Source organism: Ambystoma mexicanum, chromosome 9 (assembly GCF_040938575.1).
Source record: "Ambystoma mexicanum isolate Mex_15411 chromosome 9, UKY_AmexF1_1, whole genome shotgun sequence".
Classification (NCBI taxonomy): Eukaryota; Metazoa; Chordata; class Amphibia; order Caudata; family Ambystomatidae; genus Ambystoma; species Ambystoma mexicanum.
Window position 1 is genome coordinate 625,356,783 of NC_090931.1, and position 144,179 is coordinate 625,500,961.

General features: G+C 46.5%; 1 protein-coding gene and 1 non-coding gene across 3 annotated transcripts; one reads left to right on the forward strand and one right to left on the reverse strand.

Moving 5' to 3' along the window:
* Positions 1-28,886: 28,886 nt before the first annotated feature.
* On the reverse strand, positions 28,887-101,443 carry ERAL1 (Era like 12S mitochondrial rRNA chaperone 1). 2 transcript variants are annotated; one of them, XM_069615308.1, is made up of 11 exons: positions 101,302-101,443; positions 64,059-64,220; positions 63,321-63,448; positions 63,152-63,229; positions 49,378-49,424; positions 48,440-48,501; positions 47,342-47,454; positions 36,071-36,538; positions 33,570-33,719; positions 30,890-30,970; positions 28,887-30,182 (listed from the first exon to the last, which is right to left on the reverse strand). In XM_069615308.1, exons 1-11 carry the CDS (start codon positions 101,375-101,377, stop codon positions 30,060-30,062), a joined length of 1,488 nt encoding a protein of 495 aa, XP_069471409.1. In that variant the 5' UTR covers positions 101,378-101,443; the 3' UTR covers positions 28,887-30,059. The 2 variants fall into 2 exon arrangements, with proteins under 2 accessions (XP_069471409.1, XP_069471410.1); XM_069615309.1 differs by lacking the exon at positions 64,059-64,220 and having other exon boundaries at positions 29,918-30,182; positions 101,302-101,423.
* An 11,712-nt stretch (positions 101,444-113,155) lies between these two features.
* LOC138489889 (5.8S ribosomal RNA) lies at positions 113,156-113,306 on the forward strand. The gene has a single exon (XR_011274982.1). It is a non-coding gene; the product is annotated as a 5.8S ribosomal RNA (ribosomal RNA).
* The last annotated feature ends 30,873 nt before the right edge of the window (positions 113,307-144,179 follow it).

The window sequence follows — 144,179 nt, forward strand, 5'->3', positions numbered from 1 at the left end:
AGTTTGGTTTGTCATGGTGTCACAAATTATTATTTCTGTTGGGTTATCTTTGTCAGTGCCGCTCTTAAATGGGAGATGGCACAATTCTTAGTAGAACCCAAGTAGCCATGCACCCAAGGCTCTAGGCTCTGGCCACAACCACCGCAGCATATCACACCCATAGAATCAAATATCTATCAAATATTTGCAAATCTACAGTTTGTGTACCGTTTGATTTGTATAGTTTGTATGTGAAGTTTTGGCTATGTCATGTCATTAAGATTGTAGAGTTTGGTACCAAGCACTGCAGTATAACATATCCATGGAAGTAAACTTTTTGTATTGTGGTGTATGGTTAGATGTTTGCTTCAACGGTTCTGTTATGCAGCAGTATTCATGCGTTGTATTAGAATATACTTACTGTTTTGATTTCTTTGAGATTGGATATATTTTTTTCATGAGTTGGGTAACTGGAGCACATATTCTTTTTCGATTTCTGCGATAAAAGAAAAGAGCATGTTAGTTTATGTATTTTATAAAAAGACTTATTACATTGCATAATAGACATTTCAGCTTTTTTTTTACCCTCATATTTAGTAGTTTACAAACCAGTGTACTGTGCAATTTGCTCAGTTTGTGTTTGTTTTTCAAATCATTGGGTCTGTGGGGGAAAAGAAATCCATGTCGGATTAAAAGAAACCTTTTTTTGTTATGCTACAGTCTGTTTGTTTTCAGTGTTCACTTGTTGTTTCTGGCTAATGTTCTATCCGTCGGCTTGTTGCAGATTTTTGGAGCAGTTAGATACCTGTTGGCGTATTCTGTCTATTTTTTGTTATAATTTAGTGGTATTGATTTATGTTTGGTTGTTGCAAAATCTTGGGGCAGTTAGATACCTGTTGGCGTATTCTAACTGGTTATAGTTTTTTAATTGAATTTTTGTTAATGTTTAAGTACAGATCAAATAAGCGTTAAGATTTGCTGGTAATCTCTGCTTTACAGTAATGGTTCTATCATTACATTCGAACCATCCACATTTCTTTTTTATATATGCAGTGTATTGACCTGCATTGGTTGTGACTCCTGCGTGGTAGATTATACCTATTGTTGTGAAGGTTTTCTTTACAAGTGATACTTGACCATGTGTGAATCCACTCAGCTTGCAGTTGTTTTTGGTACCATCTGGATTGTAACGTAGAAGCATTAGTATTACGTATTTACTATGTGTTTGTATTAGTAAGGTGGAGCGATTATCTGAATTGCAGGTAGTACATAATCTACCATGGTTTGCATTTTGTACAAGTTGCTGAAATGGAACGGATTCACAATTAGGTATGGATACATATACAAAGCGCTCATTAGGGATTTGTTCCTGTGCCACATTGTTGCAGAGAGTGCATGTATGTTTCCACATGTATGAAATCTGGAAGATTTCATTTATAGGTATGTTTTTGTTTTCCAGTACTTGTAGTAAGTACATTAGAAATTCTTGTGGATCGTCTTGTGAGTTTATAGTGAATTTCACCATTCCAGCACAGTTGTCCAATTCTTATCTTATTTCATGAACACTATACGTGTTGTCAGGATTGTTTGTTGCGTTTCTATGAAGGACTAACATTTGCAAACACAATTGGTCTGTACTGTGTAAGTAAATGTTGTCAACAATTGGTGGCAATTGAAATAGAATATTCATTGCAACATTTGCGTAGCAACTTCCACCAGTTATATTTGAATATTTGAATGGACCAGATAGTTCTGTGTCCAAGTCATTTTTTCGGGGTGTGTGTTGCTTCTTTGAAGAAGTCCCTGAGTTACTTTGATTAATAGGTTCTTCTTTGGTTGTGGTAATTGATGAAGTATTAGCTTCGTTTACTCTCTTTGGAGGATTTGCAGTGAGATCCTGTTGCATTTCTGTATGAATTAGTTTTCTTTTACAACGTTTTCCTTTTTGTGGAACAGGAATGTTTTTAGTTGGGGGGTGTATAGTGAACGTAGTCTATTGTATTCTAAAATGCAAGGAATATCAGCGTTTACTTTACTTGCATCAAAGTTGATTAGAAATAGACCGTCAAGTGTACAGAAGCATGATAATGCTACGTAGCTCATGCCTTCTTTAAAGACTGTGTTCCCAATATCGATCAATGCCTTGTCTAGGGTAAGACCATGTGATTTGTGAATGGTGACTTCTCTAACTCTAGCATACGCAAATTGTTCTCTGCATACATACATGTCTTTGAAGAGAAGGAATCGAGCTGTTGAGCGCCCTATCCTTTTTAACTTCTGAAAGTTTGTCAAAGAGAATATTGACAAACTGAATGTTGTTGTCACATGGGTATGTTTGAAAGCCAACTGTACCCAGTGCTCCATTAACTAGTCCTTGCTCCACGTCAAGGTTACTTTTAAGCATTACTCTACAGTTTAAGGATAATTTTAATATTTTCTCCAAACCAGATGTGTTGGAGATATAATTTTCTAAGGTATTTAGTCTTGTTGTGGCTTGTTGACACATGGGTAGTGTCATACCATGTACGTACAGTTTGTCTGTGGAGCAAATTTCAATTATTGGTTGCATTTCTTTTTTCAACATTGTTTCACTGAATTTGGAACAGCTTGCAAGAGTTGGCATTAAGGAAATACCATTGACATTTTTGTGTGCTAATTGTTCGACATCAGTAGCACATGAATTATGGCCATAAAATGCATGGATGTGCCAGGTTTTTAATATTGCTTGTGCTTCTTGAGATAGTACACCAACTCGAATACTTTTTAAAATGTTGGCGTAAGTGAGGTCTGCAGGTTGGCGCATGTTTTCTGTTAATTCTCTGTATTGGAAATGTTGCCAAAGTTTGACATTTCCTATGCTGCCAACAGTTTTACGGCAGAGTTTGTGTCCTAAGGTTTTAAAAATAGGTTCAACTTTCACTGGTGTCAATTGAAGAAGATCTCCGAAAACAATAATGTGTTTTCCTCCAAAGAGCTCTTCGTAATTTGTTTTAAGTACTTGTTGCAATCTGAGGTGAATCAAAGCTAACATTAGGTTGGAGACTATGCTCACTTCATCTATTAGTAGCATTTTCATTTGTTTTAACACTCTGTGTAATTCCATTGCAGCTTCTGTAGAAAGTTTGTAATATTCTAGTTTGTTTTGGTGTTCTACTGGAAGGAGTAGTAACCGATGTAAAGTGACACCACCTATGTTGTAGGCAGCTAAACCTGTGGGGGCAGTTACAACAGCTGACAGTTTGTTGTTTGTCAATTGTTGAAGGAACTTGCTGATGATTTTGATTAAGAATGTTTTGCCTGAACCAGCTTCACCACTGACGTATAGTAGTATAGGTTTGCAATTTTGGCAGGTACATTCTTTATTTTCATGTTGTACACCATGTGCAATTTCTTTTGTTACTTCTTGAAAAATGGTACGCTGCTCTTTGTTCAGTTTCGATTGTAGTACAGTTAAGTCTTCTGTATCTTCTTCATAGTGACACATAGTGTTCTCTACTTCTGTCATAGCTAATTCTGCCTCATTTGCCATTAGTGGCTGTCCCAGTGGTTCTTGACTTTCTGTTACAGAAGGTTGACTACTGTCGGGAGTGTCCTTATTTAGTTGGGCCTGGAGTTGTTCTTCGTGTTGCTGTTCATTGTGCAAAATTGTTTTGTACTGCACAAAGTTTATAATCGGTGATAGTGCTTTCATTTGCTTTGAAAGCGTCTTCATAGGAGTCATAGTTTTCTAGTATCTCCTCTTCTTCTTTTCTCCATGGTTTAAAAAGTTGTAGCAGGGACATGTAATATAGTTCTTTATGTTGAGTAGTTTTTAATAACAATTTTATATGATTAATTAAGCTTCGTTTGGTAAGTTTCACTAAGCTGCCTTCACAATCTGTTACTCTGTATCTACCTTTTTTTTCATCAGGTTTTATATTATTTTTGTATGTGAAGTTTTGGGCTATGTGGTATAGGCACATGGTTTCCAAAGAGGTACTCCTGTTCGGGTAGTATGTGTCTAGTAAATTGTTTTTCAAAATGTTTTGGCTGTTGGGATCATTTTTGGCTATTGTTTCTATGTCGTCGTATGATTTGAGAACTCTTTTTCTAGATTTGACAGGACCAAGACTTAGCCATACTAGATTTTCAGATTTTCCATACAAAGCAGTACCGGTTAAACGATCTGCAGCTTCACAGGAGCCACATTCTCTATGGGAGAGCATTTTTATGCCTAAGCTGTACAATTTCTGAGATAGTGTTTTGTCCGATGATAGGTCATTCCAGAGGTCTTGAAGCTCTGTTTTTTCTGCTTTTGTTAAGTAGGCTGTAACATATCGTGCAACTGCAGTGGAATTGTCTGCAATGTACTGCACATCTATGTTTGCATTCCATAAGAGGGCAATGATTGCATTGTAATTATTGATATATTTTGATTCTTCTGTTCTTTTTATGTAATACGTATTCTTAGGTGATTTACCTTTAACACTGTCTAACTGAAGACATGAAGTTGTTCACTTCACCCGTTTCTGTAACTGGTCTAGGGAAACCAAAGCGGCATTTGGTGTAGTATTTCCCTTTGTTTTTGTATTTGCGACGACAATATTTGCCACATTTGTGTCTTTGAAATTGTCAAATTTGTGCATGAAGATCACTATTTGTTATTTCCGATGGAATTTCACAAGTGACATATTTTTCAATAAAGTGTAAAACAGTGGCATCACTGTCTTGACCAAATTTAGGAGCATCTTTAATCCATAAAAGCATGTGGTGCTACTCTGGCTTGCTATTCTTTTCTCCAAAAGAAGTGTTGTACTTTCCCCGAGGGGAGGAACAGTTTTATTACAAATAAAGTGTAGCATAGCAATGAAACAATGATGGAAATATCGTGAAACATTAACAGGATCTAGAGAGCAAAGTTCTCAAGGTTTTAATATATCTATGTTTGTTTTGTTTTTGTTTGATATGCATAGGAAATCATGTAAATCTTACCATGCATATTCTGCACAACTTAATGTAACAAACCAAGTGGGTGGGCTAAGGTTTCTTATCATACAACGTACATCTCTGTGACGTCGGAACCAGTACTCTTTCGTACCACGCATGTTTAACAGATTTGTAATGCTTGATTGTAAAACCTCATCTTTTTCTTGCACTTTTTTGTATTAATTGCGTAGCTGACATATTTTGAAAGTGGGTTCCTGATTTCAATATGTGTACAACTCCGTAACATAGAGTTGCTAGTTCACTTTCAAAGAGTATGTGGAATATGTATTCCATATTTTGTCTAAATCTGGGATCTTCAGAGTACATTCATAACAAGTGGTATTCTGATGCTGTTATATGAGTGAGTCTACCATCGTACCTTCCTCCTTGCCAGTAGGAAAGAGTGGAGGAAAAGCATGTGCTTCTATACTTTTTTCCTCATGTGCTGATTGGTGATCCTTTGGTTTGTCGCATTTGGTACGTTTCTAGTGCATCATCTATGGTGTCATCAGAGTGTAATGGATGAATTCTATAATGGTCTAAAATATTGGATACTGTAACAGGATCTAGAAGTTCAAATTGACCAGTTTCTGGTGACTCTTGAACTATTTCAGTTGTTTCCCTTAAATTTTCTTCAATATTTATTTCTTTGTAGTATTCATTATTGTCTTTTAGATATTGCAAGGTTTGTCTAACTTTATGTAAGTCTACGAGTTGTTGCCACATTTTTTTGTCTTTTGTTGGTACACCATTTAATAAGACAATTAAAGATTGCTCTATTGGACGTTGCACTCCCAGAGTGTGCACATTTACTTTCAGATCTAATGGTAAATAAACTACTTTGCCACAAATGCCTTTCACCAATTCAGAGGGAGGTAATTTTGCTGTTTTTGTTTGAAGGTTTATTATTGCTTGAAATGGGTGCACGGTTTGAATTATAATGCTCTCATATAAATTGAGTTGTTGCAGGGGTTTTGGTAGTGGGAATAATTCCAAGTTATTTGTGATAGCACAGGAAGGAGTTTGGTTGTCAAGTTTTGTAGTGCAGTAATTGCAAAGTATTAAGGGGTCAGTTATTTCGTATTTGTTTTCTGCTATAAGGTAGAGAGCTAATTTAAACCATTTGGAATCTTCATTGTCTTCTATTTTGTATGTTACGGCTACAGTTTTTGTGTTACTTTTATAAAAAGTTCTGCGGCAACACACACACACATGGTTTGGTACTTCAGTGGATGTACTTTTAGATTTTAGTATTTCTTTTTTGTATGTGTGTAGTAGAAGGTTGCCATGTGCAGAATTGTTGCTAGTCTGTTGTAAAGCTATTGCTTTTTGTAAGTGGCTTTCACTTCCAAAATATTTTCTCTGGATATGGTCAATTTCTTTGAGTAGGTCTTTGGGTGTACCATGCAGAAGAGTGTTATTTAAATTGGCTAGTGCTAAAGCAGGACTTTTAGCATAGTACAGTTTATAGACTAGATTTCTTATAGTTGAATGTGTTGATATCATTTTGATATGATGGAAGGTGCTTTTGCAAATAGGTCCTGAAATGCAGGCTAATGAATGTCCTTGTAGTCCTGTGTATTTGCGCACTGGACAGGTATCCATATTTTGCAGCATTTTGATTTTGTCTTTCACATACTGATTGAGGAACTGGCGTAAATATTTGAAAGATTTTTTGGGAATGTTACACATTGACGTGCATGGCCATTTGTATACTGGACGTTCTGGTTCAGTCAAATGGAGAGGTAATTTTGAGTTTTCTGGGGATATTTCTGTAAGCAGTATTTCTTGTTCCATTATGGTATTAATGTTTTTGTGTTTGTTTGGTTTTGTTTGTATACTTCTTCATTAAAATATGGTTCTGTGCTTGTGGTGTGACCCCATTCACCTCCACAGATATTTAAGAAGTTATTTTTGTTGACATTCCATTTATTGAGAATTCTTTTTGTAATTTAGTAGTTAGTTATGTTAGTGCTTTCATTATGTTTAACACTAAAATGAATAACTTTCTTTTGAGAAGGATTGCAATGTCTATCAAAGCTTCTAAGATTAATTTTGTATGGTAGGTTTGAGGGGTTGTGGACGATTTGTCTCCTGTTTTTATAAGACTCTGAAGGACTCTGTGGTGGAAAATTTTTCCTAAATTACTTTTTTTGGTATGGTTACTTGCTAGTATATCAAGATTTATAGGAGCAGTTTTAGCAGTAGTGGTAGCCGAATTCTTGTTAATCATTTTCTGTTTCGTTTACATTTTGATAGAGGCAGCAAAGTTTCTGTACTGGAAGCTTGTTTTGTTTCGCTAAATGACTGTATTAGCTGTTTTGTTTGAACTTTTTGTACAAACTCTGGTAGAGATAGATGCTTATTTTGGACACTTATTTTGTTTTGCTCTACTTTTGCGTAGCTTTCTACGGACTTGTTTTTTGGTAGGCATTCTTTGGGGTCTGTTGAAAGGTATGGGTTGGGCCGTTCTGCAATGTATGGGTGCTGTGTGCATGAGTGTCTGAGTATGATGGGAAAGATGTATGTGGTGGCTTGTAATTGTGCATTGGGCAGCTACAATTAGTTGGGAAGGCTATTCCTCTATTTCTGTGTTACTAAACTGCGGTTCAGATGAGAGTAGAAAGTGAGCTAGTGGTGAGGAGAAGCATTAATAGTAAACCTAATGGTATAAAATTAAAACAGTTCTTTGTTTTGTAATACTAATATTCTAGGGGTTGAGTATGTTATTTGTGTTCCAAAAAAACAGGGATTTGTGTGCCATTCTGCCTGCTAATCCCCGTTTAATAAATGGAGATTTGTGGGCAGAATGGTTCAGAAATCTGTTTTGTTTGGTGCGCAAATTACATGAATGAACCACACAGTGTGTTTGAGGAACAGTAAGAATATTAAGGTAGTATTGTCCTTACTCGTTTTTTGTGGAATGAGAAGGTTTCTTTGGATATGTTGTTTGTAGTTCAGATGCTGCTGGTTTTCAGGAAAGTGGTGTTCACTGCAATTGTAAAAGAAGTTAGTAATTTTGTGTGTTCATAGCACTGATGTTAATGTAGACATTGATTTTTATAAAATTTTTGTAGTACTATTCTAGTTTGATATCTGAACATAGTGTATGCATGCATTTCATTTGACTATGTGCAGCCTTTGTATTTTATTTACGATATGTTAGTTCAACATGCTTTGCAAATGAGTAGAATTTTAAGTGTATGAAATTCAATTGGTTTGTGAAAGGTGTGTTGTAGATAGCAGACAGGTTTGGAAGTAACAGTTGATTATAGTAGATGGGAAAAATTTCAATAAGTTCATTTAATATGTTATGCAGGTTTAGTGGCATTACTCTGTTTATATGCATTCATAAGAGTTGTACATGTACATACATGCCAACATTTTGTAGCAGCTGAGAGGGAGATTCTCTCCGAACAATCAGGAGAGCTGAATTTCCCCATTACAATGCATTGGGATTAGAACTATTTTACGAGGGAGGCAGTACAAAACAGCAACATTTTTGCTAATGAAATCAGGAGCCTCCCGCCTAAATCGGGAGGGTTGGCATGTATGCATGTACTGTGAATACAATATCGGGAACATTTATTTTTCCCATAGGATTGCATTGGGACTAGCATTAATTTAGGTGGGAGATAGTAAAAAAATAGTGCGATTTTCCAATGAAAAATCGGGAGTCTCGCGCCTAAATCGGGAGGGTTGGCATGTATGTATAGGTAATGTGGGAGACAGTAAAAAATAGTGTGATTTTTCAATGAAAAATCGGGAGTCTCGCGCCTAAATCAGGAGGGTTGGCATGTATGTATAGGTTATGCAGGTTTAGTGGCATTACTCTGTTTATATGGATTCATAAGAGTTGTACATGTACTGTGAATAAAATATGCATACCTGTAGTTTGTATTCATGCATGTGGATATGAATGCAGCTGTAAGTAGAAATCTTGGAGACTTGTATAGTAGTTTTTGTAGTAGGTGCTTTCCAATGAGATGAGACCTGTACTCAGAGTGATCAACAGTACATTTAAAGTGCGGAACTCTGATGATGGAGTTGGATGTAGAGGTCTTGGATGTGATTGGTGGATGGTTGTGTCACTGCGTAGCTGTATCCGATGAGGGAATGGCACAGAGAGTGATGTGGAAAGGGTAAAAGGGCTGGTAAGAGTTGCATGCCGCGCGGACACCGCGGGTGTTCGCGGATAGGGCGTGCCCCATCTGGGGCTTTCCAGCAAATCCAGTATGGAAAGGGGACTGTAGGGATCAGCCAATCAGATGTTGACGTTGTGGATTTGTGTAGAAAGAGACTGTGCGTAGTGAAGATGGCAGAGGTGGAGAAAGTCAGGGTGTTGGTGCTCGGAGATAGCTTTGTGCATGCTTTACAGCAGTATGCTCAATGTAGGCATGTGGCAAACAATTTCGATGTTAAAGGAGTGGAGGTGGTGTGGAGCACTGTGCCCGATTGCAATGTAGAGCAAATTCTACAAGTTTGTGAAGATATGGGCAGGATGAACAGTCCCCATCTGGTAGTTTTGCACTATGGTGCTTTCCATTTGGGCTACGTCAGTGCCCCTACTTTGTTGGCAGGTTTGGAACAGTTGGTTCAAGCAGTAATAAACATCCTTCTAAATGCGAAAGTAATTTTTTCTGGATTACTACCTACGGCAATATGGGACAATAGTTCTGTTTTTTGTCCTCAGCACAACATTGCTAGGTGTGCAGTCAACCGAGGCATGTCTGCTTTCATGCTTAGAGCTGGTATGTTTTTCTGTAATAATGAGAATATTGATTCGAGTAATGCTGTTTATTTTGAAGAAGATGGCATTTCCTTATCTTTTTTGGGAAATGCCATGCTGTTTTGGAATGTAAGGGTTGCTTTGGAGAAGGTTATGTGAAGATTTTAGTAGTAAAGTAAGAAGAAAAAACCCCGAAAAATACATAATAACAGGTGTCTGTCAAGCATCTGCAAAAAATACAAAAAAAGGCTCTTTTCAGAGCCAACCTTAAAGGGGAAATGGGGCACACTATTTAAATTTACATTCACCACGTTCACCACGCTGAGATTTTCGATATGTCCGCAGACATGGCGGTAGCCCGCGGCCAGCGCCTATTACATATGGGGATTCTGGGGTGGAGAGGCATGAAAATGAGAATGAGCGGAGCTAGGGATTGGTCAGTAAAGTTTACTGGGTGTGTTGTGTAAGGAGAGATTTTGTCAGAACATCTTTTTCCTGAGAGTAGAAGAGATAGCTATGGCTGTGTGTTTCCGAAAACAGATTATCTGGATTTTGGGAGACTCATGGATACATTGGTTGGAGGTGCATGTAGAACGTGGTGGAGTAGCTGCATATCTTGGATTCCCTCATGTGGAAGTGCACTGGCATGGAGTGTGTGGAATGAAGTGGCTGGACTTGGTACCTCTCTGTGTTACTTTAGAGACTCAGACAGAGCATCATCCAGACATAATTATAATTCATTGTGGAGGGAACAGTTTAGGACATGTGTCTGGAATTTCTTTGCAATTTGCAATGAAAGAAGGATTTATGAAGGTCATGGACATGTTTCCAAATTCCCAAGTAATTTTTTCTCGTATTGCGCAAAGACAAATGTGGCTGCGTTCTTCATTTGGTCCACAAATGGAGAAAGTGAGGCGCAATGTCAATAAGGCTGTTTGTGCCTAAGAGATGTTGGCATGTCCTCTTTTCATAATGAAAACATTATGTTTCGTAGCACATACATTTTTCGCAGAGATGGAGCCCATCTTACCTATGCTGGCAATCAGATTTTTCGGAGAAATGTACAAAATGCATTGCGACCTTTTTTGGAATTACAGTCATCTATTTTGCTGTAGATGTTGACGATTTCAAGTTTTTCAAACACACAAAAACACCACCAAAAGGCTCTTTTCAGAGCCACCACTTGCTCCCAGAGAAAAGTGCATTGGTTTTTAGGGTGCTGCCCTAGCAAACTTTACATGACCTAGGACTGTCCGCGGACTTCCAAAAAATGCACAGAGCCCTGCACTGTTTATTTGCCACTTTTATTTTTAAACTGTGAAAGGCGGCTCTGAAAAGTGTTGTTTTATATTTATTTGTTTTTTTTTTATTTTTTATTATTTTTTTTTATTTTATTTTTTACACACGACACAGGGAGTGGAGGGGAAAGGAGGGTAAGGAAGGAACACCAACCACGGGGATAAGAAAGGGCAAGTGGAGAGAGGATAATGTAGGGTGGGCCTTACTTTGGTAGGTAGCAGGTCTTCTGGTGCTCCGTGACCGTAGTCTCGAAAGCACTTTGAAGACTCTCCCCCCTGCAGAGTACTGCGCCGCAGTACATACACAATATTGTGACCCTCTAAAGGTAAATGGGAACAGCATCGCAAATGGCCTGTGAAGCAGCTGGAGGGATGCGCTCTCCCACAGGAGTGTCTCTTGTGGTGAGAGGAGCGGAAACGGGGGATGCTGTAGAGATGCTCAACCTACTACGTTTATCACAAGGTACAACTTTGCGAATGTCCCCACTGTGGAACGACGTTAGGTGTTGCTTCATGGATGTCTTACCAAAGCTGTATGAACCACGTCTCCCGCGACTCAGCGCCATTTTGCACTGTTTGCAGGTGACCTTGTTCGCACGTGCTTTTGGTACGTTACGATGAATGGTAAACAACCGCCACACCCAAGACTCCCGGCGAGTGCTGGTATTAGGGAGTTCCTCGACCTCATTCTCTTCATCCTTGTTCTCTACATCCTCACGCTTGTTCCCCTCTGCAGACCCTTGGGGAGGTGGTGGTGGAGGAGGGTTTGGGGGTGGTGCAGAGGCAGATGTAGCAACAGCAGCCATGGATGCCATCAGGGTTGATGAGATAATCTCAGCAAGAGCAGCAAAGGCAGCAAAAGTCAATTTGCAATAGCCAGAGATCAGCTCTGGGGTGTGGCCTTTTATAGGGGTGGAGGAGTGCGCTTCGCGAACAGATCAAACGCCCAAAAAGGTTCAAAAAGTTCCAAAAAGTATGTGGAAAGCCAGGGTCATTGTCTGGGACATGTGCAAGGGTGAATTTTTACTGTAAAATAATTTGGATTGTCTGAAAAAGTTCTTTTAAAATGTTGGGGAACCGGACAGTGTCCGCAAATTAGAGCACATGCTCAGCGTGGGTGCGGTCACATGATGACATCGGGAACACGTCCGCGAAGGGAACAGGTGTCCGCAGGACACTAAATGCACGGGAACGGTCGTGCACATGCGCGCGGGTGTTCTACGGACAGTGTTCGGGTCCTCAAACAAAATAAAAGTGCGACACAAGTGAGACGGACAGTTATGGACAGGCGCGATGTTCGCAGGACTTACGGGTGTGGTGCGCATGTGCGTAGATGTTCTGCAGACTGTACGGACAGGTATAGTGTCCTTAGGATGCCTCCATTTTGTTCAGTTACGGACATCCTGGATACCGGGATTGTTCTCAGAACAGTTCCATCTTTGCTTGCAAATGGTACGGACAGGTATAGTGTCCTTAGGACATCCCCATTTTGTTAATTACGGACATTCCGGACAGGCGCACTGTCCGCTGACATTTTAACTGCTTTTTAAAAAAAATAAGACACAAAGGATTTCATTAAAATAATTTATTTTTATTGTATACATATACACAATTTATGAAAGAGAGGGGGAAGCAGAAACTGATACAAATATAGGGGAATTAGGGGTTTGGAGAGGATGGATGGGAGGGGATGAAGGGATGGAAGTCTCATCAAAAAAAAATCTTGGTGTTGAGGGTTTGAGGATAGTTGACTGGGACATGGAGAGGGGGAACAGGTACATATGGTACAATGTTATTTATTTTTTTCTTTTATGTTGTCCTCCACAAACTGTTTCAAAACATTGAAATATTCCTTGAGCATGTCCATTTTCTGTTCCTTGCGTTGCAGTCTTTTCCAATGTGTCTTTTGGTGTATTATTTTCAATGTTTGTATGGTCTGTTAAAAATAAATATATATATATGTTAAGTACACATAAAGTAATGATTATTAATTTGCTTATATAGATAAGTTTGTACCATTAGTATCACTGTCTTCAGACATTTCCTCACATGGAAAATTGTCCTCAAGCCATTCCAAAGTACTGCACATTTCTGTGTGAAAAACAAAAATATATTAATTTTAGTGTATCAAATACAAAAAGTTTAGAAATATATACGAAAAATGAGGTTTACTTACTAGTTTTGGTAAGTTGTATTCGTACTGTGGTGTAGGTCTACTGTTGCTTCTAGCTCTGCAGTTTCTGTGAGGTAATTATGTTGGAGGCAGATCTTTTTTGTTTTGGTATATTCCATTTAACTACATATGGTATTTAAATGGATGGTTGATGTGTTAGATATATAGGTTCCACTTCTTATTTATTATTACATATAATGTGTTTATGTGCTGCTTTTTGAACTTGTGCAGTGTTCATATGGCATGATAGAACAATACAAGATAGCCCCTGAGTTTTTGGGTAGTGTTGATGTTGTCCGCGTCCGTTCGCGGACATACGCAAAGACCGCGGACATCAAAATCACTAACAGGGGGTTCAGCATGTTCTATGTTACATGTATATAAAGTAAGGGAATCCTAGTAAACATATATCCAAATTCACTCTATGAAAATGTATATTCAGTAAAAAAAACTTTGATAAAGGGAGGTTATGGTTTAGTTGCGCTACTAAAAACCTATGAAATTCAGTAAAAAAAAAAACTTTGTTAAAGGGACGTTATGGTTCGAAGTAAAACCGAAAAACCCCTGAAATTCGCCAGTTATGGTAAGCTAAGCAACCATAACTTGCGCCACCACCGTGCACTGCTAAGACTAACACCCAGGACATCAAATATGACATCACACATGTCATTGATGACATCACATGTACATTTACCTTTCATGAAAAGTCTGTACAAGGGATTGTTATTGTAATGTTAATAAAAAAGTGTCAAGGATCATTGGAATAAATATCATGTGGTACGTAGTGCATTAAGTAATGCATTAATCCAAATTGTATTGTATCATGAAGTTTTTTCCAATATACTAAGGTACACATGTAGTAACATCGGCATAGTGTGCAGCAGACATGATGGAGATGCAATATTAATAATCTTGCCATGTTAAATACTAAAATTATAAATGCTTTATTAGTCTTGAATACTGTGAAACATTTAATAAGTACCTAATCAAACCCACTTACTACATTATTGCATTACTGCACACAAAACACAGACAACAACACATACAATTAGAGCATATACAGGGAAAGTGAAGTAAACAAAAAAACAGCAGTATTACCCAATAATCTTCATAATCTAACTCATTATCTTCATGCACATAAATGATTGCTCTGCTTCAAAGCTACTACTTCCCTATGTATAACTATCACATATTGTGACTAGACCCTAAGGAAAGAAGTGTAAGTGCAATGTGTACAAATATAAGCATATCCAGGGGAAGTACAGCATTAAAAAAAAAAAAGAATTATAAGACAATGTTGATAATCCTACTAATCATCTTCATACATAGAAAGCATTGCTGTCTTCCAAGTCTGTGTTTTCACCTTTATATATGTTTCATATGCTTTGAGTGGACCCTAAGTGAATTACTGTAAGAACATATTTGAAGTACAAGTCTACAAATATAGTACTTTGTACTATAATATAGCGAATTCTTAGTTCCCGACTGTTACTGGCCTAGATCTATCAGTAAAGGAAAAAAGAGTGAGCCAGACATGTGATGTCATCAGTGACATTTCAGATGTCATCTTTGATGTCCTGGGTGTTCGTCGTAGCAGTTATGGTTGCTTAGCTTACCATAACTGGCGAATTTCAGGGGGTTTTCGGTTTTACTTCGAACCATAACGTCCCTTTAACAAAGTTTTATTACTGAATATATATATATATATATTTCACAAGAGATAAAGGTCCCCAGACCTTTTGCATATATGTTTAGGGACTTGGGGGTTTCACCCTAAATTAACAAGGGTAATCCAGACGTGGACCCCTTGCGCACTGTGCTTAAATGCGCCACAGCTTCACCTCCCTGGAATGGCTAGGCCAAAACACATGTCTGGGGTTGCTGTTGGTACTCTTGTTCAGAGGAGAATTGCCAAGCATTTCAGTGCTGTCTTCCCAAGTGGGTGGGACTAGAGTGATATGCAAATGGTTATTTCTCCTCTGTGAAAGGTACAGTGAGCTAAACCGTGGTTGTAGGACCTCCCAAGTGGGAACCTATCCAGAGAACAGGTTATTTGGCTATGTTGTTCACAGTAGAGGGGCTCCCAGACCTTTTGCACATTTCTCCTCCATGTGGTCTATGGACATTTGCTCCTGATTAAAGCCACTATTTTTATGGCGTCGTCCTAGTAGTCTTGTGACTTTTTTTGCCATGCATTTGGGTGCAGATTTGGTATCTCCGGTGCTGTTGGGAGGGGTCGAGGGGGGGGGGGGTGTAGTGACAAAATGTACCTATGATTTTTTATCAAACTTTAATTACTGGTGTTGCTCTGTGTGGATTCACTGTAACCCTAGACCACTCCCACAACCTTCCTGAGACTAAGCCTTGATCGCTCTGCTACCTTACCTGGATTGGGTTTGGCTAATCTGTGTCTTCTGTGAGACATGCATGATATCAAGAGAGACACAGAATCAAAAGTATTTGTTTTAAAACTTTGATTTACTAAGGTTCCTGGGGTAGTGGAACACCTGACTGGCCCTAACTCTAAAAGTTCCCTTAACTTATGTTTCTAATAGCCTTCATCGTCGTCTAATAGTCCAAAATATAAGTCTGTCTGTGTCTAAACCTATGCTTGCACTCACGCTGCACAACAATGTGATAGGGAGTCTTTTGAAAAGGAAAAATAGTGGTTTCACAAAAAAATGCAAAACCAAACTTGGTTTCAGGTGGTCTTCTCACCAGGTGCAATTTGGTCTAAGTCACAAAGATAGGTTGACTCACCAGGGCTGTTCATACGACCTTCTCCACAGGGCCTTTACAGTGAATTCAAACGCCTCCAATGTCCTTGAGTTTCTTGAGGTTCCCTTGCCCAATCTTACTTGTTCGCCTTCAGCTTTCAATCCAAAACACAAAGTCTACTTTTCTCAATAGGCTTCTCAGGGTTCCCTTCACCAAGCTCAGGCCCTTCTTCCTATTTTCAAAATGCAAAGTCAGCTAGTCAGGATATGCCTTTTCTCATGTACAATATTTTCTGCGTATCATCCTCTTATGGGCTAGACTCTAGCTTTTGAAAATGCTATGCTCCTTACTTTTCCTCAGTGTGACCACTCTGACCCTTTGCCCCTCTCTTGGTTCGTTACTTTAACTTCCTTTTGCACTTGACCCAGTCTTGCTATCTCAATGTAACGCTTACCTGAACTCTGCGGGGACACTCACTACTGTGATGTTCTCTGAGAATTCTCCTTAGATTGCGATGCTTTATGTCCTTCTCTGAGAATTCTTCTTAAGTTGTGATGGCAGGTTTTCCTGAAATAGCACACAGTAATTTTTCCTCTTTAGAAAACCTAATGCTCAAAATATTGTCACAATGGTAATTATTTTTCAGGAAAACTGGTTTCTCTTTTTTTTTTTTATATGTCTGAGCAACACTCCTTTTACCTGTGGTTCTTTTATGGTGGGCTCTCCATCCTGCTTCAGCACAGGGGCGCTTGTTCTGTAGAGTAGATGGTTGCGTGATGGAACTAGTTACTAGGGCTGGAATGGAGAATTCCCTCAAAATATATTGTCGGCAGGGAAGGGTCAATGGAAATGAGAAGCAACCAAAATAATTAATTGGGTCACCAATTGAATTCTGGGTTAAAGATTTTTAAGTGTTATCCTACAGAGGGAGATTCAATGGAGAACTGGTGAAGAAATTATTTCAATACATGGGCGTTTATACACACTACCAAGTCTCGAGGTAAACGGAAAGGACTTCACTAGTCAGCGCTGACAGGTGCTATCCCTGCAGATTGAACACAGGAACCCTAAATGAATTATAGTAGTTGTGCTAAGTAGGTAGACTCTTTTATACCGGCTAAATGGAAGCGTAATACTGAATTGCGGGCTGACTGAAACGCCCCGTTAACTTGAACCTGCCGAGGCTGTAAGGCTAACTTCAGTGACACGGAAAACCCTATTTATATTATTGCGGTCTTAGCGGTGGACGAACAATGCATTCCATAAGGCAGACAATTATTTTTATGTGTAGAACGGCAAGTCGTGATTCTGAATACCGAATAAAACTATATACAAGGAACACATAAAAACCAGCGTTCCAACACTCTCACTAATATGCAAAAAACGGAGGCTTCACAATAACTGAACCCACAGTAGTATACTGACTGAAAAAACTGAATGAAAGAATATACTTGCTGGAAAGAAGTTCGCAGGCGGCAAACTACGTGGAATGAACACTGACTGCTGTGAGGTGATTCTTATTACAGAACCAAAATTCTGTCACAGAAAATTTTGGCAAAAAAAGGTGACAAACTACAAGGGGAATATACTGTGGATTAGACAGAAAAAACTAGGAAAACTGGGAAATAGGTAAATGGCAAGATACTAATGGGCTGACAGGAACGAAGACCAGATCCGCGGCAAGCGTACACTGCTAAGAAGCAGAACAACGTGAAGCGCGGAATCCTCGGTGGGAGGGGCTTAAATATGAAGTGGAGTAAATAGCATAGAACAACACTGCCACTTCCAGGATGACCACTAGACGGCCATGTTGGGTAGTCAGGAAGTAACTCCCCCATTGATTCCATTAACCCAGTGTAGCTTATGTACAATCCAAGAGTGATAAAGAGATCTCCAAGTCTTTTTGGGGGACAGACTAGGTACTTCACCAATGATCATGACAACTATTTCTTTCTCTCCCCCACTCTCTCCTTGGACTACAACAAATCTGTCTCAACCCTTTCCTTCAGACTCTCTCCCCCATCTCATCACGCGTAAATGTATCTCCGACACCCTTGCTCCTTAGCTAGCTGAAGTATGTTCTCCCCATGAAGTCCTCTCTCCCCCATATGCAGACTCTATTGAACGGATCTTTGTTAAATCAGCACTTGCCTCTTACTTTGAAACTCCGTAGCCTATCATCTCTGGCCCGGATGAATATGAACATCAATGGTCCTTGATGTTGGAGCGATTTAAAGCTAGGCAATACAATGACCAAATTCTCTCTAATAAGGTTACAGCTTTGTCGCCATCACGCAGCACTGGATTGCAGGATAAAATATCTCACGAATCTTCCAATCCAGTTTATACATATGCATTTTCTCAAAAAAGCAATGAGTTGAGCAAATTATTTCGAAACACTGGGATATTTTGCAGCGATCTTCGCCTACAAGAACAAGCACTCTATACAGAAATCCCTTGAACATGCAGCATGTGAGGCTAGTACTCGGTCCAGACCTAAGAAACGTGGGACTTTTCCCTGCCTAGCGTGTCAACATTGTAATAACGTCATGAAGGGTCCAACCATCAACCACCCCTATACGGGTAAATACAAAATTAATCAAAGTGAAATCAGCTTGCACATCTGATTCTAAGAATGTTATATATGCTTTGAAATGTCCAAGTGGACTTTACTATGTGGGATTGACAACACACTCCGCTTTGGCAATGCATTTTAATGACCAGAACCATTCAGTTGCAAAGTTGTAAAATTATCATCCTTGAACAAGTGCAGCAGGGAAGACCAAGAAAAGGTGAAGCTCTGGAGAGGCTACTATGACAGCAAGAAACCTGGTTGATTGAACATCTCTCCTCGATGTATCCCAAAGGCATGAATCTGGAATTTGATCTAAATGCTTTAATTCCCTTTGTTTCATAAGGAGTTTTGCACACCATGACACTGTCCGGTAGCACATTACCTTTGGTGAGTTTTTTTTTCCTCTGGTATTCTATTGACACAATGGATTTTTCTATTTAGAATGTGCTTGTGTACTTCTTAGAATGTCTTTTCATTGGACTGGGTCTTTATTATTTTATTTTATTTTTTTGGGATGCTTTAAGATTTGTTTCTTTGCTAGATGGCAATTTTCCATGCTTTTTCCTTAAGAGGCCCTTTGGACCCCATTAAATTATTTAGATTGATACTTGTGATGTACTTTATTATTTTTTGCTTCATACTAACATGTTAGGTGCTTCTGTGTCCTTTGGCTATGGATGATCAGCCATATGGGTGAAACTCCCCTGCCCTACTTCTCCTAATATTTGCAATTCCCTTCTCAATTGAAAATATAGGTGTCGCTGTGGGGCCGGGGTAGGGCCTCGTCCATTCCAGTCTGTATGGAGGACACCACCGGCATGATCGCACTTGCAAGACATGCAGCGAAGTCTCCCCTGCAGTTCGGGACTCGAGGCGCTCCCTTGTTTACACATTCCGTTCGCCTTATATTTTTGGCAATTTCGTCTGTTACATTGTCTCCCTAGACTTTATTCATGTCAAACAAGTTTATTCGGATTTCAAAAATCCATCAAACACAAAAAATACAAAATCACAACACATAAAAAGAATTACCATCTGTGCTCCATATCCAAATGTAATAAATCAGAGATACTAGGAGGGAGAAAAGGGTCAACCAAAGGCCCCCATTACATCCCATATTGTCCCTTTGCTAGTCCAGAAAGTCACAAGACTAATTGCCCACGCTTGGCACTCGCTCACATCCCCCCGCGGGCCTTTTTCCCCCCAGAGGTGTACAGTTTGCTCCAGACAGGACATTACTATGGGTGATAGTTCCAGGTGGAGCAACAGCTCCCAGATAGGGGCGCAAGCTGATTGCAATCCCACTATATGGGGCCCGCACATAACCCTCAGAGCTTCTCAAAACTTCCCTGGCCATTGGATCATTCCTAAAAACCAGTTTAACAGAGTCGGAAGAGTTTATACCCTCGTCAGCCAATCTAACACACCCCACCATAGCTTCCCTGGCCACAAAGGGACAGTTCCCAGCTGTACGAACCCAGTGGAGACATTTGTTAGAAAGGGCATCCCTTGGTTCTCTCCTGCCCAAAAGCAGCTTAGGTACCCCATGCAGAAAAACAGTAGCAGTACTTTGCCCCCCCCATATACATGACTCTTGGGTCTGCGCACCCTTGAACAATTTCCATGTGCTCCAGTCCCTCCCTCCCTAAGGGGATTTGTTCTCAAGGAGCTTGGAGGACCCTCCACCAGCAGAGTTGGCCTAGTACACCCAGGGGGGTGTCCTCTATCAGCGTTAGGGTGCGTCAACTGCTCATCCGGAATAAGGCTCATTAGTGCATGAACAGTCCCTTCGCAGGATACAGTGTTCAAAGGTTGCTGTGGGGGGTTGGGTCCCTTACCAGCAAGAGGCATGCTGGAAGACTCCCCCAGCGAGTCCACTCCACCGTTCCCCTCCCCACTCCTCCCCTGGGCATCGATCAGTACCAAAAGTAGTTTTTTAATGACTGCTAGTTCGGAGAACACCTGTGCGCAGGGGCAACTTCCGACAGTATGCACCTCCTTGAGTGTTGGAGCAGAGGAGGGATGACTACCGTGGGTGATGGACTTCAGCGCCCTAAATGGTGGTAAATTAAGAAAGGAACTGGACCCTAAGGTCGATGCAGGTTGGTTCTCACTACAGGAGCTGTAGATGGGACTGGGAGGGTGCTTATCTTCGGTTGCTCTGACAGTTTCTATGTCCGTTGGGTCCAGAGTAGCAGCAACAGTGTTTGGGGGGCGTGGGGGGGGACAGTTAAGAGTAGGTCCCAAGATGAACGGGAGTTCAAGGGGCAAGCATGGACTTGCAAGGGGCGGGCTAAGTGGGGTGGTAACTGGTACAACAAGTGCCAGGGATGCTGGTGCATCACAAGCCCCCTCTATGCAAGTCCCAGGAGCATTAGCCAGCGGCAAGGCATCTAGATTCCCAGTGTCGGCGGGCAAAGTATCCTGGCAGGCAATGGTTTTGTGGTTCAGACTTGGGGGGCTGACATTGCAGCTCAGTGCTGGGAGGCTAGCAAGATTGCTGCAGGCCCCCCCCCCCACATTGTGATCCTGGGGTGGATGCTTTCATACCCTCCACGGTGTGGATGGGCCCTCGGTAGGCCAAATCAATGTCAGGGCACAGAGAGGAGTGGGTCTTTGCTTTGGCTGTTACTCCCGGTTGGCTTCTTTTGACAGCCAGGAGCTTTCGCGCTGGAGTATGTTTGGAAGGATTGGTGGCAGACTCGGAACAGTTCAGGGGCGGGGTGGATGGCAAAAAGCCGTCTGGTTTCCTGGCCGGTTTCCTTGGTACAGCATGGCCCTTAAAGGACCTCAAGGATTTTAATAGTGACATAACTGAGCCCCCCCCACCCCCCGCAGCAGGCCTGAGGAAACTGGGCTGATTTGCTGAGTATAGACCCAACAAACTTCTCGGGCTCTACACCTTGTAGGAAACAGTCACGAACAGTCAAAAGGTGTATAACACTCGCCGGCACTTACTTCTCTTGGCGCCCCGTCCGACAGCCTACACAGCCTACGCAGAAAATGCCTCTCTCCGCATACGCCGAACACCTGCGGCGCCAAACACCGCGCCCTTGCCCCGCCGCAGGCTTCATCGCTGCGGGGCTAGTGGCTGTGAGATAAACCCAGGGGGCGTGGCCACAGTAGCAGGAAGTCCCTCCGGGGACAAGGAAGACGCCAAACACCGCGCCCTTGCTCTGCCGCAGGCTTCACTGCTGTGGGGCTAGTGGCCGCAAGATAAGCCCAGGGGGGCGTGGCCACATTAGCAGGAAGTCCCTCCGGGGACCAGGAAGACGCCAAACACCGCGCCCTTGCCCCTTTATTGCGTTTAATAAATTGGCTTGATAGTCACTTACACAGATGGTTCCGTCTTTCTTTTTCCCCTTTTTTTGTTGTTATCCGGTTTACGTTAACCTCAACTGCATAGAAGTAACTGGCTTAATTTCACCTTCTCGAATAGCCCCATCATTTCTTTATATTACATATGCAATGCATAATAGGGTGTACATTTTTTCAACATGGCGACCACTGTTTTTAAGACTGATAAGTATCTTCCTCCATTGTACTTTTTCTCCCTCTAACTTTCATTAAGCCATCAGCTTTTCTTGTTAGTTTTGTTTCATGGACGCAACTGTATTGAGGTTTCTTGTGCCACTACACACCGTGGGTTTGCAAACGCTTGGCTAATTTGGGTGCTTCAAGATTTTCCACGCTGTTACTCGCAGCATTTTGATTAATGCAGACTTTTACCTTCACAGTAAGCTGCATTCTCAGTAATTTAGGTTGGAGAACATGACGATAATGGACCATTTTTGCATTTAGTTACTCTGCAAGGTCCTGCCACTCAAAGCAGTGTCGTTCTTTCTTGATTGTTTAGGTGTGAAACGATCATGACCAGCTCTTACACGCTTTTCTGAGAGCTGCCGTTTTGTATTTATTATCCTTATTGGCTATATTCTCCAGTGAGGTTGACAAGCACCATATTCAGGGTAACTGTTTCAGCACCCCTACAGTGGGGGATGGTTTATGAGCACATGATTTGGCTCCGTCAGCCGTCCAACATACTGTATGGTATATTCCTTTCCATGTTTTCTCAATTTTTTTTTAATATATCGGTTCATTCAGCTTACTGATGCCATTTGTACGTAATAGTTGGGTCTTGAATTTTGGACTGGCCACTAGTTGCGACTGAGCTTTACTACAAAATAGTCATTCCTTGCGTTTAGGTGCCTGCATATTTTTCCTACTATGGTGATACACCCTCAAGGCACTCACTTTGATTCTGCTTTTTCTCTTTTCTTTACCCTTCAGGTGACACCTGGCGGTGTTTGCGGTTGTTACATTACTTTCTTTCTTCATAAAGAGTGTGTCCCAGGGTGTAATGACACCAGCAAGGTTGAGAGGATTTTTGCTTTCTTGCAAGCTACCATTGTTTGAAATAACAACTGTCAGAATGTGTTCCATTTATTTGTTTTGTTAATGGGCTTTAATTTTGTTTGACTTGCAGATTTGTAGAGGGTGTATCCCTGATGAAGGGGCATTGAAGCCCCGAAAAAGCGTAGGAATTTCTGCATCATCCTTTTCCTCACTACTAGGATTCCAATTATTATTTGATATGTAAATTAAGACCAACATTGATTCTGTTGATTTGCTTTCATTTAAAGGGCAACGAGTAGCCATAGGCGATACATGGCACCTTACTTTAGTTAAATGTGAAACTTTATGATTTTGACACTGACTGTATACAATTTTGTAGGTCCTGTAAGAAAGTTATTGTGTTTTGCACATTTACTTTATTAAATGACTGTAGTCATACTAAGTAATTTCTACTCTTTAAATTGCTTGTTTATGCCGTTTGAGATATTTTTGGTATATTTAATACACTGGAACCTTTTGGTCCAATCTTGGGTTGAGTGCAAGTTGGGTTCCGAGTCTGGTCAGGCATTTAAGCTTGTCATTTTTATTTTGGGACTTGGAAGCTAGTCCTATTATTTCCAATTTACACCCGTTACAATAACAGAATATTGTCTAATACCTTTACATGTTTATACTTTCAATACCTTGTTTTAATGTAGAGTGCAGCCCCCATCAATGTCCACACTGTCTATACAATCCTTCTCACACCAGCCCTTAACCCTGCCTGCCTCTCCCTCTTATCCAAAGGGTATTGATGAGGTTGCAACCAAGTTGATGGCCGATAGCTGGCTGGCTAGTTCTCCCTGCAAGGATTTCCTTATTGCCTACTCGACTGCTTTGGACTCCTCAAAATATACCTACTATACCAATCTCTTTGATCTATCCCCTTCCGCAAAACCTTTCCTCTACCTACCATGCAATGCTGCCCCCTGCATATTCATTCTCCTCCTCCCTCTCTTAGCGTATTGCCACATATCTTGTAGCGTTTTCAAGATAGGAGACCTGGACTGCCCCCCTCCCGTTTCCCTTTCGCCTCTTCAATACACTATCCCCCCACCTCCCCATACTTTCCTTTGCACCCTTTCTTTGGTTTGTCAACCCATCCTATTGACCTATATATGGGGTGGTGGGATAAGATCATACTTGATTTGAGCAAGTGATCCACCTTTGCACATTATCCTGTGGCTGAGGTTGATAAACAACATCTTTAGGAAATGGGACAGTACACTAGGAAAACGTAAGCTGTATTACACATTCTTCTTGCATCTTATTCTTCTTTGCAGTATCTACCAGCAGACATATCAATAGTCAAAACTATCACACCACTACCTGTCTCTCCCTAGAAGTATATGTGTACTGGTGATGCTACTAATCATGCAGTTGTGGATGGTAGATACCTTGCCTTGACCAGCAGAAGTTGGAGGTCTGGCAGTCAAGATCCATTTAACCTGATTGAAAGTTCACCGCCAAAAGCCTTAGCCTTTAAAGATAGGTAAGCAGTGGGACAGAGCAGTCTGAAGGTGTAAGTCTATGTAAACTAAAGGGTTTACTTTGCTGCTCAAAGCCTGACGATAGAACATCAGTGTAACCTAGGAAATACCTCTCCTGTTACAAGAATGGGTCTGTCCTGTCTGTGAATCATTTACAAGAGGTCTGGACCTCCCAGGCACCCAGGATAGCCCATCTGAAGACCAAAGACTGTAAAAGTGATATGGCACGAAGGATTGCACTGCTGTTCACAGAGTGAGCCTGTAAAACTTGCATTACGAGGTATCACGATTATCTACAATATGAGCCTTTTAAATAGGCAGCCTGCCATTTCAAGGAACTTTCCTCAAAGATCTTTGTAGCACAAGGAATAGATTGGCTTTCTTAGGTCCAAACAATGCAAGAGTGTGTGTTTGAACTTACTTATTTGCAGAATATAAAAGTAACATCAATGATCTCTCTCCGGACGTCATATGAAATGTTTAATAAGCTTGTGTAACCTTGAGTTTATGGATCAGCTGAGTCAAAGACTCTGCGCTGTAAAAGGTGGGTTTTGATGTTTCTTCACACCCACCCCACAAGGTAAACAGTAGCAGATTGAAGGCCAAGGGGCACGGCACGGATGATGAGGTGTGGCATTTGCAAACAATGTTACAGACTGGAGAACAGAGCGAGAAGGTTTGCTGGAGGTAATGGACAGATTTCAACATTCGAATGAGTGACACATATAGAGAACTTACCACAGATAAGAAGCTCCTTCTGAAAGCTGGTGTGTTTGCACTGTCTATCTCGTCTAGTGTGAGCAAAGTGTGAACAAGCTGCAGTTAGAGAAACTGTGTACTATAGTGAGGTGCTGGAAGGAGAAGTGTGGGCTGATGTTCCAGTAGTCTAGTTTGCTGAGCAATAGTGGGTCTGAGCTGCATGGTAAGTGAGGTGCTGCAGATAGATCTTCTGGCTGCTTAGCATGTAGCAGAGTGTAAAGTATACAGAAACAGCTAAAATATCTGAAAGAAATTTGAAAAATTAACAAGGTTTCCCTTTTGATGGTTTTCATGCACAAATTGTTGCAAATAGACAAACTCTTCCTTCCAATTTAAGCTGGGATTAGAGGAGGGTAGTGAGTGGAAGCGAAGGGAGATGCAGGTGGGTAGATACAAAAGCTGGTAAAGAAGCAATTGGGGATCCTGCAAAAGTCCACTGTAAAAAGAGTTCATGGAATTACAATAAAACCCATCAAAAAAAGGAGAAGACCAGCTCCCACAGTGCCTCTACAATGAAACCATCATTCTGTGTGTAAGACAATATACGGACCCGGTTTAGAAAAAAAGTCTTTCAGGTCAGTGATAGGATGTGCTAGCAATTTTGCCCAATTCACACAGCAAATTTGAATGTGAAGAGATAGAGTTGCGGGTTGACAGTTTACTGTAGTATTCCGTTTTAGATAATGTGAGTTCTATTTTTATCGGTCTTCTGGATTAGTGATTTTTTTTCTTTTTTTTTTTTTTAAGCGTGTATGAACCTTTATGGATATTTTAATGTACATTTAGTATTGACTGACAGATATTGTTAGGGTAAATTCTCCTCGATGGCTAATTTCTCTTACCCACTGAGTCCCTCAGCAGCTTTGCTCGATTTCTAGGATTTTTTTTTTTTTTCACCTGATAAGAGTGTGAGCCTTTTTCCCCCACTCTTGAATGTGTTTTGCTGAGTGTGTTTAACATTATCTTGTGTTCATAGACTGTGGAGCCTCACCTACTCCATAGGCATCATCTTTTTATTGTGTTACACAGCACCTTCAGTGCAGTGACACAGGGTTGTCTTTTAGACTTCCCAACTCAGACTCCATTTTCTGGGACTGACTACCGTCTCCCAGAACATGTAAAGTTGCCATTAACTTTATTAGTCTTTTAAAATCCACAGACCCAGTTCACCCTATCTTACACAGAGTACTTGAAAGGGTTAATACTTATCCCTTTTTTTCCTGTTTCTCTTGGAGCATTGTTTCACTCCCTTTTCATCAAGACTTGGCTGGTGGCAGTGGCAACTACCCTATTTTTCCTACAGGGGTTATCTTAAATAACCTTGGTATTGTTTTAGGCTATCTTGGTAGCCTCGAACTTAAACCCGCTGGAACATATACGTTTTTATACGGTTCCGGCTGGGTTTATTCGCCATTTCTTTTTGGAAATGTCTTTCTCGTGTTTTACTCCATGCGCCAAACCAGGTTTGGTTACTTTGTTCACCGTATTTTCGCTGGCTTCTCCACAGTCTGAAAGCCTGAAAGTCTGGGTAGGCAGCATGTGAGGGGGGAGTTTTAAGACCCCTTCCATGGATTCCCTTGGTAACCCAAGTTGCACTCCGTTTGATTGGCTAGGTGACTGTCCCGGCGGGACAGCCACCCTGCTGTGTGATTGACAGCCAGGCTGTCTGAATGGGGGAAAACTGCATAAAAAGCAGGTCTCTGGGATTGGAAAGGCAGAGTCGCCACTGGAACGAAAGAACCGACGAGAAGCTGACAGAAGAGGACCCCTACCAGAACTGAACCACCCGGTGAAGCCCTGCTGCAGGCCCGAATCTTCAGACTCCAACGACAGAGAAGATCTACCAGGAATCTTCTTCCCCTAAACTGGTGGGACCAACCAGTTCGCCCAAACTGCAAGCCAGGACTCCCTCCTCTGGTCGAATTTGCTGTACAGAGCTTCAGTGAACCGGATAGCCAGGAAGGTCGGACCCTGCATGGGTTTTAAGCAGTGCACCTTTTATTCGTTGCTTTGCTCTGCTGCTGGTTTCTTCCCTAGGCAGTGTAGGACCCTCCAGTCTTCCTACTTAAAGTTACTCCGACAGTCGCTTCAGGAACCGTGAGCCTGCAGGAACTGCCAGGAACGTCCACCCCAGCTACAGCTTCTTCTCCATTTAAAAGGTAATGTGCAAATCCGTTTGTTCGTTTCGTCTAGCCGGGGTGAAGGTGGGTGAAACCTTTCGCCAATCCGAGGGCATGTCCTTCTCTACTCTTTAAACTAACTTTTCTGCCGACCAACTTCGTCCGCAACCCTTGGCAAAGACCTAACTGCAAACTACCCTGAACTGTGTGATCTTGAGCAAAAGACTTTTGTCCTATTGACTTTGGCCCTAAGCCTTTTTGATTTGATTCCATCACTGTAGTTCCTCTTTCTAGATTGCCCAGCTTACTTACCTGTTGGTGCTGCTCAATATTTACCTAACTTTGTCTTTCCCTCCCTTTTTTAATTACTGGAGTGCCATTTTTCTCAGATTTCATTTTGAGTTTAACTTGTCCAGAATCTATTGGGAGTGGCGTGGTGTATTAAGAGTGCGATTTTTCAACTGCTTTACTTTAGTGAAATGTTTTACAACTGATGTCTAAATAAAGTCTTTTACTCCGAAACCTTGAGTCAGTGTTTGTTTGAATCATAGTAATTGCTGTCCTTTGTGTAACTATTGATGCTGCTCGCTTGCTCTTGAGATAAGTCTAGCTGATCAGCCATCGCTACCACTTTACTGTGTAGTACAGGCTTGTACCAAAGGTGAATTTGTACTGTCACTTGTAGTCTTAATTGTGTGTGGTGTTCCCAAAGGGTACTGCATATAATTCTGCCTAACAGATATGTATATTGAGGAGCCGTTCCACTCTTGTCCAGTATCAAAGCAGAGTGACAAAGGGGAGTTTATGTGAACTTGTAAAAACTCTAACACAAATTCACAAAAATGGCAGGCACAGAAATACTGGAACAGCTGGATGGAGCCGGGCAGAGTTGCAGGGGTATGAACCACTGCGCTCCCACTCGAATTTCTAGGCCCAAAAGGAGATCAAATGTATTTTGTTTTTTCTTCATCATTGCAGGGAATTTAAGGACCGGTCACAGTGGAGGTGCTCCCGCCACCTCATGCGGACACTACATTCCTCTCATACATTAGTGTAAGCAGCATTGTACCGAGACTAACTCATGCAAGAGGGCTACCCAGTGCACCATTCGCAGGACACCTGCTTGCAACATGGTGTACTTCCAGCAAAACAGCTTCCTAAGGCAAAGAAGGTAATGGGAGAAACAGATGCTTTGGGTCGACCCTAGTAAGAGGTTTCTTTGGAGGATCCTTCCTGAGCTTCATGCACCAGTAAGTGGTGTCCAGCCAGTGGCAGTGTCATGCTCCGCATCAGTACATGACGCCACCCAACCAGGAGAGTCAACATTACCCATCACTGTTGCTGCTTTGTAAAGGATTTCCCTTTCCCTGGGAAGGAACATCAGGATAATCCACATCTTATCAATAAAGTTGTTACTGCACCCCACTCCAACCAAAAGTATAATTAACATTGTGTAGTGTTGCAAGGTTAGGAGAGTTTATAATGAATATGCAACATTCGAAAGCCGTGGCATGCCACGCTATTGGTCTGGACTCTAAATATCACATCAGTTAATTTCAACAGCATTCTATTCAGTGCAGCTTCTAACCTTGTTAGGCATCCTGATGCACAGGAGTGGTGGTTCCTTGCAATAGGCAAGGAGAAAAGACACACCAAGTATCAAAACAGACGAAAAGTAGCCAGAGTTCTTGTCAAATAACTTTATAGTTTCAATTATTTCATGTGGACTTTTCATAAGGTCTCCGAAGGAAAACATGGGATTTCAATTCCACCCGGAGGGGGTTATTCGGCAAGGCAGAGCCTGGAACAGACAAAATGGGCCTCTAAACTCGGAAGCCACTCTGAGGTGTTCAGAAATGTGCATGTTTCCCCACACTCCAAACAAGGCACTTGAACCCCGTGACCTCATGGCACACATCTTACAAAAGGAGCATGGTTCGCCTACATGAAGTGAGAGCTGGGGGCTTCCCCATCTGCTACCTCGGACACGGGTAATTGGTGGGATGGTTTCAACTCATTCCACAGGTCAAGCCTGCCTCCCTCTCCTAACTTCAAGGCAAAGATATTTGACCACTTTCCCAACAGATTCAGTGAGTACAGCTCCCCCAGCATGGCACACAGATCTCATGGCCTTGGTGCGCTGCTGGCAATGTAAAACATTATCTCCAAACCACTCAAGTCTAGCAAAGCTTCACCGTGTCTTGCTGGAACTGACAGGAAGCACAGGCAGGAGCAGGTCAGCCTTTAAATTATAGGCTTGACTGGGACGTTTTTGTACTCTACCACCTTAATCTCATATCAACACATTCCAGGACAGTGAACCCAAATCAACGATTTGACGACACAAAAAAAACCCTCACTCTCAGCCCACACTTCTTCCTAGCATTGACAGGTAGGTGTTGCTGTTTTATGAAAACAAAATTGGGAAACAATGATTTGGTGCATGCTGTCTCAAGTACGAACCAATGCAGACCCCGATACATTCCCTCTCTTAGATTTGCACCACACACAGCAGAGAAAAGTAGGACAGTCTATGCAGAATGCATTGCTGTAGTAATCTGACTTGCAAGACCCAAGTTGAATGTATTGCATGAAGACAAATGCAAGGAGGTAAGGGGGTTTATCCCATCAATCGTCCCTGATGGTCAGATTTAGCACTTGTTCACATCATGAGTCAGTAGATCTGGAAGAATTCCTTCTGCTGGTCTCACAGTTAGAATCTGCTGGTCTCACAGTTAGGATCTCTGCATGCTTGGGTTGTGACCAGTAAATACGTCTCTCACAGCTTTGACATTGTTCATAGAAGTGTAGTGGGCCCTCCATAGCTGGTGTTCTCTCCAGTCAGCAGTGTCAGAGTCTCACTTCTTCACCTTAACCGCCAGCCTGAGGCAAACATCGCACAGGAAAATATTCATTAGCTCTTCGCCAGCCTCTTGTGCTATTTTGCGAATTAGCTGCCCTCCTGGGCCAATCAGCATTTTCTGTAGGCAACATAAATGCAGATGTTTACAAACCAGAAGAGTACAGGAAGCAAGAAAAAGTCAACAAGATGAAGTACCGGAGAGCTACATTTGGTGTCAGTGGGTTTGGGATTTAGAAGGCTGTACAAATGGGGAAAAGCATGTGGATCGTAAGACCATAGTACTAGGAGACCGAGCTCACTTTGGTATCCGCGATTGTGGGTTCGAAGAAGCTGCAGTAGTGAGAAGCATAGCGTGTTAACAGTGCGTGAAAGGCCCATGATACTGCGTTACTACAGAGGGCAAGGCTTGGTTCCTGAGAGTGTGTGGGTTCACAATACTACATTTTGTTGTCAAATTGAGCTGGTCCACAAAAATACAGTGTCAATGAGACTAGAACCGTGGAGATCAAAGCTTGGTTTCACAGAGTGTGAAAGGCAAGAGAGGCAGTAGAGCCTAGAAATGTTCAGCTTAGTATCTGGCAACTTGGGTTCCATTAAAATTGTGGTATTTGGGGTGGGGGTGTGGGTCTCTTACTATCACAATGGCATGCCTCTCCAGATCCTGAGGCCTCAGTAACAGAAAAATGCAGTGAAATCTCTGCCAGACTTGAAGTGCGTTTCTCAAACAAAACCACTTACATTCGTTCAACCATACAAGACTCAGATTGGGAAGAAACCTTGCTACAAACATGCTGCACTACTAACTGCATCAGCTGATGTACTCACAGCATGACTATCTTTTTGCACCACAAGCTTCTGCTGGATGACCAACTCCCCAGCTGGCCCTTCTTCCCATAGCTCAATGGACTAAAGAGAAAAAGAAAAACAAGATACCCACATAAGAGCTCACATGTACAGGTTCTGCCTGCTCAATTTATTTCTCAGCGCACAGGGTTAGCCTGTGCTCGCTCACTATGTTTTGCATCCTTTTTTAAAATTTTCATTTTTGAAGGCCTGATCTACTCTTTGTGCCTTTCTGAGCTCACTTGTACACAGTAATTGCTGGCTCTTTGGTCTTTTCAAAGTTGCCTTACATAGGACTTGAAGAAAACCTGGGCTCAGGTCTTCTATATCAGGCAGCCCAACACAAAAGCGGTGTACCAGCCACGTTTACTCACTACAAAGTAATTCTACCAATTTTAAAAAACAATAAAAAAATAGATAACAGTTAGAGGGTGCTGCAGCCCTGTTTCCACCCACACAGCCCCAGAGATATGTTAAGAACAGTGGCACTAGTAAAGCTAAACGACTGGGAGGAGACTGAATATTACTGCCTGATCCGAAGGGGAACTTTGAGTTAAAAAATGCATATTTGTAGCGACCTTATACGCTGGGCACCCCTTACTCTCTTCATGGATCGGGCGCATGGTCACTATGAAAATTAACATCTTGCCTCAGCTTCTTTATCTCTTCGTAGCCCTTCCTGTGGTGATCCCTGGGGCCTTTTTTGAGGTATTACAATCCAGACTCCTCCATTTCATCTGGAATGGTAAAAGAGCAAGAGGCAAATTCTCAACCTTAACCCAGCCAAAGTCATGTGGAGGCTTCGGTCTCCCCGACTTTAGGCTATACCATAAGACAGCCCAGCTTTGCGTGATGTTGGAGCATATGAGGGATGACGTAGGGACTTATTGGACCTACATTGAGGACATTCACTCCCACCCGTAAAATGTTAGGGATTTACTATGCCCCCCCCCCTAAATCTCTCCCCTCTCACTTTAAATCTCACCCTATCGTTGCCGCCTTGTGGGCCTCCTGGACACCAAAGACAATAAACAGCTCTCCTCTTGGCCGTCCCCCCTCCGCCCCCCCCCCCATCATCTCTCTGGGGCCTCCCTTTCAGCCTTGGATCCAGGGGCTTCCGCAACACACAGTCGTGGTCAGACAAAGGCTTGGAGAGGGCAGCTCAACTCTTTCGCCAGGGGGACTTCATTGAATATGGCCAACTGTCTGATGCATTGGGGGATAATCCCCCCTGTTTTCGAATACCTACGACTGAAAGGTATTCTCACCCACCCTCGGTGGGTTTCTGATTTGATTCGCCCCCTCACCCCCTTTGAAAGAATCTTGGTTGAACCCTCGACGAGGAAGGACTCCCTTTCCAAGATCTATATCGCTCTTATCACAGATGGTTTGGAGGGTAGACAACCTTTTAAACAAATATGGGAAGAGAGGTTGGGTATGACTTTGGAGGAGCCAACGTGGAGGCGATTTTCGAATCCATCTTCTCTGGTTCATTGTATACCTCGTCCCTGGAACACAGTTTCAAGATACTCAACTCTTGGCACCGCCCCCTGGCTACCCTGTCCAAAATGTTGAAAAATGTGTCTCCACTATGTCCTAGGATGTGTTCGCAGTACGGTACTTGGTATCACATGTAGTGGGAATGTCCGGTTATTCAGGTGTACTGGTCCGAACTGCTCAGCTGCATCAAAGACATAGTGGGCATTAGCCCGTCTCCACTTCCTCTGGAGATCCTTCTGGGTACGCCTATGCTGGACTCCGAGTTGTATAACTTCCCAAAAGTGGTCAGAGCAATGGTGAGAGCGGGGAGATTAGCCCTTGCTCAAAAATGGAAAAGTATTCTGGCTCCATCCAAAGGGGAATGGCTTAGCAAGTTAAGGGTTATCTTTGTTTACGAGAAACTGACTGCCATAACTAATTATGGTATGTCTTCCTTTGTGCAGGAGCGGACTGTTCTTCTGAATGATGAATGTGATACTATGAGATTGTGATTCCTAAGTGCCAATGGAACCTCTGTAAATCTTCTCTGTACCGCCTTTCATCGGCCTCGTTATGTCCAAGTCGATAGGGTAATGCATGGCCTCACCTCGTCAATCAGATTGAAAAGTTTTAGCTAGTAACTGGTCGTTCTTCCCACTGCTTCCTTATCCCACAGTCCAACGGAACTTGGTATGCCTATGTGGTGGGAGGAGGGTTGGGACGGAGGCTGGTAGGGGGTGGGGTGGTAATAAAATCTGACATTGTTATTTATTGATGTCTCAATGCCAGGGGTTACCTGGCTCTCCGTTTGTTTATTTAAGATGTTTAATAATAACAAAGTTTTAAAAAAATGCATATAATCTGCATGAATTATTTATGTGCAAAGAAATAAAGGATTACAAAAAAAAGTTTTTTTTAAGTTCACATATATTGTCAGTTGCCTGAAAGAAAAATACCCCCATTCTGAATGGGAATTTTGTTTTGTGCTGCCAACTTTATTTAGGTAGTAAAACACTATATTTGGAGCCCCGATGTCAGGGTACTTGTGAACCTGCATGTATGCATGACTGTATAAACGACTATTTGCAGGTTTCACTGCTTGCTTGGTTTCCTGTGTTCTTGCCAGCTTCTTTTGCTCACCCATTTTGTTATGTCTGTTTTTCAAGCTCATTTTTGGGCTCACCTGGGTTACATTGTATGGCACTTCCTTTGGCAGATGATCCAGCAGCTTGGAGCGGATGATATTATTGCAGATCTCTTCGGGGGATTGTGTAGTCACAACGCTGCTATGAAACTCCCATGGGTTGGGCTTCGCTAGCGTTAACAAGTACCTCTGGAAGACAAGACACATAATTAAATTGAACAAAATATACCAGGTTCATTGCAATGTCCTGCTCTACACCCTTCCACTATGCCCTTGTGTTGTTGCAAGCTACCAGTATTCAACAAAAACAGCACATGCACAATGACCTAGACACCCATACAAAGCAGGTGGTTTGACCTACGGTGGGAAGTATGAGGCCGATTAAGCAATAAACATCTATAAGGCAGCATGTTGACATTCTATAAAACAAATACAAACAAGAGGATCCAAAGCATAGCTGGAGGGTGATTGAAGTGATGTAGGCATGAGCCATGATAAAGTACCCTGCCTGGTCATCAGGACAGAGGACAGTCAAAGGGCACCTGCACTTGACAATGGCTGTTTATGGGCTACCCAGGACATAGGGTCTCTCCCCATTGACTAGAAAAGTAATTGAAACCCTCCCATGTGCCCCATTAAAACCAAGGGGACAAGAGGGCAGGTGGGCTTGTAGGGAATTAAAGAGCAGTTGGGCTGCTCTTCTGCAAAGGAGAGTGTAATGAGCTAGGCCGAGGAATCTCAGAGGCAGTCGACCAGCCCTAACTCGGAAATGGAAGCTAGCATCAGGGTAGAGCTTGCACAGTATCGTGTTCTCACACGGTGTTGCCGGGGTACTCAATACCCCTGGGGGAATATTGCAGGTACAATTTCAAAGGCTTTTAAATCTGAAGTAAGATTACCCAAAAGAAATTTCATTTTGGAACCCTGTAGGTCGAGCTCCATGAAGAGAGACTACTTGGGTCAACTGTGGGAGGGATCGATCAGCCAACACCTAAAACAGCAGGCTATACAGGAAGAGGCAATTAGGAACTCCAAGATGGGGAATGTAGTTCATGAGGCTGCAGTTCAGCAAAGACTGGAGACTAACCCAGGCACAGAGAACCACAGCTCCTAAGCACCCTATGCCAAGTCTGCACAGCCGAGTCCACATACCCCAAGGTCATGTGAAAGCAGGGACAGGGCTCTATACAAATACAAGGGCTTAGTCAGTGAGTTTAATCGTTAGGAGGTAAGCTGGAGAAGGACAATGGCTGGAGCAGGAAGGAGGAGAAAGCTGAATGAAGGAGTGCAGAAGGAGCTGGAAGAGTATCTCATAAGCCACGAAGGAGAAAGTCCTGCTGGAGATTGGCGAGAGTAAGGAGATGGGCCAAGAGCGATGCGAGGTGTTGATAGAATCAAAGGAGAAGCTGGGGTTCATCAGGAGACCTGTGTTAAAGGTATAAAGGGGGATAATGAAGATCAGTTGTTGGAGAAGAACATTTGTTGAGAAAGGTGGTTGGAGAAGAGATACAGGAGTGTATGGAGGAAGCGGGTTATAGAAGAGCTCAAGGTCATGGAAGACAAGAGTACTAAGGAGACACCGGAGAAGACATGAAGAGGTTGTGGAGGAGAGTCTGCAGGTGAAGGCTGAAATCATTAAATAGATACAGTATAGGTAGGGGGAAAGCGAGACAGACTGGGGAGGTAGTAAGAGACTAACAGTTGTTGAGAAGGAATGGCTTGAAGAGAAGAGGAGAACGAAATAGAGGCTGTTTGTGTAGAAGGTTGATGAGGGGTCAGAGGAGGAAATAGCAAAGTGTAACATATTCAAAGTTGGATCAGTAAGTAAAAGGAGCTTGAGGCAGAGGACGAGATTAGAAGGCTGATGTAGAAAGAAACAAAGCACTTTAAAAGTTATTCAAGATAGACAGGAGTGGAGAGGCTTATAGAAGGAGGCGTTAGGTAAAGCCAGGTATTGAGACAGCATCAGGTGGGACGAGTGAGTCCAGCTGATCCTAGGCTGGCCTCAAGAGGCAGGAGGAAGAATGAGCCATGGTGAGGCGGAGAGGAGTAAGAGGTGATGGGCACAGGGGTGGCAAGAACCAGGGAAAGCTTGGGAACTCTGGTAGAAAGGCTAGGATCCCCCAGGAGGCCATGCCACTTCTTAGTGAAAAAAACGTGACACTTCCTTCAAACAGTCCAGAAACAACTGTTGGACTTTTCATAAATAGGGTTCAGGAGCCCCTTTTAAACCAGCATTGGTAATACCAAAGGAGAGACCACGATAGCTGAAATGTCGTCAGCAATGAAAAAGACTGAATTGGGAAGTAACTCGAGTAGAAAGTGAGAAACCTTTTAGTTTGGCCCTAAACTGCACACAATCCCAGAACCCTTCTTGTACTTCATATTTGAGGCAGGATATCTGTTGATGCACAGTGGCCATCCTGACAAAGGTTATAGGCAGCAGGCGGGAGATAAAATGAGCGGTAGGAACACCAAACATCAGGGAGCACCTAGTACTGTCGGATACTCTACAATCAGTATTTCTTCCAGGGATTTACCTTTAGGGTCTCTACCTCCTCTCCACTCACTGCTGACAGCATGAACACCTCCTGGAAATGTGGCCAGCCCTTTCTTGAATCAGAGGCCCTGCCCATCTGCTTCTCACTTTTGTCTGTGGTCACATATGCTAGTTCCAAAACTGCCTGGTTATCACAGTTCGACTCTTCCGGATTCCTGTATACATCTGCTCCAGAGTCAAGTCTGTGATCAGAAGGTGCCCCATTATCCTTGCTGACCTTTTCTTGCCAGTCTTGTAGGTCTTTCACAGGTTCAAACCTGTTCTCACAGTTTGCTTCGCCAATGTCCACCACCCGATCAGCAGCCGATGGTTGCAAACGCTCCTTCTGCTGGGAGTAGGGGAGGGGCTTGATCAAAGATTTCACTCGCAGCTTCTTTCCATTTACAAATCCTTCAGTCAGACCTTCCACCAAGTCCAGCAGGACTCCCTTCTTCTTCACTAGGTCCACCTGGGCAAAGGAAAAAGAAAGGAGCAGGAGTAAGAAGTATTTTCTCCATCCTAGATTGGAAGAGAGTCAAGAGAAAAGAGGACATCTGATCATTGAGTATCATCCTCAAAATAGGCAAGTGATAACATTTCATAAACATGTAGTTGGTATAGGTCACATATGGGCCAGCACCATGTGACAGCATCACATAAGTTCACATTGTAAGCCCTATTTGAAGCCTCTGTGAGGCTCATCTTTGGTAATCCACCACAAAAACCTATCAAACTACCATTCTATTTTGAGGCTCATCAATACCTTACCCAACTTTGGATGCTAACTCAGAGTGCATTTACATCCAATCCGAGTTGCACTCAATGCACAAGTCCTTCAAGGAGGAGAGAATACATGCGAGTGCCAGTGTATTCTCAGAGCAGCTCTTCTTCACTGTGGTCACTCTCTGGTACCGCACCTGTCTGACTCATAGAAATGAGACAAATTTGGGATTTGCCAAAGCCTCTAAAGGGGCAGGAAGCCGGAGGAAGAGATGTGACAGTCTTTGCCAAAGCTCGGCAGACAGATGTGAGGAACCCTGCTTCAGCCCTGTGGGGATTCAGTGGCAAGCCAAACACATCCTTCACTCGGCCCTTGACCTAACAAAAACATTCAGTTGTGGGGAAACAAGCAGATTTCCTTATAGATCAGTCTTCTGTTATTCATGTGTTCATAATATATACACAGTTCAAAGCCGCAGCCCTAAAGGGAGTGCCCCACAGCAATATGTACTATCCATCACATAAATCCTGGAAAAACAGTACAAAGGGCTAAATCTAAAACTGCTGAAAGCGTAACTACAATTCAATTAAGGGTTCTTGGCTTTACATAATAATGCAAAAACAATACTACATTTAAACATGGTCTCTGTTAAAGTACTTGAAGTCTGAACTTACTTCATGAGCACTTAAAGGGTTGTTCCTTCATACAAATAAACACACATAAGAAAGGTTGTTAAACACTGTTCCTTTGTCTACTTGCACTAGTCCGTCTGAAAAGCTCCTCCAGCAGGTAGTTAAACGTCCACACCACCTCTTTCTCAGATATGAGCGACACAGATGCTGGATGGACCCAATGAAGCAGACTTCCTACTTTAAACACTGTGGGAGCACCAGACTGCTGGAAGCCATCGACTTACTGCCGACTTGACCCAAACGGGAGCGTGCACCTTCAAACCGACGCAATGCTGGGATTGCATTGATCTGACCATCTCGCCACCAGCTGAACTGCTGTGAAAGCACCTAGAAGCCAGATTTGATGTGGTTGAGCAGAAAGGACCATATGTAAAAGGTTCTGCGATGAGGCCCTGTCCAGCTGGTCCACTTTTTGACCACAGTGACTTTTATTGCTGCTAGGTTTGCGGTTTGAAAACTCCTGCTTTATCAACATAAAATAGCCTTTCACATCAAACATCTCTGTCCCTTTATGGGGGTTAGGGGCAGGATTTTGAGTTTTTAATTTGCTTGTTTTATGAAAGGGTCTATTTATATATCACAAGTGTAATAATTCCAAAATAAAAATGTCTCAACACTGTTTGGTTTGCTATTGTTATCAGCTCACACCACTCCTGAAGATATAGCCTGCCCTCGGCCTGTGCTCACAAAACAGGCGAAGGAGGTATACCTTTCAACTGTGCCCATTTCATCTTTACGATTGGAATCAGTGCTGGTTTAGTATAGATGTGGGGCTGAGTAGGTGGATTAGCCACTACTCATCCCTGTACTCCTGCAGAGCAGTGGTCATTTAATCACAAAGTAGGTCTCTAAAGAATTTATGCAATTTCCTACCCAGAGTGCTGCATGCTTATTATAAGCCTACGATACACACAGTAGATCATTTAAATCTGCAGAAGGTCAGTACAACTGATGCCGACAGTCATGCACTCAATGACCACTTAGTCTTCCTTGTTCTTTTTTCAAATAGTTATCTTCTGTTAATAAACGGGCTCCATAATAGTACCACAGTATTGTACATTAGTAGCAAGCAACCACATTTAAACTGAAGAAGCTTCCATCCCATGGCAATTCTACGCTTGGCCAGTATGTACGCCAAGTCTTTTAATTTGCTCACATGCTTTAGTTGACGTGGCCTAGGGAATCCTCCTACCAAGCATGCCCACGCTGATCCGATATTTATTTTGTTCCCCTTTTCATCTAGCCGGTGGGCTACCTCTTCCCAGAATTTCCCCGATTTCTGGGCATGAACAAAATATGTGCGTCATCCCCACGTTCTCTTCCCCGCATTTGGGACATGTCTGCCTGTTTGCGTTCTTAAATATGGTAACTTTTTGGGGAGTCATATATGCCCTCCAAGTTATATATAAAACCATCTGTTGTAGCCTTGCGTTCCTTGACACTTTCTTATGGTACCCTTGGGCACGCTCCCACATCTCATCACTCATGGGCTCGCCCACCTCTTCTTCCCAATTCTGTCTTAATTGTGCCTCCTCTTTCCCCACTCTAGACATCAATAGTTCATATAATCTGGATATCTCATGCCCCCCCCCATCTGCTATATCGTATATCGTTTCTAAGGAAGGGTCAGGTTGCTCAACTAGCGTTAATTCCGACCATGCATCTTTAATCCGCCGTATCATTCTATTGCATGTGATATATTGTCCTTCATGCAGCTCTGTTTCCTCCACCAAAGCCCGAACACCTTTATCTCCCCTTCTTGCCATATGTCTCCTATTGTTGCAATACCTGCCGGTTCCCAGTGCCTCCTTATTGTCCTTATTAGTTGCTCATCCCCTCCTGCCAGCGCGACCAGCGGTATTTGTGGCGAGCATGGGGTTGGGTTCTCCATGGCCTGAAATGCTCTGTGCCATACTCGGATTTGGGAAACCATATCATCTCTTTAAGGAAGAACAGGGCACATTCTAATCTCAACAATCTCGATTCTGAGGTGGGGTCTTCTGATAACCATTTAGCCACATATTGCAGTTGACTAGCTAGATAATAGATCTCGTAGTTTGGCAGTTTTATCCCCCCCCCATGTTCATGTGTGTTCTGCAACTTCCAAAGGGCAATTCTATTCCTAGTCCCATGCCACAAGAATCCCCTGAATATGCTCTGTAGTTTCATGAAGAATCACCCTGGTATCAAGCATGGTATATTCCCAAAATAATGCAATAGTCTCGGTAATACCACCATCTTCAGCAACACCCCTCTACCCCATCATTGCCAAGGGGCGCTTAGACCAAAACTTCATACTATTCTCAATTTTCTGTACTGCTTTGTCAGTGTTGTGCTGATGTTCCGCTTCTACTGTGTGATGAATATCTATTTCCAAGTATCTAAACGTATTTGGCTCCCATGGTGTTTGTAAAACCGGTAGTTTGTTGTGTGGGGTTCCTACATACCTTCCTAATGGGAATATGCACGATTTTCTGGGGTTCATCGCTATACCGGACAACAGCGCAAATCTCTCCATCACCTCCAAAACATATTGGAGATTTTCCTCAGGGTATCTCAAATACAGTAGCATGTCATCTGCATATAGTGAAAGTAAGTGCGGCTCTCCTTTTATTCTAATTCCTATTTCCTCGTACTGCTGTCACAGGCATATTGCCAGGGGCTCGAGTGCTAGGATGTAAAGCAACGGGGACCACGGCATCCCTGTCTAGTGCCCCTGCCCAGCTGCCATCTTGCAGAGATAATAGCTCCCGTTTTTACTCGAGCTACCGGTGCACTATACATTAGTTCGACCCACTTAAGATACCCTGGTCCCATCCCATAGTGCGTCAGAGCTGCAGTCAGCCAGGGCCATTTGACTGAGTCAAAGGCCTTGACTACATCTAGTGATACAATAGCCATTTCACCCGGGTCGTTTTTTGTGTATTCTATGACCCGATGAAGTCGTCTAAGGTTGTCCGATATGTTCCTGCGCGGGACATATTCTGTTTGATCTGGGTTTATTAGTTTGTTAATGATCCGTTTCATTCTATTTGCCAATACCGCTGTAAGTATTTTGCCATCTTGATTGAACATCGATAGCGGCCTGAACGATCCACAATCTTTGCCTGGCTTGTTGGGTTTGGGTAGTGGGATCATAATTGCTTCTCTTAGGGACTCTGGTAACCTTCCTGTCTCATATGCCTCATTTAGCATGGTTAGCAGCGGGGGAAGCACCTCACTTTTGTACGTTTTATAAAATTCACTGGGGAACCCATCCGCCCCTGGAGTCTTACTAGTGGGTAGCTGCACTACCACCTCTTCTAGTGTGATGGGGGAATCTAGGTCCGCTTATTTGTGGCAGGCCTATATCCTCCAGTGTATCTGTTATTTCCTGGTTATCACTCCCTTCATTGTCCCCATATAATTTCTGATAATATTCTAAGAACTCCTGATGAATACCCTCCTGAGTGTCTACTACCTGCCCATCTTACCCTATTATTGCTCTGATCGCGGGTCTGGGGGTCTCCCTTTTGTACAACCATGCCAACATCCTTCCCGGTTTGTCTCCTCCCGCGTGTTGCCTTTCTACATCCTTTTTATAGTTCAAATTACATAGTCTTTCCCAGTGTTCTGCACATTTCAGTTGCAGTTGGCTTATGGTTTCAGCATCTTCCTCCATGTCGCCACCTTTACTGAAGGTTATCTCTAGTTCGCTTTCTGCCTGCTGCAGGTCTCTTAATATGCCCCCCTGCAGTCCCTTGGATTTAGCTATCGCTATCCCTCACACCACCACCTTGAAGGCTTCCCACAACGTGCCGGCTCACTCCACGCTCCCAGTTTTGGTCTCAAAATATCTTACAATCTCTTCTCTCTGATCCTCCCTAAACATCATGTCCTTCAGTGCTTCAGCTCTGAGTCGCCAGGTTGGTATCTTGGCTCTTGGGGGTCGGTATTGCCATATTAGGACCAATGGCGAGTGGTCCGATAGAACCGTTGCCTTGCATTCTGTCTGTACTACTTCTGCTATCATTTCCTGTGTTACAAACATGTAGTCTAATCTCGTATACAAGTTTTGTGGGGTAGAGTAATGCGAGTATTGTCTATCCTGTGAGTGGTACACCCTCCATGTGTCTTCTAGTCGGAAATCTGTCAACAGAGCCTGTAGTGCCTTGGCTGCCGGGGAGGGCCTGTCTTGTTTATTGTCTGATCGGTCTATCTTCGGGTTCAATGTACAATTAAAATCTCCTCCCCAGATCACCACCCCCCCCCATATACAAGCTCAGTTTATTGTATAGGGTCCTGAGGTATGTCACTGTGTCCTGATTAATTTCTTTATTTCCCACCAGCCCCCGTATCGCCCCCATCCTCCCGACGGCATCAACTGTGGACTGTAGTAATTGAAATGGGACTTGCGGTGCTACCCATGTGACAACCCCCCTGGCATATGCCGAATATGTTGCCCCGATGACAGGTCCCTTCCATTTCTTCTGGAGCACCTCCAACTTCTCTTTTGTAAAATGTGTCTCCTGTAGGAGATCTATGTCTATTTTCTGCCTTAGTACATCATGACCTTATTCCTTTTTAGGTAGCTGTTGAGCCCCCTGACATTCCAAGAGACTACTTTAAGGTCCCCCATATTCCAGCCACTTCCCGCCCCACTCCAGTATCTTCTCAGCCCCCACCCAGAGTTCTATTGCAATTGCGAGTAAGCTCGTTCCCCAACTTCCCCTAACTATAAACACTCCAAATTACCCAACCACCCCCCCTTCCCCTCCCAACCCCAAGATAACCTCCAACTCCCAACGTTCCCTCCCTCCCAACTGATGCCTAGCTCCATCCCTGGATCTCCAGCACCCCTGCATCTACCCCTTTTCTCAGCTCTTGCCTGTACTCCGGGCACAGCAGGGAATTGTAGCCCTACTGGCGCTTTAGATACTCTACCTACTGGGGTTAGGTCTCCTACATCCAGTGTCTCCTATATTGGTCACCACTCACAGCGCATTTGTGGCTCATAGCTTCCTTATACATTTCTATATTCCAGTCCAATGAGTCCACCTGTTAAGCATTTCAGTTGATTAAATCTGTACTTTACTAAGTCTTGCCCCCATTTCTGATCTATCCATTAGAACTCCACCCGCCCCCGCAATTTCAGGTATGGCGCCGGGTCACTTTTCCTATCCTTCTCCTTGGCCGTCTCCATACTCCGGGAAGCCCTGAGCGTCCAGCCAGTCTGTCTCCTCCTCCGGGTGTCAGAAGTGTGCTTTGCTTGTAAGACCTTACGTTTTGCAGGGTACAAAAGCATGCATTTGAGGCCAGTTGTCCGCAATCTTCTTTTCACCGCCACGTAGATGTACCGTTGTCTCTGTACCAACATAGTATAATCCGGGTATGCAGTGACCGTCGCCGATGCCCCTTGTTATTGTTCCACCTTTCCGGAAGAATTCCAGGATCTTTTCCCCAGTCTCCGTAATTCAGTATCTTTGCTATGATTGCACGGGATGGGGCTCTGGGTTGGGGCCTCCTCATTAGGGCCCTGTGCGCTCGTTCAATTGCGAATTCTTGCGAGAGCTTGCCGGCCCCAATTTCCTGGATAAGCATATATTCCACATAGTCTGTAGGATACAGGCCTTCTCCTTCCGGCAAGCCTACACGCGTATATTATTGCGTCTCGCTCTCCCTTCTGCCTCCTCGGCACGGTTCTCCAGATTGGTCACTTGCTGTTTCAATATATGGACCTCCTTAGCGTTGGTTGTGCTGACCTCCGAGTTAATTTTCACTGCGCTCTCCAGGCCGCTCGTTCTTCCTGCCAGCGCCCTTACATCTTGCCTAAGTAAGCTGACCTCTATCCCTACTGCATCAATCTTCGTTTCAAGGGCCGCTTTCAGGTCTGCCATCTCCCTCCCCCCCCGCCCCCCCCCCCATGAGGATTTCAGTTCAGTTATGGCTGCCAGGATCTGGTGTTCACTTATCGGCAAAGTCGAGCTTTCCGGTGTAATGGCCGTTACTTGTGTGGGTGTGTTCGCGGTCTGTTGTGGCTTGGTAAAAATATCCATTGTTGGCTGCTTGCCTTTTCCTTTGCCGCCTTTGAGAGCCATTGCACTGTACTTCCCTGGCTCAGCCCGTCCTCAGCTCAAGATTGCGTGCTGTCGGCTGTATTTTAGTTCTGGTTTGGCCCGCGGTTGTAACTTCTCATGTGCGGAGCTCCTTGTGGCGCTGCTTGCTGTATGCATTTGTTCCTTAGTGTGTAGGCCACTCCGTGCGTGGCCGCAGTTCTAGCTCATCGACTTCTCGGGCCCACCAGTTCTCAACTGTTTAACGGGGGTCTAGGCACTACTCCAGTTCTGTGTTGGGGCCTTATCAGTCTCCCCTAGCCCCTGTCCTGTGTGTCCCACGTGCGTCACTTCTCTCCAGGCAATGGCATTTGCCAGCTAATGGGATGTATTTATTTTTCCTCCCGGGACCTGGGTGCCGTTCAAGAGGGTGAGCCGAGTCTGTTGTTGGCTCTGCTAGTCTTGTACAGCGGCTATTCTGGCTATATAGCATTCCTTGCTCTCTTCACCAGGGGTGTGCTCCTCATTTTTCGCTCTCCTCCTGGTCCATCACTTTTCTTGTTTATGGGGAGTGTGCCTCCATTAACTATCTCCTCCTGCGGCACAGCTAGCTTCCTCTGCACCTATTATTGGTCCTCTGCACCAGGGGCTTAATTCCTGCCTCTCCCGCTTTGCATCAGCTTCGTGCTATCCCCTTGTCTCACTTCTCCAGGGCTCCATTGTCTTGTGCTGTGTATTTGCAGCTTCGCTTCGGTGCCTGCTTCGTTGCCCGCGCCCTCTGGTCTCAATCTCCTGGCACCCTGGGGCTCAACACCCAACTTTCTTTTCTCATGGGGGGGGCCATCTCTTCCGTGCCTCCCGCCCGGTGCGTAGCACAATAGCAATATTTCAGAGGTCCATGCTCTGGGCGCACTGTTCCATGTAAAAGAAAGCGCGTTGTCTACAGAAGTAATGGTGCATCAATGTTTCAATTGTTCTTCTTGTAGCAAGGTTACAGACCTTGACTTGCAACATGTATCAAACTTTTCCAACGGCGGTGCTCACTTTCCCTCCGTGTCTACGTTTCCGTGCAGTCCGCCGGGACTTGATTTCGTTTTCTCTGCGGCATGTTTTGAAAGTGCTGCAATCACGTGTTCGTTTTACAAACAATTACTTTATTCGCACCAACCGCACTCTGTGTTTTATTTGCGTATTCCGCTCCTGGGTTCATTTATGTGGCCCGGGTTATTGGCTCGTCCTGTCCCAGTTATGGGTGGACTCTGGGCATTGCAGTGTAGTTGTCCTTGCGCCTCCTCGGGGGTGCTCTTCTCCCTCCACACCTCCTCCAGGGAAGCCCCCACCGCCTCTATCACGCTGGTGCCCCAGAGCGTACCGTTCGCCTTTGTCGGGTCTCCCAGCGTACCCGCTGTGCGAGTTTTTGGTGCCTGCTGTATTTAGCACCCTTGGCGAGGACGCTGGTTTCTCTGGTCAACTCGCTTTTCTTTCCGAGCACGGTCCTCACGCCCAGGGGCTCCTTTGTTCGGGGTCCACCACCATTTTGATTGTAGACCCGCGGCGTTCATCGGGAGCTTCAGAGTTCCATAACTTTTGATATGTCTTCTCGATCTACCCGCGGCAACGTGCATCAAAGTCTGCTGTCTTTCATATTGCAGTCATCTTCTTTTCTTGTTGATTCTTGAAGTTAAAAGGCATGCACCTGTCCGGATCGATTATCGGATGCAGGAGCTCACAAGGAGAGCAGCCTAGTCCATGGCTGCCAACCCACTCCCCACTGTCCATCACTAACTTATGAAACAAAGAGAACAATTTTAATAATAAAAAAAAGACGATTACAATATAGTGCAAGGCTCTGTCAGCATATGTTGTACTGACATTCTCCACATTGTGATTAAAACCAGTGCTCGTTTCGAGTTACTTACTGGTATGGACATTGTTGTGCCGACCTATAGAGTTCTCATTGATCATTTTTAAATCATGGCAAGTCTGTAAATTGGCAACTCAATCACACCCTCAGAACTGAAGGCTTAGGCCTATTTGACTGTCTAAAAAGAAAAGTTTGTAACTGTTGTAGGTGTACAAACAACTAAAGTATTCCCCACACTAGGCGTGGCTTGGCCAACCCCCCATTATACCAAAAAGAAATATACACACATTGGTAAATATGTACATGACAAAAACTATTCACACCTCAGAGAGCTTACTCTAGGATAGGTGCGTTGTTTTTAGTTTGAGTCTAAAAGCTACCAATGAAATCACCTACCTCAACTATCACTAAAAGCAAAAACTCCCCATCTACCGCAGGTCAGGTCCTCACATTTGGCTCTCTCTATCCACCCCTGATCTGCTAGGCCCTGAAGACCCTCGCATATGGAAACAAGGCATAGTCACCATACGCTAGCGATACGACAGTCACGAGGTTCAATTTCCAAGTACTAGGGTTTATTGCAAAGCAAATATATATTCTCTGTTGGCCGACTGGGTCTAACGTCTCGCAACGTGTGTCACCCAAACCTCGTGAGACGCAAAAGAAGGAACATTTTACAATAGTCCCATATATAAGAAAAAACAATCATACAATCTCTTTGTGACACATCAAAACCGCCTATAATGCATCTTCTTGAGCTAGGGTTCGGTGATTGACAATCATGACAAATATGACACACTTCTTACCCAATCTACATTACTCGGTTTAGCAACAGTTGCAATTTGCAGTAAGCAGACATAGTTCTTTGTTATGAAGAACACAAGGCACTTGTTCAGCGAGGATACAGTGTTCGTAGGAGACACATATTCCAAAGCGTGCTACCTACTGGTTTCTATTCGGGAACCAAGGGTCAGCCTGATCTGAGGAGAGCCCCGAAGGGGGGCCGCTAGGAAAGTATAATTCATGCTTTACCGGCCTGTTTCTACAGCTTCGGCGAGACCGGCTGGCACCTGGGCCGCTGATTAAGTACCTCGGTGCTCGCCTTCAAGGACTTGTGAGGGAGGAAAACAATGTATTCCTGTACTGTTTGGCAATTCTGTCTGGGCCGGTCTCTCAACATGTAAAACTGTAGCCTTGCTCCGTGCATGAGCTTTCGAAATAAAATACATTTTGTAAAGCGTTGAACAGAAAGGAAGGGAAAGCAAATGGCGGATGTTACAGCAAAAATGGACGCCCTCTGGTTATGCTGACGATTCCCTATTGGCGATGTAGGACATATGATGCGGTTGGTTTTCGGCCAACATAATATTACTTCTATGCTTTGGTAGGGTAGTTTCTAGACTTACAGATCCCCTCTATAAATAGGATTTCCTCAACTGCAACCCTGCATTGACTGCTCCCTATGATTGCTATTATCCTGCTTGTATCTTCACACCATCATGCCCCTGCCCTTAGCCTTGCATCACCCCATTGAGGCAGTTAAAGATTACCCCCTGTACCACAAGTATTGCGCCCCCTGATCTTCTCTCTTGTAAGGAGTCCCCATCTGCACACATCGCAGCCCTTGCCTGTTCTAAATCCAACTACCACTTGACCTCTTAATCAGGCAATTGGCATTTTCTTTCTTTCATATCAGGAACTTCACATTATTTTGGAACTTAGAAGCTTAATACATGCCAATTTTGTGATATTGTCTGCTTTACAAATCTTGAAAAGTGTCAACTTTACAACAAAGGTTGTCCAGGGCACAGCACTGGGAACCATTCACAGTAAAGTTACGCAAAGGTAAAGGGATGAAAATGTATCAATGGTGTCAACACTCCCCACACCATAACCTCCTAACTCAGCCATCCCATCGTTCCAAATCAATACACCAGAAAAGCATAGGCTAGATCCCTTTTACCTTGTTCATCACAAGAATGCTTGGGAGTCCAGGGTACTTGGAGAGACATTTTAACAACTCTGGGTGGAGTTGGTGCCGAGTCCAGATATCTGCAATGTCCACCAGGACCAAGACTGAAAAAACAAAGAGCACACGAAACTGTTACTACATTTACCCAGCCTAGCCATGCATTGAGGGCTCAGCACACATTATAGAATTAGTAGAAATTATTTAAGCCGTTATTTGGGTTAAACCTATTATTGCGGATACGTGACTTGCAGTTTACACACTGGTTTCTTCAACTCTATACGGCCTAATAAGTAAATATACAATTTTTTACCAGGTGCCCTTTTCTAGTTTAGTTGAGTAAAGGGTACTGCTGTATCAGTGTTCTAAGCCCCCAAAACTATGTGCGCACAGCACAGAACCCTAAAGTGCTTTACAATAGCCACAATTTGTTAACACAATGCGCCGCCACTAATGGTTGGAAGGCCTGGTTTCTCAATCTGTGAGCCAGTTTCCACTATGGAAGGGAGAAAGGTGATAGAATGATATGTCATGGTGTCAGTCTGGCCATTAACTAAAAGTAGAAGCAACAAATTAAGGCCTAAAGGGACCTACTGGCTATACAGCTTTACTTTTGAAGGCTTCAAACTATCAATAATATTTTTGCATAGATTAGGGGAGTACAAATTGGACCCTTCGAGAAGATGCTGAGGGGGTATTCAGTGTAACATTCTGTACAGAGCTTTGAGCGAAGGAGTCAAAATGGAAGTGTGTGCAGCCCAAACTCATTCAAGTAACATACTAAACTGTATACCTTACTTTTAATTTGTATGCTTTCTTCTAATTGGTGACAACATCTAGAAACTAGCCAAATCTGTACTTTTACTCTTAAAAGGGTACTTTGATTAATTTAAATGATTTTACAAGGCAATTTATATACTTTTTGATTGCCTAGTTGGTTAAGCAGAGTGGGTTTGATGTGAGAAAATGTCATTTTATTTCAGTTCTTGTGCGGTCAGGAGATGCCAAAAGGAGCAGCAACAGTCACCCTCTTTATTTTCTGCTGGGAAAGCAAGGAAAAGGGCCTGTTTCCACCAGAACCCATACACCTACCTACATTAGCAGTTTTCATGGAATCCCAAGGATCCTGATGCAACGATTTCTCAAGGTTATGCCTGCAAAAGAAGCACAGACACAGACATCATGCCCCAATAGAATACAGCAAAATAAGTTTGCCTGGAGTCTGAATCCTTCTCACCATCACGTGCAGCGTTAAAACGATTTTACAAGTTCTCTTTCAGAATTGTACTTCCCGTGCTTGCCGATCTTTACTGACACCATGTTCAGCTGTATTAATCTGCATCTAGGTGCGACCCAGGCCTTCCTTCCACCCATTGAGCAAGTCTGCAATAGTACTACTCAAGCAGAATTAAATCCCCAGCCTTTGTCCTCAGGCACAACAGACACTGCAGACTTTTCAGTGGATAATACCGTAGTGCTAGGCATCGGCCATGTGTTCTGCTCACACTCCCAGTCCCTTTCCTGGACACCGACATGACAAACCACAAATTCCTCCCAACAGCAGAATTATTTGTGGGCACCACCTGAACCCAGAACCCTCCTCAATGGCCAAACTGGTCCATTTATCTTAGGTTGTTCCTCTGTGCCTTATCTTTGGGCCCAGTCTATGTAGTGCCTCCCCCCACTTAGGACCCAGTGCAAAGTGGATTATCATGGCATTCCCTTCAGCCCCACCTATGCTCTGGTCCCTAGCTCAGGCTCTGAAAAGGCAAAGCTCTGAAGCCTCCACCTTGGGCCTGGTCCTTCACCTTAGTTCTTGTTCAAGATTTGGGACCTGCTGCTTGGATGCTTCTCAATCCATTGGGGCAGGTGGGGTCCTCCAACTCAGACCCTACCAATGCCCTAAGAATTCTTGCAGGTCATTGCCACAGATACTACTACTCACTTTGTAATAAAAAGGTTAAAACCAATCATGACTGAATATTACAGTCTTTCTGCACTCCCCAAATAAATGTTGAACCTCTACTTACTTTTTTGCATTGGTTTTGCTTGTGAGGCCTGGGGTGTCAAGAAGGATCTAAAAGTTGGACGGCAGAGCATATGCATTAAAGTGTAGTTCATCCAAAGCATAGCACTTCTAGAACAAAACAAAAATACAGAAAACGCAAACTAGCTTTCCCACCCGCCAACTAAGTAGTAATGTGGAACATGACAAATACAATCATTTGAGAACACAACATGTAAACAAGACTAGTTTCGCAGGCAAATTTGAATCCATCCCCAAGTTGTTCCATGCCATCACCCAAGTATGTGCTGTAGGCCGGTTGCATGTCTGAGAAGCTCTATGCTAAAATACCTTAACAGGACAGCACAATCTTGTCCTTGAGAGAAGGAGTCAAAGTAATTTCTCAGTACAACTCAGTCTGGGTTGAACATTTAAGATTCTAAAAAAGCAAATAAAACACTGTACCGACAAAACATCCCTTGTGTTATGTCAAGGCATCAATGAAGTAAGACACAGACAAAGTTCAAACAAACTATATTTATTAACTTAAATGTCAGGATGGTAGAAGGCCTAAGTTGCCCTATGCTAAGGTGGGATTTCCCTACCTGAACAAAACTAAGGAAAGTCTGAGTTAAAGAGTTCAACTTAAAAGTCTGTCTGTGTCCAAAGCCTATTCTTGCCTCATAACTAAAGCTAACCAATGTGTGGGGATGTCAATAACAAAAGAAATGGTGTTCAATGCAAAGTTGTGAGCTTCTTCCAGCTCCCAGCTCTCTTTCAGCTCCCCTTCACCAAGTGCAAGAAAGTTCCACAAAAATCTCAAGATCACCTTTCTCACGTTCAAGGTAATACAGTTCCCAACAATCCTCTGGGTTCCCTTCCCCCGGTTTCAAGCAACAAAGCTCAAAAACAAAGGAGTCTTGGGGCTCCGTTCTCAAGACAGCACATGCAGTTTCTCAAATCTCAGGGCTCCCTTCTCAAACACTGTTAACTCTGCCACTTATACTTGTTTCAGTCTTTTCAAAAGTGCCACATAACTCGAGATCAGCACGACCCTCCTCCTGGTTTGCTTCACCAGTTCACTTATAATGCTTCTCATTGGTTTGGTTTCAAAAGGTCTTTGGTTTTCCTTATTCAGGGCTCACTGGTCTAGGCGCAGTTGTCAGACCACATGGACCACCCAACACAGGTTGCGCAACCAGAATCCCTAGGCTCTACAGCCCACACAGGTTCTTCAGCACTTGCCCTGGTGCACCATGTCACCTTTATGTATCTCAATCTTTTTTGGCCTCTTGGCTTTATATTTAATTTCAGAACAGAAGAGTGAGCAAGGTCAGGAGAGTCTATCTGCTGAAATTCGACCAATCTAATCCTGGCTGGGTCCCCTCATGCGTGGGTGGACACAGAATTATGACAAAATCTGTGTTTTTGCACTTGAGAGTATTTATTTTCAGTGCAGTTCGGTGTAGAAATACACTGTAGTTTTTTAAAAAACATAGGACAATCAACATTTAAAACGTACAGAGTGTAGTACCTGAGTGCTCAGCAATCAAATGCTCAATATTTGAGTAAACAAATTCTGTGTTTGTACATTCTCTACAGGTTCCTTGGGAAGGAAACTAGAGAATTTAGTGGAATCATAATCAGGTAAATCACCCTTTGAGTGTGGGCGCATTTACGAATTGAACAACATCATATATAACATGTCAACACGACAGTGTGTCGGCCATTTTGTGAGGAGCTGGGTGAGCTCTGGTAGCGTAGGCCTTCATCAGGACAAAGGTTTCTTTTTTTAAACGTTTGTTTATTGGCAGGAGGTTAAGACAGGTACAGCACAGATAGCATGTAAATAAGCAAACATCACAGCACGTATACGCATTGCATCACAGCTATTATCAACAGCACATCTTAGAGGGGGTGGACATTGTGGAATAGCACGTATGGGTCGTACATCAGGATGAGTCTGGTGAGTCTGGCTGGGCTGGTGAGGGGGAGGGAGGGGAGGTCCACTCAACCTCGTCTTTGTTATTCAGATAACTGCAAAATTCCGACCACACATTTCTAGGGCGGGAAGGCATGGGCAAGGATCCGATGTACTCCTCCTCGCATGTTTGTACCCACGTGAGGGCCCTCAAGCACATGCTGAGGGTGGGGGGGGGGGGGGAGTGCGGCGCTTCCAGCATTGTAATATACATCTTTTGGCAACAATAGCACTTACATTCAAGAATTTTGACATTATCCTTACATTTTCTCCAGTCCAAATACCAAACAGCAAGGCTAATTGGTCCATCTCCACTGGGGAGCCAATTATCTCCGAGAGCGCCTCCGTCACCTCCACCCAAAACGTGTTCAGCGCAGCACAGGACCAAAACATATGAACATGATCTGCGCTGTTCGATTTGCATTTCGGGCATGTATGTGCAGAGGTGAGCGTGAATTTTGCAACTCTGTACGGCGTGTAGTAAAGCCTATTGAGAAGTTTGTATTGTATGCAGCGGAACCTGAGGCTAAGTGAGACCTTGCGCGTGTGTGCACACATTTTGCCCCACATTTCGTCAGTGATCTCCGTTTCAAGCTCCCTGGCCCATGCTTCCCGTGGTTCCGGGGACATATTCTCTAGTTTGCCCATCTGTATTTCAGGCGAGTCTGGAGGTTCCTCTGGGAAGGAGGGCCACATTGCCCGTACCGCTGCTCTCAGCCTGTAGTGTTGCAACAAGTCAAGCGCAGAGCTGGGGTGGCCGGGGCGCAATGTTCGGGGGGTAATAAATGAACCATCAGGATAAAGGTCAGTCAGGGCCCGATATCCCAGGCTTTCCCAACGCTGAGAGAGATGTGGATCGTGTGTAGGGGTGAGGCTGGGAAATTGCCATAAGGGGAGCCACTTATAATATGGACGCTGCTCTTGACTGGAGGGAAGGATATTATTCCATGCCCTGATCGTGGTGGCCACCTGGTCTAATGGGGCATCCGCACAAAATCCAGAGTGTAGTAGTAAGGTCATGATGTGGGTACCGTCCCCCGCCATTTTCTCCAATTTAACATGTGGGGGCGGATTTGGGTGTGTGTACCAATGGGTAGCATTTTGGCCCCTGCAGCGTTCCAGTATAAAGTTAGATCAGGGGCATTAAAGCCCCCTTTTTCATAAGGCAGGGTCATATGTTGCCACTTCTTGCGGACCACCCCGGAGTGCCAGAGAAATTGAGCTAACACCGTGTGCAGCCTCTTGAAATACTGCTTGCGTGGCCACACTGGCGCATTCGCAAATATATAGAGAAGCTTGGGGACCGCGATCATTTTTATTAGGGAGAGTCTGCCTGCAAGGGATAGAGGAAGATTGCGCCACTTGAGCATCTTCGATTCGATGAGCTATGCCGTTGCTTCGTAAATGTCTGCCAACAAAGAAACTTTAGCCAGTGACACCTGCACCCCGAGGTACTTGATTCCACCCGGGGACAAGCGTAGGGGGAATTCGCAGGACAGTTGCTGGGTTGTTTTAGTGAGAGAGAAGATTTCGGATTTAGAGTAGTTTATGGTGAAGCCCGAGTATGTGCCTATTTTTGTTATGTCTCGAATAATGGGGTCCAAGTATGTGGAAGGTTGTCTGACGTAGAGGAGTACGTCATCCGCGTACAAGGAGATGATTTCCGGTGTATTCTGCAAACGAACACCCTTACGAGTATGTCGATCCCTGACATGATCGGCCATGGGCTCAATGGCAAGCGCAAAGAGGATGGGGGAGAATGGGCAGCCGTGTCGGGTAGCCCTGTGTAATTCAAAGGGGGAGGAGGGGACGGAGTTGACTAGCACCCTTGCCGACGGTCCCATGTACAACAGCTTTATATAGGAGATCATATTCAGCCCTATTCCCATTTTTTCCAAGGCAGCCCATAAATATTGCCATGAAACCATGTCGAACGCCTTTTGAGCGTCTAATGTAACTGCCACTGCGTCCGCATTCGGATCAATTCTAGACAGCACGTTAAATAGACGCCGGATGTTAAGTGCCGTAGAGTGACCAGGGACGAATCCGCTTTGGTCGGCATGGACCAAGTGGGGCATGAATGGAAGGAACCTATTGGCAATTACCTTAGCAAAGATCTTCATGTCAGTATTGATGAGGGACAGGGGCCTATAGGAACCACATTCGTCTGGAGGTTTCCCTTGTTTAGGGAGGACGGTGATTAATGCTTCTCTTAAAGAGGGGGGGAGGGTATGTGAACGAAGTGATTCAGTCCAGACCCCATGTAGTATGGGCGCTAATATGGCAATATGCTCTTGATAGAACTCGGATGTGAGCCCTTCGGGGCCCGGGGCCTTGCCCTTAGGGAGATCCGAGATCACCTGGACTATCTCGTCTAAGGAAAACGGGGCTACAAGAAGTTCTTTGGTGCTTTGAGAGATCAAGGTCATAGGGATGGACTCTAGTAGGTCGTCAAGGTCTCGGGCTGTGTGCTCAGGCTGGGGACCGTATAGGTTGGCGTAAAAGCTGGCGAAAGTGTCAAGGATGGCCTGGTCCAACCAGTATCTCGACCCCTTCTCATCGATAATACTACTATCCGGGTCCTACCTCCCTCAGACCGCACCAGTTTAGCCAAGGTCCTGCCCGGCCTATCCCCCTCACCATACCTTCGGGCAGCCGCGGGGCGGGCATAGTATCTCACTTCACTTAGGGCATGTGCTTCAAATTGTTCCAGTTCTGTCCTAATCTTCGCTAGGGTAGTAGGTGCTGGATTGGAAGCGCTCTCTTGTTCTAGGGTTTTAAGCTTGGTTTCAGAGTGATTTAAAGCCTGCCTTATCGCTTTGAGGACCCCTCCCTCCCTAGAGATGCACATACCTGTGATGTAAACTTTGAATGCCTCCCAGCGGGTCCCCTCGGGCGTGTCGGAGGCATTGTTGTTTTCGAAGAACAAGTTTATGTCCGCTAGTATCTCAGCCCTAAAGACGATGTCTGATAAGGCGTCAGATTTGAAACGCCAGGCGGGACGGGCCCCAGAGGCATTACCAAGTTGGATCTGTAGCAGCACGGGGAGTGGTCGGAGAGTGTGTGCGCAAGGATCTTAACATCAGAAACCCTGCCCATCCAGTCGCCCGACGGAGGAATAGATCTATTCTTGAGGAACTATCGTGTACCGTAGAGTAAAAGCTGTAGTCTCTCTCCTGGGGGTGAAGTGTTCTCCAAGCATTGTGTAAATTCAAAGAGCCCATGTGAGTTAGAAGCCGTTTGGCTGCTCGGGTTATGGGTCTGCGGGCAATGGTTGTTCTGTCCAGGGCCGTATCGAGTATAAGGTTCATGTCTCCTCCCCATATAATGGAGACATCTACATATTTCATGAGAATGGCAGATACTGTATCTATAAATTCGGGGGAAATCAATGTTGGGAGCATACGAATTCACAAGCAGGCATTCTTCGTTAGCTAAGGTACAATGTAGGATCACATATCTGCCTTCTGGATCGATGTGGGATGTGTGAAATGTGAACCCTACCGATTGTGGATGAGGGTGAGGACTCCCCTGGACTGAGTGGAGTACTGAGTATGGTATCTGTTGGGGCCCCAGGTCTGTGCAAGGTTTGATGACAAGAGTTTTTTAGCGTGTGTCTCCTGCAATAGGAGAACTTTGACCCCATGCCTCTGTGCATACGCCGTTATCCTACGAGATTTGGTAAAATTGGTCAGCCCCCGTACATTCCACGTAAACACTCTAATAGCCATACTAAAGAGTTAAGCAACATCTCAGATGTAAAATCTCACTTCAAATATCACCAGGAGCGCTGTGTTGAGGCAGACCTGCCACCTTTTAGTACCAGTCAGGACCATCCTGCCATTTTGTGTAAAACAAACCCCAACTGTCCCTCCCCCGACCCTCACCGCCCAGTAATAACTAGCAGTGCATTGACAACCACCCTTAACACAAACTGCGTGCCATCCCCAACTCGGCAGCGCCTGAGAAGTAGCCCAACCGGGGCTTGAACACAAACCCACCGCCGTAAACGGCATTGCAGCTGCAGTGGGGGCTGCTGCTGCTGTCTAGCCCACCAATGTTAAAGCTTTGCATGATAAGACATCATTTACATTTTTCAGCATTGTTCAAGTAGTAAAGTAGAGGTTACAAGAAAAGGATAAGCATAGTTTTCAGGATAGCAAGGACGAAATTGGAACTACCTCAGGTCAGTGCGGCCCAACATGTGGCAACAGATACATGGGATACAGGGAGACCATTCCCGCAGGAGATAAGGTACTAGATATGGCGCCAGAAGACCAAGGCAGACCAACAAATGATATGTCCAGGGGGCTGACATCAGTACGCCAGGTGAACAGTCTCCCGGTCGCCCCGTCCACCAAAGGCCAGCAAAGGAACCTGGGGGTTACAGCATCAATCGTCGTCCATTGGTCCCTCTGGAGGATTCAACAGTGGGATCTGTGCTTCGATAAACTTAACAGCCTCATCAGAGGCCGTAAAGAAATAGCTTTTATTGCGATGAATGAATTTCAGTCGGGCAGGGAAAAGCATAGAGAACTCTATTTTTCTATCTCTCAGCATCTTCTTCACCCTGCTAAATCGGCGTCTCTCCATCTGGACTCCCACCGAAAAGTCAGGGAAGATCCTGATGATTTGCGACTCGAGCCGCAGCTCCCCTCTCTCTCTGGCCAAACGGAGTATGTGATCCCTGTCTTTGTAGCTCAGTAATTTTGCAATGATTGGCCTGGGGAAATCGCCTGGTTTAGGCCGGGGTGCCAGAGAGCGATGCGCTCTTTCAACTGTAAAGAATTGTGAGAGCTCAGGGTTGCCAAGGAGATCTTTGATGAGTTCCTCGACCGCAAGTTCCATGCGTCCCTTCAGAGCAGATTCAGGAACCCCCAACTATGCGAATGTTATTTCGCCGTGACCTCGATTCGAGGTCATCATTCTTGGCTTTGACCCGTTTCATGTCACGGACGAGCTCTGTAACTGTGTTTTGAAGAGTATGAATGTGATCCTCGTTGGTCCCTATCCTTTGCTCCGTCTCCGTGAGCCTGGTCCCATGTTGGTCAATTTGAGCTCGTAAAGAGGCTACATTAGCATTGATGTCGTCCAGCTTTTCATGGAAGGATGGAAAGTTTTTTGCCATGGACTCCATCATGGTGGTTAGGTCCGGTTGCGGGTGGTCCGGCAGTGTCTCGCTATCCTCCTGTGCTGCCGAGGAGGATGCCAGGTGCGCCCGAGGCGCCACCTTGGCAAACGTGTCCATAGCGCCCATCTTGTTAGCACCTTGCGCTCTGTTGGACATGACTATGGTGGGGAGTCCCGCTCAACCTGGCAGAGTTGGAGGTGGACGGCGGCTGAGGCGTCACGGGGGAGATGGTGGCAGAGCAGCGGCTGCGGTCTGTAGGTATTGAAGGTTCAGAGATGCTGATATTATGCCGACTGGGCGGGGAAAGCAGATTTCGGCGAGGCAGCAGAGGTGATGTAGCTGTGAGCCAAGGCCAGCCAGGGGGTATACGTGGGTCCAGAACAGCACGGGTCTCGTGGGGAGCGCAGGCCTCGCTGATAGAAGGAACTGAGGGGCCCCAGCATATTCTGTGTGAGTAATGACTTTCTGGGGTAGGCTCAGGCCCAGGGCGCCGAGCCGATGGCCAGTCGACCCGGGGACCACACACAACCAAGGGAATGACACCGCAATCAATCGCACAATAAGGTGAGTGGGGCGCCTCCCCTTACAATGGCACCCCGAGGTTGTCAGTTCGCTGTAGGTGCCCCGGCACAATGATTTGTGGAGCAAGATGTGGCTGGGGCGAAGAGGTGGGTGCGCGACCACCACTGCCAGGTAGGCTGCGGCACCGGTGGCAAGGTAAGACGCAGGAGCCACGTTCCGCGGGCATAAAAGTCAGCCAGGAGCCGAGCTCCCGTGCAGGCAGCCCCAGAGTGGGCGATGAGGGCACACAGGACGTGATAATAGCAGCTGGGGGGAGTGGGGGCCCGCACCTGGAGGGATGCAGCGCACCCCCCAGCACCCACCTTGCAGCCTTTAGGGTGGCTAGAACCACGTGTCCTCTGGAGGCTAATGGGCGCAGGTCCGCAGTCGGCAGCAGTCCAGCCGCGTGATCCTCGTGGACGAGGGAAGGTGGTAGGAGTCTCTGCACAGGTGCCTCTTGGATAGTGTCGCAGGCACCGACCCGCCGCGGGGGAGTGACCGCCGCCCGCCGGACGGTCCGGGTACCCGGCCCCCAAGCAGCCGCAAGCACAACCAGCCAGCACGGCCCGCACAGCCCCAAAAGCCGGGCGGGAGGTCCGCGCTCGTATGCGGAGGCAGTGGGCTACAGCCCAGCCCGCGGCACGCGGGGCCGATCAGAGCGCTGCACCGCCACGGCAGCCAGGAGCCAGCAGCGCCGGGGCGCCCGCTGCAAGTTAGCGATCCAGACGGCAAAAAGCCTCGGGGTACAGTCCCCCCGGGTACCAAAGAGGAAGCGAGTCCTCGCAGCGAGGAAGCACCACAGGTGGCCGCAGACAGTGGCGTAGCAGGATCAGGTGCCGCTGTACTTCCAGGCGGCGGCGGAGCCGGCGGCCACGAGCGACCGCGGAAGGCCACGACGAGGCCACGCAGGTAGGCCGCACGCAGATGTCAGATGTGCGGGCCCCGGCACCGATTCAGCCCCAAATTACAGGCACGCGTAGAGGGCGATGCCAGCAACAAGAACGTGGTAGTGGCTGTAGCAAGCAGTCAGGATTAGCGCCGATGTTGGAAGGATTCTGGTGGGCCACGACGGAGCTCACAGGCTAAGCGGCCATTTTCCTTGGCTGCTCAACAGCACCCCGGACAAAGGTTTCTTGAGGGTAGAGTATCCTATGCCGTCTGATGGGATGAAACAGACGAAATGCGTGTCAGGATATAGTTGGTCGGAAGAATCCAGTAGTAGATGTGTAAATGAATACTAAATAGGAGGATCCGGTGCTTACCGGGTCCGCAGAGCACAATGGCTGAGGGTAAGGAAGTGTTCAAATACACTTCAACACGACGGATGCCTCATCATGTGTATATGCGCAGTCATTTCCGTCAAGAGATGAGGAATGATATAATTAGGCGCATAATTGGCGTTGGATGCTGGCCGCCGGCGGTGAGTGATCGGCCACAAGAGGTGCGTGCAGGTCTTAGTTTTGATAAATGGCACGTAACCTCATAGACGGTGCCATTAGGGTGTTAATAATGGTGCCGTGTATAGAAGGAGTGACACTGAAATGACCGCAGCGTGCGTGTCTGGCGGCCCAGTTTAATGTTGCAGTGATTATCAAGGCTATGTCAGTGCAGGAGTGCATGGAGAGAGACACGGTTCTCAAAGGGGGTGATTACCCATTAAAGAGCCTATGGTGTCGGGTAAATTGGAAACCTCACGGGTGTGTGTTAAGAGGTCCGGGTCACTAATGATGGTGCAGGCGCACGGTGGGAGTCAAGCACATAGAAAAACACGGTGCTTGAAAAGGGTCTGTGATAGCTTTTGTCCCTGCGAGCAAAAAACGCTAATGTCCCCGAAGCGGGAGTGCGTGCCCCAAATGCAAGGTGTAGTGTTGCATAAATTAGGGCCCAGAGAAGTGCATGTGGATGAGGCTTACCTGGAGAGAGCGCGAAGAGCTGCCTCGAGACGGGATCCCGGCAGTACAGTGTTATCTGCGAGTCGGCATCCAGCACCAGTCATGATAAGGCGGTGGCCATGATGAGAGGTGCCTACCTGGGTGCCTGTTTGTAGACGGGACAGACCTGTCTAAAAGGGAAGGGACCCTGCTGCCAGGGAAATATGCTAGAATCGTCAGTATGATTCATTAGGGGTGGCAGAGCCTGATACGTTAAGTGCCCCAGGTATGCCAGTGATGGGTACAGGCACTGGGTTGGTCGTGCGTGCACCGTCATGTCGGCGTGCCGTTGCCAAATACTGGGTTTAAGGGCTATCTGTACCAGTGTGGCAGTGTACTAATACAAAGCTGGATGGCGGTCCAAGGAGACAGGGCACCCACTGGGAACAGTGGTAATAGAACATTTTACAAAGAATCTCACCAGTGGATCCTGAAGGGCCAGTGGTTGTACATCATTAAACAATCAATGCTTCCATTCCGCATTTATGTTTTCCACAGTAGGGTTCCAAAGGGAATAGTTGTTATACATCATTTTACAAAAAATGCTTCCATTCCACAGTTATGTTCAAACCTTCTTTGACAGTGCGGAGTTTGTGGACCCATTTCTGCTCTAATCTGGTCCTGGTTTTGTTGAGGTCACCACCTCTTTTGGTGGAGCCTACTGTCTGTATTAGGCACCACTTTATGTCCATGTTGGTGTAAAGTGGTGCCTAATACAGACAGTAAGCTCCACCAAGAGGTGGTGACATCGACAAAACCCTGACCAGATTAGAGCAGAAATGAGTCCAAAAACTCTACACTGTCAAAGAAGGTAAAATGATGTATAACAATTATTCCCTTTGGAACCCTACTGTGGAAAACATTAATGCGGAATGGAAGCATTGATTGTTTAATGATGTACAACCACTGGCCCTTCAGGATCCACTGGTGAGATTCTTTGTAAAATGTTCTATTACCACTGTTCCCAGTGGGTGCCCTGTCTCTTTGGACCTCCATCCAGCTTTGTATTTGTACACTGCCACACTGATAGAGATAGCCCTTAAACCCAGTATTTGGCAACGGCACGCCAACATGACAGTGCACGCATGACCAACCCCGTGCCTGTACCCATCACCGGCACACCCTGGGCACTTAACGTATCAGGCTCTGCCACCCCTCATGAATCATACTGACGATTCTAGCATATTTTCCTGCCAGCAGGGTCCCTTCCCTTTTAGACAGGTCCACCCGTCTACACACAGGCACCCAGGTAGGCACCTCTCATCATGGCCGCCGCCAAATCATGACTGGTGCTGGATGCCGACACGCACTCTAAGCTAACACTGTACTGCCGGCACCCCGTCTCGAGGCAGCTCTTCGCGCTCTCTCCAGGTAAGCCTTGTCCACATGCACGTCTCTGGGCCCTAATTTATACAACACTACACCTTGCATTTGGGGCACGCACTCCTGCTTCGGGGACATTAGCGTTTTTTGTTCCCACGGACAAAAGCCATCACAGACCCTTTTAAGCACAGTGTTTTTCTACATGCTTGACTCCCACCATGCACCTGCACCATCATTAGTGACCCGGACCTCTAACACACACCCGGGAGGCTTCCAATTTCCCCGACACCATAGGCTCTTTAATGGGTAATCACCCCCTTTCAGAACCGCGTCTCTCTCCGTGCACTCCTGCACGGACATAGCCTTGATAATCATGGCAACAGTAAACTGGGCCGCTAGACGCACACGCTGCGGTCATTTCAGTATCACTTTCACTGTCACGGAGTCCTACTCCTTCTATACACGGCACCATTATTAACACCCTAATGGCACTACCGTCTATGAGGTTACGTGCCATTTATCAAAACTAAGACCTGCACGCACCTCTTACGGCCGATCACTCACCGCCGGCGGCCAGCATCCAACACCAATTATGCGCCTAAGTAGATCATTCCTCATCTCTTGACAGGAATGACTGTGCATATGCACATGATGAGGCATCTGTTGTGTTGAAGTGTATTTGAACACTTCCTTACCCTCAGCCATTGTGGTCTGCGGACCCGGTAAGCACCGGATCCTCCTATTTAGTATTCATTTACACATCTACTACTAGATTCTTCCGACCAACTATATCCTGACACGCATTTTGTCTGTTTCATCCCAACAGACGGGATAGGATACTCTACCCTCAAAAAACCTTTGTCCTGATGAAGGCCTACACTACCAGAGCTCACCCAGCTCCTCACAAAATGTTCGAAACACTGTTGTGTTGACATGTTATATATGATGTTGTTCAACTCGTAATTGTGCTCACGCTCAAAGGTTGATTGACCTGATTATGATTCCACTAAATTCTCTAGTTTCCTTCCCTAGGAACCTGTACAGAATGTTCAAACACAGAATTTGTTTACTCAAATATTGATAATTTGATTGTTGAGAACTCAGGTACTACACTCGTTTTAAATGTTGATTGTCCTATGTTTTTAAAAAAACTACAGTGAATTTCTACACCGAACTGCACTGAAAATAAATACTCAAGGGCAAAAACACAGATTTTGTCATAATTCTGTGTCCACCCAGGCATGGGGGGACCCAGCCAGGATTAGATTGTTCGAAATTTCAGCAGATAGACTCTCCTGACCTTGCTCACTCTTCTGATATTACTGTACCCACCTGGGCAAAGCAAGGCAGTAACCATGTACCCTTTTGTATACTAGTTTATATTTAATTTTACACTTCTCTGGCTACTACTTGTCAACCTCTTGGTTCTGCCATTATGTGTCACACACCTCTTGCCAGTCTGTGGCATTGCCGGAAGGCATTCACTCATAAAAGTTCACTTTATGTCGGTCTTGTTCGTACCCTACCTTTCAATGGCACCCCTTCACACTTGCGCTGCTTTTCCAGTAGTTTGCTTTCACATAGGCATTTTGGCTTTGCCCATAGAGTTGTATTGCATTCAGTATTTAATATGTCTAACTTCAAGGTTCCATTCAGTTCGGTATTCAATATGTATCTGTTATGTTCAATTTCATAATTTTCTTCATTTCAGCACTTAAGATGTATTCTTTATACTTAATTGAATATTTCTGTTCAGTTTGGTATTCAATATACATTTGTTGTATTAACTTTCAAAGACCGCTTCTTGTTTAAGGTCCGTTAGGAGCGCCCCGGTGCCCAAGTGCTTCTCTAACACTCACCGGCTCTCTGCGCCTCCTTCCAATGTCCTCCGTACCTTCCTCTCTGCTTGCAAGCCCTTCTCGCATTCCAGGCATTTTCCCCTGCACGCCGGCAACGAAAGAGATTTCTCTCCAGATGCGGACGGTGTCCCCTCTCTCACTGGTTCACCCGCAGCTCCTGCTGCTTGTGCTTTGTGCTGGAGGCTCCCACACCTGTGGCAACGGCACGGCCCACTTGTATTCGGCCCCACAAGTTCCCTGGGGTATTTGCCGGCATCCTGGCTCCAGCTCCGGTACCACCGCGGCTGCCTCCATGCAGGCCTGTTACTCTCTCTCTCTGCTGTTCTCCGACCCTCATTTTATACACCTGGAACCACTTAAGTTGCAGTTGTGGACACCCTTATATATGATATGATTGGTTATTTATAATGCGCTTAATACCCAGAGGTTTCTAAGCACGGACCCGGGGATCGAACCTGTGTTGCTCTGTGTCGTCTTGCTTCCAAGGTGAGCACGTGGCCCCTTAGCTATCCTCCCGAGACCCAGGTTTACCCGACTATGATTAAGGGAACATGTCTGATTCTCATCACACTCTGCAGGCATCTTCTTTGTCCCAGTACCAGAGTGATAAAAATGAAGGTGTAGTGTTTAGTACTCTGTATCCTCTACCTCGTCCCAGTACTTTTAAATGTTAAATGTGGGGAAATGAGGGGAATAGGTCTTGCCACAAAGGTCTGGGAAGTGTTAGGTTAGTCATCAATATGGAACGGGGATACCATGTCTTGCCTGTGGCCATCGCATTCCCAATCTCCGAGGACGCTCTACCCAGGTGATCCTCCCTCGCTTTTACACCCCCAGTGTTGGGATCCAAGAGTAAAGGTCTTTCCCTGGTCAACAAGAAGAGGACCCATGGGTTTTAGGAGAGACAACACCCTCAGGTTTCTCACAGTTACCATGCTCCAATAACTTCATATTGAAGATATCAGTCAATTCAACAAATTTCACTGAAAGTTAAAAATAAAAAATAAACTCACAATCTGCGTGTCTGCATCAGTGATAACCCCCTGTGCTTGGCAGCGTGTTGTGTGCACCTTTTTGGAGACAGGAAACACCTGTAGGATAGAAGTAATCAGCGTGTTAGCACTTCATTGATCAATACAGTTTAGCAACCACCCACACCTCATATCCAGAGAATGAGCTCACCTTTCTGCCCAGGAGTTCGTTAGAAAGGGTGGATTTTCCTGCATTTGGTGCTCCAATGATGGCCACTCGCAGAACCTTGGGATTTTCTGGCTGGTCTGGGTGATGAACCAAAAGGCAGTCCTGTTCCTCTAAAGGAGGGGGAGGGGGAGGGAAACGTACACAGAGCAGTCAACAACTCCAAAATGAAAACTTAAAAATTGGGCAGCTAACTGTTGGGCACTACCAAGAGTCTGTACCTCATCTTGAAGGCTATATTGCCCATGAATCAAAGTAGTGCGAAATTGTACTTTAAGCCTGTTCCCTTGATACAACAGTTAGGGCAAGGCATACCCCTTCACGCAGCTGCCAAGAGGCTCTTCTGTTTCAGGAAACCTAAGCTCTGTGGGATGAAAATTTGTCTTGAACCGAGAACAAGCAGTCATCTAATTACAAAATAAACACAATAAGCGTATGAGAAAACGTTTACCCGTTTCCAAGCCAATCAGCCAACCATTTTAGTCCACCAAAGGGATTTTTTGACCCTTCCTTTTTTTCCTGAACTGTCAGCTTTTAAAAGAACGTATAAGAGCAAACGAGGGGATGGATACAAATGTCTCCTTTAGCCTCAGGTTAATGCATTTTCTGGGTTACTGATGTCACACAAAGGCAGTTTATCCTGATTTTATCATAACTTATGAAACACCAAACGTTGGGCATAGAAGACAACTAAATAAAAGCAGAAAATGCTCTATGCGGTACCTTTAATAAAGGATACTGGTGGGGGATGCTGGCCCAATACATAGCTTTCCTGCACGGTCTTCACTCCAAGTATATGGTTCAGAGCAGAAGACTTTCCATGAGAATACACAACAGGAAAATTGAGCAATTGTATCCTAGTCTTCAAAAATAACACGCCACAAGCTGCAAAAGTAGAAAACAGACATTGATATGGTGCAAGTCAAAGATTAAACTCTACTAATCCATTACCTATTGCATTCCTTTCAGCTGGCCCTCCTTTGTAGGGAAAGCTTTGATTATAAGACATAAAATTGACAGTTGGCATGCTCTTTTCATCCGGCTCATTCTTAAAAGGCCAATTTGCAAAGGTTGCAATGGGGAGTTGGAACCCGTTCCTCTTTCTGAACCAATATGTGCCTTTTTTTACAAAAGATGTACCATTGGTAAGCATAGCAAAATACTTTAACAAAGCTTCCATATACTCATACCACTGTCCAAGCACATCCAAGAGGATGTGAGTATACAGTACATTAAATAGATTTCAAGAGAAATCCTTGTTTTCAGCTGCAGACTCAATAGACTCAAAACTACAAGCCTTACTGCATCGTGAAGAATCACACTCCTATACCTTCATCACTGGCATCATAAGCTTCGAAATATTTTTGTTTCAATTATTATTTTGTGTTAAGTCAACAAAAGACTTTACACAATTGATGGTAGAAAAAATAAAATACACATACGTAACAAGAAATCACTCCTTAAAAAAAATATATAAAATACAAAATTCCATACATACATCAGACACCCGCACCCAAGCTGAGAATGCCTTCCCTAAAGTATTATTCAATAGCAGATTTCAATTCATTCAACACTATTACCACTTCCAAGCAAAGGAACATTTCCCTCCCTGCTGATATTCTGTTCCAGAATTCATCTGCATCTATCCAATCAGCAGTATGGACAAAACAGGAGAAATATATCACTCTTTTCTTTTTGGTGGCCACGCGTGAAATTAAAAGATGTTTCACACTCTATTGAACTTCAGAATTGCAGAGATTGCATGAGCCCTCCCCGTCCATTCCTTTATTCCTCATCAGCCATCTGTTATTGATCATCACTTTTTCAGTATCCTAGTCATAGTAGATCAAGCTATTGCTGTGTTTTCGATAGGGCTTGAAATGCCTGTATAACAGATACCTTATTTTAAAGAATGCTATCCTGCCGACTGTTACAGGCAAGCAAATCGATGCAAAGCACATGTGGGTTAAATGGCAAGAGGCTTGGTGGGGCCTACAATGACAAGAGGGAAAGGGCAGGGCAGATAGAGTGGGAGACCGGAAGCTGGATGAACATAGCTCTAGGTAGGAAGTGTTCATGCATGGATTCACAACAGAGATGAGTGAAAAGAAAGTAAGGGCTGGGAGAGTGGTGATGGCTTCCAACTTTCAATGGACAAAGAAGGAGAAGGAATGGCCAAACGATCAAGGCGATGGGGCTAGGTCAGAGCATTATTCGATGTAGTGAGGAGGTTGCAAGGAGAGGGAGAGCAATGGGAGACAGGGGGAGCAGGGTGGGTAAATGGATCTTAGTGTGTAAGGTACACTTACTGAAACACACACCTGTAACCTTGGTCTTAACATAATGGGATTGGTTTATTGTTGATTTATAAAGCTGCACTGCGAACAAGCTTGCTTTGTGCTGCCCCAAAGAGAAAGTGGTTGATTGGAGCAAAACAGATAGTTCCCCAAAAGTGGCAAGTACAGAGGCAGGGGTACAAGAAAAGTGCAATACATAACTAATTCAACAGGATATGGGATGGAACTAATGAGAACTGCATGGCATGTGCAGCAGGTTGGGGGGGGTAGTTCAACAACAGGGAGAAAGTGGTCGGAAATCGCTATGCCAAGAGTCTCTAGAGGTTGACGTTGCACCTTTATAAGACGGAGGCAATCATCCAAAACCTGCAATTTGAAAAAAGGATGGAGCACCATCCCGGTGACAAGGCCAGCAGCAACAGCAGGAGATGGATGGAAATCACAGTGGCGGACACCATCATTTTTAGGAGGGGCCAATAAGTGCAATCGTGATAGGCGATCAATGAGCCCAAGTGCATGGCAGTAGATAAGTAGTCCAAATGAGCAGTGCTCATGTCGACAACCTCACATGTGGAGGGTCAGTGCTTCACTGGAGTCACAGAGTTTAAAATTGAGGAGATCTGTGAGCTATATAGCTCATGTGTAGCCTAGAAGAGCTTGGTTAGTTTGTGACCAACAGCTACCAGGAGCTACCAAAGCCAACTGATGCCGAATAGCATAGCTATGTGACAATAACTCTGTTTTTGACACAATGTATAAATAAGCATTAGGGAAAAACCTATACAACATATAAAATGTAATGGGTAGTAAATAAATAGACAAAATGTTATGTTTGCATCTAACGGAGAAGTAAGATTTGCAGAACGCTATGTACTAACTCCTTGTTCCCCCAGTATTAGCTCCTGCTTACTGGACACCCAAGAGCCGCTTTTGGCCAGTCCCTCACCCCTCCTCTGGTGCAAGATTTGGAAGGGCCCTAGTCTTTGTTCTACCTTATGTGCCTGGTTGCAAGTGATTATCCTACGTCTGCCATACAACATGCTGGCCGGTGTTCTCTCGGTTTCCTTTCAGACCCCTATGCTGAGGTGAAACAGACACTATCCGACCGACAAGAAAGAGACAGAAGATACAAGGACTCCAGTTACCAGAAATCCTGGCAGCGAACGACAAACTATCCAACACAAGAGAAAGAGACCCCAAAGGACAAAATCTTTGAAGCACCCACCTAACTGTGCACCGGCAGCAATGCAATCCTATCATTAGCGGACACCATGAAACCCAGGCGGGTCCATGTTGGAAATGGCGGCACAGTGGGCATTTTATGCATGTTTCTCTCTACAACACAGCCGCAGAGGAAAGTCAGAGGTTGACACACAGGAGCAGGTGAGTGCTCCAGCCAGAGGAGGCAGCAGGCTATGGTTACAGCACAGGCAGAGCAGTATAAAAAGAGGAAGGTGAAAGGGCAGAGTGTGGGCTATTCAGGTAAGGTCAAGGGCCGGTCAAGGGCCGGGGAGGCATACCAAGAGACCACGCAGTGAAAGGATGGTGGCAATTTACCTTGCTGCCTACTCGCTGTGTCCCTGCAACGCCTGTTCCTTTCACTTCCATGACCGGGAACCGGCACTGCAGGGTCCTTTCCTTTTTTTTTTTCCTTTCCTCAGTAACGGCTGCGGTGGTCCCCCCCCACAACCCTCACTCACAATATAGTGATGCGTTGCGGGGACAAAACTTTTCAGCCGTTCAGCATTTTCGAATGCCTGAAATTCGGTCAAATCTCCCATTCGGTCTTTTGAACTCTCTTTTTGGCCGATTCCAGAGAAAGTGGTACTTGGCTGCACGTGTATGGCGAGTATGCAGAGTGTGGCGGGTCAGAAGAAGGGCACAAGAGTCCAATAAGGAAGTTCTGAAAGAGGTTTATTAAAGAAAAGGGGAAAAGGCCCATCATTCCCTATGCCTACCTAACAAAAACTAGCAAAGGTACTCGTCCGTCGTCCGTGAATGTCTTAACAGAATTGGCCCTCCGTCCAAACTAAGCCCAACTGACCCTACCACTATAACAACGCCTTAAGCCAGAAGAATGACTCCCTTGTCCTGGGGTTTTTGCGTCTTGCAAATCTCCGTTTTAATAACTGATCTTCAGATTGTCTCTGATGACTAACTCTGATCAGTTTGTGTAGTTCATTCAACACTTTATCTGTTCTGGTTTCCTCTTTCTTTCTTGGTTACTTTTTATGGTTTATTATTCTCATCTTGATTCTCTCTACAGAGAGTTAGTTGTTCTGCACTCTTCCCATGGTAAAGTGATCCAGTGTTTCACCATCTCTTTATTTCGACTGGGACGAGTGAGATTGGTCCCACAATAATTCTCATTCACTCCTCTGGTTTCAAATATCGCAGTCTCTTTACTTTGACTGGGACGAGTATGATTGGTCCCATAATAATTTTCATTCACTCCTCTAGGTTTAAGTATCACAATCTTTTTTGCTTTAACGAGTAGGATTGGTCCAACAAGGATTCCTATTCCCGCTCAGGTCTCCAGTTTTCCCAGTTTTATTTATTTATTTTTACATTTATAGCAGCGCGCCAAACCTGGTTACCTTGATGACTTAGGGATAACGTGACCGGCGCTTCTACAGACTCAGGGTTTGTTCTCTCCTTCGCCAGTGCGGCCTCTCATGTTGCTGCAATGTCTCTTCTCTTTTGGCGTCATCTAGGATGGTCACACAGTATTTCTAATACCGCTAGGTTCCACATCTCCGCTTTCTAAGTGGTTTCAGGGTAGTTTATTGGACTCTTGGTTCACTACAATTCTTTTGTGAGATCCCGATACATCTTCCTCTTTCTCTTCCTCTTCCTCCCACCTCCAGGATGCTCTGAATCTGCCTTCACTTCCCTTGCTTTCCTCCAGGTAGGACGCTGTACGTCTAATTCCAATTCGTGTTCCTTTCTGGACACAGCACGCTGCACGTCCCGCTCTCTCTCTGCATCAGGCATTTCACCCGTCACAGGCTTTTCCCTTTGCTAGTCACCTCCCTCCTTGTGTGTGACATAGCCTTGTGACTTCCCTGGCGTACGTACACGGCTTCCCCTTTCTCCCTCGTGTGTTTTCTCTCCTCCTCCATACGTCCTCCTCGTCCTCGCCTCAGTTAAATGGGATTTTTCCTTTAAAAGGAATATTTAAGTGACAGTAGCACATATTGGTTTCTTCTTCAAACGTGTTCCCATAAGAGATGTCCAGAGAGGTGTAATTGGGGTGTTTACTATGGAGTTCCTCACAGGAGTCCTTGTCCATAAAGAGGGAACGCCATCAGTGAGGTCCCACTTGCCTAGACCACCAGGGAGGGTGTTGCGAAGCAGGCTCACCTCCTTAGTCTCACAGAGTAGGGGGGTACCTGATGGGGAGAAGGGACGAATTCCTACGATTCATTACAGGAGGGAGTCGGACCAAGTAAGGGAGGGCATCATGGTGAGGGGGAGATCATTCCAAAGAGTAGCACCAGCTTGTGCCAGGATCTGTCCCCCAACCTATTCCTCAGAAGGGTTTTGGCAGGAGTTTTATGAAGCCAGAGAAAGCAGGTGCCCGACAGGGTAGTAGCGTTTGATTTTCATCTGTATGTATGAAAAGCCCTTCACTCCAGAAATACTGGTGGATGAATCAAAGGGGTCTGAAGGAGAGTCACTGTTGTTGGGGAACCAGGTGAGTGATTGGAGGGCCGATGTAGTTGTAGCATAAGCTCATCTTGGCTGCCTTGTTCTGCAGATGTTGGAGAGGAGTGAGTTTTAGGAGGCCCTGCTAGAGGCTGTTACATTAGTCCAGCTTGGCTATTAACATGGCTCAGGAGAATCTGATTTTATGAGACCTATTCAGAAAGAGGTGCATATGGCAAGGGGTGTAGGTGGTAATGAGATATTTTTTTTTTTTAGGAGGGCTTGATGTGCCATAAATGGAAATGTCATCCCCAGATTCACTGAGTGCAAGCCGGAAGGGAGGGAAGGGGGGTCAGAGGGTATATGGTCCTGGGGCAGATAAATGGGAGGTGATCTGGGATGGTAGTGCCCAGGAAAATGATTTGGAGGCATATGTTACTGTAAGTCATCCAGCTCTGGTCCTGGGGAGCACACAGAGATGCAGTCAGAGTTTATGCAAAGACCAAGTCGAAAAGCAAGCTGGGAATAGTCAGCATACGTTTGGAAATGTGGACATTGACATGGTCCCAGACCCCCATCTCGCTTTCTTACAAGGGTTCAGCATCACCTCACGACTGAGGCACAACAAGGTTAAAAAATGTCTAGGATTGCTGAAGGTACATTTGTTTAGAAAATTGCATAGCATTTCGGTGCTGGGCTGCTCTTGTGGGAGGGAACCAACGTATATGCAAATGGAAACTTCTTCAGAATTGGATCTTCCATAGATTCACATGCTGTTTGAATATTCCCGGCCATCAGGCTTGGAATCCTCAGTATAGCAAAGCAGATTATTTTTAAATTTAAAAACTGCTGTCACTTTAGTGCTCCTTCAGTCATTTTGGGTCATATAGCCTGCAGCCAACTGACAGGTCTCCCTTAGCCCCACCCCTAGAGGCATCTTCATATTCTGTACTGCATGTTCAGTGTTGGGAGTCCTCAAGAAATCACTCAATTTCTTTGATAATTTTTCATCTATTACTGCAATTTATCAAATATGTTCTAACTCTTCACAGGGCCAGGAACTTACTCTGCCTGTCAGTGGTTTCGTTCCTGCTTTCCGGAAATACTGTTTCAGTGTCCTCCCGTCCATTAGGCTATGACTGACACTAGGAAGAAAAGCTTTTTCAAGGAGCTGTGCTACCTGCCATCTCAAGAACGTCTAGTGAAGGATCTCATGACGTCCGTCTCTACTACCTTTATCCAGGCCACGAAAATCAGAGAATGTTCCATTTGTCAGTTGTTTTCCAGCAGGACTCTCAGAGACTGTCACCAAGGGCTAGTGACGTGGTTAGACGATGGTGCTGGAACTTCCGATACTGCCTCTCTGTGTCCATGCTTTTCTCAGGCAGAGTAGGCCCCTTGACTGCACCTTTTCATCCAAGAGGTCAATGTCCCACGATAACTGCTGTGGCAAAAGGGCAAAGAATGGTCATTGAACCCTACCTCATACTTCCGATGTGTCTATGACACAGTCAACGTGTTTTTCTGCGCTCCCATCAGCGATGACTTCGTCCACAAAACTGCTATGTCTACACTTCTAAGATGCCCATCAGCGTCTTCTGCTGATCCACTTTTATCAGCTGCTAAGAAGCACCTGTCCATGCCTGACCGGTCAACAACACCCTCATCTACAGCTCCATCATGGAGTCTCTTCCATCTGCTCCATCTGCATCGTCAACAAATATGCCACTCCCAAGGGCGCCTTATGCTCCTGCTGGGCCAGCTCCAAGGTCGTCTCTCACTCAACCATAGCCCTGTAACCTCTCCTTGGACATGCTGTCCACACTTCAAACTTGGGTGTCTAAATTGATACACAGGCTTCCAGCCACTTCTGTTCCTCCACATCAAGAGCTTTCTGCAGGTCCGTTGCCTGCTCCTCCACCACAAACACTGGGCGCCCCTCACGGGCACGCACGCCTACTCTTCCTCCACGGCTACCCTTATGCATACTTGCATTGATGATGTGTCTACAAGCACTAACACCAGAGATGAGTTTGATAACGTCGCTCCAGGAGATGAGGAACCGGAGAATGGTCGTCTTCGTGACTCTCCTCCAGAGGAAATTCCATTCCCTGATATCTACAACTATCAAGTTATTTGAACGCGTTCAAGAGAAGCAAAAGAAGGAAGGCTTCTTGTACCAGCGACGAGAACAAACCAGGAAGTCTGTGCTGGGCCTGCCTGTCCTTGATGACATCTGGGAAGACAGCCTGCTTACTATGAGGAATCCTTCTGCCCTGCCAAAGAAGGCCAGACTTGGGGAAAAAAGAAAACAAAAAAAAAAAAGAAAAAAAAAAAAAGAAAAAAGTACAAAGCTCCTGAATCAGTGTTTAAATGTTTCAGAACACAGCCCAGACTTGGATGTTGGCTACTGTACGACAACGCTCTGCAAATCCTTCCTCACTGTGTTCGGTGTCACATGATAAGGAGGGGAAACAGCTAGACCAATATGGGAAATGCATCATATCACAGCCTCCACTACTATCAGGGAGGTTAATGAGATGGATATCCTGTCCAGCTAGGACAGGGAACTTTGGTTCAGAATGGAACCATTTTGGATGTTGTTCCATTTCAGTAGCAGTGGACATTGCAGACATGAGCTTCTGTCAAATGGGAAACGGTGCTGTCCTTTGCCATCAAGGTTGGCTCAAGGCCACTAACGCCCAGAGGTGCAGTTGAAGGTGGTGGACATGCCCTTCGAAGGGAACGATCTTTTTCGGTAAGAACCCATCAATGCAGACACTGCCTTATCCCTGGGCACGCTGCAAGAACGGCAGCAGTCTGCCGGTCCGGAAAGACCCGCTTCTCACAGTCGTCCTGGGATTACAGGCTGCCCTACCAGTTTAGCACCTACCCCACATTGGAAGGCTACACAGGGAAATTGCAGGCCTAGAGAGGGAATCAGCGCTTTATCTGCTCAACGAATACCAGGGGCCAATCACCTGGCTCCGCCATCAACCCTCCACTTCCACACCCCAGTGGGAGGGCGACACAAGTTTGTCGATCAATCACATTCCATCAACACAGACAAATGGGTGTCGTCACTAATCCAGCAGGGCCACACGCTGGAATTCAAGGGGTGCCGGCCCTCCTTGCTGATGCTCCTGCAAGAAGTCCAGCCTCTTTTCTCCAAATGGAACAATCCAGCGCAGATGGAGAGCAGGTGCAAGTGGATCTAGGTCACCTGGCCCAAACCCTGCCCACCTGGTACCCTCCTAGTTGCAGCTTTTTCCCTACTTAAGCAGCCCTCCAGGCTCTTTTCCTTTGAAGATGGGGAGCAGGTGCAAGTGGATTTCGGTCACCTGGCCTATGCGCTGCCCACCTGGTGCTTTCCTGGTTGCCGCTCTTTTTCCCCTCCTTAAGCAGCCCTCAAGCCTCTTTTCCTTTGCAGATGGGGAGCAGATACAAGTGGATCTAGGACACCTGGCCTAATCCCAACCCACCGTCTTAGCCCTGCCTCTTCCTTTCTGCTCTCAACTCTTAGATCAAGGCTGTCTCTTGCCCAGGCGTCCAAAGCGAAGGGCAGTTGAAGAAAAGGGCAATTCCTGTTTGGGCCCGTTCGGACCAGGAGCACCCAGTGCCCGAAACCCTGCCCAGACAAAGGCAAGCATGCACCAACATGTGTTTACTCCCTCTGTCCCCACAGGCCATCCCCATCATCAGGCAACACCAACTTCTCCGGTGCTGGGGTGAAGACAGGTGCTCCATGGCACAGTAAGTTGTGCATTTGTAAAAGTTTTATTCTCGCACTGCTGAGTGTGTGTGCCCGCTCCCCACTCCCTGCATTGTATTAGTTGGTGTACTGCTGAATTCTTCCTTCGTCGAGGTCTACATTTGTCGACTGCTTTGTTCTTTTGTATATTGTTCTGTGTTCAGCTGTGCTCCACCCTCCTCTAGTTTCACTTTTTAATGACTGCTCTGTTCCCGATACCCTGGAAACCAGATTTGCTTACCAGACTGCATTTTTTTCTGCCTGCTCTTCCATCAGAGCTCTTTTCTACTTAGTCAATTGTCTTGTCCCTTTCTGTCTCATCTGCTTGCACCCCTCCTTGCGTCCTCCCCTAGTGTCCCCCCCTCAGCTTTCCCCTCCACCCCTCTTCCTCTCCGACTCTTTGGTGCTCTGTTTCTCCTATCTTTTCAAACTGCTTCTCTATCGACTATCCTGCTCTCCTCACTAAGTCTGGTAGGAAGAAGTTCAAAAAGGATATCCTGGTCTCTAACCCAGTCCTCCCTATCGCTGACACCTATACCAGTGCTTCCTCCAGATAGACCCTCACTGACATCCTCTTTGTTGTTCCCTCGCCAGACCTATGGACTCTTCATATGGTCTCTGTGCTCTCTCCTTTCTCTTCTTCTCCCATTAATGGTGGCACCTGGTGGGAGGCCCTCCTGGCCACCTTCAACTCCTCTAAGGTCATGATTAATGTTTACCTGAATGGCACCATCTTGGTTCAAGGCCCTCAGGCCAACCTTCTCCTCTTTGATAGATGTTTCCTGTGCCTCCTCAATTTCCTTGCTGTCCCTTCTCTCCCTTCTTCGGCTTCCTTGCCTCCTCCCTCTACCTCATCCTTGGCTACCTTGCCCTCTCTTCCTTCCTCTGCTGCCCCCCAGCCCCTCAGGCTCCTTCTACACCTCTGCAGGGTGTACCTTTGATTTGTACCCCTCCCCGAAAGTCTTTCAAAGTTGGCAACCTTCTCCATATTGCCTCTCTCAATTCTCGCTCATATGTCAAACACTCCTCTGACATCTGCCGCCTCCTGGAAGAACTTGATCTCGATGTCCTCGGTCTCACCGAGACATGGTTCATGGCCAAGTCTGTCACAAACTTTGACACTCTCCTCCCCGATGACTACAAAATCCTCTCCGTGCCCAGATCCAACTGTTCCGGAGGGGGTGTAGCCTTGATCTTCCCGGGGTGGATTCCTGCCTCCGTCTTTCCTGTGCAGCCCTACTCCTCTTTCGAATGCCTTGTCTGCAGGCTCTCACTCCTCACCACCCTCTTACCGTGGCTACCATCTATCGCCCACCTGGTCAGATCACCTTCTTCCTCTCCGAGTGAGCGGACCTCTCCTCCTCCCTCCTGGCCTTGACCACTCAACTCCTCTTTCTTGGAGACTAACATCTACTTGGATGCTTCCTGTCCCTCCTCTGGACTCTTTTGTGCCCTCTGTGACACTCTCACTCTCTTTCTATTCTCCCCTCTGGCCCGACTCACTCGGCAGGGCACATTGTGGATGTTCTGATCTCCTCAGACCTGCCCTTCTTTATTCTCTTCACCACTGCGCTCTCCTGGAGTGATCACTTTTTCCTTTCCTCCCATCTCTCTCTCTCTACCCCTCAGGCCAAGCCAACTCCAGCACTGCCACCTACCTTCTCGGTCATCTGACCCATGAAGCGTGTGTCAGTTGAGGCTTTCGCCGTCACTTTCTCCCCCCCTCTGCCTCCTCTGGCGGATCACATCCTGACACAGCCTTTTCCATGCTCCGCTCTTCTATCTCAGATACTCTTTATGTTCTTGCCCCTGTCATGAGGATCCGCTTAAAACCCAAAGTCAAGTGCAACTCCTGGTATGACTCTGACCTCGTCACCCTTAAATGCAAGTGCAGGGTGGCTGAGACGAAATGGCTAGCTTCTTGTGCATCCTCTGACAAACTGGCCTGGTGCCTGCTCCAAAGGCAGTACTGGCTCTTTGTCCGCAATAAGAGAGCCCACATCCAAGCCAGCGCCTCTGTGGCATCTAACAACCCGGCCAAACTCTTTAATCTGCAAGGAGCTGGCCAAGCCTGCAGCAGTCTACCTCTCCTGTCCCCTCCCAGGCCCTCTGCATGGCCCTGGCTTCTCATTTCATCTCTAAAACCCAGGACATCCTGCCACCCTCTCGTCCTCTCCTCACTCTATTCTCTCCTCTGCCTCCAGCCCCCCTGTGGCCACCCCTCCTCCCCCTTTTTCTTTTCCTCTGTTCTCCCCTGACAAGGTGTCTAGACAAGTCCAATCTATGAAAGTCTCATCAAAACAGGTTCTTTCCCGTTCTTCCAAAATCATCAAAGACCACACTGACACCCCCGCTCCTGCCCTGGCTGACTTCTGGAACCACTCCTTCGCCACTGGAGCCTCCCCTTCCCTTCCCTGCTGAAGCACTCTCTTGTGCACCCTCTTGTCAAGAAACCCTCAGCCGACCCCCTCTTGCCGAGCTAACTATCACGCCATCTACAACTCTCCTTTCCTGGACAAACTCCTGGAAAAGCTGGCCATCTCCCAGCTTAATCTTCACACTAAATCTGTTGGTTGTCTCCATGACCATCAGTCTGGCTGCAGAGCAGCCAGCAGCACAGAAAGTGCTCTCCTGAACATCCATGAAGACCTGCTCTCTAACCTGGATTCAAATCTCCCCTCTGTCCTCATCTTACTCGATCTCTCTTCTGCCTTTGACACAGTCAACCATGCCATCCTGCTTAATCGTCTCTGTGATAACCTGGGTATCACCGATCAGGCCCTTGCCTGGCTGACCACCTTCCTCTCTGATCGACCTTCCCAAGTCCAACTTGGGTCCTTCCTTTCCTCTATCTCACTCTCTACCTGTGGTGTTCCCCAGGGGTCTAACCTCTCTCCCTGGCTGTTCAACCAATATCTGGCACCTCTCGCCCACCGCATTGCCACTCTCTGCTCCAACTTTCAGTACTATGCAGATGGCACACCGCTCGTTTTCAGGCGCTCCTCTGCCACCTCTTCTTCTCACATCTCAGACAGTCCGTCTGCTATCCAGGAGTGGTGTGCCGCCAAAGATCTCTGCCTTAATACCAGTAGGACAGAGATTCTCCTCATTGGCAAACCTGCACCTTCCTTTTCTGTCACACTCTGGCCAGCCTCCCTTGGATCTCTTCCTGCTCTCACCTGTGAGGATAAGAACCTCTGGGTCATCTTCAACTCCACACTCTCCTTTTCTCCTCACATCTCCGACGTCTCCAAGAAGTCAAACTACCAACTGCACCTCCTCAGAGGTATTCTTCCTTTGCTCTCCTTTCCCCAGAAGCTCAGTGTATCTAGAGCTCTGGTTCTCTCTAGGCTGGACTACTGCAACAGCCTCCTTCTAAAGCTGCCTGCTTCTACTCTCCGCCCTCTGCAACTCATTCCAGGACTGTGAGACTTGTCCTTGGCCTCAAGCCCAGGGATCATATGTCTCCAGCACTGGAATCTCTGCATTGGCTCCCAGTGGCTGCAAGGATTAAGTTTAAGACCCTCTGCATTGTCCACAAAGCCTTAAGGGGCCTGGGTCCAATACCTCCAACTCTCTCTTCATAAATACCTTCCTACTCAAGCTCTTTGCTCCTCCACCCCCACCTCCCTCAGGGTCAGTCGCTTCTCCAAGCAATGAGTTCTTCGGCTGGTGCCTCCCTCTGGAACAGCCTCCCTGAAACTTGAGGAGAACCATCTCTGGTTCCGGAAACACCTCAGGATCTTCCTCTTTGCTTCTGCCTTCTCGCTTCCTCTCCCCTGTTGGTTTCCTGTCTGATACTGCACTGGTCACCTAGATACCCTCTGATTTTGGGCCCACGTCCCACGCCTGCACTACCTCCCGGCAACCCTTGCACTTGGGCCTGTATCTGTAACCCTAAAGTCCCCCAACCTGCACTTTTGGACACCTGGTGCCTGCACTTACCCTTGCACCTGCCACCTACTGGCCGCACTTGTTATTGGTTTGATCCCATGTACAGCACTGCCACCTCTCCTTTCCCCCGGCAGTTCCCCTCCCAATCCACTTGCGCAATCTCAATTTTACTTGGCCTAGTAAAATGGCTGTCTGTCATCCCTCTGTTCCTCCTTCCTTGCCTCATTACGCTTTGAAACACTTGTGTATAGGTGTGTTACAAATGCCCTATCATATCCCCCTCCAGCAAGGAGGTCTAGGAGTGTACTCAAGATACTTTCTCTGATGAAAGAATACAGGGGTTGGAGGCCCATTCCAGACCTGCCAGTATAGACGAACACTCCGAGACCTGGGATTCCACATCGATCGGAACAAGGTAATTTTGCTTGCCACTGGGGGAGTGAGAGTCAGGAGTAAAGGTACCGATGCACTTTAGCAGGACGGCCGAATTGAAACAGTGTTACTCACCACCTAGCTGAACTGGCCGGGGCGTTGCTTAGACCCCTAATCAACAGATGAGGGGGAGCTGCTCCGGAAATATTCAGCCCAAACTGGTGTAACCTTCCAAGACAGGAAAGCAACCAGAACCAGGCCTCCTCAACCTGAGGTTCTCTTTAATGCAATAAACCCCTCTGCTGTTTAAGTAATAACAGACAGAGGTGTCGATTACCCAAAAGAGCAGGATACCACATTGCTACGCCAAGGCTGTAAAGGAAAGAAAAACTGATTAGAGTTGCAAAAAACAATGCCAAACTCAGTGTTCCTAATGGTGGTGGAAATACCTTAGCGCATTGAAGTGGAGCTGACAACAGTATGGAAATGGAATGAACTGAAGGAACCATCCCTAGGAAAACGAGGACTAATTACTAAATATGAACAATACAGGAAGACAGGAGATGACAAGAGAATAGGCTTACCCTGTAGAATGTGGAAGGTGCTGTGTGGACAGGGAAAAACAACTACAGTATAAAATAAAAAAATGGGAATGTTAGTAAAAGGTTTCTCCCCGAACAGCACCGGAACGCAGCTAGGGACAGGTTGGTGCAAAAGAACAGGAGAGCGTCCAGGATTTGCACGATAAGTCCCAAACACACACTGACGATTCAATTCCACTGAGAGTTCAATGAAGAGCTGGTTCCACAAAGATAGTTAAAGAGAGGAAAAAGGGCTGGGTCCCAGGCTTTCGTTCCGTCAACAATGTGCAATCAAGAACAGGTGAGATAAGAACAGTATTGAGGGAGCTTACCCACTTTCTTATATTTGCTTGTAACAGGATGTAATTGCCAGGCGGAATGGCAATGGCTGGATGCCAACAACAGGAAGCTTGTGGCATGTGTGGAGAGCAGTTCGATTCCTGGAGGGTTACAAGGGAGAACCAGATGGAATGGCAATTGATGTATGCTGGCAAGAGGAGACTTGTGAGGTGTAACAAGAGTGGTCCGATCCCGGGTAGTTGCGGACCCAACAGAGCTGCTGGTAATGGCAACTTCGTAATCCGATAAGCGACGAACCAGAACGTAAGAGGAGAGAAGTCCGAGGGTGATCCATGTCAATCAGGAGTGACTTGTGGCAAAGGAAGTTGTAGCAGAAGGGTCTAATAACAAGGAGTATCACCGATATAGTAACGCTTAATTAGAAGCGTCTTTCAGTAGCGAGAGAAGCATTTAAATGGTCTCAGCGGGGGGCGGAGTTCATGTGAACGTGCAGCAGATAGCTGATTCGTCACGTGAGCGGTACACAGAATCCGATGCCTGGAAACGGGGACGCTTCGTTTCCAGGGAAACCTCCAACGCTGCAAATAAGTTGAAGCAAGTCTTTTGGCCATGTAGAGACGTGGTGTGAGCTGGAACCGGGCCAGCCGTGGGACCGCAGATGTAGCAAACATACCCTTTCCCACCAGACCGACACAGTATTTCTGAGATACATCCGCTTATAGGCGTTTAAGGGACACACAGGCGACACCTGCTTTTGGTGGCTGCGGGACAAGCAGCAGGCTAGCTGCATTGCAAAACCTTTTGCTCCGCACCATCTGCGATAATGTCTCTTCCGGTGACGATTTCATCGGGCAGTTCAGATTGCCTCTTTCTGAAGTATAGTCAGGTGGCGAACACACAGACAACGGTGCTTGATTACGGTTGATTTACGGATTCAAAAGTTCTTACCATTAAAGACACTCAGAAATGGAGCAACTCTCCATATGCTGACTGCTAAGAAAAGACTGTCGGGTCTCGAGAAATTACATCTCAACTGAATCAATTGGGCCGATTTATAACAGCATTTAGAATGTGTATTTTGATGTTTGTTTCATATGTGTAGATAATACTTGGACTACAGTGCACATTCTGTTTTGCAAACAGCCCCTGATGAATTTCCCATGTAGTTGGTTTAAAAGAGTGTGGAAAGAAACATGTTGAAATGGAATGGTGTAAATGCAGTATGAGACAGTAGGAGTGATAAATGAGTAGGATAATATATGGAGTGTCTGATACGTTTTTATTGTTTGGAACTTTGTATAACATAAGACACTTCTCTCCCTGTACTGAAAAGTAGTAGGAAGATCTGGATTTGAATTAAAAACCTGTTTGTTACAGCTTGCACTGTCTATATGAACTGCTACAAATTATTGGTCAATTGTCTTGTCAGAATTTTTTTAATTGTATTTTTAGAATAATAAGAATTGTGATACATTTGATACATGTCTCGTGAGTTGGTGAAGATAGTGGATTTTCTTGAACCAGTGTTTGGTAATGCACATCTCCTTAACAACAGACTGGCTTCTCCCCTAGCATTGTGTGTGTGTTGTTGAAGGTTGAATAACCTATTTGAGGGATCGCTAGCAGTGGGCTAATATCCCTCACGCCTCCAAGTTAGCGTTTGTGGCCATTCCAGACCTGCCCCTTCTCAACAAGTTCCTGCGAGCTCAGACCTTCAAGAAGGTCACCCTTCAGCATATTCTGATGCAGCTGCAGGATGGGATTTTCCATCGTCCCTAGATCTAGAAGACACATACTTTCATGTCCCAATCCTTCTCTGGCACCAGAAGTACCTTTGTGTCAGGGTCACAGGTCAACATTTTCAATTCAAGGCCTTGTTCTTCGGCCTCCACTCAACTGAAGAATGTTCAAAGTGTCTGGCTCTGGTAGCCGCTAATCTAGACTGGTCGGTGGTACACGACTACCCATACCTCAAAGGATTTGCTAGTTTGGGCTGCCTCTCTTCCATTGGCCCATCGGCACACAGAAGACACGATCCGTTGCTGGTGTTCTCCATAAACTTTGCCAAGTCCTGCTTGACCCCCTCACAACAAGCTCTATTCTTTGGGCTTAACTGAAGATGTGGGCCTGTACCACTAGACCACCCGAGGACAGGGTCAAAGCTATGCTAGTAAAAGCTCTCCAACATAAGTCCCTGATAGGAATTATCTCCTCCTGCATGCCCTTGATCAAGCACTGTAGGCTTTGAATGCGGTCTCTCCGGGAGTTATGAAAACGGCTCCCTGGCGACGGAATGGCAAGATTCTTCCGACGTGCCCTTTTCACAATTCTCTTGGCTGTCGGAGGCATCGTCCCAATCTCACCCAGGTGCACTCTTTCATCTCCCCGATCACCAGGTCAGTTGCTACAGACGCATCTACAGAGGGGTGGGAAGCCCACATATGCGACCTCCATGCCAGGGGCCTCGAGTTGCAAGAGGAGAAAATGTTGCACATCAACATCATAGAGGTACATGCTCGGAGTTGATGCTCTGGAGTCTTTTCTACCGCAGTTTCAAGGCTGGGTGGTCCGTGTGCTCACAGACAACATGACGACAATGCTTTACATCTGCAAGCAAGGAAGCAACCGATCCTCAGTGTTGTCTGTAGAGGCTCATGTCGCATGAGCTCTGGGCCACATCCTCTTCATTATCTCATTCCATCTCCCGGGGATCCACAACACAGTGGCAGATTCCGCCAGCAAGGAATTAAAAACCTGCCGCAAGTGAGAGCTTCCGGATGATCAAGTTTGCCACATCTTCAGCAGGTGGGGGAACACCAGATGCCAGTCTCTTTGCAACCTCGGTGGACAAGAAATGCCTAGCCTTCACCAGCAGATTCAAACAGGCAGGGAGCCTAGGAGACGCCCGACATTCCTGGGGGAAGGCATGTTCCTGTACACATTGCCTCCAAACCCTCTTGCTCCCTGAGTAAATCCACGCATTCAGACGGCACCAGTGCAAATTGATATTGGTGGCTCAAGCTTGGCCGAGGCAATACTGGCGCTCTGCGCTTCCTGCTACTACGGCGGCAGGTCCCATCCGGCTTCCTCCGATTGCAAATCTTTGTCCTGAGACTAGGGAGTGGTCATACACCACTTCAAACTATCAGGACATTCTGGCACTAGTCAGGGCTTCTTTCACAGTCTCCTGCTAAAAAAGCAAGTAGAAGCGTTTCTCCACGTGGTGTTCTGGACCAGTTCTCAGCCCCTTGCAAGCTCCAGATGACCTGCCTTACCTGTTGTCCTTCACGCATGCCAGTCTGGCTCACTCTTCCATCAAGGTTCACCTGGCTGCCATTTCCAGGTTCACATGGTCCTCAGGGGATGCCTTCCCTCTGGTCTCACAGGCTCTGTTCCGCTCATTCCCTCCTGTCAAAGCACCTGCTCCAGCTTGGGAGTGGAACATATTCCTCTCCAAGCTCATGGGACCTCTATTTTGAGCCTTTGCACAAGGCCATTCTCAGGTTTTTGTCCTGCAAGACTGATCTGTTGGTTGTCATCGCCTCTGCAAGATGTGCGGGTGAAATTGCAGGCTCTATCGTACAGGCCACCTTATTTGACCAAATTCAAAGTGGTCCCGCGCACTAATCTGACCTTTATACCCAAGGTTCCATCTGCATTCCACCTAACCTAGCATGTGGTGCTACCCGTATAGTATGGCTTTCCGCCCTCTCATGCGGAACGCTCGTTGCACTCCCTGGAAGTTGTACATTTCTACATTGCTCGCACAAAAACTGTTCACAACTGTTTGTGGCTTTTGGTCTGGCTGGCATGGGCAATGCTCCTTCCAAGGCCTCCACTGCTCGATGGCTGTCCTCCTGCTTTTCCTTCTGTCATCAATTGGCCAACAGGCCCGTTCCAGGCAGGCCCAGAGCCCATTCCACCAGGTTGAAGGTGGCAGAGTAGTGTTATCCATGTTTTCCAAGAGTTATTTTATGACAAAGAAGCACATTTTGTTCCTCTAGAGGGTCTAAAGCTAGAATGAGCCTCATGAAGAAGGTTGAGTCAACTGTGCTTCTAAAGGTGGCCATCTTTTCCGTGATCTTGTTGATAAATAAACAGGGTGTTAGTGACTGGACAGTATTTATCCAGGTCACTGGGGTTGGCTCAGGTTTTCTTCTGAAGAGGGGGGCTGTGGTTTATTTTACGCAGTTCGGGATATTACAATGGTGTAAGTAGCAGTTGATGAATGTTCTCAGAGCTGCAGCAAAAGAATAGATATTGTATTTGATAACAGCAGGGCAAGGAGATACTTGTTCAGAGGAAGCATTCATTGCTGCAATGTTTTTTACCATTTCAGATGAATTAATGAGTATGACACAGAGGAAGGAGACGTTGGGCACAGTGGTCAAGGGAAAAGGGTTGGAAGTTCTTTATTATTTGGTTGGCAATCAAGGATAGTGAATGTGGGCACAAAATGAATGAGTGTTAGTAGATATTAAAACGTGAACGCTTGCTGTTAATGCCACTCTCCAAAGTATTTTTTTTTCTTTTAACAACAGCCTGCAACAGTATACTACATGCAACCAGTTTATATAAATTCAAATGGATTGAAAATATTCATTTTGGAGAGTTTCTCAGCATTCATCACAGCCTTACAGTGCATAATTGCACAAAATGGTGCAGGTAAGCGCCTCAATAGTTTTGCTCAGAGGTCATTGTAGAAAGACTTGATTTTGCTCTAAAAATATGCCCAACCACGTTTCAAGGAACAGACTACTCATTCGCCAATGCAAAATAATCTGTCTAGAAACCTCTTGCTATCGCCAGATTCTCCAAAGAGCAGTCTGGTGTTCAAAATACTTTGTAGACACTGGCATGTGTTACGCTTTGCGTCAAATAGACATGGCTTCCTTGCACCAAAATCTTAGACTACCGCCCACAAAGGTCTGAATATTAGGCGCATTGCAATACCCCGATATATCACAACATTGTGCTTGCAATTGCCTTTCATAGACATCCAATAGTTTCTACAAATGTTCGAAATGCAACATTTGCTTTTGATGGAACTAAAACATTTCACTGCAATAAGTAATTATACCATTAATGGTCTTGTCAATTGCCTTACACGTTTAGTTGCATAGGCTCTACATTGTCCATGCTGCAAGAGGTACATTGGCAGTCCAGAACAACCACTAAAAGGTTTGCATCAGATAACATGCGAGTGTGATTTGCCTTGGGGACCAAATACACCTGCAAGAGTATTACTTTTTGGTATTCAAACTCTTTAGAATCAATTGCAAGCTGTTTTACTTTCAATTTTTTGTGGTCATTGTGAATTGACAAACAAATCTAGGAATACAAACGGTTATCCTTGATAATACCATTATTCGGTTCATCCTTGACATGACTACCGGTTTATGAATGAATGTTTATCCGTCTTTAAATGGGAGTGTGTCCACTAGATTATAAAATCACATCCAAACACATGGATATGTAGGGTACTGCAAAAACAAATCAATTGTATTTCTTCTGTAAACGTTGTAATATGAAGCTTGTAATTTTGATACGAATGAGTTTAAACGTGTTTGTTTTTCTACTTAACACTAGCACAACCAAATGCACTTATGGAGTTGTATGAACCTTCAGCTCAATAAGCATCAGTTTTTTTTTATTTTTTTTATTTTTATTTATTTAATTTTACACAGGATTTTCTCTACATAGTACATATATGGTTTCGTGTTTATGTCTGCACTCCCTTTGTGGCGTGTCAAAGAAGGCAAGAAAGTCGCACCAAACCTCAGAGACAATACGGTTTCTTTAAATTTGGAAATGTGTGGGGCCTTTGCTTATTCATCATACCTCCCTCAGGGAAGAATCTAGTTGTCCCGAACCGGTCTGTCACTAGTATTACAAAGGTTGGGGTGTGCCTTCAGACACCCCAGCGTACTGTCACACTCGGACACCCCTTTTCCTTATCCCACTCCTGATGTGATCTCCTCCCTACGCTCCTTCTTCACTCCCCTACTCTCTAACTCTTTATATTCTGTTCCTCTCATGTCAAACACTTCTCACTTCCACCCTTTGTTCTTACCACTACTTTGCTTACTCCCCTCCTACCACTTGTGGACCACTCCTATTCCACAATATTAGCACTCTTCCTCTCACACTACTATTCCACCTCCACACTACAAATTCTCCCACTCTCCCTAACCTACCACTCTACAACATGTCCGTCTTTCACTCTCACATGCAGTTCAGCCACCCCTTAGTCTATCTATCCTAATCTCGCTCAAATTCACTCGCAAGCACAAACACAACACAATACCCTTGCATCACTCACTAACCAACGCCTAACCATTCCAATATATCATCTCCACACTCCTCCTGCTGGTCTCTTTGTACTCCTGTTCCTCCTCTTCTGACCTCACCCAAACAACCCACACTTCCTGCCCCCACCCAGTGCCCTTCTTATATCCCCACCTCTCTAGTGGTCGATTCCATATCACAAGCCAATCCTCTCCTGTCTTTTTCCCAGGGGGGGTGTATGTGCATGAAAAGAGAATAAAGCAAGGGTGAAGCACTGCCTCCTTCTTACGTGTGTCGTGGAACCTCAGGTGGCCATAGCGTGTCCAAGTCTATGTTCGTATGTTGGGGTCAGCTTCTGTGGTCCGTATTGTTCAGTCCATGGGCCGGCAAGGCCCCAATATATTGCTGATGCCCCGATTGGTCTAGGAAGGTTTTATCATGTCCCAATGCAAACCGCCAGGTTTGGAGCTGCAAGCCCCAGCAATAAACATTGCTGTGTAGTTTCTGCAACACTGCCTTCTCCTCTTCAGTTCCGGTCAGCGGCGATCCACTGACTTTCCAGCATCCGATTGGGCTGTTGCCCTTCTCGGGTTTCTCAGTCTTCAAGAGTCTGCTGCAGCGGTGGGGCACTAACTGGATTTTCTTCCTCGGCTTATCTCGATACAATGCTCTACAAAAGAAATTAAAAAAAGACTAGCGAGTATCACAAGTAAGAGGCATGGTGTGAGACACAAGTGCCCTGCTAAACATAATGCAGTCACTTGGGGGAAGGGGTAGAAATTGGGTCTCTTCCAGCTGCACAGTCCCACAGCCAGCTAAGTAGTAGTTGGGAGAGAACGCACTACCAAACCCCACTAACGAACCATTACAATCTACAGGATGCATTATTTATGGAAGTCTGGCATGATCAGGCCCAGACTTTGGCATACAGCTTTTTTCACATCCTCAAAGTGTTTCTGGGCCTCAAGATCCCACTGGATTTTGTTTGGGGCGTGGGGGGTCTTTATCAACTTATCCGTCAGTGGTCCAGCCTTCTTGGAGAAATGTGGGATGACATCCTTTTTTGGTAGGTCTGAGTGCTAGTTGGACGGCTTCTATCTTAGCTTGTTGCGGTAAGACCTGGCCATTTCCAACTTGGAACCCCAGGTACTTTACAGTATATGGTGCGAGGTGACATTCCTCTGGGCTGGCTGTCAGATGAGCCCGTCGTAGCCGTTTGTATACTGCTTGAAGATGTTCTCCCCATGTCTTGCTGTGCACCACTAGGTCATCCAGTCCAGCGCCTACAAAGGACCAGCATTGGAATCCACTGTGGCAGTGGGGTGCTAACTGAATATTCTTCCTCAACTGATGATCTTGGTCGAGGCTCTACAAAAAAAATAGAAAAAGACTGGCTAGCATCACAGGCAAGAGACATGGGGTTAGATAGAAGTGTGCTGCTAAACATCATGGAGGCACCCGGGGAACGGTAGAATTGGGTCCCTCCCAGCTGCCACAGTCCCCCTTAGGGGTAGGGCTGGCTCTAGGTTACGCCCTGGTGGGTCCTGCACCCCTGCCTGAGAGGTGTCTCTTTCCCTGCTTCAATTGGCCAGGTTACTGGCCTAGTCACAGTCATTAAGGACACTTGCTGCCCATAATCAGCGTTCCAACGTGAAACTCATTGGCATAAAAAGAAAAGAAAAACAACAAAAAAAAAGAAGTTGTTTGCATCTTGGAGGTGGCTATGTGGGCAGTCCCTTCTGAAGTTTTGAAAGTTTCACATCAGTCTGGTTTCTTTGTTTGCTATATACTCTATTATGCTGTTCGTCGTAGGTCAAGCAAAGCTTCAGTCACACTGCGCTGTTAATCTTCCTGGACTTCAATTTTGGGGCCAAAAGGGTCTAATGCACAGCACACTTTATAATTGTTATATTCCATAATGCCAATATACATTTGAAGACTTTCTTGAACAGTTAGTTATCGGGATTTGGTCTAATGTGCAGACGACTTGTTTTGGATTTCAGAGTTGGCTTGAGTGTTCGGCCCTATAGTAGAAGGGACTATCCCCCCCCACTGACCCCCCCATCCCCCATGTTTCATTTAATACATAGTTAGAATAACATGAAAAATAACCCTCCCATTAAAACAAATTTAAATTAATGTTTTCCTAAAATGAAGACTGCATAGCATCATTTTCTAAAAATAACGCCACCCTAACAATAATGCCACCAAAAAGCCCATTTCAAAAGTCATATTTAAAAGTATTTACAATGTAAAAAAAATAGAAAAATCAGGATCATAAATCACATGCAGTCTAGTAAAGATCACAAATTTGCTGCACCCAGACCAAAAAAGAGGGAAGCAGCTTCAAAGACGCGCACAAAGTGTAACTTTTTTTAAAGTGAGAAAAAAAGACGGTGTAATTGTCCAGTCGTTAATGTGAACGAAAGGTGAACATTATTTGATGTAACCGGTGAACCCCCACATTTATGTAGTGTAACACTATACTATGTTACAATTCTTTTTTTCAAGCCACAGCTTTAAGGTGCTGAGGTTATAGGGCCACTCACTAAGATTTAACATGTCCTTTTACAATGGACATTTTCCCTTTTTTTCAAATATAATTGAATGCTTTCTATAGGAATTATTTAAAGTACCACGGCTATTTATTTATTATTTAATTGCATTACAATGGTTACAAATGTAAAGTTGCAAGAGACTAAGCAGACAAATTGTCCGTCCCCACCTGCCCTGCACACAGCATACCATTTACCAGTCAAGCAGGATATCACTCTCCAATGGTGAGTGCACATTTTCCAGAACTTGGGTTGGTGGAATGTGCAAGCATGGGCTAATTAAAGTCCACTTTGGCTTGTAATGAGGGTTGCACATCTGCAGATCATCCAAAATGGAACTTCATACAAGTTAATGGTCCACAAGTGATAGTTTTTCTACACTACTCGACATGTATTCTTTTCAGTGGAAGTATGATGAATGATCACAATTTAGTGGTCATCATGCTAAACTGTCAACAGATGAAAATGTCGAAAGCCTGCCAAGTATATTTTAAGCTTCAACATTGCTTCTGTATTTATCTTCTTTTCCCACCATGTTCATTTTTTGCTCCTTTTATCCTTCCTCCCTTCATTTAATTCTGTGTTCCTTCATTCCACCTTTGGCTCTTTCCTTCCTTCTTCATTTAAGTGTTTTCTTCCTTCTTTATTTCCCTTTTTAGAGGTGGGATCCTAATCGAACTTTACAAACAGGCCCTCTCCATGGTTTGCCCCCCCTTTTCCCCTTGCACCCTTCTTATGATAACCACCCCTGCAGATTAGCCCACACCCAAATCTTGATGTCCTTCGCCATCAACTATTCAACCAAGCAAATGTCAGCAAGGTAGTTCTACGTTGTTTTATCAAAGTAAATTACAATTTGGTTTATTTTTGTAATGCTTTTTTATATAAATGGGTGGTTTCTACTACACTTTCACCCTCCTACCCCTGGTCCCCACAGTTCCCCAACCGCCATACCTCTCAAAATATATTTTTCAAGGGGCAAAAATTCAAGTTGCAAGCCACTAGCTAGCCATAAAAAAACTCACTTGCTACACAGCACACCATTTCTTACTCACCAAGAGTCAAACATCACTAGCCAATGGCTACTGCCAAGTGCACATTTTGAACCCTGTATTTTTACTTCCAAAGTTGTTTTGTCAAAGTGATAAAACAACAGTATGCAGAACAGATTTACACCTCGAGCAGTTGCTACTGAGTTGCGAATTGAGTATGAAACCCAATACCTGCATATTTAAAGTCACCCTGAGTGGGACAGGTATGCCCAGACGTGGGTCCCGTGCCTGCTGGGCCTAGAGACCCAAGCTACTCCTCACTGATGGGGCCCAATAAGGCTGAAACATGTCTGGGGATGTGTGGTGTCGTGCAGAAGGGATGTGACCTAGGAGTTCGGGCTGGACTGCCCCTTTTGGGGTGGGACCGAGCCTGATTTGCATATGGTCTTTCCCCTTGTGTAATGGCTTGGCAGGCGAAGAAAGATGGTCTGGAGGGTTGCCCAGAGCAATGCCAGAGGTTAAGATTCATTCTAAATCTTCCAGCCATCACCTCTTTGTTTTTGCTTTGACAAATCTGATGGCAACATGTGCAGACAGGGCTACAAGCTACTGCCAACTGTTGGTACAATATACACATGAAATGGACGAGCAGGGCCAATCATGAATATAAATGAGCCAGCTTCAAAGCTAGCTATACGTGTAGGGCAACAATTTGCATATCTAATTTGAAACCAGTGCTCCAGATAAGATTTGGAAGTGGCAGTATTTTACTTACATTTTTACTCCCAACATTAAAAACATAGTTATTCCAATTCCCAAGGAGAGTATTTTATAAGCGAGCAAAGATAAGTTTTACCAGAAAAATTGAAATGTTTTTGTAATATTTCTTTCTTTGCACCTAGTTATTCATACACATTAAAAGATACAGGTTTACTTCTTCTAATCAGGCTGTTAAAATGGTCTTTTTTTCCCTGGGGTACTATGTGCACTACTGGGCCAAACATATCCATGGAGCTCTGAGGGCTAAAGCAGGGGCGCAAGATTCTACATGTTTCTTTCCTATTTTTGTTGGGCGTATTTTTACTCCCTATTTTTATTTTTTGGGAGTATTTGCCAATTTCTAGGGAGTAAAAGTGGCCAATATACACCTTATTTGTAGGGCTCATTTGTTCCTGCCCCAGGGCAGGGGCTGAATTGGTTGTTGCTGCAACATCCAGGAATACCACTGGACTCCAATGTAGCTCTCCCCCACCTAGCCTCTCATCTCTAATCTGTTCTGTCAAAGTGTGCATAGGAAAAAGGGAGCTTATATGTCAAAAGCCTGTGTCAGCGTTGCATTGAATTACCACTTACTTAGACTGCTTATATTCTCTCTATGGCGCAGTACTTTCAATGGCAGCTCTGCTAGCCTCCTTTCTGGGTCCTTGCTCCCCACAGTGAACATGTACTGGTTGTCCGGTAAAAATTGCCTCTGCCCTTAGACGTGGAGCAGAGATTGTCACGCTCCGCCTCACATTCAGGGTATGGTGGTGGTCACTTAGGCTGCTCGCAGCGGCTGTTTTTAGCATGGCTTTGCCCTCCATGGACACATCCAGCCCCACTTCCAAGGCACAATCCTAGCTTCGCCTCTCAATGTTCCATACCCCAACATCAAAAGGCTAATAAACAACTCTGTTATGCAAAATATGTACAGTTTTCAAATCCCTCACTGTGATTTTCTTATACTACACCTGAGATTTGGCTACCAAGCCTGGCACACTTTTGGGTTCAGGCCTATCAATTCCAAATATACATAAAATCAATAGAAAAATCATTATTCTGACTAATTATCATTAGTAGAACAAGACACACTTACAAAATCTAATAAATCACGCACAGGCCTGGATAACCAAGAATGTCATCCAGCAAGTTGAAATGTGAACATAGGTGGGTCAGAGGTGGAGTATTGTCCCATAATTGGTATAATGTGAAATGTTTCTTGTAACACCAGTTTTTACCCACATGGATACTTTTTTTGTGCCAACTACTAAGTTAATCAGTGATTCTCGTGTGATCTCTTCTACAGAAAGCAGAGACAGACCGGCCCATGGTCAGGCAGATTCATTAGTCCCCAGTAGTCGGCGCGTGGTCTCCCCTCCATGCCTGCCGCTTCCTGGTGTCTTATTCCCCTCCTCCCAACCCTGCCTCCTGACGGGATTGGCCAATGGTTATTAAAAAAAATAGAGCAAACACAGGCCTCAAGACCTACTCGCCCCCCCGCCGCAGTCACGCTATTACAGGAATCCCTCAGCGAGGTAGGAGCCCCGTGGACCCTCTGCCATAGTCTGACCCTGTTGTGCTTTACAGCACGCAACACGCACTCGGCGCGTGGTCTCGCCTCCATGCCTGCCGCTTCCTGGTGCCTTATTCCCCTCCCCCCAACCCTGCCTCCTGACGGCAGCCCTCTGCCCGGCAGCCCCTGCAGCTAAGGGCTCCGAAGCAAAGGGTGGCTCCAAAAGAGGCGGCTCCAAATAGTGTCTGCAGGTTTCCACAAGGTAAGCAAAGGAAGACAGCCGCCAACAGACACCAACTAAACTGCGAGTGTGGCATGGGTGAAGAGTTGAGCAATCACTCTATTCCAGAAAACCCTCGCCACTTTACCTTGCCTCTCCATAAGGTTGACTGCCATAGATTTACAACACGCATACTTAAATAGATTAGTGACCACCAACTTGAATACATTCTTGGCTGGACTATAAATGTTGCACTGCACTATGCACTAACATACTGTTATGTTATGTTACTTGGCATTTGTATAGCGCTTTATATATCATTGCTACGTCTGCAAAGCCAATGTTAACTAACCTATAGCGAACGGTCAAAATTAGCCTATGTCACCTTACACAGGTATAATAATCGTTGGCCTGCGTCACATCAAGACAAGATTGTGAATGTTAGCATGTGCCACACTTGGAATCGACAACCTTGGCCTGCGCCGTAGCTAGACAGGATTGTGAATGTTAGCATGTGCCACACTTGGATGGAATTCTCAACCTTAGCTTGCGTCACTTTTAGACAGGATTATGAATCTTAGCATGTGCCACACCTAGATGGAATAGTGAATGATAGCAGGCACCACACCCAGACATAATTGCAAGCACAGCTATGCCAACTAACCAATCCACTAACAATTTCATCTCTCTGCTTACACCTCTCAAACGCTAACCAAACACAACCACAAGCCTTAAACGAAGCAAACCGCACAAACTTCACTACACTGCAACAACAAAACAAACCGCACATACACTTGCACAACAGCACATGGCGACTACCGACCGTAAAACACCCCAAGCCCAGCCAATGGACCCACCGGGCTGAGGCTGCCAACAGCACATCACTGCTATCTTGCACTTGTCCAGCTCATTCCCACTAACTCACCCCCCCTCTCCCTTTTTCAGAGCCGCCAGAGCACCAGGGGACCACTCCGGTGGCGATAGTGCACAGTACAAATATCTTTTAACATTAACATATCCACCTCAGCCCCCGCTCCCCAGACCGCCTTCAAATAGTCTACTACAAACTGGTTTCCAGGTAAATTGGATTAACTTGATGCACTGCCCCCATCTACAGGGCAGTTGTGAATAGTCCAAAGAGTGTGTAGAAATATTTCAGAAGGGACGCTCAACCAGAGAGTAGAGTACCATGAAAATTGTATTATGACTCTCCTAAAAAGTACTCTACTATTCTGGTTATGTTATGTTATTTGGCATTTATATTGTGCCCTGTAGATCATTGGAATGATCTCAAAGCGCTTGTGGGTTGAAGGCTGTCCAGGTCAGTTGAGAGAGTAAGGTACAGTACAGTGCTTGGGTGCACTCAATATGTGTGAAGCCAGTGTGATCTGCATGATGGTTGCTGCATGCTAACACTAGGTGCAGTGGTAGTGAGAGATCAGTCGAACGTGTGCAGTCAGGTGGTTGGTCTCCGAGACTGCATTCTGGCAGCATTAGTCCTGTGGAGGATGTTTATGTGTGCAGCTAGGCCATTTTTCTGCGGGGTGTAGCTGCATTCTAACAGGTTGTTGAGGTGTTCATGGAGAATTGTTCGTATGTGTGCAGCTATGCTGAAATTGATCCAGGGGATATAGCTGCGCTCTATTGTTTATTGGTGTAAAGTGGAGAGTGAGCATAGTTGAGCGTCTGGAGTGGATGATTTGCTCTTAAGAGCCCACTGTTCCTGGTTACTTTCTGGGTCTGGATGAGCTGGCAGTGATCATCCTCATGTTTCGCGGTAGCAGTACTCCGAGGTCGATTCACAGGTTGGACCGGAGTATGTTATGATTTGTACGGTCAGAGGGTCATTATTCTTAGGCTCAGCACTATGTGTCATGGAACCTGTTTTCTGGATCCTTGGTTGTGGTTTATGGTGGCTTACAGGGTAGGTCTTGGCAGGATACTGGAACTAGGTCAGGATATATCTTGCAGCAAAGTAGTCCTACCGGGCAGTGGTGCTAAAGGACAGGCTAAACAGAGGCATTGTGGAGCCCAGTTGTTTTAGTGCCTTGGGTGGGTTTGTATCTTGGGTATGTCGGACAGAGTAGGGAGCGAATGGGTATGATCAACTTGATGGCACGAGAGGCTGCTGGTTCTACGTTATTTCGCCGAATGATTTTACATCGTGGGACTTTTCATCGCCACCCTTTCATTGCCAAAAACTCCCTTTTTTTTTATTTATGGGTGGGGGGGCTTTGCCCCCCCAAACCTCTCCTTACTTAAATAATCATACCCCCAACTGCACCAAACACCCCGCTCCCCCATAAAAAAGTTTTTTTTAAAAAGTTTTTGGCGATGAAAGGTCCCACAATGTAAAATAATTCGACGAAATGCGTGTATACCGAGGCTGCTAGGCCTGTGTAGTAGAATCGGAAAGCAGAGAGTCAGAAGATGTATATCCTACAGCCAGCAGGACACCAAGGCTGCCAACTGTGGCGCCACAGTTCCCAATTCTGCCTTGATATCTTATTGGTCGGTTTCTGAGGTCCCTTTCCTCTGTATCCCTAAGAACACTTGCTGGCCAGCTGTAATACTTTCCAATTTAATGTAATTGAACTCATGATTCTAGAGGTTTTGGCTGACCAAGACGGTCTTAATCATGGTTTACGGAAAAAGCCAGGTTTTTAGAGCTTTACGGAAGGACATGTAGTCTTGGAAATGTTGAATGTGACGAGGAAATGAGTTCCACAGAGTTGGAGCCAAGGTTCAGCAGGCGGACCTTCCAATCTTGGTTGAATTGGAGGCTGGAATCATTAGTCAGAGGGCAGTGCTTGACCTTAGGGTGCATGATGGATGGTAGGCTGTAATCTTCTCTTGTAGGTATGCTGGGCTGGTCTTGTGCACTGCTCAGTGGGTTATGGATATGATTTTGAAAGTGTCTCTTTGCCCAATAGGGAGCCATTGAAGGGTGTGGAGATGTGATCCCTGTGTCCCAGTGCAAGAAGGAGTCGGGCAGCAGCGTTTCAGGTTCTTTGGAGTTTGTTAACTTGGTATGCCGATGTACTCAGATAAAAAGAAGTTGCCATTGTCCAGTCTCGATATTACAATGGGCATAATAGCAGCAAGTCTTTTGGGGTAGGTGAGGTAAGGGAAGATGAGTCTTAGGAGCTTGAGGTGGTAGTGACAGGACTTTGATACATTATTGATCTGACGGTAGATGGTTAAGCCCAAGTCCATAGTGCACCCTAGGTTTTTGACTATTTCGGAGGTGGGGCGGGGGTGGTCACAGGGGAGGGGGACCATGGGAGTGGTTGACGGAGAAGGGTAGTGTTGCCACACAGGATGATCTCAGTTTTATCTGGGTCTCGTCTCTCGAGATGGGGTTGAAAGAGTCGAAAGATGGCCTTGCGGCGGGCAGAGCACTGGAGTCAGGGGTGGGCAGGATAGAAAGTTTGGTATTAAGGGTTGCCATCCTGTCTAGTGCTGTGTTGTAGAAATGCAGGGAAAGGGAGTCGCAGAGCGTTTGCATGGGCATGGTCTGAGACGAGGTGCAGGAGGATTTAGTGAATTCAGAGATCATCCTGTGGAGGTTTTTTGCTGCTGTTGCGGCAGTTCAATGTTTGTTTATTGCAATAGGCCTTTCTGATCTCGGATTTGTAATAACGGTGGTGGCGGGCGAAAGTAGATCTGCTGAGAGGGGTTTAGATTATCGCCATTTGCGCTCATGAGTTATTTGGGCTTTTGAAGGTCTTCAGGTGGGGCGTGAACCATTTGGGGCATGGTCCTGTGTGTGAGGCTGCGCGGCGTAAGGGGGTGAGAGGAAGTAGTGATTCTTTAAGCTAGGAGTCAAAAGATTCGATGGTTTAAGGTCTATCTGAGATCGGCAGTGATGGGAGACTATCAGGGCTTCAGCTAGGTCAGGGAGTACCTTGACTTTCTTCCAGCATTTGTGATCATGTGTGCGGGCAGGGTGAGTCTTGGGTGGAGGGGGTGGAGTGTGGATAGAGAAAGGGATGGCAGAGTGGTTTGTCCAGGTGAGTGGTTTGGGACTAGATACAGAGACAATGCCATAAGAGCTTAAGATTGCATCACAGGTGTGACCTCCAGAGTAGGTTGGACCTGTGGTGTGTCAGGAGAGGTTGTGTGCCTCTAGACTGTCGACCAGGGGTAGGGTCATGGAGTTGTTTGGCACATCAAACCAGACATTGAAGTCCCCTAGTAGTGCGAGTGTTTGGTGGTTTACCTGAATGATAGCTAGCGAGTCGCAGAGATTTTTGGCAAAATGTCTGTCATACCCGGGGGTGTCTGTATATGAGTAGGAAGCTTTGAGTGAGTGTTGACAGTAGAGAGAGTTTTACTAGAAGGGATTCACAGTTAGCATTGCATGGCTGGCTTTCGGTGAGCGAGATGGAAAAATGGGGTATATAGAGGATCACTACTCCGACTACCTCTGAAGGGTCTGTTGTGGGAGATAAGCGAGTATCCTGGGGGGAAAGCCTTGTGCGCGACTGGTGAAAATCGTCAGAGAACCAAGTTTCGGTGATGAAAATGAGGTCAGGATTGTCAGAGGATAGGAGGTCAAAGATGCTCTGTTTCACGCCACGGAGCAGGCATTGAAAAGGAGGCAGGCGACTTCATGAGGTGTGGTGGTTTTCCTGACGCTCGTGGCTGAGAGGGCTTGGTTGGATTGAGAGGCAGTGGGTAAGGTGTCAGTCGTTGCGATACATGATGTGGTCAAAACAGTCTGGGTGGCTGAGGTGAAGCGGGGGAGTTGCTGAGCTGCGCGGAGTGCAGGGGTGCAGTGGTCCTAGTGGGTCTGCGCTGTCCAGGAGACTCTGGGATTTTGAAGGAGTGGTATTGATGGTGAGGTGTGTGGGGTGGATGAAATGCGTGTTGGTGGAGGGTTGACAATTATGGTGCAATGTGGAGCTCTGCACAAGTGGGTGAATGCTAGTGCAGGTGTCAGAGGGGTTTTGGCAGGGGTGGGGGAGGACTGAGGTCAGGGGGGAGGTCTGGGAGAGGGAGCTCCTGCGTGACCACGCCAATGCTGCGTTAGTGGCGGGTGTTAGCGCCAGTGAGCTCCTCTTGTTTGAGAGTTGGAAATTGCATGGGGTGTAGGAATGGGGTTAGTGGGTTATCAATGGATGCCCGGGGGCTGACAGAGGGTGGGAGGGGGAGGGGTGGGCTGACGAGTGTGCAAAGTGGGTAAGGGGCGGGTTGGTACTTGACATGCCAGAGCGCTCCTCTGATCTTAGAGTTAGAGGGGGTGTGGTGATTGAGGGGAGGGTGAGCGGGGTCAGAGTGTGTGTGTTCGAGTGCAGAGGTCAGAGGTCGCGGGGTGAAGTGGCATGCAGCAGAGGTTCGTGAATGAAGGAGCTAGTACGGTGCATTATTGTTTGGCGGGGTGGTGCAGAGGGGGTAGGGTTGTGGGGGCGGAGAGGCGGTCTTGGTTGTGGTATCACCGTCAGGTTGGGCGGGTCAGTCATGGTTGTGGGATGCAGCAGTGCAGCAGGTGAGCGATGTGCGGGTCAGAGAGTAGCTACAGATACAGAGGGCTAGGACAGAAGGTGTCTGGGTCCATGCACCCAAGATTAAGATAGCAGCAAATGTAGTGAGAGTTAATGCAATAGCAGCAGCTAGATTTAGGACACCTGGATAGACACCTGGATAGAGGGAGAAAGGGCCTAACACGGGGGCACAACGTTTACTGCAATAACAGTGAATTCAGTGACAGTAAATGCAATAGCAGAACCTAGATTTGGTGACATCTGTATAGAGGGAGGACGCCTAGGTTTCACAGAATGGCAGGCAGTAATTAAATACACCTACATTTGAGACACCTAGATACCAGGAGAAAAGTCTAGGTTTCACAATACGATTGGTTTTTAATTGCTTGCTTTCACAGTGAATTTCCTAGTGCCGGTGATGGGTGTCAGTGGTTTGTGTACTTATTTCCGGTGGTAGTGTTGTATTATGGGGTGAATGCAAAAGTGGTTATTGGTACCAGTGTGATTGTGCAAATGGTTGAGTGAATTTCGCAAGTATTGGCTAAAATGAGGACTGACCAGGCATTTCAATGTTGGCCTTATGTTTTATTAATAAAGACCAACAGTCAATAACAATAATTACAAATCAGACAGCTCAGACGTTATATTGCGCTAGCATCCTGGCCCCAACCCCTTACAAGCATAGTCCCATCTTAATAGGCATATCACCACCCTTCATTAACAGCCCAACAAGGAATTCTATGCACACCATACAGCCAACCACCCACATACTCCCTCACAGGCAACTCTTCAATCTCTGTCAACCCCAGACAGGCATACCAACACCTACAGGCACATCTCCAACAGCACCACACATACTCAGTGGCCCACATGCCACATCCATATTGTAAATCCGCACTTCAGGTATGCTCAGAAACATCACCACCTTCCATCCATATTCTCACAGGCACATGTGCATGTTCCCTTCATGCTACTAAACCAACCAAAGGAACATGGGGAGGGGGGAAAAGAGTGAGGGGAGGGGGGAAAAGAGTGAGGAGATGAAAAGAACTGAAGGTGGAGAAAAAAAAAAAAAAAAGAAGGTCTTGTGGACAAGTTGCCAACTAAAACAAGAGGGCATCGCTTCTAATCCGATCTTGGATGGTCCGGGGAAAATTACCATCTCCATGGGCTTCTCTTTGAAAATCTTCCAAATGTGGGATTGCAAAATAAAACAAACACCAATACAAAAACTCATCATTACACCAAGCAGAACAGAGAAGAGAGGGGGTGTGGTCTACTCAAGTGGCTAAACTGTAGACTTTGGAATAAGATGTTACGAACTGTCATCCAAGCTTCCCCACTTTATCAAAGTTGTGAGATTGTATCTTCCAAATCTTGGAGTGCATAGAAATAAACTGAACACATGTATAATGTGTAATTTTAAATCTAGACTGGGAGGAGCAGAAAAGGAGTAGTTGCAATCTAGCATCTAAGTGGCCCCCTTTGGAATAATAAGATCCAGGTTCTAATTCTGTCTCCTTCATTTCACCAAACTGTTTGATCCGTGGAAAAGAAAATCACTGTATGACCCTGTTCTAAATGGCAGTTCTAATCAACTCATCATCAGTATACAGCACAATATTACACCAAAAAGACTGGTTTGGAGAGGTGGGGTTTAGAGGCAATCGGATGGTCTGGGTTATAATCATGTGGGTAATTCTAGTGCAGCAATCACCAAGTTGCCTCTTGCAAGTCTGGCAGTTGATCTGCCTACTTAGTACACCTTAACCTTTTGCTAGTTGGGTTTGTCTGTCCATTATCAATATGCTGCAGCTTTGCGTTCCCAATAAATGATGCAAAAACAATACAATGGTCAATTATCATTGTATAAAATACAATACCTTTCCCCGTGCCACATCATAACTGCTGCGCTCAGATGAGAACCCTGCTAACATATTCACATTCTAAAAACCTGTGCAGTATTTTCCTTCCTACATTCCTAGATGATATGAACAACAACACTAGCACTTGCTAATACCTCCGATTTCAACATTGCTCAACTGATTAAAGACTTATAGCTCATTGTTTTGGCTTCATCAGTAGACCCCTTCATGGCTTTCTGTTGAGCCTGCATGTTCACCGACCAGCAGGTTTACGAACCAATGTTAGAACATATTTTAAAAGACAATTGTTTGGGCTAATCTTATATGGTTAGAACATTTGAATAATGCGGAGCCTATACGACAGATACAACCTTCTAAAGTGTCAGTCTACGTATATAGAAGCTCTTAAAGAGTAACAAACAGGGTAAAAGCTGCTCTTCAAAGATTCACTCTGTCCAAAGATCTAAACATGTAGTCCATCCTGCTATCACTGGCATAACCCGTCCTGCGAATCCAGGCTATGTGCAAGAATTTCAATTCAACAACGACCTCTTGTTGTACCCGGTCAGGTACAAGCAGCTCAGTATTAGATCTAGTCTTCCACATATGGAAACAATTGCATTGAAAGGGTTAGCCACGTCACCTACCCAGTGTGCAATACTACAAACAACCCTGAACATGTTCAGATATCACCCTTGAGTTGTACAAATATTGCCCAGGCTGAGATGGGTATGCCCAGACAAGGTCCCTAGTCTGTTGCGTCCAGAGACCCAAAGAATGTATTTATTTATTGTTTATTTATTTAGCACCTATACACAGGTGAAGTGCTTCAAAGCGCTTCGAGGCGGGAAGCAACAAGGGAATACAGTAATCATTCTTAGGCCTTGAAGATTCTGAATGATCTAAAAGGAAAAACTAGCATACTAGGCCTTACGACATTGCTGCTAGTGCAAGTGCATGAACGTCTCACTGATGATGCCCAATGAGGCTGAAACATGGGTGAAGTTGCTTGTGGTTTTGTGCAAAGGGGATGTAACCTAGCAATTTGGGCTATGACGAAGCCCGATTTGCATATTGTCTTTCCCCCTTCTGTAATGACATGGCAAGCTTAAAACATTATGGCCTGGCGCCCGCCCAGAGCAAAGCCAGTGGTTATGATTTATTCACTAAGTGCACAGAAAACGCAGGTCGGGTAGGATTTTGTCTAAATCAGAAGTCATATGCAGGCACTCAATCCACTAACCTACCTGCTTGAAAGTCAACAGTGACCGAAGCGGGGCATTGTCAGTTTAAATATATGAGTGGAAAAGCAAAACCAGATGCTGAAATACCAACACAGGCACAAAGTGCCTGCGAAGTGCATTTGGTTGCGATGCAACCGTGGTTCAATAGCTTCCCCGGCTGTCCCCACAGAAATCTGTACTTGCACTTCTCACCCATTTCCATCATATCCTCCTTTCTTTTTTGAAGATAAATGTTATCCTGACAATGATGGAATATAATCTTCCTAGTAAGGTGGTCCATCCGCCACTGAAGGCACGGTGGTTGGATGAAGTATGACTATCGCACCAACCCATATTTTGCGGGAGTGAATCGTATTGATGGGTTTTGTCACGCAAAAAGCAGACAACCTTTGAGGGACTACAAAAGTCCCAACTTTGCTTCAGGCCCCGGGTCGTCCTGATGAAATACTTTCTAGCTCTCTGCACACTTTGTGTGAAAGTTGGCGCGCCGGGAAGCAGGGCGGCTCTCCTGGAGCCTTTGAAACATCTTCACATGTTGGTGATCAAAAGAGCATTTAATGGGAGCAATTAGACATTGATATGAGGCGCAGGGGGCTATTAGCAGGGACTTTTGTCCATTAAGAAATGCAGTTGGCGGTGAGGAGAAATGGTGTGTGAAATAAGACTATGGTTTAAAATCCAAGTGAAATTGTTTTGTCTCACATTAGTTTGCATTGTTCCGTGCAGGATGGGGAAATAAAGCTAAATCCATACTCAATTTACTTAACATGTTTCTTTGACAGTTTTTATAGTGTAAGATTAGTTTATTATGACATGCTAATTTATGTTGTTGTGGGTGTTCTTTTCAATGTATTTGTAGAAACAACGTCTTAATAAATAACATCAACTAAACCTCGGTAGATGTGTTTAAATGCTTAAAATGGCCTAGAATTAATCACTTAACCAAAGAATGTGATTCTGGGCAAATGATTTACTCTCACTGTATCTTATCAGGAGTCCTGGTAAGCTGTGAACCTAATTCAGTTCATAACTTATCTTATTATAAGATAAATGTAATTATTTAAAAAACACACTTATACAAGTGTATTTAACACCACAAAGTTATTGTCCACTTGTCTTATTCATGGCCCTTCTTGTAATGTCACTTCTCATGGAGCCTATAAGTATCAAAGACTGGTGATGACCCTTGCAATGCCCCTTCTGTTAGGTCACTTCTGTTGGTGTCAACACATATGCAAATGAGGACGTTTGTTTATATTTTGCCTCCGAGGGCCTGGACAGAGCTCTAACAGAAGTGTCCTGCATGTGTAAATTGTCTTACCGTTGCCTTTAATTTCTGTGCTATATATGTGGTAAAATGCCTTCTGCCACTAATGTTATCAAAAAGGTGGATTGGGGGCGGGGCACGAATGACACCACATGGAACCGCGCGCACTGGAGGCCGCTTCTGATGCGCTGCCATGTCTAAAGTGTCCTGTGAAACCACTTTGTAAAGTTGGCCACCATACATCAAAATGATGTTGGAAATAACGTACCATTGCTCAATTATCTCTCTATTGCCGTCTCGACTGCAACGGAAAATAAAATTACAAACCATTTTAGGTACTTCGTTAAACCGAGCGACTACAAATCGTCTGAGCCCATCAAAACATAACTGCCATTTCGGAGAGATTTGCACAGTGATCTATCATCTCATACCAAACGAGCCTATTTCGTATCTCTCAAGATCTGGGAAGTAATGTTTCAAAACTAGATTAATTCAAAACCTTCATCCCTCAATTGCTGCAGAAGTTATCACGAAGCACATGTGAGCAGTTCACTAAGATGCCCTTTCTAGGCATCGGTAGTTTATACCATTCCCAATAAGTAATCTTAAGAAGCCCTTAAACAGATCACTGAATATGTCTTCAAGCCCATTTTTTATTCGGGTTTGTATGTTTGCTTCCTCTCCCAAACACATTTTAAAATAGATTGGAATAATCCACAGCTGGCATGCCACTATTTATGTATGTGCATTAGGTTTTAGAAAGATAACGCATACAGTTAAACTAAAATCGGCTGCGGCTTAATGCCCTTGCTATTAAGAGCCCACGGCCCCAATTGCAAAATAAAGGGCACGGGGCGCTCATAACGTCCCGAAGCACAAGTACAGAGCAAGGTTAAATAAACGATGAGGATGACAAAACACTGCACGGGCTGACCTGTTGGCCACCTCCGCAGCGCTGGACTCCTGCAGAGGTAGGCTGTGCGTTCCAATAACCCTGTCACTACCGCCATGCTAGCGTCTACTTCCCATGAGAGAAACGGACCCTAGCAACGCACCGACCACTCTTCTTCACGTGACCTCTGATGTCATCCGTGTGATTTCCGGAGCAATAAAGCGGTTCCGGAGCAATTTCAGTGAGCGGGCGCCGCGGGCTGAGCAAGAGTCGGGACTGGGCGGGAAGATTGGGGCTGCCGGTGCAAGTGCAACCGGTCCCTGCCAGCCTTTGACTTGCAGCGGTTAGGGTGGGCATTTTCTTTGGAATACCTGGGACGTTTTTACAGATCCTGGAGCGCCCGACTTCGTCTTGTCTAGCGGCAAGGTTCTGGCTGCCAGGCTACAGGAACAGCAGCAATTTGTGTGCTCTTGGCTGGCTGCAAATACAATTTGCATTTTCTTCGGGATACCGTGAACGTCCCTGCAAGACATCCGATTTAAACAGGGGAGTGGGAAATTACATGTACTGTAAAAATCATGTTCAGCTCTTCAACATGAAAGGTGTGGATGGCTAAGGGACAAGGCCACGGTGTATGGTGGTGTTTAACTGATCAAAAGGGGCTAATCGAGTAATTTAATGTTACTTTGTTTTTAGTGTGTTTTAATATGTTTAGGATGGGTGGTTTTAGAGGAGGTCGGCTGGGGCTATCTGCGTGATTTGGGATTGGCACACAAGCATTTGTTGCAAGGGGGAAGGGGCATCTTGCTATGTGGAAGGCGGATGGGGCATTATGGTATTGGTCTAGGGGAGGGATGGGTCATCTTGGTGGGGTCTGAATGGTTTGATAGGGGCACGCTGGTGTGGGTCTGGTGGGATGGGGCACATGGTGGGTCTGGAGGGAGCGATAGGAACATAGTGGTGTGGTTCTGGGAGGATAGGGACAGTGGTGTGGGTTTGGGGGAGGGTTGGGGTACATTGGTGTGGGTCTGGGGGAGTGATGGGGGACATGGGTGTGGGTCTGGCGGGAGATGTTGGGTTGGTTACTTTCAACAATATGTTTATTATATAGCCACTTAGTTAATGGATAGATAAATAAGCATGTTTTAAACTTTCTTAGTTCTATGTACATGTTTTTTTCTGTAAGTAAGAAACAAGCAATATTGTGACTTCACCTGATTCTCTTATGGAATGATTATCTTTGTGTGATGTTCTAGAGTGTGTTGACAGTTTGAGCCTGCCACCACAAGCAGTGCCTGCTGTCGCGTCGGTCAGAAATAAACTTGAGTTCCTGTTCAACCTCGGTGTGTCATATCTTTACAATGGTGACAAGGTTTATTCGTTGAGGCAGCGCTGCTCCTCGCCCCGTCCGGCTCACCTCCTCAAAAGCTGTTTGGTTCTGTCCTGCATTTTGACGCGACATCGGGCGGTGAGGGAGGAACTGAATCATCCCTCTCAAGCAAACGGGTGTGCCCTGGAGGGTTGGAGGACTGCAGGCGCTGCGACAGTTTGTGTCTGATTGAAAGTTTGGGCAGGCCCCGTGCGCGAGCGGCACCCCCTCGCGCCTGCGCGCCAGCTGTTGTCACGAGTGCTGACATTACCCCCTGCTACATGCGCGTGTGCCAAGAGGTGTGGCCACCTCTGCTGCTTGGACCAACTCCGCCCCCGTGTCAATCATCAGGGCAATTGTGACGTCTGTTGCTTAGAGACGTGTTGCCTGCAGCGCCTGGCTTTCTTCAGCAGCACAACCTTTGTGATGTCAGTTTCCTACTCCGAACACTTGAATGGATACATGAACAATGCTGGCATTCTGATCTTCCTCACTGGGCCTCAGATAGGGAAGTTCTGAACGGAGGGTTCTTTTTCTACAGAGAAGCCTATTTGTTGCATCTAATCTACACTGAATTCTGCTAATGGAGCTAGGAGGAGTTCTTATGTTTGCTGATGTTTCACCATCCTGACTTTTCTTGGTTTTTTTGGAGGGCCAACTAGACCATCACTGGCATTAACCTGCCGCTGGAGAGTGTTCTTCCTGCACAGTTGTTACTTTGTACTCCTCACACTTTTGACATGGCAGCAACCATACCCCCACCCATCTCCTTCTTAAACGAACCTGGCCGGCCCCCCATTAGATGGGACAGGTGGAAGGACATTTTCGAAAATTACCTGGTGGCCATGGGGGGAGGGGGGTTAGGTTCAGTTCAGCACAAAAGAAGGCACTTTTACTCCATAATCTTGGTGTGGAAGGTCGCAGTGTGTTTGACGGTCTAACGAGGACCCAGGGAGCAGAAGCTGGTGATGCTGATGAGTATGCTCTTGCGCTCAAGCAAATTAGAGGAACATTTTGAGCCTAAAAAAAAATGTGAGTTTTGAAAGACAAATTCTTTCAACGTATGCAGGATCAATCGGAATCAGTGGAATTCTATATTGCCTCTTTGAGATCCTTGAGCCACACGTGTGAATTTGAACATCTAACTGACTCTAATCAGAGAGCAACTTGTCAGGTGTACGAATAATGTGAGGATTCAGGAGAAGTTACTCACCAAAGACATGAAGTTAGATGAAGCTATTGAATTAGCTAGGAGCATAGAACAGACATCTCAGTATGTCAAAGAGCTAAAGATTGATAAGCAAGGCTCCCAGGCTGTGTGCGCAATTGACCAGAGAAGAAAGCCCAGTTTCCCTGTGGACAGAAGGGGGATGTGCAACGCCAGAAATTCATGCACCATGTGTGGAAATCCTAGCCATGGAGCGAACTATCCATCTTTTCCAGCCAAGTTTGCCGAGTGTTTCAAGTGCAAAGGTAAAGGACACTTTGCGAAGGTTTGTAAGGTCGCATCCATAAATCTTGTGGAACCCAGAACAGAACCCAGGAACAGCAGTGATGAAAACATTCGGAGAAGCTACAATATACAAGAGGTGACAAACATGCAATAGCCTGTTCCCAGACATGTATTTGAAATATCGGCCATCTTTGGAGAAACAAAGGGGCCTGTGGATGAGTTTGATACTGATGGCTGCAAGATCATGATGAAGGTTGATACCTGTTCTCTGTGGACAATTATATCACGGGACACCCTAACAAATACATTGAGGAAGAGTGAAAGTGTGATCCGTCCCACTGACATTCGGCCGTGTGGCTATGGCGAGTCTTCTATAGAGATCTTGGGACAATTTTCTGCGAAGTACTACGCAAGGAAAGGCAGTGCAAGGCAAACATTTTAGTTGCCAAGAAGGGTGCTTCTTTATTGGGATGGGAGGAGCAAAGATGTTTAGGAGTGAGAGTGCAAGCAAGTGCGCTTAATCTGGTCACCATTGCTGAGATTGAGGACGTGTGGTCCAAGGAATTTCCTGAAGTTTTTTCCAAAAACTTAGGAAGACTTAAACATTTTGAACACCATATAAAACTCAAGAAGGATGCACATCCCGTGGCTCATAAAGTGAGACGTGCCGTTGAATATGAAGTGTCAGCTACGCAACGAACTGGATGACCTTATGAATAAAGGTGTGATCGAACCTGCGACGGCCACGGAATGGTTGTCACCTATAGTTCTAGTAGCCAAGAGCAATGGGAAATTAAGGTTATGTGTGGACCTACGTAGTTTAAATCAAAACATAATGGTTGAGAGACATCCCTGTCCCAACATATCGGAGACCCTTTCCACACTTGGTGAACCTAAATTATTCTCAGTTATTGACCTCTCAGCAGCTTATCACTGAGTTCCCCTTTCTAAAGAGTCTCAATATTTAACCGCCTTCATCACTCCTGGAGGCACTTTTAAATACAATTGCATGTCATTTGGGCTGGCTTTGGCTGTGTCAGTGTTTCAGAACGTGATGGAGGAAGTTCTGAGGGGGTTGAACAAAGTTAAATGTTTTCCAGGATGACCTTCTAGTGTTTGCGAATAATGAGAGTGAGCATGATGGGATTTTGAGAGCTGTCTTAAATAGACTCAGAGAGGCAGGTTTAACTGTTCAAAGGAACAAGTGTAAAACAGCCGTCAAGGAAGTGGAATATTTGGGTCACAAGATCTCCAGAGATGGGATTGCCCCCAAACAATCACTCATTGAAAGTATCAGTAGTGCTCCCCAGCCTCAAGACAAGGAACAATTACGTCCGTTCATGGGCCTAGCGGAGTACTACCATAAGTTTGTCAGTAGTTTTGCTACAATTTCGTCTCCTTTGAGGGATCTGCTGAAGAAAGGGGTGAAGTATGACTGGTCGAGTGAGTGTCAAGAGGCCTTTCAACAAATCAAGAAGGGTATTATCCAGGCACCTTCATTAGGGGGTTTCGTTTCAGGCAGGGAAACCTTGTTATCAATGGATGCAAGTACTTTGGAGCTGGGCGCTGCCTTAACCCAATATGATTCTGGGAAGATCGAACACCATTGCATTTGCCTCAAGACCCCTGAGGGGAGCGGAGAAAAATTACTCCGTCATAGAGAGGCGTTGGCAGTATCATGGGCTGTTTCACATTTTAAATTTTACCTTTGGGGTCAGGCTTTTATTGTGAGGACATACCATAAGCATTTGGCTCAGTTGATGTGCAGTGTGGAGTGGGCCAAAGGTTCCCCCAGGATATCAAGGTGGATGATAGAGCTTTTGGGTTACAATTTCAAAGTGGTGTACATACCTGGCAAGGAAAATGTGGTGGCGTATTGCCTGTCCAGGTTACCTACAAGTGGCGATGATGTAAGTGAAGTGCCTGCGAGTCAGGGATTCAGTATTTCAGAAATTGAGTATAATGCCATAGGAAAGAATGAATGGGAAAGTGCCGATGAAGAAGACAAGGTGTTAAAACAAATCAAAATGTGGACTAAAGTAGGTTGGCCCCACAAGAATGAAACTGAGAGAAAATTTGACAGGTACTATGGAATAAAAGATGAGCTAAATCTGTCGGAGGATGGACTAAAGCTCAGGAAGGGCAGAAAAGTAATTCCTCCCAGTGGTATCGGACCTCATTTGGTAAGCATAGCTCATCAGGGGCACATAGGCATGGGAGGTACTAAAAGATACAAATGTCAATCATTCTAGTGGCCTGGTGTCGATAGTGATGTTAAGTGTGTGAGGAACTGCAAGGAATGTGAGAGAAGCGATATGAACAAAATTGTCAGGGAAGTATCAATACGTCCTGTTAGTGTACCAAATGAACCTTGGAAACAAAAATTGCTGATGATTTGGTAGGACCATTACAGAATTTGGGTGATGATTACAGGTATTTAGTGGTATTAGTTGATTATCACTCTAAGTGGATCGAGTGGAAGGCACTTCGTGAGGCCACTACCTCAGAAATGATTTTGTTTTTTGAAGAAGTGTTTCATAGAGAGGGTTTTCCTACGGAAGTTGTCACTGATAACAGAGTCCAGTTCTGTTCCGATAAAATGTTAGCCTTTCTGAAGAAATTGTGCATCAAGCATTCTAGGACAGCTTTATATCACCCCAGGGCCAATGGCTTGGTAGAAAGGGCCAATAGGTTTGTGAAAGTGGATTACAACTGGCCATGGCTTCGGGTTTAAACTGGTCAAAAGTCCTAAGGGAAATGATATGGAACTATTGCACTACACCGCACTCTGTTACAAAAATTTCTCTATTCATGTCTCTTAAGGGTAGGCAACCAGGTACGAAACTTTGCCGAGGCTGGTTAGACATGGCAAGGAGTGTCAACATAGATCGTGAAAAGATCATGGCACTCATTAGGGAGGCACAAGATGAATATAAAGAGAAATTTGATGTAGAAAAAAAACCAAGGAAATGATCTGGAAAGAGGGTGACTTAGTTTTTGTCAGAAACCCCAGGTTGACCCCTAAATGTCTAGAGAGCAAGTTTATTGGTCCGTAGAGGATTCCTGTGGTGAGGGGTAATGTGATTATTATGGAAGGGGGGGAGTGCTGGTCCATGTCTAAATTAGTTAAGTGTCCCCATGGTGACAAAGCAGATGACCATGGAGCAAGTGATAATCATACCGACAATGAATAATTGTACAGAGGAGAATCCAGTAATGATTCCCAAGTAAATGGGAAACTGGAATCAAATTCAGAGAGGGCAAGGAACAAACCGTCTTGGTTAAAGGACTACTACTTGGAATAAACTTGTTACAACTGTAAGGGAGGAGATGTGTTGGGTTGGTTACTTTCAACAATATGTTTATTATATAGCAACTTAGTTAATGGATAGATAAATAAGCATGTTTTAAACTTTCTTAGTTCTATGTACATGTTTTCTCTGTAAGTAAGAAACAAGCAATATTGTGACTTCACCTGATTCTCTTATGGAATGATTATCTTTGTGTGATGTTCTGTAGTGTGTTGACAGTTTGAGCCTGCCACCACAAGCAGTGCCTGCTGTCTCGTCGGTCAGCAATAAACTTGAGTTCCTGTTCAACCTCGGTGTGTCATATCTTCACAGGAGACATGGGGAACAGTGGGTCTGGAGGGTGGCATGGGTCGGATGGGGCATCTTGGTGTGGCTCTGGATGGAGGGGTGTGGGCACATTGGTGTGTCTGGGGGAGGGGTGGTTCATCTTGGTGTGGGTCGGGATGGTGGGATGGAGGCATCTTGGTGGGGTCTGCAATGGATAGGGGCACATTGGTGTGGGTTTGATTGGAGGGATGGGGACATTGGTCTGGAGAGGAATGGCTGCATATTGGTGTGGGTCTGGAAGGAGGGGTTGGGGCACATTGGTGTGAGTCTGGGGAGATGGGTGCATATTAGGATGGGTGGTTTTAGAGGGGGTCGGCTGGGGCTAGCTGCTTGTGATTCGGGATCGGCACACAAGCATCTGCTGCAAGGGGGAAGGGGCATCTTGCTATGTGGAGGAAGGATGGGGCATTATGGTATTGGTCTAGAGCTGGGGTGCACAACATACGGCCCGCGGTCCAAATGCGGCTCTCCATCCTGCGAAATGCGGCCCGCCAAGAGTGTTTACTTTTGTAATGAGATACGGCCCACTTCAAGCAGTTGGCTGCATTTCATTACATAAGTAAACAGTTTGCCAGGGACTGTCTGCACCTCTACTAAAGCGGCTATTAACGTTATCTTTATCTCCATTACAATGTATTCCCCCCTCCTTTGTTTAGAATGAAAAGCAGTCTGAGTGACTCCTTCGGGGGGCATACATGATAAAGATACAGTTAATAGTCGCAAATTATCAAAAGACCGCGAGCCAGCAGTCTCCCTTGTATTAATTGTAATTGGTTATTTATAATGCGCTTAATACCTGAATGTTTCTAAGCGCAACCCAGGAAGCATTGTCTTGCTTCCAAGACAAGCGCGTTGTCCCTGAGCTATGCTCCCGAGACAAATAAAAACTCGGTTTTGTATCTATAACACCCAATGCAGCAGTCTTTTGGGTTTACAGTGATGGAAACATCCTGCATTGTTAACACAAAATCTGCAACCGAACGGTACCCAATCAGAATGAAGCCTGCAGGCTGTGTTTGGATTCAGGCATGAAACATGCAAGTTACAGATTTGGGGAGCAGGCGCAGTGCTCTGCTTATCGACTTCACCAGCTCTTTGGGGTCAGCAGTGTGCTACCCTAACACGGAGGCTGCAACCCTCAAAACCCCCCTAAAGAAGCAGCACTTATTGCAAGACTCAGTCCCCTCGCCACCCACTGAGGTTCAGCGCTTCATGAAAGGTTTAGAATAAGCTCTACTGAGCACAGTCTTCTGAAAGTCAACAAACAACGTGTTCCCTCAGAACAATTATTTAGCTGCAGTAAAAAAATTAAAAAAAGCATTGGCAAAGCCAACAGTCTTTGCTTTTGTGCAGGTATTGGGTAGGCGTTTGTCCAGTACTGTCTTCATGAGCCCAGGTAATCACACCTTTTGCTACCTGTAGTGTTATATTTTGCCACGTGTTGCTAAAATATGCCCAGTGCTCATCTACTATGAACGATGTTCCTATCAGGTATGCCTGTACCTACAAGATCCAACAACTACGGTATCCCACAAGGATCAAGGCTCACACCCCTTCTCTTCAATATAAACATGGCCCATCTCATGAAATTAATTTCAAAAGGCATGGGTACACATGGTACAATTATGCAGGTGACACTACATTTTCAAGATGACTACAGGTACACACTCAAACCCCTCGCTCAATCATTTCTTCAATTAGATAAGTCACTAGGTGACCAACAGCAAACCAAAACTAAAGCCAAACAAAACAGAAATACTGATCAGCCCCCGCACCCCACTCACAGGGCACTGCATGGACAAAGAGCAGAACACTTCGATCAAAAGTCACTGCCTTCCATCCAATAAAGACATTAAGGTGTGTGTCGGGTCTGCCTGAATGTTTGTTTTTGTGTGCAAGTTCAGTGTATGTTGAGATGCGGGGGTGGGTTGAGTGTCGGGTCTGCCTGAATGTGTTTGTGTGCACATTCAGTGTATGTTGAGATGCGGGGGTGGGTGGTCCGGGTCTGTATGGGTGCATGCTTGTGAGTTTGTTTGGTGAGTTGGGGGGCGGGGGGTTCAGGTCTGTATGGATGCATGGTGTATGTTTGTGAGTTTGTATGGTGAGTTGGGGTGGGGGTCTGTAAGGGTGCATAGTGTATTGGTGTATGCTTGTGAGTTTGTGTGCTGAGTTGGCGGTGGGGGGTTCGGGTCTGTATGGGTGCATAGTGTTTGCATGAGGGGTGGGTGTCTTGGGGCATAGTGTTTGGTTGGGGAGTGGGTGTCTTGGGGCATAGCGTGTGCATGAGGGGTGGGTGTCTTGTGTAGTACAAAATGTAAGTTTGAAATACAAATAAAAATCATTACACCTCAAAAACGTATTCTTTTTCCATGTGTTTAATAGAAATTGGGGGTTGAAAAAGCCTCTTGCCACGCCACGCCCCACCGTGCCTACCGCCCCAACCACATTTACTTTTCAGCCAACTATAGCCATCATGTAAGGTACTTTCGGCCCTCTGTAAAAATCAGTTGTAGACCCCTGGTCTAGAGGGCGGGATGGGGCATCTTGGTGGTGTCTGAATGGTTGGATAGGGGCATGCTGCTGTGGGTCTGGCGGGATGGGACACATGGTGCGGGTCTGGAGGGAGGGATAGGAAAATAGTGGTGTGGTTCTGGGGAGATGGGGACAGTGGTGTGGGTTTGGGGAGGGTTGGGGTACATTGGTGTGGGTCTGGGAGAGTGATGGGGTACATGGGCGGGGGTCTGGAGGGAGACATGGGGCACAGTGGGTCTGGAGGGTGGCATGGGTCATCTAAGTGTGGGTTGAGAGGGTCGGATGGGACATCCTTGTGTGGCTCTGGAGGGAGGTGGTGGGGGCACATTGGTGTGGGTTTGATGGAAGGGATGGGGCACATGGGTGTGTTTCTGAAGGGTGAGATGGGGCACAGTGGGTCTGGAGGGTGGCATGGGACATTTAGGTGTTACGGGGCATCTTGGTGTGGCTCTGGACGGAGGGGATGGGGCACATTGGTGTGGGTTTGATGGGAGGGATGGTGCACATTGGTGTGGGTCTGGGGAGGGATGGGTCACATGGGTGTGTTTCTGGAGTGAGCGATGGGGCACAGTGGGTCTGGAGAGTGGCATAGGTCATTTAGGTTTGGGTTAGGAGTGTGGGACGGGGAATCTTGGTGTGGCTCTGGATGGAGGGGTGCGATGGGGGCATCTTGCTGTGTGGATGGAGGGATGGTGGCATCTTGGTGGGGTCTGCAATGGATAGGGGCAAATGATGTGGGGTGGGGCACATTGGTGTGGGTTTGATGTGGGGTGGGGCACATTGGTGTGGAGAGGGATGGCGGCATATTGGTGTGGGTCTGGAAGGAGGGGTTGGGGCACATTGGTGTGAGTCTGGGGGGATGGGTGAATATTAGGATGGGTGGTTTTAGAGGGGGTCGGCTGGGGCTATCTGCTTGTGATTCGGGAGCGGCACATGGACATCTTTTGCAAAGGGAAGAGGCATCTTGCTATGTGGAAGGAGGATGGAGCATTATGGTATTGGTCTAGAGGGAGGGATGGGGCACCTTGGGGTCTGAATGGTTGGATAGGTGCACACTGGTGTGGGTCTGGCGGGATGGGGCACATTGGTGTGGGTCTGGAGGGAGGGATAGGAACATAGTGGTGTGGGTCTGGGGGGGAGGGATGGGGCCAGTGGTGTGGGTCTGGGAGGATGGTTGGGGTACATTGGTGTGGGTCTGGAGGGAGCAATGGGGGGACATGGGTGTGTGTCTGGATGGAGAGATGGGGCATGGGTCAGGAGGGTGGCATGGGTCATCTAGGTGTGGGTTGGGAGGGTGGGATGGGGCATCTCCGTGTGGCTCTGGAGGGAGGGGTTAGGCGCACATTGGTATGGGTATGATGGGAGGGATGGGGCACATTGTTGTGGGTCTGCAGGGAGGGATGGAGCATCCTGATTTGGGTTGGATGGGGACATCGGTGTGGTTCTGGAGGGAGGGGATGGGGGACATTGGTCTGTGTCTGGGGGGGATGGGAGCAACATTGTGGGTCTGGGAGGAGGGATGCTTCATCTAAGTGTATATCTGGAGAGAAGGATGTTGGTTTATTGCAGGGGTGGGAGCATGTGTGTCGAAGGGATGGGGTAATCCGGTGTGGGTATAGAGAGGGCGGATGGCGCCATCTGAATGAGTCTGGAGGTAGAGGTGAAGCATATGGGTGTGGCTCTGAGAAGTGCAGCATCTTGTAGGTATGGAGGGGCGGATGTTGGTGTCTGTGTGGGTTTGGATTGGTGAAGGTTGGCATGTGAGTCAGGACGGCGGTGGCATTTAAATCTGGAATGTGTGTTTGGAAGGAGAAATGGGGCATTTGAGTGTGAATTCGGACATGTAGGGCTAGTTTATCTGCTTGTGAGTGGGTGCATGAAGAATCATTAACAGCAGAGCAGAGGGAGGGAGAGCCGCAGGACCGACCTCAGTTGCATCCCAGATGCGCACACCCACAGCCCGGGAACCTCTCGTAGAGTGGTCCGCATCCCAGATGCGCACACCCACAGCCCGGGGAACCTCTCGTAGAGTGGTCCGGTGCGCGTGGTCAACCAGGTGCTATGGTGCAGGGATTCCCTTCCACCGGAGGGGGGAGGGGCTCTGTGACCCAGCAGATGGGCGGGTACGCCTGGCAGGGTTGAGTTAACCTGCTGGGGATGTCCCCAACCATGCACCAGAAAGGGAGCCCCATGCAGCCCTCTCTCCTCACTGAGCCCACCTCTGTGCTGGCCGGGGGCGCACACTCCTCTCTCTGACCTGCCAGCGGGTGGGCATTGGGGGGCACACCTTGGTCAGCAGGGAAGACCCGAGTGGGGGCAGCCGGGAGCCGAGGGAAACCTGACTGCTCTCGAGGGGCGCCTCCCCAGGAAGACAGGAGCCCGGCACGCCGGGCATGAGCCCTGAGCCATGATGCAGCAGGTTTACTCAACAGGCGGGCCCCAAGGTTCCAGCCGCCCTCATCTGTGGGCGAGAGATGGCCAGGCCCGCTGGCGCAGCGGTCAACCTTCTCTCTTGCCCAGGTACCTGGAGCTGGGCCATATGCGGCCAGGCTGGGGTTTGAAGACTCTAGCGGTCCCACCCGACCCGCTGTCCGTGCTGTCTCTGGCCCGCCTCGCCATCCGTCTCACAGCCCCCCAAAAAGGGAAGCGGAAGGGGTCAGGGAAGGATAAGTGGATCGGGCAGGTGGCAAAGTGGCCTGCCTCCATCCCACTGGGAAGCACTGTGCTGCTGCAGGCAGAGGTCAGGCTGAGCGCCTGGATTTTAAAAAGAATTTTAAACCACAATAGTCTCGGCCAAGCTAGACAGGGCGCTGGGCTGTCCCGCCACAAGTGGCGCTGCCTCCCCCGGCCTCTCCTGCACCGGCAGGGTCAGGCCGACATCTGGAACAAAGAAATGTTGCCTGTGACTCTTGGCGGTGGATCACTCGGCTCATGCGTCGATGAAGAACGCAGTTAGCTGCGAGAGTTAGTGTGAATGGCAGGACACATTGATAAACACTTGGAACGCACCATGCGGCCCCGGGTTCCTCTCGGGGCTACGCTTGTCTGAGGGTTGCTTGTACATCAATCGCCCCGGAGTTCTCTCCTGGGGGCGTGGCTCGGCCTGTGGCAGGGACCCTGTTCCCTTTGTCTCCCTAAGGTCAGACCCCGATCAGCACCGTCGCAGGATACCTAGCACGCAAGCTCATTGCTGGCTCGTCCCGGCCTCCTCAGTTTCCCCATTTTATGCTGTTTTCGGCAGGGCCAGGTGGCCGGCGGGCCTTTAAAAAAGCCTGGCGCACCTTCACCCTACCCCGGGGCACCTGGCCGTGATGTGTGTGGCTGTCTGTGGTGTCCCACGGCTTGCGGCGCAGGATGGCCATGGAGCGCAGACCTTGCGATCATGTGGGCTTCGGTTGCAGATTGGGACAGCGCACACTCGCCTGCGCCTGAGCCACAGGGCTGGGGCAGCCCCCTGTACGGGCCTGAGGCCAGCTGCCCCAAGCTTTGTGCTCCCCAACTACGGCCTCAGATCAGACATGGTGACCCGCTGAATTTAAGCATATTACTAAGCGGAGGAAAAGAAACTAACCAAGATTCCCTCAGTAACGGCCAGTGAAGAGGGACGAGCCCAGCGCTGAATCCCCATTCAGCGCCAGGTGTGGGAACTGTGGCATACAGAAGACCGACTCCCTGGCATCGCTCAGGGGGCTCAAGTCCTTCTGATCGAGTCTCACCCAGCGGACGGTGTTAGGCCAGTAGCGGCCTCTTGCACACCAGGATCAGGTCTTCGTGGAGTCAGGTTGGTTGGGAATTCAGCCCAACGCGTGTGGTAAACTCAGTCTGAGGCTAAATACAGGCACGAGAATGATGGCAAACAAGTACCGTAAGGGAAAGTTGAAAAGACCTTTGAAGAGAGAGTTCAAGAGGGCGTGAAACTGTTGAGAGGTAAACTGGTGGGTTCCGTGCAGTCCACCTGCAGGATTCAACACGGCAGGCAGGTCGGTCACCTGGAATGTTGGAGGCCCTTGCGGGACTGCGGTCCAAGGACACCCAGCCCCAGCAGGATGCATTTCCTCTGTGGTGGTGCACCACGACTGGGCAGGTGGCTCTCTGCTCCAGCAGAGAGTGGTACAGCCCCCTGACAGCAGTTTTGCTGTGTCCACGGGGCCGAGGGAGATTGACCGCCACAGTGCCCTTCTCCGGCAACTGTCCTAGCCTCTCTTGGGGGTCTCCAGGGTGGCGACAGGAGACAGGGCTCCCGATACGACTGTGGTGGACAGCCCTCAGTGCGCCCTGACCATGTCGTGGTGCCGGGTGGGGAGGCCCACAAAGGGCGCCACGGGTCTGAGGTGATGTTGGTTAACCACCCGACCTGTCTTGAAACACAGACCAAGGAGTATAACACGTGTGCGAGTCAAGGGGCCGAATGAAACCCTGTGATGTAATGATGGTGAGGGCCGGCTCTCACCGATTGCGGTGGGTGCTCCACCGGCTCGCCCGCACGGTCAGGGAGATGGCGGATGAGCGTGTCTGATAGGACCCGAAAGATGGTGAACTCGGCCTGGTGGAGGTTTGTAGCGGTCCTGATGTGTAAATCAGTCGTCCGACCTGGGTATAGGGGCAAAACACTAATTGAACCATCTAGTAGCTGGTTCTCTCTGAAGTTTCCCTCAGGATAGCTGGCGCATGGAAACCCCAGTTTTATCTAGCAAAGCGAATGATTAGAGATCTTGGGGCCAAAATGATCTCAACCTATTCTCAAACTCTAAATGGGTAAGAAGCCCGGCTCTCTGGCGTGGAACCGGGCATTGAATGCAAGTGCCCATTCGGCAACTTTTGGTTAGCTGAACTGGCGCTGCGGGATTATCCGGACGCCGGGTTAAGCGCCCCTGATGCAGATGCTCATCAGACCCCAGAAACAGTGTTGGTTGTTATAGACAGCAGGAGGGTGGCCATGGAAGTCGGAATCTGTTAAGGAGTGTTTAACAACTCACCTGCCAAATCAACTAGTTCTGAAAATGGATGGCACTGGAGCGTCGGGCCCATACCCGGCCCGTGCTGAGAGCCGCAAGGTCTAAGTCGCGACGAGTAGGCGGGCCTCTGCGGTGCGCAGAGAAGCCCAGGGCGAGGGCCCAGGTGGACCCGCAGGTGCGGATCTTGGTGGTAATAGCAAATATTCAAACGAGAACTTTGAAGGCTGAAGTGGAGAAGGGTTCCATGTGAACAGCAGTTGAACATGGGTCAGTCGGTCCTAAGGGATTGGTGAGTGCCGTTCAGAAGGGACGGGCAGTGACCTCTGTTGCCCTCAGCCGTTCGAAAGGGAGTCGGGTTCATATCCCTGAACCCGGAGTGGCAGAGACAGGCGCCCTCACGGCATCCAGTGCGGTAACGCAAATGATCCCAGAGAAGCCGGCAGAAGCCCCAGGTAGAGTTCTCTTTTCTTTGTGAAGGGCAGGGCACCCTGGAATGGGTTTGCCCGAGAAAGGGGCCCCAGCCTTGGAAAGCGTAGTGGTTCCAGCGGCATCCGGTGAGCTCTCGCTTGTCCTTGAAAATCCAGGGGAGATGGCCGTACCCATATCCGCAGCAGGTCTCCAAGGTGAACAGCCTCTGGCATGTTGGAACAATGTAGGTAAGAGAAGTCGGCAAGTCAGATCCGTAACTTCGGGATAAGGATTGGCTCTAAGGGCTGGGTCGGTCGGGCTGGGCGCTCGCCATGGTTAGACGATGCGTCTTCCCTCCAGGGGCCTCGCTGACTCTGGATGCGAGCCAGGCCCTTCCTGTGGATCACCCCAGCTGCAGTGGACACCTCTCTCATTCCCCCTCCTGGGGTTCGGGCTGGCATTCTGCCTTGGCCGACACCTAGCAGCTAACTTTGAACTGGGGCGTAGCAGTGGAATCGGACTGTTTAATTAAAACAAAGCATTGTGAAGGCCCGTGGTGGGTGATGACGCAATGTGATTTCTGCCCAGTGCTCTGAATGTCAAAGTGAAGAAATTCTATGAAGCGTGGGTAAACAGCAGGAGTAACTATGACTCTTAAGGCAGCCAAATGCCTTGTCATCTAATTAGTGATGTGCATGAATGGATGATGAATGAGATTCCCCCTGTCCCTACCTACTATCTAGCAAAACCACAGCCAAGGGAACGGGCTTGGCAGAATCGGCAGGGAAAGAAGACCCGGTTGAGTTTGACTCTAGTCTGGCACTGTGAAGAGACATGAGAGGTGTAGGATAAGTGGGAGGCCCTCTGGCCGCCGATGAAATACCACTACTCTTATTGTTTTTCCACTTACCCTGTGAAGTGGTGTGCTTGCTTGGCTGAGGAGCCAATTGGGCGAACCTACCATCTGTGGGATTATGACTGAACGCCTATAAGTCAAAATACCGTGGAGAGTAGGCCCAGATGGCCCGAGTTGTGGCCGGTGGCCCAGATGGCCCGAGTTGTGGCCGGTGGACCAGATGGCCCGAGTTGCGGCTGGCCCCTGCATTTGTCTCCGGTCGGGTTCCATAAGCCCCCACTACGTGGCTTAATAGTTGGCGTGGAAGTGCCACCCTGTGGTCTCCAGGGTGGCCGTGGCGCAGTTACCGGCCTCGGTTCAATGGCGTTTGTGGGTTGCTCCCGGTCCTCGGGCAAGTGTCCCCCGCGTGTGATCAGGTCCAAAACTGAGAGCATGTGTCAAGAGGTGCCCTGAGTGGGCCCCGTACCTCCACGGGGCTATAACCGCTTATAGTGCCCAGCCTTGAGTTCCATGGCGTTCGTGGATTGCTCCCGGTCCTCGGGCATGTATCAACCACGTGTGGTCAGGTCCAAGTCGAGGTGCGTGTGTCAAGGGGCGCCCTGAGCAGGTCCCTTTCCCTTAAATGCGCTTGCAGTGGCCGGCCCTGAGTTCCACGGTGTTTGTGGGTTAGTCCTGGAGGGAAAGGCTCTAATGTGGTTGGAGAAGCTGTGAGGGGGGCCCGGCCAGAGCTCCAGGGAGATGGTCAGGGATGCTGCCCCCGGCCTTGAGCACCAGCCTTGTGCATGTGGGTCGAGAGTCCCCAAGCCTGGCAGCGGTCGCGGAGAGCCCTGGTGGGGTCCCCATCCCTCCCCAGAGGGAGAAGATCTAAAGGGGCCCTGCTAAAGCTCCAGGCTGGCTGGGGGTGTGCCTTTCTCATGACTGTCCCCAGAGGGACAAGCTCCAAGGTGGATGGAAAAACCTCTTACGTGGAGGGGGGAGCCCAGCCATCTGCTCATTAGCCATAGGAATGTCTGCAAGGACCAGATGGATGTTTTTCGGAAACTGGGTCCATGATTAAGAGGGACGGCCGGGGGCATTCGTATTGTGCCGCTAGAGGTGAAATTCTTGGACCGGCGCGAGACGAACCAAAGTGAGAGCATTAGCCAATAATGTTTTCATTAATGAAGAACGAATGTCTGAGGTTCGAAGATGATCTGATAGTGTTGTATTTCTGACCATAAACAATGCTGATTAACGATCAGGCGGTGTTATTCCCATGACCCCGTCTTTGAGTTCCGGGGGGAGTATGGTTGCAAAGTTGAAAATTAAAGGAATTGACGGCTTAATTTGACTCAACACAGGAAACCTTGCCTGGACAGGTAAAAGATTAACAGATTGATAGCTCTTTCTCGATTCTGTGGGTGGTGGTGCATGGCCGTTCTTAGTTAGTGGAGTGATTTGTCTGGTTAATTCTGATAACGAACAAGACTCCTCCAGGCTAACTAATTATTTCCCATGAATGAGGAATTCCCATTAAGTGTGATTCATAAGCTTGCGCTGGTTAAGTCCCTACCCTTTGTACACACCGCCTGTCGCTACTACTGATTTAATGGTGTAGTAAGGTCCTCGGATCGGCCCCGCCGGCAAAACGCCCATGGCGGTGTGGCGAAAAGACAATCAAACTTGGCTAGAGGAAGTAAAAGTCGTACGGGTTGGTTTAACCTGCTGGTGATCTCCCCACCCCACCTGAGAGGGAGCCCCAAGCGGCCCCCATCCTCCTCACTGAGCGGCCCCTGAGCCTCCAGGGGTGGGGCGCTCCTCCACCCTGACCCGCCAGCAGGTGGGCATTAGTGAGCGCACCCCGGTCCTCAGAGAAGTCCCAATTGGGAGCAGCTGGGAACCGGGGGAAGCCTGACTGTTCTCAAGGGACTCCTCCCCAGGCAGACAGGGGCCCAGCACGCTGGGCGAGCCCTGAGCCTTGATGCAGGTGGGCGTCGAGGTTCCCGTTGCCCACATCCGTGGGTGAGCGATGGCCAGGCCCGCTGGTGCAGCAGGACACCTTCCCTCTTGCCCAGGTGCGGCCAGGGTGGGGTATGAAGACTTTAGCAATCCTGCCCACCCCCGCCTGTGCTGTCTCTGGTCTGCCTCTCCACCTGACCCCCGAAAGGGGAGCGGCAGAGGGGGTCGGGGAAGGATGAGCGGGATCAGGCTGGGTGGGATGGCGGCAGCGCAGCCTACCTCTGCCATGGGAAGCCCTGCCGCCATGCTGCTGCAGGCGGCGGGCAGGCTTCCCAGGCTAATCGGCAGGATTTTTTTTGTTTTAAAACCCTTATGGTCTCAGCTGACTCCCAAATGGGGAAGCTAGACGGGGCGCTTGGCTGTCTCGCTGCGGCCACCCCTGGCCTCTCTTCATCCCATTTTGCTTCTTCAAATTCTTTTGAAGGTTTTTTTTTTAAACGTTATTATTATTGGCATTTTAAAGTTTTGAACATTAACAATCCCCTTCCCCGCCTGACGACACCCACCCCCCCGGATCACTGCGCTGCATATCTTCTGAGGCGAATGTACATGGTATAACGGGTCGTAGTCTATAGTATAGTCCAATAGTCTTAGTCTCTGAGGACATCATTGTTCGCGGTAGTCCTTGTGCAGGAAGTTCAGGACGGCGTCCCACTCGTTCTTGAATGTAGCGTAATCCCCACGGATAGTGTATGTTACCAATTCCAGGGAAGTGTAATGCCAAATTTTGATATCCATTCCTGTTTGCTGGGGATCGTGGTTTATTTCCACTTTTGTGCAATTAGGGAGAGGGCTTCCATGCTTAGCACCATATATGCTTTCCTCTGTGGTTTAGTCAGGAGTGTGTCCAGCACGTCACTCCAGCCCAGTATAGTTTCTCCATTTTCTCTCCGTATTTGGGGACCAACGATGGCTTTCTTTTCTTTGTTGACCACTTCCCAGAACAGTTTTAGGATGGGGCAGGACCAACGGATATGGGGCCACGTGCCTACTTCTTTGCAGCCCTGCCAACACATCTGTGGTACTGAGGGGTATGTTTTATGTAGCTTCTCCAGTGTTAGGTGCCACTGCACCGCTATCCTGTACCACATTTCCCTGATCTGCACCCCTCTCATCAATTTGGGGATTCGCTGCCACACTTCCCACCACTGTTCTTCAGAGATCGGGAGGGGCAGCGTGTCTGCCCATTGTTTCATATAGGGCCACTGGACCTGTCCCTCTGGCATGGTTAATAATTTGTACATTTTACTAATCATTTGTCTATCACCGGAATTTGTTAGCAAGTACCTTTCTAGTGGAGTGAATTCTCTGGTGGTGGATTGTTTCAAATCTTGAGAAGAGAGCCAGTGCCGCAGTTGAGCATAGCGGTACCTATTGCATTGCTAGTGAGGGACTGTTTGTGATGACACCTGTTGCGGTACCTAAGCGCCTAGTTGGATTAGAAGGATTTGTCCTTGAGAGTTAAGGTGACGTTAGAGATCTTGCGTTGCACCAGGTTTAGCTACTACGGAGACTTAGAGCCCCTCCACTCCGTATGTGACAATATGTATTGGTTGTGTTGAGCTATACCTTCGTAGTGCGCCGGAAAATAATGGAATAGGCAAGTAGTTATGATCAGAGTTATAAATTCCTTTTATTTTTGTGATATTAGAGCCTTTGTGGATGACACGTGTTTCGGCGGAGCTGCCTTTTTCAAATCCAGGCTATATGGTTAGCTCATAGGTCACTGCATAATGCATGAAGAAGCTGATGTTCACAGGGATGAATCCCTCCTGGACAAAGAAGTCCTCCGTATATTTGAGTGTCCCCTATAGCGGTACCTATCCTCCTCCCGCAAAGCCATGGTTTGTTTGCAGAGCTTGAATGACTTACCCTTCTGTCCCTCCATCATGTCCCTTGTTCAAATGCTGCATTTCTCTCTCAAACCAGCTGCATTACACAAGCCAATGCACTTATTCTATCCAGACTGGATTATTGCAATGCTCTATTCGCTAGATCTAATAAGAACATTATTGATAAAATGCAAAAACGTTAAAACAATGCCCTTTTAGCAGCCCTTAATATCCCAAACAGAGAGCATATCTCTGCATTTAGAAGAGATGCTCATTGGCTCAAGATTAAGGACAGGATCTCCCTTAAAATACTCTCTCTCACATCTAAATGTCTTAATAACATAGCACCTCCCTACCTAGTAGAAAGAGTAAACAAGAGAGCTTCTGACTGACCCACGGGATTGTCCAACACTTACACCTTAGAGGTTCCTAGATACAAACGAAACACAGCCGGCGGCTCTAGATTTCCGGTTATAGCTGCTCAATCTTGGAATGGACTCCCCCTAGATCTTAGAACTGACCAACCCTACTCTAGATTCAGACGGAAAGTCCTTACCTGGCTACGGACTAATGATGCCTAAACCTCTTATCCTAACGGATCACTTGCCCCACCCACTCCCAACTACTCTCTTCAAGACTGCTTTGCCTGACCATGTCAACTGTATATGATCCTTGCTATCATTTGTCTGTATATTGGCACATCTATTGGGACCGTTGGTCACTGTAAACCTGTGACTGAATTGATGCTTTATTTGCTCACAACTATGTTCATCATTCTATGTATGTACCTACCTACTACTGTAACTAAGCTTCCTAAGTATTCTTGTTTTGTCTGCGCCCAGCTACCTGAGGGTTTTGGTTTGCGCTAGATTAAATAAACAAACAAACAAACAAGCTGCCTGCCTCTTCCCACCTGGCATATGCTCCTTTCTCTAGCCTTGGGGTGAACTGTGAGTATCGGTATAGGGGAGTGAACGGAGATGGGTAGGACATGATCTTTAATTCGGCTTCTGTACATGTTGGGGTGCCTGTCTGCTCTTGGGCACCACAGGCCCTCGTCCAGGGGTCTTTCCACCACTGCCCTATCCATCCTTCACCAGATGCTGTCGGGATTCCCATTGAACCAGTCACGGATGATTCTCCATTGAGCTGCTCGGTATTAAATTTAAAAGTTCAGAACTCCCGTTCCCCCATGCCCCTGCGGGAGTGACCATGACCCTCCAGGCCACCATCTGTCTTTTCCCTTGCCAGATGTAGTTACTTGTTTATTCAGGGTTTTGAAGAATTTTTGGAGGACCAACAGGGGGGCGAGCCTGAAAGTGATATAGTGCTCTGTGGAGAATTATAATTTTAATGACATTGATGTGGCCCATCTATGATATGTTAAGGAGCCTCCTCTCTCCCAGCCAGGTCTTGATAGTTTCCAACAGGTGGGGCTAGTTTGCTTGGTGCATATCCTCTAGGGTACTGGTTATTGTCACCCCCAGGTATCAAAGAGATGCCTCTGCTTGTGCAAATTGGCCCGTATCTGATGTTTCTGAGGGTGTGCCTTCTTGTAGCACCATTAGTTCTGATTTTTGGTTGTTGATCTTCAGGCCTGCCACTCTGCCAAATTCCCCTAGGAGTGCTGTTAACCTTGGGACAGAAGTGTCCATGTCTGTTAGCACAATCAGGAGGTCGTCTGCAAAGGCCATTGCCTTATGGTCTTCCCCACCGAATGTAATCCCTTTTATTCCCCTCTCCTGTCTAATTCTAGCTAGGAAGGGTTTGAGAAAGATCGCGTACAGGACTTGTGACATGTGGCAGCCCTGCTTTGTACCCCTAGTGACCCTTATCGCCTGGGAGACATGCCCATTGATAGCTAGCCTGATAAGTGGTGCTCCATAGTTGGCTTTGCCCAGGTGGAGAAAGCCTGGGCCAAACCGCATAACCTCCATGGTAGCAAACAAGAATGACCATTCGACTCAGTTGAATGCCTTCTCGGCATCTAGCGCTAACACCCCGCCCTCAGGACTGCCCAGTTTGCCTACTCTATTAGGTGGGATATTCGCCTAATGTTGTCAAATGTTTGTCTCCCCTTTCTAGATGTTAGAATTTTTGTAAAGATTTTGGCATCAAGGTTTATTAGGGCTGTAGGAGCTACAGAGACTTTGTTTCTTGTTTGGCTTTGGGAAGAGGATTATCTTGGCCTCCTCCATGCTCTGGGAGATGCGGTCTGTATCGGAGAAGGAGTTGAACAGGGATGTCATTAAAAGGACTAATGTGGTCTGGAATGCTTTATAGAATGTGGCGGGGTACCTGTCCGGGCCTGGGGATTTATTTGGTTGTAGCAATTGGATCGCCACATGCACCTGATCTTCTGTAATCGTCCCTTCTGAAGTGTCATGCTGGCTCTGTTCTAACCTTTTTAGCCTGCAAGATTTTAAGGCCTTTTGGAGGTCACTGTCCGGTGCCTCCGTAGAGTACAGGCTTGTATAGAACTCTGTGAACGCCTGCAGGATCTCTTCTGTACGTGTGGTTTCCTGTCCCCCCACCATCTGAATGCGGCGTATTGTACCTGCCACCTCCTTCTGTATTTGTATTTGTATTTATTTGTATTTATTTATTTATAAAGCGCAACCAGGCCCGGAGGCATAAGGGCGCGTAAGTTCGTTAAAGAGTTGTGTTACAGTTACAGGAAGGTACAAGCAATGCAGTCAGCAAAAAGTTCCAACGCAGTTACAGTTAGGAACAAACATAATATAGAAGGTGCATACAAAGATACAATGAATTACAAAGTGAGCTGGCGGCAGTCCGTCATGCTGGGGTCAAGAGGTTAGTCTGACATGTAGTCCAAGTTATGGAGCCAACACTTTGTGTTATGTTTGAACCGGTTAAATGAGGGTTCTGCTCGTAAAGGCGCAGGGATGGTGTTCCATAGTTTGGAAGCTTGAACAGGGAAGCTAGCTCCACCCGAATCTCGGAATGGTCATGGTGTTAGTTTGTGCTACTCTGAGTGGTCTAGAGGAGGTGTGAGGTGTGAGTTGGTTGGTAAGGTATGCTGGAGCAAGGTTAGCTCTGGCTTTATGTGTAAGGGCCAGTGTTTTGAGTGATATTCTATGCTTGACAGGGAGCCAGCGTAGATTACGTCTGGTCTCGGATATGTGTGCCTTTTTGGGAATGTTGAGGGCAGCTCTGATGGCATTGTTTTGGACTACTTGTAGTTTATTGATGTTTTTGTGACTAGTGCCCAAGTAAAGGGTGTTACAGTAGTCTATTTTGGAAAGCACTAGTGCTCTAGGGAGAGTAATGCAATTAGGTACGGAAATGAATGGTCTGCATGCAGTGATCAGCTTGCAGGTGTATGCAGCTGATGAAGCTACTGCATTGGTTTGCTTGGAGAAGGATAAGGTAGCATCAATGTAAATACCAAGAGTTTTAGTGTTATTTGATACTGGGATGCGATTGCCATCTATGGTAAAGGCTTTGAATGCGGGATTAAGATTTTTGAGTTTGGCATGCGTGCCCAGGATGATCAACTCGGTTTTTTCGTCGTTGAGGCACACACCATGGTGTGCCATCCATGCTTGTATAACCGAGTAGATTTCATTAAGGGTCGTGCTGTCTGTTTCGTAGTCACCCGAGATAGGTATGAGTATCTGGGTGTCGTCCGCATAGTTGGTATATGTGACACCTAGAAAGTCAAGGATATCGAAGAGGGGTTTCGTGAATATATTATAAAGAGTCGGGGACACGCAGGAGCCTTGCGGGACTCCGCAGGGTACTGGTGCAGGCTCAGCAGAATCCGAAGGAGAGAAGACCCTCATGGTTCTGTTCGCCAAGAAGGAGCTGATCCAAGCCGTGGCGGCATCTGAGAAGTGTGCTGCAGATTTCAGGTGGTGACAGAGTGTTTGATGGTTAACCAAATCAAACGCTGCTGACAGGTCAAGCAACAAGAGGAGTGCAAGTTTGCCATTGTCTTTCAAGGTTTGGATCTGGGTGGTGAGGTCAATTAGTGCAGTTTCCGTACCGTGTCTCGGTCGGAAGCCTGATTGCCTAAGCCCTAGGAGATTATTTGATTCTAAGTAGGCCTGTATTTGTAAATAGGCTGCTCTGTCCAGTATTTTTAGTAAGAACGGTACAGTCGTTATCGGTCTGTAGTTAGACGGGTTGGCTGGATCAAGAGTGGGTTTTTTGAGGAGTGGGTTGACCCAAGCGTCTTTAAGGTTGTCAGGAACTATTCCGGATTTGAAGGAAGTATTGATGAGGTTAGTGATGAATGGAGCCAGATCGTGCGCAGCTGCTTTAACGATCGGGGCAGGGCAGGCATCACCTTGGCAGTTTGATGGTTTTAGTTTCCTGATGATGTTTTCTACTTCCCAAGTTGAGAGGGGTGAGAAGCTGAAAGGTTTGCAGTTTGACTGAAAGGTCGAATGTTTGTTAAGTGGCTGTTTGTAGTTAGGGTCGGCTAATAGTAAGGATATTTTTGCGTTGATTTTGGATTGTAGACAATCTATTTTGTCTAATAAGGCTTTCTGAATATTACTACACCATAGTGTGTCAGTAATACATTTGTCAGTGGGGGCAGTGGGGGATTCTAGCTCTTTGAGTATCTTGAAGAGTTCTTTTGTATAGGATTCCGCTTTGTAATCCTTTTGTTATAAGTGTCTTTTTTTGCAAGAATAGGTATAGGTAGGAGTTTGTCGGGAGTAATATCTTTCTTGTTTCTCATGCTGATGGCAGGGGCGATGATAGGCGTCGGGTGGGGTGGGTTAGCTTTGATAGCAAAGGTTACTTTATGATGGTCCGACCAGATACATGGGTCAATGGATAGGAGATCAATAGAGCAGGTTCTGCTTAACCTACCTGTCTAAGAGCCAGCCTGTCTTGTTTGCCTAGAGGCAATACTTCTGCCTCAGGAATAGGAGCGATTTTACTGCTTGTTCAGCTAGAAGGATATTGATTTGCCCTTTTGATATGCCTACACTCCCTCCTTATCAGTACCCCCCTGTCAGTCTCCATTCTCTCCATTACCCCTTTTAGGCGCTGTTCTAGGTCCACCTGGAGGGCCTTCTCCTGTTTGGCTCGGGATGTCTGCTTTGCTATGAGCACTCCCCGCATGGTTGCCTTAAAGGCGCCCCATACTAGATGTTCCTGCACCTCCGGGGTATTATTTTCCCCAAAGAAGTCACGGATGGACTCGCGTATCTCATCGCAAATTACTGCGTCTCTCAGCAGATGGCAGGGGAACCACCATTTCCAGACCCCCTGACCTCTTCCCATTGGATTTCTAGCTGCAGGGGAGCGTGGTCGGACAGGGCTATGGTTTCCCTTTCTATGATCCGTACTTGGCCAAGCAGTATCACCAAAACCCATATGTAATCAATTCTGGAGAATGATCGGTGCACATGTGAGTAGTAAGTATACCTCTTGGAGTCCCCTTTTAGTTCATGCCATGTATCCGCTAATGCCATTCTGTTTGCTAGCCTGTAATTTACTAGATGTCCCTTTAGATGTGGGCGTCCTGTCCTCGCTTCTGTCCATGGAGGGGCACCACGCCAAGTTAAAATCCCCTGTCAGTATTAGCTGGCCTGTTGTTAACTGGTGTAGCTTCTCCAAAAACCCCTGCAAGTATCCATCCTGCCCTGAGTTGGGGGGAGTACACTGTGGTGATTGGGAGAGCCCCCCCACCCTCCATTCTAGCTGGACAAAGAGGAATCTACTTTTCTTGTCGGCTTTTGTTCCTATTATTTTGATGTCAGGTAGGTGTCTATGAGGACCCCTTGAGCTTTGCTCTTGTCGTTGGCCTGCAGAACCTGGGAGTACCATCTCAACTTCATTCTGTGTCTGTCTTGCTTACGGATATCAGTCTCCTGGAGCAACGCAATGTCAGGTTTGGTATCCTGGAGGAGGTTCTCCAGTTTCCATCTCTTAGCCGGTTTGTTTAGTCTCTAACATTGAGTGTTAGTATTTGGATCCCTTTTCTGCTAACCATACCCTGCTACGCCCTGAGAGTAACCATGTCAAAGCGATCCACCTTTATTTCCCACCCCCCTCCCGGCCCCCACCTTCCCTCTTGTCCCCTCCGGCTGGACTCGGCTCAACTTCCCCAGGCCGTAACGTCATCCTAGGTTGCCGTATCTCTTTCCCATCCCGGAGAATAACTGTGCGGGGAGAGCCATTCCTCTGCTCTCCCCTGTTTCCAAGATCCGTCATCACCCCCCCTCACCTCCCCGAGCCGGCCCTTAGGCTAACATTCCCCTTGTAACCCCACCGGGTCTTAACCCTTATCTCATGATCCCCGCTGCTGCTGTTAAGTGGGCGGCCTATTCAGCCTGGGGCTTCGGTTGCTGCCCCTCTGGCCCCGCAATTGTTTGCATCTTGTCTTTGACCTCTCTACTCTTCTCCACTCCCATGGCTTCTCTTGGTGGCCTTCATGTTCGGGCCTTCTATTATGTCCTCTCCCTGCATCGCCTTCTTCAATATTCAGGATCTTGAGTCCTTCATCCAACGTGGTGATGTGGTGATGCAGTGTTGGTGCCCTTCACACTTGAAGACCATTCCAAAGGGGAATGTCCACCTGGATCTTATCTGGGCTTTGGTCACCTCTAGTGTGGATTTGGTCAGGTCCTGGAAAAGTTCTATGACTGTGCCGTTCACCTTCATCAGGGTTGCTTTCCTTGTCGCTTGGAGGATCAATTTGTTTTGGTCATATCCCTGTAAAGCGATCACCACTTCTCTTGGCCTGGCCCTGGGTTCTTCTCTCTGCGGACCCACGCAGTGAATTTTATCTATGGGAATTTCTCCCCCAGACTCTGTCTATGTTGCACCTTCTCGAGCGGTTTTCCAAGTCCTTGGCTTGGAGCTCCAGATTGTATGTCGCTACTGCCTGCTGCTTCGCTAATACATCTATCTTCCGGGTGTCTTCAGTGAGTTCTTGAATGGTGTTTTCATTTGTATCAATTCAACTGTCGCCTTTGATTTCCTGCAGTGATTGTGCAAGTTCTGTGCGTATTAGGCTTCATTGTGTCTGAAGGGTAGCCATCATTTGGTCACTGAATGCCTTCAAGCACTGTTGCAGCATCTCGCTCGTAACCTCTTGCCCCCGTGGCAGCATTGGGGGTTCCTCTGACCCCTGCCTCTCTGTCAATGCTGGATCCTCTTCCTCTGGGGCTTCCACCTCAATTCTCCATAGCCTTTGGAGGGTCCCTTCCTGTTTTGTTGAGATCTTGACCCATGGGGGGCCCTTTTTGGCCTCCTGGGGCTTGTTGTGCGGTATTGCCTGGTGATGGTGAGTGCCTGCCTGCACCTTACTGTAGGTGGCTTCTCCCCAGACCTCTGAGGTTCCTCTTGACCCCGGGATATTGGCCAGTTGTTCTGTATGAAGGGGATGCTTCTCTCTCCCTCCTCTGCGGAGTGGGGGTCTAGCTCCCCTTTAGAGCCTGGCTTGGTTGCCCCCTGGAGGCCGTGGGGCTAGTACGTTCAAAGGTGAAAGTGGTCATGGTCGCAGTTTCACATCGGCCCGGAGCCCAGGAACTTCTTGAATTTCTTCCCTGGGTGCCCCCGTGATCCCACCGCTCCTGAGCCTCTAAGTACGCTCTTGTATCCTCTAGAGTTTCCTTCTCGGTTAATCTTGGATGGCAGGGTTAGTTTCCATAAGGGTGGGCGGTGGAGCGGAGCAGCGCTCTCCTGCAGAGTCAAATTCTGGGGGTTGGGAGCACGCGCCACCGACCCCTCTCCACTTCCCGGGTTCCTTCCCTGGCCGTTAGCTGGGGGATGCTGCAGGATACTTAGTGCTGTCGCTCTTCTATTACTGCAGTTTGCCTCTGTTGTTTCTGAATGGTATGGGTTTGGGCCTTTGCCTGGATCCGAGTATGCTGCGGGTCTCCTGCCGTAGGGGGTCTCCTTCCAAGTGAAGTTTATGGTGCGTTGGGGCAGATGATTTCATAAACCCCCATGTCTGTTATTTGAGAGGGGAGCGTCTTTCGTGCGCCCGCTTCGTGGCTGCCAACTCCCTTAATTATGCCTGCTTACCCTCCGCCAGTTGGGGCGCATCACAGCTCATGGAGGGCCCTGCGCCGCGTGGTTTGTGGATTCCCTGCACAGCATGGAGCCGGGCTTGCGGTATGGGGTCAGAGGCGGGCGCATGATTTCAAGGGAATATGACCCACTCCCTCTCTTTACTTTTCAATCCAGCAGACCCGGCGTGTCTGGGCCACGCCGGGTCTGCTGGATTGCCGCGCTGCGGTGCTTGCGCCAGCGCTTCCTAGTGGGCGCACTGGGCCGGCAGCCTTGTCTCCCCCAGGTCGGCCACCGGGGTTCCGTGGTGGTCCGCTCACACTCCCCAGTCTCGCCTATGTTGCCGTGGATGAATGGGCAACCCGCGTATTCTGCACCACCCATGGGGGTTCTCTCTCATCTCCGGCTTGGCTGCCAGTCCCCACACAGGCATCGCTGCTGGCGGTCTTAGATCTGCACACTCTGCCCCTCTCTGCCTTTAAACGCTCCTGTTGGAGTTTTCTTGGGGACTGCTCGGCTCGTGGGTTTGGAGTGGTCACAGTGGCCATCTTGGAATCTTCTTATGAAGCTTTTTGAAGCCTTTGTCTGACATGTCCTGAGTAATCTTTCTTCTTCCACACTTCCCAATCTAGTTTGGGGTTGCTGGTCTCCAACGTTGACGATGTGGTTTGGCTGCACGACTCGGGTGGTGTTGGTCCTTTATTGTTACTTGACTAATCCGCCTTCGATACCATGCTGCCTAGCTCGTCCGGGCCTGCTTTTCTGGTGCCGTTCTCTCCTGGTTTTCTTCGTTTCTCTCTGACCCAACAGTCAATTTCCCTCCCTCCTTTTCACTCTGTGCTGTCTGCCTTGAGATGTGGAGTCCCTCAGGTTTCCTCCATCTTCCAAGTTTTGTTTAACATGTAAATGCAACCTCTTATCAAGCTTATCTGCTCTCACAGCTTCCAATGTTATTCTTAACAGATGACACAGATCCTGGTCCGTTTTGATCTTTCTCTTGTGAAGACAGCGACCAGATTTAGGGCCTGCCTCGAAGCTGTGGGTGCATGGATGTGTAATAGCTGGTTCAAGTTGAACGAGGAAAAATTTGTGGTGTTGTTGGTGGGCCCTCCTTCCTCTACTGCCTTTTGGACCCGCTCTTTTTTGGACATCTTTAGGGGTAAGTAAATTAGTGTTTCTGTCTGCAGAATCTCAGCTAAGTCTAGTATGTCAAAGGGGCTATCTTCAACTGAAACTCCCATAGTAAGGTTATTTGTTTACTCCTTTCTCAGTTACGTGCCCATGTGGTGTCCTTACTTGTATGTCCTCCATGGACCACTACAACACCCTATTTCTGGCACAACCTGGATACTTCTTATGGCACCTTCTGGTCCTGCAGAACCCTGCAGCCAGAGTAGCCACTTACACAACTAGTTGTGCTCACATTGCTCTATTTGTGCACCATCTTTTTTAGCTACACATGGCCAAGCCCATTCAGGTCAAGGCCTAATCTCTAGTTCATCATGCCTTTTATGGAACTGGGGCAGACTATCTACAGGCCAAATTCTGTCTGTACATTCCTGCTCGGTCACTCCACTTGGTAAATGCCTGATGTTAAATACTGACAAAACTGCCTTGTACATACAAATCCATTATACATCCATATGAAAGTGCTGTATGCACAATGCGTCGTAAAGTCAAAGCAGAACCATATTAGTTCACCAAGGCAAATCCTAACTATTGGAAATGCGCCACTAAAGTGCAAAGAGTATAACTGATTCAAAAAGTACCAGGTGCGCTTCAGAAAAGTGTCAAGTGTTTCTGAGTTCCTTCCACTCGAATCACATTTTTAATTTTAGGCAGTGTGAGTTGCTTTTCATGTTATTTTAACTCACTGTCCTATCAACCCATATTTTGAGTGACATTTTTAACTTGGAAATGTTCTTTCTGAAATCTTTAGTGGTCTATAGTTTACCCATACTGGTTCACACAACAGCATTATTATGCAAGGTAAGTAATTTATAGATCGAAAATTGCATCACAAACCTCCGGCACTGTGTATCAGCGAGCCCCTGTTGAAGGTGTGAAGTCGTGATATATGTTTAGCCCTTACAGGAAATATTGTGACAAAAGATTGTGAACATTTGCAATTATAAAGTTTACTTTTTCTGTTATCAAATTCTTGCAGCTTTTCATGTGCAGTTATGAGAACTGGTCTTCCAATCCCCCCAGGTAAAGCAGGTTTACTCCATATGGCTCCACCAATTCGATCTTTGGTTTACACATGTATATGTATTATCTGTTACTTTATAGTGTAAGCACTTGTCATAATAAAAACACTTCCATTACCCAATTGTCTATTTATTTCTTTAGGCTAATATGTTATTAGTTTTTAACCCCTTAACTGCCAATGGTCACCATGCCCCCCACCTCCTCCGGGCCCTTTGTTGGTGTTTTCGGTATATCGCCATTCAATCCCTTGTAACCTTTGTGTTACATGTGATATCTCTGCCAAATTTTGGCCCCCTTTCTTCCCACATGTAGGCAGTCATAACGCCAACAAGGAATCCTAGTTTGCTGTATGGGGGTGAGAGAAAATAACCAAAAAGGAGCACATTGTGTTTTTTCAGAAAATGCCAATAAAATGATGTACAAAGAAGCCTGTGGTTTTTTCCTTGTAAGAGCTAGGAACAAATGGTTTGGTGTGCTGAATTCGCTATTTTCCAGGTTTTCAAGAACAGGTTGAGTGGAAACCAAAAATATACATGTTTAAAAGGTTACCATCAATTTTGTGAGAGCTATTACATTTTTACCTTTTTTTTTTTTCAACCAATAGTCCATGCGTGGACGGAATGGAAGAGGAGGCTAGGAAAGCTGAATGTGAAGACAAAGGCATACATTTCATTTCTGAAAAGTAGACAAAATTCCAAGTTTAGGAAAGGGTGATTTGCCCAGCCCAGGTAACATCTATGTAGGGAAAATGCCCATAGTTAGGGGAAAAATGACAGATAAAAAAAGGTATGTGCTGGACATGGTTGGACCTGTAGGGTAATGGCGTCTGTGAATATTGAGAGAAGCAATGCCTTGCTACATTCCTCTGACTTTTCCAGTTAGGAAATTACACATTTTTTGTATTGTTTCACAAAACAAGCAATACTACAAGCCAAAAACTGAGCCATGGTACACAGGATTTGTATGCTGACGGCTTACACGGACATACTTAGCATGTGTAAATAAGGAAAATAAATGTGAGGAATGGCAAGCATACAATCTTTTAAAGAGCACAGGCAGCCCTTCTGAAGGGTAGGTGACGTGTGCTGGTTACAAACGCATACTGTGCCTAAATCAGCAACTACATGTAGAACATGTTTGGGAAATGAAAGGGTTGTGTAACAAAGTGCAGTGGCAAATGCATGCAAACCAAGAGAAAACAACAAATGTCCTACCTTCCCACATTGCCACACGTGTCCTGACGAAAGCAGTACCTCACATGTGGGGGTGCACCCACCTGGGCGCAAAGGGAAAAGGCTAAACCACTGGTAACCCCAAGTGTTTCGGCAGAGCAGATTTTGCGGGAATTTGCTCTTGTGGACAACCTCCAGATTTGGGCCTGGGGTGTCACAGCCACCAAGGAAAAAGGGGAACCCAATGCATTTCCGAAAAGGAAAGAACTCATGGGAATCTACAGAGTTCGCCCCAGAATGTATTTGTCCACAAGCCCCGGCAAAGTCAAAAATTTAGGGAAAAAACTCAATTTTCAGACATTTCCCATTTCCAATCCACCAAAACACACTGCCAACATCACATCTACCTTCCTGTGTTCCCACAGGTGTCCTGACGAAAACTGTACCTCATGTGTGGGTGCACCTACCTGGGTGCAAAGGGAAAAGGCTAAACCACTGGTAACCCAAGTGTTTCAGGAGAGCAGACTCGTGTTGGAACCCACAGAGGTCTGACTTGCGCAAATTGCCCTAGAATTTATTACCCAAAAGCCCGGCAAAGTCTGAAATTTAGGGGAAAAAACACAATTTTCAGACATTTCCAACCGAGAAACTACTGAAACGTACCACCAACAACACATGTTCTACCTTCCCACAGGTGTCTGGATAGAAACAGTACCTCATGTGTGGGTGTACCTACCTGGGTGAAAAAGAAAAAGTGTTGACCGTCCACAAGTCCAACGGCAGTCCCAAGGAGGCCCAGCAGGGTCCCCATCTGTTCCCTGAGGGAAATTTGTATTGCTGCCTAGCCAGAGCTCCAGATTGGTCGGGGGTGATGTCCCTGACCTTGGATGACTCTACCATGTGGGTCCACCATCCCCAAGCGCAACGGCACTCCCAGGGAGCCCTGACAGGGTCCCCTTCACGGAGCGTAACTGTATAATGCAGGCCAGCCAAGAGCTCCAGGATGGTCAGGGGTGCTGGCCCTGGCCTTGGGCGGCTGTCCCTCATGTGGTTTGTCCGTCCACAAACCCAGCAGCAGGTCCAGGGAGCTTTGGCAGGGTCTGCGTCCTTCCCAGAGGGGTAAGCTGTAACGCAACCCAGACAGAGCTCCAGCATGGTTGGGGGTGCTCTCCCTGGCCTTGGGCATTCGTTTCCCATGTGGGTCTACCATCCTCAAGCACAGTTGCTGTCCCAGAGAGCCGTGGCAGGGCCCCTGTCCTTTCCAGGAGGAAGAAGTTGTAACGCAGGCCAGCCAGAACTCTAGGAAGGTGAGGGTGATGTCCCTGGCCTTTGGTGCCTGTCTCCCATGTGGTTCGACCGTCCCCAAGTCCAGCTGCAGTTCCCGGGAGCCCCAACAGGATCTCCATTCCTCCCCGGAGGCAGAATCTGTAATGCAGCGCAGCCAGAGTTGCAGCCTGGGCTTGCGGACAGTCAGCCCACATGGGAGACAGCCAATCCCAGGGAAACACCAATGTTATTCTGGCCTGGGGGGCAATTTGTGGCCTTACCCTGCATTTGTGTCCCAGCCCACTAAAATACCTCCCCAGACTGCCCAATCCCGTAGAATAAAAAAACTACTTGCAGCTCCTTGCGTAAAGAAACCTGTAAACAAAACAAAAAAACATTAATTACCTATGTTCATCCCAGCAAAAATAAATCATAACTATCCTGCTCCGATCATTGCCCCCCTTTTAAGCCATCCCTGGTGGTCTAGTGACACTCACACCCCAGTAAAAACACATTTGCCCCTTCCTAGGGGCAGATTTTTATTAAGACTGTTAATGACCATAACACCATTTAACAGTATATAATTATAGGTTTATGGATTTTGGTTGACCGCCTCCCCTGCTGCCCCCTCCCCACCCCCCCCAAACTGGTTGAAAATCCCCTGTCCCCTCCCTTAAATTTCTTTACATATTACATACCACCAAAGGTAGATGGTGGTTTGGGGTCAGGCCATATTGGATTGTGTAAGGGGTGGGGAGGTGGGTGGTGGAGGGGTGACCTACCCCACAATCTGACATTAAAAAAAGAAATTAGGTACAAAACATTTGGAAAAAATGCAACTAGTTCAGGTTCAATTAGAACACATGGGTCCATAATTATGCCAATGGCTAAAATATCTTACACTTTGGTCCAATTAAATTGTTATAATCTTGAATATGATAAATATGTAAGAACCATGAACTGATAACTTGAGTAATATAATAAATGAAAATAAGGCCTACTTTAACAATACAAATACTTTCATGGAATATAAATGACTGAAAATATGAAACTGTCAATACAAAGAATTACATATTGAGTACAACAATGAACTGACAGCATAAAAAAAGCAGTGAACTGTGACCATGTTTCTAGGTGGACACATGGGAATGGAGCTACGACACCCTAGGGGGGCCTGTACCTTCAGAAAGATAACCAGTATATAAGGTATTCCCAAGGTGGCTACCCTATCCACTTTATCCTTTGCCAGGTACCAGTCTGTAATTCAAGACCTGGTAGAGTTCTGAAGAATGAACAACTCTCTGTTAGAAGGCCACAAGGTCTTTGGGTATCGTCTATGATCCCACTAAAAGTACATTTGAATACACATCTGCAGGATGGACTGTGAAAAATACCTACTTGAGCTTGAGGGTATGCAATGAAGTTGGCAGATGAGGAGGTTCAAGGTTGGCAGATGTATTGTGCAGCTGCCTGCAGGAGGCACCATGGTGGGGTCAGGCAGCTACCATGACAGCGCTGCTTGACTTCAAGATGGCAGCTGACAATTTATAACCGATACAAATCACTAGATCTGAAGATAGTGAGTTACTCAGAAGAGCCAATCACTTTGTCACGTACACACAAGGGCCCTCATTACAACCCAGGCGTTAAGGGGTTAACGGTGCCGTAAAAGGTGGCGGCGCCGTTAAACCCTTAACGCCTGATTACGAGGTCCCTTTGCGGGTGGCACTTTAACGCCTGCTTTTAGCAGGTGTTAAAAAACCAACCCGCAAAGGGACCTTGGTGCTAAGTATGGTGCCGCAATTTGCGACACCGTACTTAGCGCCTTCCCCATTCCCATTGAGCCCTATGGGGCAAAAATGGGAATGGGGAAGGGTCATGGCGGCATGGGGAATTACCGCCCCGCCAACCTCGAATGGGGCGGTAATTCTCCATTCCGCCATGGCGGAGTCGGTAAGTTACCGGCATGGACCAACGCCTGGGTCGTAATGAGGGCCAAGGCCTTGGGCACATTAACGCCCTTCCTTTTCCAGTTTCAAAAGGGGCAGTACTATACAGGGAGGCTTTGGTATACGGCCTAGTATAGGAGTTTGGAAACATGTGTTGCAGTAAAGAGCAGAGTAAAAGAGTAAGAAGGAAGGCGAAGGGGGTGGAAGGAGAGTAAGACTTGAGGTGGATGGGTGAGGAAGGTGAAGATGCGTCAAAAGAATGGAAAGGGGAGAGCAGCGTGAAGTGGGGAAAACTAGCAAGGGGGAAAAGGAGAGAGATGGAAGGTGAGACACAAGAGAAAGTAGGAAATTACTTGGAGAACAGTTTGAAAGGTACAGACAAAACTGGTGTAGGAAGATGAGGGCCACCGATGGAGGAACATTTTGGGAGAGGCACTGAGGAAGAAAAGGAAGGAGGAGAAAGGAAGAAGTGCAGAAGGTGGACCCTGAAAATAAGGTAAATACTGGGAAAGAAGGCCTATGTCCGCTAAGAAGTATGCTAACCGGTGCCTGGTTGTACATCTTAACATAATAACTAGCCCATCAAAAGTAGAGATGGGTAGTGGAAAGCCGAGGAGGAGTGCAGTACCCTGAGTAAACCAACTCGACTGGAGTTTTAACTCTCAACACCAAGCTGAGTGGTCCTCTCTTCGGTTTCTGGCCCTGCCGATGCATCACACCAGTTTCTGGCCCCTGGAAGGCCCTATCTGTGTCTTCAAGCCCAGGAGGGCCAGCACATCTTCAAGGCCAGGACAGACAAATGGTCTTTCTGGCCAGGAGAGCAAACAAATCCTCATGCCTAATAGGGCCAATGCGTTGTCAATCCTAGAAGGGTCAACCCATGCCCAGATAGAGCACTGGAGGGGGACTAACTGAACCATTCACATTTGGCAATACAACTCCACTTGAGTAATATGAGAATTGCAAAAGTGGCCATGGGAATAAAGTCCTCTAGAAGAAAGGGGAATCCTCATAGTGTTAGGAATGTCAGCAGAGGGAATCTTATGGGTGTGGAATGCGAACAGAGAACACTAGAAGCGAATGCAAGGCAAGTAGTACGGTGGTTGGTTTAAGGATGAGGACAGAGGGAGTTGTTACTGCATAAAGATGAACTAAAAAGAAATGAAGTCACACATAACTGGATGTTTTCTGGTTCACTTCCTTAACTGGTGATGAGTTGCGCTAATGGCAAAGAGCCTGCACTTGCCATTGATTACGGTTGCCCTGGCTGAGCAGGTACAGGGTTAGTTGCACAGTTGAATGGTGGCTCATTGGGACATTAGGCATTATCTGGGCTGTGCGTGAGCCTATGAGGACACAGGAAGCACCTTAGCAGCATAGCCATGCATGCACACGACAGAAGACGTGATCCAAGGACGCATAGTCCAGTGTTGCTAGTTGTTACCTGGCAATTTTAGACATGATAAGGAGTTGACATGTCTGTTGCTTAGTTATGTAGCTAGCTGAAGGCCTTCACTGTGGGCAATGCGCTCCGTGCTGTGCCCATTCCACATGCAGTGTAGCGACCGAAAGAAACACTTGCACACATAAAGAAGGGTGCATGCCGTAGCACAATTGGCTGTTACTCAAGAGGTTTTTTTTCAATGTGCCTTAAAAGGGAAATTACAGACATTTGACCGTGTGAACAAGGTGACAAATACCAAGGGCACGAAAATAGGGAAGCAACAGAAACAAATTCAAAGATTATGGCAAATATACCAGGCACTGGGTTATTCCTAGTTTATTAAATGGAAAGAAAGATTCCATATGTTGGCAGTATATGGTCCTAATTATTTGAGTAAAAAGAAAGAGGCACTGTTTCATTGTCGAGGTCAGGCTGGACAACAATTTCTTTAAACAAGCTGAATGCATCGAGATGGGCAACCAGTTTGACATATGCATAGCCAAGATGGAAAAGCATTACGAGGTGAAGGGGAATAATATTTTGGCTTGTTATCAGTTTGCCATCAGACAACAGAAATATTGTGAGACCATTGAGGAGTTTGTTACAGCACTGTGAGGGTTGGCTATAAAGTGTTGTTTTGAACATTATCAGAAAGAGTACATTCGGGACAAGTTGATGATCAACAGGAGAGCAAGAGTTCCCCTTGTGGAATGGGAACTAGCCTACTCACACTGAAGCAGCTATTTCCCCATTACAGAAACGGCCTCCGACCGGGAGAGGCAGAAAGGTCCTTTCGTCTAATGGGAACTAGCCCACTCATACCATACATGCCAACCCTCCCGATTTAGGCGGGAGACTCCCGATTTTTAGGTGAAAAATATTGCTATTTTCCACGGTCTCCCGCCTAAAATAACTTTAGACCCAATGCATTCCTATGGGGAAATATGAGTCTCCCGATTTCCTTGTGGAAATCTCCCTCCCAGGTGCATCTGAATGTTGGCATGTATGTCATACTGAAACAGCTATTTCCCATTAGAGAAACTGCCCTCCAACCTGCAGAGGCAGAAGGTCCTCTTGTCTAATGGGAACAAGCCCATTCACACTGAGAAGGCTAGTTGCCATTAGAGAAACGACACTCCGACCTGCAGAGGCAGAAAGGTCCTCTCGTCTAATGGGAAGTAGCCCATTCACACTGAGAAGGCTAGTTCCCATTAGAGAAACGGCCCTCTGACCTGCTGAGGCAGAAATGTCCTCTGGTCTAATGGGAACTAGCCCACTCACACTGAAGCAGCTATTTCCCATTAGAGAAACGGCCCACCGACCTGCAGAGGCAGAAAGGTCCTCTCATCTAATGGGAACTAGCCCACTCACGCTAAAGCAGCTATTTCCCATTAGAGAAATGGCCCTCCAACCTGCAGAGGCAGAAAGGTCCTCTCGTCTAATGCGAACTAGCCCACTCACACTGAAGCAGCTATTTCCCATTAGAGAAACAGCCCTCTGACCTGGAGAGGCAGAAAGGTCCTATTGTCTAATGGGAACTAGCCTATTCACACTGAAGCAGCTATTAACCATTAGAGAAACAGCGGCCCTCTGACCTGGAGAGGCAGAAAGGTCCTATTGTCTAATGGGAACTAGCCCACTCACACTGAATCAGCTATTTCCCATTTCCCAGGTGACATAGAGCAATTTGCTCTAAGTTCCCCCACTTGGCAGGGGGAAGTCAACGGGGATCCTCACACACTCTCCTAAAATGAAGGTCCCAAGGGGCCACTCTCCCACCCTTGTGTCTTTTGAACCCACATGAACCCTGGGGTACATAGAACCACCTTTTGCAGATCCTGTGAGTTCAGCAGACCTATGCATTGTCAGAGAAAGCAGACTCACACTTCAATTTAGGTTGATGGCAAAGAGAGCAGATGTATTATTCATTGGCTTGCAGGTCAAGGGGCACAGCATCCTGCCCATGACGAAACCACCATAACTGACCTGACCCGCCCCAGACCCATTATCTTTCTAGATCTCCAGTCACCTGACCAAGGGAGGATCGAGAAAGCCGCTGACCAGGACTTCCACCATGTTTATTATGCTTTCCGCTAAACAATGAGCCCATTCATTCAAGATACGAGTCAATTTATAATGATCATGAACGGAAGGGACCTATACTAACGTACTTCTAGCAATCATGACCTGTGAGAAGGCGTGGGGCATAGATCCTCCACCCTAATGACGATTTCTGTTCTCTCACAACAGTTCATTATAAGTTCAGGCTGGTTTATTCCACTGAGCTCAGGCCTGCAGCCTTGTTCCAGTAACACAGAAGTAGATGGAGCCTGTAGTACTTAGTCTCTGCGCATGCATCCTTTAATATGCGCCAGGATAAGCATTGTTTTTAGCCAAAATTGGGAAAGAGATAACCTAATAAATGCCTGCTACAAAGGGAAAATTAAGGGCATGAGGGGCACAATATCATTGTGGTGCGGCAGTTTTGTTGCCACAGTTCATACGGGGTAAACCCTGATCCCTCCTTTAATGGAATCCCTTAATCATTCCTCCCATTTGTTGATTTATTTGTATGTATTTATTAAAGAAGAAACGCTCGGACAATGCCCCTTTTTGTACTTTAGTGCAACCATCTTCTTTACCAGGTTTCCTTGACCATTGATTCATGTTTTGTTGTTTTGCTACATAAAAAAGATTGCATAAGAACTGGCCGGACGCATAGAGGGTACTCTCACATCTACTGCCCAGGGATCTTCTGTTCAGGTGACCAGGGAAGGGCCATCGCTTTTGGATCCTGACCCTGGGAGTGGACTAGCGAGGGAGGATCATCTGGGTGGAGGGTGCTTGGGGATTGGAGATAAGGTTCCTGAAGGTGAGACATGGTCTCCCCCCTTCACTAACACTGACTTATCAGACCCTCCCTCAGTCTTTATGTGATATTGTCAGTCCTTTCGATCTTTTCCCTGTCATTTTACTTCAAGTACTAAGACGAGCAAGAGAAACCTAAGAGTATTGCACACTTCCTATTGGAAACACCTCTATACTACTGGGACGAAGAAGAGAGAGCCTGAACACTACAGAGCTGAAGGTCAGCCATGTCCCAGTAATTGGCATAATTAGAGTTAGACAAAACCAGCAAGAGAAGCACACCTGTTATGTTATGTTATATTATTTGGAATTTAAATAGCGCTCTAGATATACTTGATATGATCTCAATGCGCTGGTGGGTTGAAAGCCCTCAGGGATGTGGTCCAGGTCAGTTGAGAGAGTAAGGTGGCATAGGGTGCGTGGGTGCACCGATTATGTGTGCAGCTGAAGCGATTGCCTAATGGTAGATGCATCCTAGCATTATGCGTATTGATATTTGATATGCGTAGAATGTGTGCAGTCTGGGCGATGGTCACCAGGACTGGGTTCTGGCTGCGTTAGGCCTGTTTAGGACGCCTATGTGTGCAGTTGGCCGAATTTGAGGGGTATAGCTGCGTTTTATCAGAGTGTTGAGGTGTTCATGAAGTTTTGTTCGTATGTGAGCAGCTAGGCCGAATTGATCGAGGGATGTAGCTGCGTTCTAATTGTGTGTTGGTGTAGAGAGGAGAGTGAGTGTAGCGATATGAGAGGTGAGTGTATGGGAGGAGGGTTTGATCTTTTCCGGATTTAAGGTTCGCGTTTGCGATTTTCCTGTTCAGAGTAAACGTATTTCTGATTTAGTAGCAGTATTCAATGCCGTTGTTACATAGGATTTTCTGAACATTTGTCATCAGGAAGCAAGGTCTCCCAGTCTTAGATGGTCATATTCGGTATTATGGAAAGAGCCAGCTTTCTAGAACTTTGCGGAAGGCCATGTACCAGTCGATGTCATGAGAGTGTGTCGAATATGGGGGGGAAGTGAGTTTCACAGAGTAGGGGCTAAGGTTGAAAAGGCAGATCCTCTGATCCTGGCAGAGTTAGAGGATGGAATTGCTAGAAAGAGGGCTGCGCTTGATCTTAGGGTGCGGGATGGGAGGTAGAGTTTTCTCTTTTCTTGTAGGTATGTTTGGCCGGTCTTGTGCACTGCTCCGTGGGTAATGTAAAGGGTCTTGACTGTGGCCCTTCGTCCGATTGGGAGCCAGTGGAGGGTTCGAAGAGCGGGAGAGATGTGGTCTCTGTGTCCCAGGGTGAGGAGGAGCTTGGCGGCACCATTTTGGGCTCTTTGTAGCTTGTTGAGATGGTATGCCGGTGCTCTCAGGTATAAGGAGTTTGCATAGTTCAGTCTCGACATAACAATAGACATAACAGTGGCAAGTCTGTTGGAGTAGGAGAGGTAGGGAAAAATGCATCTTAGAAATTTCAGGTGATAGTGACAGCATTTTACAACATTATTGATCTTACGCAAAAGGGTTAGGCCTAGGTTTTTGACTATATCGGCGGGAGGGGGTGTGGGCAGAGGGAGGCGGGCCATGAGAGCGGTTGTGGGAGAAGGGCGGTATTGCCGTACACCATGATTTCAGTTTTTTCAATCATCCAGTGATCAATATCACAGAGACAATCCTCAAGGTCAGGACGTGGGTTGGTGCTAGTCTTGGGGATTCTTAGGATAAGTTGGGTATCGTCGGTGTAGGTGTAACAAGAGATGTTGTGCGCACGGATGTTTCCTGGAAGAGTGGTCATATAGAGGTTGAAGAGGAGAGCAGAGAGGCATGCACCTTGGGGTACTCCTGTGTTGAAGGGGCGAGCAGTTGAGACAAAAGGCGGGAGGAAGACGGTTGGTTTCCTGTTGCTGAGGAATGAGGCAATCCATTTGAGTGCAGAGCCACGGATTCCTAGGGAGTGGAGGCAGTCAAGGAGGATTGAATGGTTAACAGCGTCAAAGGCAGCAGAGAGATTGAGGAGTATTAGTGCTGCGCATCCCTCAGAGTCTACCAGGGCCGGTCTTTGCGTCAGGCAGCCCAGGCGGCTGCCTGACGTCCGTCAGCCTCTAGGGGCGCTGCACCAGCAGTCCACAGTGCCAGTGCTAGAATACATGTGTAACACGTTCGTTTCCTAACATTTTAAAAATGAATGTGCCTGTTCATTTTATAATGTTAGGAAACAAACGTGTTACACGTGTATTCTACGCTGGCACTGCTGCAGGCTCTGGCCTCAGCTAGGGCAGTTTCTAGTCTATTTGGTGCCCAGGGCGAAACACTAAGAATGCGCCCCCGTACCCTATCCCATGCACCACTTCCACCGCACCCCCCGCTCTAATCCCGCCGCACCCCGCGCACCACTCCCACCACACCCCGCGCTGCACTCCCACTGCACCCTGTGCTCCATTCCCAAACTACACCGTTAAGGAACTCCTACCCAAAGTCAAACAGTTTGTCACACAAGGAATGAATTGCCATTTGCAACGGTGGGCCACTTTTTCTTTGGTGCCCAAGACAATTGTATGCCCCAGTCCCACTTAGGCTGCAGATGAGGACTGGGCACACCAAGAGACCTTGAATATGGCACAGGATGCAGTATATACAACCAACAAAGAACACAAGATGCTGAAGGGGGTTTGGAGGCAACCTAAACCAAAAGGGCAATGACAAGGAGACACCAGGACCCAATAAACAATCACTTTAACATTACTTGAATGGGAATCACGTGTATGCTTTGATACAGTAAAGTCTTGACTGTTGCAAGGATACATGGACCAGGATTATTTACTTATTCATGCAATGTTTGTCGGGTACCTGCATATTTATTTATTCATGCAATGTGTGTCGGATACAGGTCTCCGACAAACATTGTATAAATAAATAAATTATCTGTCTCCATGTACCCGACAAACATTGCCTAAATAAATAAACCGGTTCGTGGCTTAAAGAATATTTACTCAGCAATACTGGGCAAAACTATTATCCGCATAGTGAAGTAACTCATCACCAGTGCCACGGAAGTGGTTTAAAGTGTAATTGATATACAGTTTGGAAAAGAAGCGGTATGAAAGAAATAGCGCTGCTTTAAACTATTATTTTGGCCATTTTCTGGGCTTGCAGGGACGCACCATGGGCCCAAACGGGTCTCCGTTTGTACCGTGTCGGGGCCCTCGGTGCGTCCCTGCAAGGCACGCCCACTCCCCACAGCCCATTGCACCTCCCCTCCCATCTCAATGCCAGCACGAAACCATTTAGTGACTAATGGGCCACCATTAGCAGTTTCCTGCCGGCATTTTGATGGAAGGGGCTGGTTTTAGCTGCAAGGAGACCTAAAGTGTTTTTATTGGTGTGCTTATGCCCCCCACCCCAAGTGGCACGAAAGTGGTCAGAGGGAGTCTCTGACTTCTGTAATGTCACGAAGTACTTTTGTACTACGTGACATTACAGTCGGAAGGGGCAGCGCCAGCAGCTGACCTGCGGAACCTTCCCCACGTCAATGCGCCGCCCCACAAACTGGGGAATTCCATCCCCTCCAGAGGCTTCAGGAACTGGGGCAATTGCGCCCCCCCTGGGGCAATTGCACCCCCCCGGGGCTATTGCGCCCCGGGCAGTTGCCCGCCTCGCCTGGGCCAAGAAACAGGCCTGGCAAGGCTCTCACGTAGGGCAGGGCAATTGGCAAATAGATTAGCAACATTTGTTGCTTTATTACCTTCCCCCGGCCCCGGGTGGCGCTGGCGCCGCTGGCGCCAGCCAGGCCCATGTGCGGGTGTGCCCTCATCCAGGCTATGGGCGCGCACTGACACTGAAGTGTGGATCGATTGGGGCTGGCTGGTGGTGTCGGCCCCGGCCATTACAGAAAAGAGGAGCGATTGGGTCACTAAATCCTGAGGTTGTTCCCATCACAAGCACACACTGCCAAGCAGCAGCAGAATCAGCAAATACAAAAAGTTGCTGCATCCTGCCCTCGCTGATTGGACCTTGTTTCAGGAAATCCGGCAGTAACTACAGCCTGCCGAGGCAAGCACACTTCTTTCCTCCTGCTCCCGGCCTCGCAGGTGAGGCCTATTGCTGCATAGGCGTTTTATTTATTTTAAAATGGTATTGCGGAGATGACTGGGCCATCCAAGAACAGCCTCTGGATGCCACAAAACTAGACACTTTTGTCAAGGCTCAAGTAGTCATGAAAAAGGAAGCGAGCACTGGTGGTGGACTCTCCTTAGGAGATCAAAAGGCCGGTTCTCGGAAGACCTGGGCAGAGTGTCATCGTCAGCAGATCTTAGACAGTTGCACGTTCCAGCAGGGTTGGATTGGTCCGTCCATCGGCCATTCGGCCTGTGGCCGGGCCAAAATCACTTCGAGGGCGAGGCCCTGGGGACCGGTACCATGCTTTGGCCGGTTTGGGGGTTACTACGCCCCCTAGCTCCCGCTCCCGAGCATTTTGTTCATCGTCCCCTCTTTCCTGGGTTTGCACTGCTGACTTTATTTTAGTACATTTCTATGTTCGCTCAGACTTGTCTTATTTTTTTAAAATGTATTTATTTATTTTTTAAATATACTTTATTGTTGTTTTTCAATACAAAGTTATCTTTACAACAATTCTTAATATTACTTTATAACGTTACTATCTTTTAAAAACAACATGATACCATAAAAACAAGTTAATCAGCACAAATATAAGCGCCCACAGCAGTGGTACTTTGCACAAAACCATATTCACAGTCTAAGTACTATGATATGCAGAACCTGTACATATCAGCGCATTATCTCCTCCTCCAATAAGAGTATGAGATGTATAAATGAATTAAGATCAATAATTTCCCCATCGGGATAAACGTGCTTCCTACACTTTCATACTTTTGCTGGATGCACTACCACCTCGTCAGCCGATATATCTGACAACTCATCCGCCGATCCATCTAAGCGGAATTCCTTACACTTTAAGTTCTTTTCAATA

Excerpts from the sequence above, each read along its gene's own strand:
- ERAL1 (XM_069615308.1), bottom strand. The coding sequence starts at position 101,377 with ATGGCGGTAGTGACAGGGTTATTGGAACGCACAGCCTACCTCTGCAGG. Across the intron at positions 64,221-101,301 it reads GCTGCGGAGGTGGCCAACAG|CTTGTGGCGTGTTATTTTTG; the intron begins GTCAGCCCGTGC and ends CTACTTTTGCAG. Across the intron at positions 49,425-63,151 it reads CTGATGCAGACACGCAGATT|ATCCTTCTTGACACCCCAGG; the intron begins GTGAGTTTATTT and ends TCCAACTTTTAG.